Here is a 144,179-nt window from a genome sequence, read left to right on the forward strand (position 1 = left end):
TTAGATTTAATTACTTATGTAGTTCTAAATTACATTTCAGAGATTTCACAGAGTTTTTATGAAACTGAAAAACAGATGGAACGCTCTAGTCTATAACCTATTGCTGCCTCCCTGTGGAGACTCTTTAGGAGATTATTCTCTTTTTCAGAATTAATAAAATTTGTCTGTGGCTGCTGTACAAAAAGAAAAACTTTTATCAGTATAATAGTTCATATTAATATGATATGAACTATTGAAGTGATAGATGAAACCAGGTGTCATTGTAGGAGAAGCAAATGTGGTAACGGAAGAGACAGATGTTGACTTGAGTCAGCCTGTTGCAGAAAGAGAACCTGATGTTAAACTAATAGATAAAGGTGTGGGAAAGCCAGATGGTTATTAAATTTTGGGAAATTCATGTTTATATTAAGTTGCTATGTGTTTTTAGCACAATGACTGAATGTTTGTTAATCCAGCATTAATAAAATAACTAAATACAATACCTTTTGAGCACCAAGCTAGAAAAATACACCATTGCTAAAATTAATGGCTGATTTGATCTGCTTTTTTTTTGCTGAAAGGATATTTGAAGTTATTGTTGCTGACCATGTCCATGTCTTTATGAAGTGTATCCATCTTCTGATGGTTGCTCCCACACACATCATAAAGCTCAAATAATCTCAAACTGATTTCATGAACATGAAAATGAGTTCCCTGTACTCAAATTACCTCCATATTTAATGTCTTCTTCATCCAATACAGCACCTATGGGATGTGGTGAAACAGGAGATGTTTACACTCAGCCTTGGAGACAGGAGAAGAAGGTCGCCGAGAAGGGGCTTGGAGTAGAGCCACTACTCCTCCACATCAAAATGAGCCAGTTGAGGTGGTTCATCTGACCATGATCCCTCCTGGATGCCTCCAAGAGGAGGTATTTGGGACATGTTCTACTGCAGAGGTTATATTTTTCAGCTGGCTTTGTAGTCCCTCCAGAAGAGTTAGAGGTCGTCACCAGGGACAGGGTCTTGATGTCTGCTGAGACAGCTGTACCCAAGACCTGGACTTGGATAAGTGGAAGGAGACTATGGATGGATGGATGTTGGATGTAGGGGTGATCTACCCCAGCATTTAACATAATGCAAATGACTACAAATTAGAACAGGAGTGTCTTAATCATAACTATAGTCATAAGAAATTCGAATGGTATTTGTTAGGCTCACCAAGTTCTAAGGTAAAATATATTTTTTACACTGTCCCAACTCTCCAGTAGATTTGAAATATGTTATTGTCTTAGCTCTTGGAGCTGCATTAGAATGTGAGTGTGTGCAACTATGCTGGTCGTATCGGATTGTAGAGGTGTGTTTGTGTGTGTGCAGCCGTGCATAAACAGCTTGGCTAATACGGGAGCAGAGGCTAGACGTCATGGATCAGGAGTGAACCCACACACGGAAACACACAGAGAGGTGGATGCAGATCAGCTCAGCTGTAGACACGGAGGGAGCAGGTTTAAAAAAACTTATTTGTATCACAGTTATAGTACCTCTAATAAAAGGTATTGCAGAAGAAGTGGAAGTCACAAAACTGGTAGCAGTGTTATTAATAATAACAGTTTATGTTTTTAGCAGAAAGAGATCCCAGTGATTCCTAAGTAACTGAATTCAAGGTAAGACCATATTCATTCATTCAAATGATATTTTTCAGGGAAGATTGTATGCCTTTCTTAAAAGATCATTCGTGAAAGGCTATCAAGCATTATTTGTTTTACCTTAATCTTATTTTTAGTCTAACCTTAAATGAACATTTTCGAAAACCTTAACTGAAACTGAATCTAATCTTTCCTAACCTCAGGATGAACCTAAACTTTACCTAACCTTATCTGAACAATCCATACGCTTAATCAAACCTAAACATAATCTTTCCTAATGTTAAGCTGAACCTAATTTTGACCTGTCTTCATTTTAGGATTAATTGAACCTCATCCCAGCCTTCATGGCCTTGATTAAACCCAAGCTCTCTCTCTCCTGTGATAAGAATAAACCAATTTTAGATTTACCTTACTCTTACTAGATTTAATTTACTCTTAATTTAAATTAAGCCACATTTATGCAAAGCTTTTATTGGAATTATTTAAAGACATAAAATCTTGACTTTCATCCAGGATCCAGGGTCCCAGTCCCCTGTAGGACTGTTACTTTGGGACTTTTGTTTTGCTTTGTTTTGGGCTTTTCATTTTCAGTAGCTGTTGTATTTAGCCTTGCTCCAACATGAGGTGCCAGTTGAGTGGTTTCCAGCCTGAGAGTTGGGCATACCAAAGAGTCATCATTCTTCTGAAGTGTTGTTCGCTCAAACCAATAAAAACTACACAACCTCATAATTTTACAATTTTATACAAGGCTATAAAAGTTCTAACTAAGAAACCACTGTGATTTCATCATTGTTATATATTCTTTTTTAATATATGTATGAAAATCAGTGATCGTATGACAATCAGATTCCTGTTTCTAGCTGACAGGAGTGACACCTGGTGTGGTCTTCTATCGCTTTAGCCCATCTGCCTCATGGTTCAAAGTGTTGTGCATTCAGAGATGCTCTTCTGCATACCTTGGTTGTAGCAAGAGGTTGCTTTAGTTACTGCTGCCTTCCTATCAGCTCAAAACAGTCTAACCTCAACTGACCTTTGACATCAACAAGGTATTTTCACTCAGCGAACAGCCATCCAGTGGATATTTTCTCTTTGTCAGACCATTCTCTGTAAACACTGAAGATGGTTGTGTGGTAAAATCCCAGATCAGCCTACAGTGGGGCAAAAAAGTATTTAGTCAGCCACCGATTGTGCAAGTTCCCCCACTTAAAATGATGACAGAGGTCAGTAATTTGCACCAGAGGTACACTTCAACTGTGAGAGACAGAATGTGAAAAAAAAAATCCATGAATCCACATGGTAGGATTTGTAAAGAATTTATTCGTAAATCAGGGTGGAAAATAAGTATTTGGTCAATAACAAAAATACAACTCAATACTTTGTAACATAACCTTTGTTGGTAATAACAGAGGTCAAACGTTTACTATAGGTCTTTACCAGGTTTGCACACACAGTAGCTGGTATTTTGGCCCATTCCTCCATGCAGATCTTCTCGAGAGCAGTGATGTTTTGGGGCTGTCGCCGAGCAACACGGACTTTCAACTCCCGCCACAGATTTTCTATGGGGTTGAGGTCTGGAGACTGGCTAGGCCACTCCAGGACTTTCAAATGCTTCTTACGGAGCCACTCCTTTGTTGCCCGGGCGGTGTGTTTTGGATCATTGTCATGTTGGAAGACCCAGCCTCGTTTCATCTTCAAAGTTCTCACTGATGGAAGGAGGTTTTGGCTCAAAATCTCACGATACATGGCCCCATTCATTCTGTCCTTAACACGGATCAGTCGTCCTGTCCCCTTGGCAGAAAAACAGCCCCATAGCATGATGTTTCCACCCCCATGCTTCACAGTAGGTATGGTGTTCTTGGGATGCAACTCAGTATTCTTCTTCCTCCAAACACGACGAGTTGAGTTTATACCAAAAAGTTCTACTTTGGTTTCATCTGACCACATGACATTCTCCCAATCCTCTGCTGTATCATCCATGTGCTCTCTGGCAAACTTCAGATGGGCCTGGACATGCACTGGCTTCAGCAGCGGAACACGTCTGGCACTGCGGGATTTGATTCCCTGCCGTTGTAGTGTGTTACTGATGGTGACCTTTGTTACTTTGGTCCCAGCTCTCTGCAGGTCATTCACCAGGTCCCCCCGTGTGGTTCTGGGATCTTTGCTCACCGTTCTCATGATCATTTTGACCCCACGGGATGAGATCTTGCGTGGAGCCCCAGATCGAGGGAGATTATCAGTGGTCTTGTATGTCTTCCATTTTCTGATGATTGCTCCCACAGTTGATTTTTTTCACACCAAGCTGCTTGCCTATTGTAGATTCACTCTTCCCAGTCTGGTGCAGGTCTACAATACTTTTCCTGGTGTCCTTCGAAAGCTCTTTGGTCTTGGCCATGGCGGAGTTTGGAGTCTGACTGTTTGAGGCTGTGGACAGGTGTCTTTTATACAGATGATGAGTTCAAACAGGTGCCATTCATACAGGTAACGAGTGGGGGACAGAAAAGCTTCTTACAGAAGACGTTACAGGTCTGTGACAGCCAGAGATTTTCCTTGTTTGAGGTGACCAAATACTTATTTTCCACCCTGATTTAAGAATAAATTCTTTACAAATCCTACCATGTGAATTCATGGATTTTTTTTTCACATTCTGTCTCTCACAGTTGAAGTGTACCTCTGGTGCAAATTACTGACCTCTGTCATCATTTTAGGTGGGGGAACTTGCACAATCGGTGGCTGACTAAATACTTTTTTGCCCCACTGTATCTGGCACCAACAAGTATGGCACGTAAAAAAAGTAGAGTTCAAATTAGTACAAGTAGATTTAAAGTATTTAAATCACATTCTGCCACTGATAATGTACAATGTTTATTACAGGTACACTTAGTCGAATTGAAATAAAAAAAACAAAACACTTAAACTGTGCTTTGATTTCATTTATTGTAAATTTTATTTTTTTAAAATTCCCCTTTGATTATCATCTTCTTTTTCCTTTACTATTTCTATCCTTCTCCTCACTCGACAGTAAGGTGATCTGTCTCAGCCACAGTAAAGGTCAAAGGTCAGGTTAGGGGAGTTTGTAACAACAGGAAGTGTGTGTGTGTAGCCAATAAATATTTAATAGAGACAAATAAGCTGTCTTGGAGGATGGATATATCACTCTGTGTGTGTGTGTGTGTGTGTGTGTGTGTGTGTGTGTGTGTGTGTGTGTGTGTGTGTGTGTGTGTGTGTGAGTAAATGATTAGGATCATTTATTGAAGAAACTGATTTATTATTGATAAGATTATGAAAGCCATTAATAACAGCAAATTGCATTATTGATTAGAGCCAATAATGCAGCTGCTGAGGTTCTGAAGCTCTTTCCAAAACAAACACATGCAGTCGTTTCTCCATTGCTTCAGAAGACATTACAACTGTCTGAAAATGAACAATAGGCTGCTCAATGTTTTTTACCTGAAAGGCTTCATATTGTGAGGTTATTATCTTACACTCAGTTAGCTTATCTTCTTATTTATTAGTCCTTTATTTATCCAGGTAAAACATCTCATTGAGATTAAAAATATCATTTCCAAGAGAGACCTGGCATCATGGCAACAAAAGTCAAAATACACATACCACATAAGTATATAACATTTAAAACAAATACAATATCCCATACCAACATGTGAAAAATATACAATAACATATCAAATTAACAGTGACATTAAAAACAATCACACTGAGTAAAAGAGTTATTCTCTCGTTCCTTTAAGACAGACTTAAACTCTTCCAAACCAATTCTGATAATTTCAGTTCCTTCTGCAGATTATTCCAGGAAGCAGGGACAGCGTATTTAAAAGCATTTTTCCCCAATTCTGTTCTGAGTTTTGGGACAATCAATTGTATGATATTGTGAGAACGAAGGCTGTATTGGTTGTGGTTTTTACACATATAAACATATAAATAAGATGGAACCAGCCCAAGGAGAGATTTATAGATAAAGATCAACCAATGGGAGAGTCTGCGAATATGCAAAGAACAATGATGTACACGATTTCCACAGCCAGTAACAAAACGTAAAGCACAATGGTACACAGTATCCAACCTCTTTAGGTAGTGGGCAGGTGCATTCATAAAAAGCAGGTCACCATAATCCAATAAAGGTAAAAAAGTTGCATGAATCAAGTGTTTTCTCACTTGGAGGGAGAAACAGGATTGATTTCTAAAAAAGTAACCTAGTTTTAACTTCGACACAAGCCTTTGAATGTGAGTCTTAAATGACAAATTCTGATTTATAATGATCCCTAGATACTTGTAAGATGTGACCATTTCAATTTCAGTTCCTTGAATTGTTTTAATCTTAGGAGACGTAGCTAACAACTTTTTGCCATTTGATAATAACATGAACTTGGATTTCTCTGGATTTAACACCAACTTAAGTTGAGTTAAATGGGACTGAACATGATCAAAGGCAGACTGCAGAAATTGCAGGGTTTGTGCTACTTAAGGGGATGAACAATAAATAATTGTATCATCTGCATAAAGATGGAAGGCTGCATTTGACAAATTATCACAAAGGTTGTTTATGTAAAGAGAAAATAGCAATGGCCCTAATATGGAGCCCTGCGGAACTCCTTTGGATACTGAGAGAAAAGAGGAAGAAGACCCAGCAGCATGGACACACTGTTTTCTTGCTGACAAGTAATTTGAAAACCAGCTTAGAGCATTTACAGATAGACCAATATTGTTTAGTCTATTTAATAAAATAGCATGCTTAACTGTATCAAAAGCCTTTGACAAGTCAAGAAAAAGAGCAGCACAGTAATTTACACTTACTCTGATCTTCACATGGCCTAAAACTAATCTCACTCTAAGTTTTTTGTATCCAAACAATTCCTTCCTTTCAATCTGATTTTAACCTTAATTTATTAGGGTACATCTTTATCCTAATCTTAAATCAAAGCTTTGGTTAAAGCCAAGATTAATACGAACATTAAATTAAACCTAACTTGAACCACAACTTAGTGTCATGGCTACTGGACGGACTCACGCGCAGTCAGTTCTTTCTATGAGAACAAAAGGAGATTATTTATTTACAACAGGGATCACCTCAGTGCACACACGCTTCCTCTTCAATGTTAGTTGAACGTTCTTCAACAGAATTCAACGTTAGTTCCACAACAAAATACACACAGTGGATTCTTTTGAAAATGGCGAGAGCACAAACTCAGGAGGTTCAACATTCCAGTGGTGAGCTGCTCTGTGCCACTGCCTTAAATAGCAGCTGGAGAAATCAGCCAGATCAGCAGCAGGTGGAGACAATCACACAGGTGCGTGGGCCAATAGCGAGAGCCCGTAACGAGCTCCACCCAGGCAGAGAGGAAGAGGAGAGACAAAGAAAACAAAAACAAAAAAGAACAACAACAACAAAACCTGTAGCCAGTGTGAGCCAACCAGAGACACGGGGACCTTCGCTTAGGTTCATCTTAAGTATTCGCTTGACCCAAAATTAGCCTGTATTTATCCTAACCTTAAACATTATCCTAACTTCCCCTAACTTTAATCTAGTCAAGGATTAATCCTTCAATGATTAACATTAATCTAACATACCCCATTAGATTTCCCCCCATTTTCTGATTTCTTGATATAAATCTGCACCAAAACTTAAACTCCTCTAAGCTTGATGCTACTGTACTCTTGTCCACCAGATGTCATGGCGATCATCCTTTCGCTGCTCAAAGTTTCGTCACATTTTTGGAAAGTCTGCCACCAAGGAGCACAGCTACGACGGGGTGCCAATCACGCGTAGTGTCCACGACAACCACTACTGCTCAGCCAATCCCTGCTTCATCGCTGTGGTGACTGAGTGCGCGGGAGGCGGGTCCTTTTTAGTCCTGCCCATCCATCATGTACATAGGCCTTTTTAATTTAATTTCCTCTGAATTAACATAATAAAGGATAAAAAAAATGGGGAAACCTAAATTTTTAAAATTGTTTCATGTTCTCTCTCTCAGACAGGCAGAGTAGATCCTCAGCATCCGAGGGTTTGTGGCCACAGCGGCAGAGTCCTGGACGTCAAGTGGAATCCATTCGATGATTACTGCATCGCCTCATGCTCAGAGGACTGCACTGTATGGCAGTTAGTTAACGACTAACTAGGATTAACTTTGGAATTCGATTTAGGATAAGGATGGGGTTAAATTATTGGGAATTATATAACGTTTAGTGTACAGCACATACACTTTGGTCCTGTGCATGTATTCAGGTGAAGATCTGGGATATCCCAGTCTGTGGAGTCCAACAGAACCTCACCAAGGCCAGGAAAACCCTGATTGGCCACTCCAGAAGAGTGGGGCTAATTGAGTGGCATCCAACTGCTGAGAACCTTCTGCTAAGTGCTGCCTATGACTACAAGGTCAGTGCCAATCATATAACATTCTGGCTTAAATGAGTACCGTATTTTTGTTAAAAGAAACCGTCTTTGCTTTTGTGTTTTATTCAACTTCCTTCAATATATCTTATGAACATAATGCACAGAAATCTTAGAGAAAAAGCCAATGGTTGGCATAAAACTTTTCTATAATAGACACCTTACAAGATTGAACCAGTAAAGAAAGTATCAACACAAGAGAACCAAATGTTAAAGAGCTACACTCTACAATCAGTAATTCCAGTGCATTTAGGCTTCAAAACAGACGTGAATTTGTCTCACTTACTGCTCCAGGTCCTTCTCTGGGATGTATCCCAGGCTGGTGCAGTTATCAGGTATCCAGTTCGGGTGGTGCTGATGCCCATCCACCACCGCTACCCATCTGAGGCACTGCTGCTTTCAGTCAGCTTCAACAGTGATGGCAGCAGGCTGGCAGTCACATCCAAAGACAGACACGTTCGAGTCCTGGACCCTCGGACAGGAAAGATTTTACAGGTATGATTATTGTATCTGAATGCGAGTCCTGACAGAAAATTGCCAGGAAGGTAACTGATACTTCTGCAGGTATCAAGCAGTAACTCACACAAGGCCAACAAAGTTTTATACATCGGGGGGTTGAAGTTGCTTCTGTCCACTGGCAGCTCATCTTGGAACCACCGGCAGATCGTCCTGTGGGACCCTGTAAGATAGTTTTTTTCCTTTCAACTGTAATCTGAAACTTAATCTAAGCTGTGCTTGTTCTTAAACCTGAATCCAATTACCAGCATTTTCTAGGAGTAAGAATACTTGGGTCGTAAGACATGATTAAAAAAGAGATTGCTGAAAATGAGGCACATAGACAAAAACAAATAAATATATAATAAACATATAAAATTAAACAGCTGATAATAAAAACTGCTTTCTTGTGAAATGATTTAAGAGAATCTCACTGGAGAATTAATTATATAACTGTATATCTCAATTGAGCAACTTTTGCATATTTTAACTTGATTTTTTTTTCCCTTTACAATTTGCTCTACATTCATTCCCATATGTGTTTTCATGCAGGATGACTTATCTGAACCCTTATATGAAGAAGATCTGGATGGGTCAGCTGGAGTACTCTTCCCGTTTTATGACCCAGACACACACATGTTGTATCTGGCTGGAAAGGTCAAAAAACCTAAACTGCTTGTGGCAAAATGTGCCGTTAAATTTGAGTAACCATCATCAAGGAGGTTTAGCACCACTGTATATGTTGTATTTATGCTTGTAGGGTGATGGAAACATCCGGTACTATGAGCTAAGTGCTGAAAAACCTTACATCAGCTACCTGACTGAGTACAGGTCCCTGCTGCCACAAAAAGGACTTGGTGAGACCAACACACACACACAAGTGTGTTAGCTAGTAAATGACATAATTTATACAGCTGCCAGTCCAGCTTTGTTCCAGCTCTCACCTACAGTCATGAAATCTGGGTAATGACCAAAAGAGGAAAGTCATAAAATGCCGTCCTACAGAGGAAAGTCATAAAATGTCACAAAATAAAAGAGTAGGTCGACTCTCCCTAAGAGCTAAGGTGAGGAGCTCAAACATAAAAAGTAGAACAGCTGCTCCTCCATGTTGAACTCTGGGCATGCCCAACTGGGTGGAGACCCCGGAGTAAGACCTGCTCATCAGGTAGAACCAGAACAAGATGGGGCCAGCAACCCCACTCAGATAAGTGGAAGAAAATCAGCGAATCGATAGATATTCCTCCTTTTCCAACTTATCATGAAGTCATGCAAATTCTGGCTTCATACTATGACAATTGGGAATCAGGTGAGCCTGGTATCAAAATGTAGGTAAATAAGAGAGTTTTGAGTTTCCATGACTTCTTCTGACCAGACATCTAATCACATGGTGACATGACCCTTTGGATTTTTACCCAAAATGCTGTTTGAGTCAAACTTGGGTAAATCATCAAAGCAGATCAAACATGCTTGTCTCTTTTACTCTCTCACAAACATTAAATTGGTTCCATGTTGTTATTATAACTATCAGATATTCAAGGATATTGGTTCTTTGATTGGATATGAAAAAAATCATAGAGCATTGTGATCCTCTTGAAGTGAATGTAACAGTGATTTGGTTGCAGTTTTTAACAAACCTAAAACTTTGTATCCAACTCATCATCTATACCTATACTCATTTCAAGGTACCGACACAATTTTAAGAAAGCTTGTCTAAGTTCATTCACAGGCACTTTGATGCTGATCTAACAAACTTGACTTAAATGTCGACTTTGATGGATAATTTCCTTCACTGTTTCAATGCTACATCCTGCGGTCATGTTAACAGATGGAAGACACCAAGAACCAAGCTTCTGCCCCAACAACTCAACAAATGTTGGTCAATCGTCGTCTTTTCATGCCTGTTGGTCATCCTACATTTCTGAAACTGTCTTATGTCTGGTTGCAAGACTGTTAAGGCATTCTATACAGGACCAGTCTTCTGCCTGAAAAACCCATGCCTTGCTCCACCACCCTCTCACCAACCTTTAAATATTGATGTTGTCGTTTTTTAAAGTCTAGACTTTCATGTTGTAATAATAGAAAAAGGCAAAGAGTTTAGTGTCACTTTTAGAATATCCACAATACTTTATGACACAGGACTAAAATGTGTTTTGACGTCTGACTCACTCCAGGGGTGATGCCAAAGCGTGGCCTAGATGTGACCGCCTGTGAGATTTTCCGGTTTTATCGCCTGATTGCCATCAAAGACCTGGTGGAACCACTGTCCATGATCATACCACGCAAAGAGGTTGGGATGATGTACTTATCTTGAGTATAATCAGAGTACAAGAAGTATTGGTCCAGTTTTTTTCTTGTTCCTTCCAGTCAGGAATTTTTCAAGAGGATCTGTACCCAATGACAGCTGGAAACCAGGCAGCCATGACCGCTCAGGAGTGGCTGTTGGGGGTCAACAGAGGTCTGTAACCTAGCTGGGCCATCAGGTACACTAAAGATATTTACTCTCTATAGATCATTCAGTTTATCACTGATCTCTTACATTTCCTCACCAGGCCCAGTGCTGATGTCCCTGAAGCCAGACCCTCGAGTACCCAACCCTTACCCAGAAACCCCAGCTGAGAAGGGGCTGGTGAGGCAGCTTAGCTCCCTCAGGTTTCAGAGCAGCCCGGCTGCAGTGACAGAGATAGGCCAAGACTTTATAGAGGAGGTAAAGTGTGATCTGGTTATTTTACCTGACATTGCAGGGTAAAATATACCAATCTGGGGTGCCTTTTCTTGATTTTAAAGTGGTACACAGTTGTGTGAAAAAGTGCTTGGTCCCTATCTTGTTTCCTGTTTTTTAGTATGTTTTTTCACACTTAAATTTGTAACAGTAAAAGGCTGTAAAAATATCTGTAAAGATCACCAGTTATTGTAAATACTTGATTGGTGTTGTTGCTGCTAAGTATGGCCCAACAGGTTATTAGGTTTAGGGGGCAATCACCTTTTCACACAGGGCCATGTAGGTTTGGATTTTTTCCCTTTAATAATAAACACCTTCATATAGAAACGGCATTTTGTGTTTACTTGTGTTATGTTTGCCTAATATTTAAATTTGTTTGATGATCTGAAACATTTAAATGTGACAAACCTACAAAAAACAGGAAACTGGGAAAGAGGGGAAATGCTTTTTCATGCCACCGTACTCTTTTTAGAAACTTCTGTTTCCTTTAGACAAACTAGGAAATATGTTTTGCTACAGTAACCGTCACATCCTTCGAAACTGACCTGAGACCTGAGCCTTTTTTGGAGAGTAGTTCTCTGATACTTTTGTTGCTGTTCTCTGTTGAGGTTTTTCTGGAGGAGCAGCTGTCCTATCAGGATGCCAAATATCCCAAAGATCTGAGCGATCTGTCGGGGTGGCAGCCAGACGAGACCCAGGTCCCACTGTGGACATACTGCTGCACCCCGCACTGCTGCGAGCCTGCTGAGAGACCGCCACCAATGACCGAGTGTGAGGTTGGATAAATAATAAAACACTTCAGAAGAGTGTCTCCTTCTCTTGCACACAAACTCAGTCCTAGTTTTTTCTGTTTCAGCTACTCCAGGCATTTTACAAGCAGCAGGATGAGATCAGAGGCATGAAGGAGGAGCTCCATCAGAAAGACGTGAGTTCACAAACAGTACGTTATCAGAATTTCTTGTCAGATACTTTTTTATATTTTTGTGTTTTTACGTTCTGCAGATGAAAATTGCTCAGCTGAAGCAGGATATCAAAAACACCAGAAAGAACATGAGAGCGACCTTCTGATTCAGACCCTGCTGTGTAGGAGGGGCTTACAGAGACAGCGTGACCCACAGACAGCGGAGTTATCCTCCACAGACTGGACTTTGTAGTTGAAGCCACAACTCTTGTTTTCCTAAAATTCCTGAAAATGGTTTATTTGGGAGCAGAGACTATTTTCCTTCATACTTCACAAACTACCTGAAACACAATGGTCACCATCGAATATAAGAAACCCTGCGTCTGGGATGATGGGATGCAAAAATGCTAATTTCTTAAAACTCTTGAATTAAAGCTGTCCAAATACTTATGGAGCTAAGTGTAATTATGACCACATGCAAGGTGCAGTGATGTCAGGCAGCAGACACACACCACCTGCTCTAGTGACTTTTACTGGTGCAAGCAGGTTGGAAACAATGGAAGGGGCAGAAGGACACAGATCTTCTTGTTAGCAGTTTGCAAACTAATTTCAAGGGTAAGATACATGACCTTGCTGTTTTGGTAGGCCAAAAGAGCTAAAATGCATAAATCGCAAAACTCATGAAAAACACAGTGTGAGTGTGCAAAAAATGTTGAATGAAGTTTGGAACTGGACTGCATGAAAATGTTTGATGTAGTCACCCAGGGTTTCTGGACTCTTTGAAGCCTCAGTCCTGTGGTTTCATTGAATACTCATTAAAATGAATGTAAGACCAATAAAATATGAGTGTTTCCCTCAACAAAACTGAAGCACTATTTGTTTTGGGTGGTCTGCAACACACATAGAGCCATATCATTAGTCAGGTAATTACATTATGTAATATTATGTTCCAGATCAGCACACACACAGCTCCCGTGTGCCGGAAATTTAGCTATGAAGACCAAAAATGTGTTTCGCACCAGGCTGTAAATGTTCTTGTTGCTGCTTTAAAGTTTGTGATGAGTGACTCACTCCAGTGGCCATTAGAGGAACTGCAGTTTTCTGACTTAATCGTGTTTCATATTTAAAGTTGATTGATCTGTGACGTCACATCAGCTTGCGGAAATAAATGTTTTAAAATCCAGCACAGACCTGACACAGAACGTCAAAGACGAGAAAAGGCTGAGGGACAAAAATCAGAACTGGACTGAACAATCAGTGAAAACAGATCTGATGGAGTCATGAATCTGATCTATAGAAGAACATGGGGCGGCTCTGTTATGGTTTTGCTCTGCATTTCAGCCTGTGGGGTTCTTGTCACAGAACCATTTGGTCCACTGTGTATATGTCCGCACAACTGCAATTGTGCTAAAAAATTGGCCAAAAAATTCAGTCAGCTACATCAGTGTCTACTGTTTACTATCATAGCCAAGTGGCTAACAAACATAAACAGAAGTTTTCACTATCCGTACTAATTAATGTTATCTTGTTGTATCAGGTCAGTGCTATCCTCTATACTGTTGCATGCTGGCAGCAGGTTGAGGGTCACAGATGCCAACAGACTAAACTGACCCACAAGGCCAGTAATGTTGTGGGGATGGAGCTGGACTCCGTTAGGGTGGTGTCTGAGAGGCAGATGTTGTCCAAGATAAGGACAATTATGGATAATACCTCCCACCCACTCCATGACACGCTGGCTAGTCACAGGAGCACGTTCAGTGAGACTGAGATTCCCAACAAGCACCTAACCTCTGTTAATCCTTGATATGTATAATTGAGTGATCTGTATATATTAGTGCGGGTTGGTTATTAGATGCTGCTCCAACCAGCCAGTGAATAACCCGCTGCCCCGCCCTCTCCTCCCTGTGCCCCAAGCAGCAGGTGCACCTCGCATACAGAGGGCGCCCTTCCAGTAAGTGGCCGATAGAAAATAGAGCGGTGTCTATGCCATTCCCAATATGCGCTCATGATGTCGGGGCAGCATGAGAACGAGCAACTTTTTTTGCCGATGCCCGTGATGCCGCCCTGGGCAACTGCCCATGTCACCCATGTCAAAAACCGCTACTGACTGTGAGCAGCGCTGGCTTTAAAAGACTAAACGAGACGGGGGGAGACGAGGACACAAGAGAGCCAGGAGCAAAATGTTAAGATTTTATTTACAAAGTCCTTTTTGTATGTATTTTTTGTTTGCTTTCATTTAACTTACAGAAAGTAAAACACAAAAAAACCAAATCAAAAAGAAAACAACCTCGACTAGTCAGTGTAAGCTTGAAGGAACATCTGGAGCTCTCTACTGAGGAGACAGAAACTAAAGGAGGCAGAAAGAGGGAGAGGGGGGAGGAAAGAGGCAGAGCGTTTCCCCAGACAACCATACAAAAATTAAACAAAAACAAATTCCTCTGAAAAAATATTTCTTTTAAAAAGCTCTGTTGGCAAAAAAAGACAACACGGTTTGCCCTGAGCAGGTTTGGCCTTGGCAACAGGAAGAGGGAGGAGGGTGGGTAGCTTTTTTTGTTTTTTTAAGATTGGCTTTAACACAATGATGTCATCAGAGCGACGAGCTACATCACAGACCGATGACATCAGGGGAAGAATAAGGAAATGGAGTTGGGTTCAGATTTCATTAATTCATTTATTAACTCCTCATGTTTTTATTGTCTTGTAAAAAAATAAAAGAAACCACGCCCACATACAATGGAAAAAAAAGTTAAGGAGAGACATTTATTCTCAGGAGGAAGAGGAAAACTGACGTAAAGTCTGCAACGTTTTGTTTTTTTGAGCTTTTCCAGACTGGTGATGCATTTACTGCCCACAAACAAGAGTTGGAATTTAGAGTTCAGATGGTTTCTTTCCTGTTAGCACAAGTTTAGGTTGTTTCCCCCCCCCATTTTAAATGTAAACTGTGATGAAACAAACAAATAAACAAATAAAAAACTGTCTAGCTGTATATTCTGATGGAAGATTTGCAGGTTTCCAAAGAAGGCGAAACATCCTCTGGTTCCAGCTTCTAAAAATGTGAGAATCTCTCTGCAGCTTCTTATTTTAATAGCTAAACAAACTCTTTTATACAGTTGATGGTGGGACGAGAAAACAGATACTTTTCTGTTAAAGTGTTTTCTTCTTTCCTGAGTTCACAAAAAATAAACGTGCTGCCATTAAACCAAAAGAATAACACTGCGGCAAAAACAGAGGACTAAATGGAGGCTGTAAGTTGTTGATGACAATGGGAAAAAAAATTTGGCTCAACTTGTGGAAATGAAAGTATTTAAAAAAAAAAAAAAAAAAGCAAAAAAAATAATTAATGAGGCGTTTTAGACATTAACGGATGTCAATTTGGCAGGCGACAAGCGAGGAGACCAGAGTCAGAAATGGGACGTGGCCCAGAGTGAAAGTGGGAGGAGGCAGAGGGGGAAGAATTGGCAGCAGGGATGAGACATTTAGACTGAGTGGATAAGAGGTCAGCAGGGTTTGCGGGGGTCAGGGAGGGGTCTCTGCAGGCCCTCATTCATCATCGTCATCATCATCCTCGTCCTCGGGGTCCCTCTTCCTCTTTTCTCCTTTGGCTGGAGACGAGTCCTCATCTGCAGGAAGAACAATGGGAGTCTTTTATTTGGCTGATTAATTACTACTTGGCTACACCTGACTGAACCAACTCAACAGACACCATCAGATATAAATGAGTGTTCGAGTGTTCCTCAAAACAAAGAGAAGTAATAGTGAGGAAAAATACAGGTTTACTCACCATCCTCCTCCTCATCTTCATCATCGTCTTCTTCCTCGCTGTCCACATCTCCGTTCACCTCTCCATCCTGCAGGGACAAAGACTGCTGATGCAAACTCACAGTGCCTCTTCCGAATCAGTCGGAAAGTCCGAGTTCCCAGTTGGAAATGTGTTGTGGAACGCTCCCTCAATTCGGGATTACCCCGCTCGGAAAGTCAGAGCAGACTAATGTACCACAAGCTAACAATCAAAGTTTTACTACTGTTTACTGAACGTAAACTGTGAACATTTAAACTGTGCTGCAAAAGCTGTGTATTTTTGACCGACTCAGCCACGCGCAGAACACTGACCAGCCTCTACTCATGAACATGAGAAAAAGCATGATGATGTTTTACTAGTGACGCCTGAATGGTTTTACTTTGCTAAGAACCAAACAAATCCTGCCTTTCGTTGCTTTTACTGGAACCACCTATAGTGTGTGGGGTTGTTATAGCAAACTGTGCTTGGCATACAGCTTTTCGTCAGACTTTGTGTACGTGTTTTCTTGCCGTATTGTTTTTAAGTGTAGCCAGTTTCCTTTCTTGTTATCAAACATGACGATTTTTAATTTTCGTGAACAAGAATTAAGGAGACCCTCTCCTGACTCATCAAGGGCACCACAAGCTTCCCTGTTCCTTTCCAAGCAATCTGTGTTTAACCTACAGACGCCTGTCGGGTTTTGGAGGACTACATGAAAGCACATGTGTGTACCTATAAACAAACAGAGCTGTTGTATTATAAATTATCCATATGGGTGTTTAACTGCACGGGTCTCCTGGTGGGAGCCAACCTGCCTCCAACCAATCCCAGCGTGCCTGCAGTCACTTTGTCGAGGAGTTTAGAATTAATTATTTATATATGCAGACAGATTCCCAACATGCTGCAAACACTGAGCAACTCTTGTGTCCCTGAATGCAACCTGTCTGCAACACGTCTCTGTGCAGTATGGCACTTAACTGGTTGCATTCTGGTTACATTTCTGAGGTTCTGCCTGGACTTTTCAGAGATTCATCACGAACTGTAACATGTAAACGCTAACTTAACCTCATTAAATTGCAGACTGACTCCATCTTATTGTAGTCTTAATGCACCAAATTCACAGGACAGAGGGCATTTGACTGTGATGCTGTGATGAAAGTGGTTTTAGACAGCATGTGGAGGACAGACGAGCAAATACGTCACAGATAAACAGAAGACACTTCGCATCTCATTTTCCCTCCTTTCATCGTTCTTCAGCATTTCTATGTAAATGTTACTGATTTAACTCCAAACTCACCTCATCACCGCTGTCGTCGTCTTCGTCGTCCTCCTCAGCCACTACGTCTTCTTCATCCTCCTCTTCCTCTTCCTCAAAGTCCTCTGACTCGCCCTCTGCAAAATAAAAAAAACTATCTTAATATTACTGTCGCTTTAATTTTCTCTCAGTTTTCTAGAAATCAAACCTTCACCTTCTTCGTCCTCATCGTCGACGCCGTCTCCCTCGCCCTCGGAGTCGGAGGCCTCGCAGTCGTCGATGTCGTAGCCGTCCAGGTAGGTGAGCTGGGGGAGCAGCTTGAAGATGGACTCCCTGTAGTCGGCCAGGTTTGTCACCTCGCAGTTAAACAGGTCGAGACTCTTCAGCTGGGGCAGCTTTTTCTGGAGGGACAAAGACGGACATCCGATCAGTTTTCTGAAAACATTATTAAAGAACTAATGAAGAAGTACAAAGTGCTGCCCTCGTTTGGCTACAGCACACTGTGTGCAAGTTTGCTTTGGACATAATACTGACGACCCACAGCTCGTGCACTATTATGTCACTACAAGCTGAAACTGCATTATGGACACCTGAGACCAGCACATATATTGTATACCTACATGTCAGTATAAGGATAACAGAGCTGCTGACTGTCGTCCATGTTGGCTGTTACTATAGAAACTGTTTGTTTATATATACATATATAAATGTGTTTGTGTTTCATGCTGTTATATGATTTACTGATGGTTACAACCTATTCACATACAAAAGCACACAGCAGTGATCTGTCACTTCTTTTTTAAATAACGATGTAGACTCCACCCACCAGCGGCTCCAGGGTGCTGATGTCTTTGAACTTGTTCCCACTGAGGTTAAGGTGCGTTAGGTTCACCAGCCGCTCTGCCAGGACCTCCAGACCACCTGATATCCTGTTGTCACTGAGCTCCAACTGCAGAGACACAAAGAAAAGCTGTGAATCAAAAAAATCAAACAGAAATATATATATATTTTTTTAAAAACCTGGTGATATTGCAGCTTTATATTATCACATCATTAGTGTCTTTTACTTTTAGAGCGCTGACAGGACAAAAAGCCATCAAACTGTGTGACAGTTGAAGCCAAACACAAAGCTTCTCAACCCTCTGCTGCACCAAAAAGCAAGCAAAGTATACCAGAGGCAGCTGTCCACAGGCTACGTAACTGAGAAATTCACCAATAACAAACCAAACAATCAAATTTGAATCACCTTTCAGAAACTACAAAGAGAAAACGTGCTGGAAAAGGAACTGAAAGCTCTGCAAAGCTGAACATCTGCACCTTCTTCAAACATTTACATGAACATCTGGTTTCCTGACGCTCTGCAGGCCCTCTCACCTTTTTGAGTTTGGCCAGCTTTGGGATGTCTGCGACGCTGGTCAGGCCGACGTTGATGAGGCTGAGCAGTTCCAGATTCGAGAACTCTTCTGTGATTCCCTCGATCTTTCCTTCGCTCGAGCGACAGTTATCCAGGACCAGCTCCTGGACCTGAGGGGAGAGAAGGGACAGCGCGCCGTTAATCCAGCATGGCTCAAAGTCGCCAACCGGGTGAAAGAGTGGATAACTGTAAACACTATTTCTATTTTAAGCAGCATGTGAGAAGAGTGACACATTAAACTGGTTACAGTTTGACTCTGTGACTCTTCGCCACTTTTAACCCTGAATGTTTCATGTTTAGCCTCCAGATTTCAACATATCATTTTCGATTTTTGCGTGATGGTTGATACAGTAACAGCATGTTGTAATAAAAAAATAATAAAACATCAACGTTTTTTTGAATACACTGTGTGCTCTTGTATGTTTAATCTAGTTGAGCTTTTCCTCTCTGCTTACTTTGTTTATGCAAAAATAAAAACTTCCTTATAATAATCTGCAGTTGTGCTTCCACACATACACAGGTATTCATAGGGTTTATGTTAGGGGTGGGCGGTATAAACGGTATACGGTAGAAACTATATAAATTTGGCCAGCGTTAGAGATTTTGACTATTCCGCTCTACCGTGCATGTTGATGGTGTCATCAAGCTGCGCCTGTTTTGGTCGAAAGCATGGCAGTGGCTGCAAACAACATCATCTGCAAATTATGGCGGGCGACAGTAAAATCAAAGAGACGAAGCACTTTTGGAATATGGGCAAAAACTGTGCTTCCTCCACTTCCCTACCATCTATTCATTAATGCTGCATTCCATCACAGCTGCTCTATTCTCATGTTGTTGCAGTATATTAATGACTAACCTCGTATTGTTGATGAATAATCTCAGTTGTTCTCCTGACTGAAGTTTGGTCTGTTTACAGCATCCTGCCATGCGACTGCATTTGTCCCCAACCACTAGAAACCCTCATGTTAACTTTTATCGAGTGGAAAAGAAGTTGGCGTTCATCCTTCAGCTTTACTGTGCTAATCTTAAACTAACGTGGCTGTTTTGCTAGTGATCACGTAGCACATCATTATATACCAGCTAGCCCAACTTCAGTAACCCTACAAAAGTGACTGCTGTTTAGTTTTCTGTCTTCATTTATGTTGGAAGTGATAGCAGAGCTGTACTTTTTAAATTTGTTTAGAAATCTCTCAGTCAGAACATGCTATATCGTGTTTAGGTGGAAAACTAGCGAGCTAACTTCTGGATGCCTGGATGTTAAACTTAATTGTTACACCTGGTAGAGCAGAACGCTGATCATTTTATTACAGATGAAAGAATTTAGACAGTTTTTCAACTCTCAGTGATGCTGCAGTGATCGTTTGATTTTGGGACCTGAACCAGATGGAGTTTAGGACCCAGATTACTCCGCGAGGCTCCTGACTACAGCAGCCGTAATGCTCCAACAATCCATCAAGCGGTGCGGCTTCGTAGCTTACCAAAGTCGTACTAAAACATTTTTGACAGATTTCTGAGTGCCATGTACCACATAAAATCAGTTCGAGGTCAGTGAGCACAACCAGAATTCATACACAATCCACACTGTTGATTTTTGAGAAAATGAAAGGATTTTAAGCGTGCCTTATAGTGTGTAAAATACGTTATACAGAAGAAAAGAACGTATTGCGATATATATCGTTACCGCACATGCTTTAAATCAGCTGTCTCCAACCGGAGCGGTTTATGCCCAACAATATTTTCACGGACCGGCCTTTAAGGTGTCGCGGATAAATACAACAAAATAAAACTAGCACCGTTACCGAAAAAAAAGAAAATTTATTCATAACACACGTGAAAAGACCCGGGAATACAGAGTTAACGATAAAAACAATAACAAAATAACGCTGAAAACCGATAAAAACCCTGAAAATCATACATTTCACACCGAGCCTCAACTCTTGCGGCCCGGTACCAAACGACTCACGGACCGGTCCGAGGCCCGGGGGTTGGAGACCGCTGCTTTAAATTATATCTTGATATGGATTTTAGGCCATATTGCCCAGCCCTAGTTTATGTTTTGTTTTTTTCCCCTGTGTGTTTTGATCCTTCGTTCACATGTAAACAACTTTTTAGATCACCGAAACTCTCCCAAGTTTAAGTTCTTCAGAAACTCCACTTCTGCGTTTACATGTGGATGAAGAATCTGCAAAATCAGTCGAGCTGCCGCTGTAATCTCGTTGTCAGCTGGTGACATGAAACAAATCTGTAACCTCAAATGACTCACTTGATGGTTTGATTAAATAGCGAGGTCAATGTGACTAATTCATTTTCCTTGTACTGAGCACTGCCTAACGGGTAAGGTGACTTCAAATAGAAAGCGTGGTTACCCACAGAAGCAGCGCGAGAACACGGGAGTTTCCACGGCGTTTTCGTTGAAACATGTCAGTGTTTCATTGTATGATCACAGCGCCTCCCTTGTAATAAAACCCAATCATCCCCTACGTATAAACAGGAGGACTTTTGCAGAATGTTAAGCTGACACAAGTTACCCATTTACTGGCTTGCAGTACTTGGGGTCATGTGGAAAACAAGCAAAAAAAAACAACAAAAAAAAAAAAAAAGACGTCCCTTCACCTCAAACTGATGATTCATTCAATCAGTTTTTCAGTCTATATGTACCTAAAACAGAGTTAGAAAAACACTGCATACCCACAGACACCATAAAAGATGGATGAAGTTCCGGTCTATAAGATGCAGTATTTTTAGTCACCACCAGAGGGCAATAAAATACGGCAGCTTTTTAGTATTAAATAGTGGTCTGTATTAAAAATATGCAATGGCTTAATTAATTAATGTGCTAGTATTCCGGTCGTAGTAGTGACATTTATTTTCAGCCAGATTTAAAATGTACAAAAAGCATAATCAGTTAATAATTTTCACTCATTTGAATAATGTGGACAAAACTTCAACATTTTTTTTCCTTTCTCTGAGTGCTGCCTTTAGTGGGCACCACAGCAAAACCTTAAAGTGTCCACCTCATACCTGAATTTTGCTTCAGCTGGAAATCTGGAATAACTTGATAACTGATCACCCTATACTTTGCATCCTCCTCTGTGGTCTTCCTCCTTTCCTCCTGCCTGCCAGCTCCATGTTTATCACCCTTTGTCCAGTATATCCACCATTGCTCCTCCTCACATGACCAAACCATCTCAGCCTCCAACTGGCTTTCCAACTTTGTCTTCCAAACCGAACTGTCCCTCTTGTGTTCTCATTTCTAATTTTGTCCTAACCTGCTCACTCAAAACAGAAACCTTAACATCTTCACCTCTGCCTACTGTCTTTTTGACCGTGCCACCATCTTTAAACCATACATTGCAGCAGTTCTCACGACAATCTAGTAAACATTCCCTTTCACTCTTGAACCTATCACTCCAACCACATTAGCCCAATTAAACATTACACCAACTCCAAGAGTAGCTTTCCATGATTTTTATTGGTTCAAAAACTTCTGAAATGGCCACAGTAGGGAGATTGGGGACAGCCAAAAGGAGAGAAAAAAAATAAGAAAGAGAGAGAGACACTGCCTAATACCTGAGCATTGAGCTCAGAGATTACCTTTACATACATTGCCCTCAGTATTTAAACCTTTTGTAATGTTTGAAATACAACAGCATTACATACAATATGTTATTTTCAAAAACCACCAAAACACTTTAGGTGTATATCAGTTTATTTGTTGTAAATCTCGTCATTTTCAGTTGTTTTCAAAAGAAAAACAAACTAGGATCCTACAGAGGACGCCTGTGCGGTTTCATGTTGGAACGGGGCCCGACCGAGGCTCTGTTTGTAAACTCGTAGCAACACGTGACGCTGCTAGTTAGCTCTGTTGCTAGCTGCGTGTTATTACCAGCCCCTCCGCTCTGCGGAGCCCTCACTTATCGACCCAAAATGATAAGGTACTGCGGCGGAAAATGTCTCTCATTACGGTGGTTCTATGAGAAATGATATGAGTAAACGAGTGTCGTAAATTCGGGCCACAACGACTCAGCCACTTTATAAAAGTAGCGCTAGCACGCCGCTGGCTACGCGCCCTTAGCGCGTTTATGCTCGCTGGATCCGACTAATCTCTGGAAACGCGTTTTCGTAAACAGTTATTTTTAAAAAGTGACTCGGTGAGTTGCAGAAAAATATTTTTAACAAAATATTAACAAGTAAATAAAATGTTAATACGCAATGGGGGGTTTTAGAATTAAAATGCCATCTATCGACTTCGAAATAAATGAAATTCTAGAATTAGCCAGGCCCGAAAGACGTCGATTATATTTTTATTTCCCGATAAGCAGGCGGTTTTAAGTTAATTTTCATGCGTGGGGATTTTCATTTAAATTTTAATAACTTTCAAGAGCATCAGTAATATGAATAAAACGAGAAATGCGTGGGCATAAAATGAAAACAACGTGGTAAACAACTGCGTGACTGCGCTGTTTGCGAGCGGCGATAACAGCTACTTAGTTGAAGGGAAGCAGCTAATTCAAGAATTTCGCAGACTTTGTGTTAGCTTAGATCTAAACTTGCTTTTTTAAGATATGCTGTTTTTTAATCACTTTTCCCCCCTCAAGCTGCAGACACGCTGCCATGTGCTCGCCACCCCTCCTCCTGCCGGTGTACAGCAGATCAATTCCAATAAAGAAGCACACAACCCGAGAGACTCACCTCCGAGGGCGACCGGTGCCTCAACTCTAAGGAGACCCTCTTCTTCATGTCCATTTTCCTCCGGTTTTTCCTGGCTTTGGTTCTTTACGTTATGGAAAGCTTGTTTTCTCTCTCGTCCTCTGTTCAGCATCAACACGCGGAACCGGAGTGAAGCTAGCCACAATAGATACTCGTCATTTCCGGGAACGGCTTTCAAAATAAAGTTGTGGTTACGTGGTATAGCGGAAGTAGAAACATGGCTTATTCCGCCCAGAGGTTCGCACACTTTACCTTCAGGCCATGCACTCTATAATTCATCCACGTATATGCACTTATTTCGTCTTGAGATTATCCAGCGCGTGTGAGAGTTCTACGTTTCATCTCATTTTAGCGGGAACACACGAAACCTCCTTTAGGTTCTAGTGTACTCGCTTTAGCTTGACGCATGCTCGGAACGCTCCAGTGGCGCATGTGGAAAAGTGGGTCAAGCCGTATGGTGCATTGAATGCCTGAGTTATAAATCAGATATTTAGCCTTCGCACAGAAAATGACTAAAAATTAATACAAATAGGCCAAAACATTTAATTGCGGACAGTATTTTTAAACAGTGATAATAAAACTGATTCAAGACTGCTGGATTCCTTAAACCTCACTAGATGCTATATAAATTCACCAATTTTCCTGTGATATAGACAGTTTGAGTTTTTTCAGCTTGAGTATGTAAATTTCGAGTTTCTGAGGTGATCTTGAACATATCAGATATTGATTTGTAAATGGAGGGAAACGGCAGCAGTAGGGAAACAATACTCTACAGCGCCACTATACTGTCATTTGGAATCATTACACAGATATAAAAAGTCGACCACGTGCAGTAACTTAACTCTAAAAGAAAAATCATATCTCATTTATTTCCACATTAATATAAACGATAATGAAGAATTGCTTATCACTAGCAAAAAATGTCTGGCATGTGAGATAATTCACTTTCACTATGACTTCATGACATTTTCACTACACACTATAGCCTTCACTTATTTATATTTATTGTTATTATTATTGTTATTATTATTATTATTATTATTATCGTTGTTGTAGCTTAATGTATCATTGTGGTTATCATTTTTAACTTACAACATAATATATTAACAGTAATTTTGAGAAAATGTGATTAAAATGCAGATTAAAACTGTTTGCTCATGAATTCATTTTTTTCTTTGACCTGCAAATTATGTGCTATAGACTCAAACCGAAACATTTCCAATATGAAATTACAGGAAGGATTTTAAAACTAGCAATCATTGCTGGTTGTTGATGCAGTTCCACTTTTGTGCAGTCAGTGGTGCTGTAGCTCTTTGTCTGATCCCTCCGTTTATCGACTCATTGTGAAGAACAGATTGGAGCCTTGTTTGCGCCGTGTCATCATAGTGTTAATCTTTATTGTCATTACATTGTAGTTCATCTTCACGACAAGCAGTTATACATACAGTGGTCTTAGATTATATCATTGTCCAATACAAGGAGAGCAACAGTTAGAGTTAGTATCACAGCTAGATTTTTTCCATTGACCAACCCCACCCCCAACCCCCCCAAAATACCCCTTCATCCTCCCCCCAATCACTACCCCTCCCATACTCTACACCATACACCAATGTATTGACGACCGTCAAATATGTCACAGGTGCCTAACCATTAAATAGGACACAGGAATAAATAAATTAATAAATAACCAAATCAATACATACAATACATATATAAATAAATAAATACCAACAAGGTGTGTATATATTAACATACACACAAGTAGCTCACCAGAGGACAGCAGGTTCCAAAGTCATAGGGCCATTTCATACAGCCACAAGGCATAAAGTATGATTATGTAACACAGCCACAGTTCAGACCCCGGCCACATTATTACACCCCAAAAATCATGGTGCAGAGATTAGATTTAGTTTTGCAAATGTTTCTTTGAAGCAGGTCAGCTCTCAGAGGCAGACCCGCTCCCTTGGGAGAAATCCTTCTGCTTGAGTTAAACCTCACAGGTGGAGCCTCAAAAAAGCAAAAAACAGCTTGAGTTAAAAATAAAACACCAATTTTTATTTAAATATACTGTCATCCTTGGTGCACAAAGGAAAGTAGCTTACATTATTTTATTTTTTTTGCAAGTGGACACTCTACACCTCAAATCCTAATCTGTTGATCAATCAAGTATAGATCAATCAAGCCCAGTTTATTGGTGTATGCTGCCGTCTTTGAGCCAAGCAAGACAATCAATTCTTTATTTCTCCGAGATAACTGGCTGTAGCTTCAGGGGTTTCACATCACTCCAACACTAATTCTGAAGCACAGAGAGTATATTTGCTCACTGGTCACTTTATTAAGTACACTTTGCTACTACCGTACTGGGTTGGACCCACCTTTGCCTTGAGAGCTGCATTAATTCTTCATGGCATAGATTCAACGAGGTTCTGTGAACATTCCTCATTTATTTGGGTGCATATAAAAAGAAAGCATTGCACAGTTGCTGCAGATTTGTCAGTTACGCCCCCATGATGTGACTCTCGTCTTCCACCCAAGATGCTCTATTAAATTGAGATCTGGTAACTGTGGGGAACCATTTGAATACAATGAACTCTGATCACCCATCAGAAGACAGTTAGCATCAATACTCAGGTAAGCAGTCACATTAAATGATGCTCACCTAGTAGAAAGAGCTCAAACTTTGCCAAAAAAATATCCCACACTATATCACTCTATCACCAGCCTAAACTGTTAATACAAGGCAAGATGCTTTGTTTATGTCAAATTCTGATCCTATTGTCTAAATATCACAGCAGATATTGAGACTGATCAGATCAGGAAATGTTTTTCCCCTCTTCTATTGTCCAATTTTGGTGAGCTTATGTGAACTGCTATCTCGGTCTCCCGCTCTTAGCTGAAAGGAATGGCACAGTGTTACTGTTACTGTTGCGTTCCTATCAGCTCCAACCTTTGACCTTAACGAGACATTTTCACTCAGGGAACTGCCACTGACTGGATATTTTGTCTTTTTTTGGACCATTTTTAAAAACCCTGGAGATCCCTGTGTGGCAACAATGCCACATTCAAAGCCATGTGAATATTGTTTCTTCCCTCAGCATTATCTAAGTATTCATAGTCATAGTGCATAAAGGCACTGATTTGCTGTCATGTGATTGGTTGATTTTATATATGGGTAACAAGAGGTTAAACAGATGTCCATAATGAAGTGGGAGGTGATATTAACTATTGTATCTTACTGTTAAATTATACAACATATTTTTTTAGTTCATTGTTGCTGTACACTGGTGGAAACCATCAGCTATGAGAAGCCCCTAAATCTTCTAAAGCTACTGTTAGCAAGAAAATAATTAAGCCTGTAATTTCTCCAACCAGTTATCACAAGACACCAATAATACTTATACAATTTCGCAAATGCTTTCTTTTAGGTTATTAACCTGCTTATTAATACATAATTAATGTAAAATGACTTTTTTTTAGCAGAAGTCCAAATGTAAAGTATATTAGAATCTGCCAGCTGGTGCTTCTCAAGTTTAGCCCCAGACAATGACGGTGTTTCTCCTTTCAGAACAGCTGTACCTCTGAGGAAAGACTGGAGACCTGCAGCTTTTGTTTGGAGTGTCATGACTGATCTCTCAACTGGAGAGGTGAAACTGACTTTAGGTAGGTAATGTGGCCTAGGTCTGACTCTTACCAAGGTGAACAGGGGAAATGGAGGGTAACACTGTACAAGTCCCTCATTGAGGTTAGAATACATGTCGCCATAGAGGGCAAATCGCAGTGGAAGTGAAACAAAAAAAGCAAAAATAAAAACATCATTCAAAGAAATACAAAAAGTCTTAAAGCACTTTGTAAGTTGAAGAAGAGTGCCATATGAATTTTCAACAGGTCAAAGAGTACAATAACTGAACAACAAAAAACAGAAGAGTAGCAGAGTTAACCTAGGTTCACTGCACTGCAAGACAAAAGCCAGCAGGACGAACATCTCCCCCTTCTCTTTTTCCCTTTTTGAATGTTTTGACTTTTAAAAAATCCATCTCAAAAAGCAGACGTGAAGCGGTCCAGTTGCATGCAGCTCACACACATTCGACAGGCAGACTCAGAAAAATCAGGTTTTCAGACACAGAACTTACCGACAGAATAAAGTAAAAAGAAAACACTGAACATATGTTTGCACCAACCAAACCTCCGTCTTTTACAAAAACCTGTAACATTTATGCAAAAGCAGGTATATGGCAGAAAAAAAATTGAAGACTGGAAAGAGATTATTATAAAGTTTTATTTGATGATTGTATTGTTGTTTTCACGCATGTGCTTTGGCAATGGAAGAGATGTCTTAGCTCTTTCACAGATAGATAGATAGACAGACAGATGGGTAGATACCTCTTCCTTTGATGAAACCTTAAATTTTATTGTTCCATCAGAACTTATTGCCTTTATATTCAGTATTATTGACAGTTTATAGAAGATACTGTTTAGTCTGAACCAGTACTTTTCCTTTTTTATTATTATTATTACTATTCAAAAGGATTGTATAGTAGCTTTAGGTTTTCCCGTCCTTCAATCAAACTTCTATCAAATATTTTATCTTGACAAATATCTCAACTAAAGCATTTTGTTTTTGTTGTTTTCTGTCTTGCCTCTGTCACACTTCTTAAGTATCTGTGCCATTTTAGGTGGCATAGACTTTCTCTGGTATGTGTTATGCACTGATTAATCATTAGACTTTAGCAAGAGAAGGCAATAAGATTGTAAATATAATTATAATGGTCATGATTTTTTATATCTGCTTTTTAAGCCTAACCTCATCAGCCATCTCCAGGTCCAAATGTCCTTTCTGAACACTATTCATTTTTGTTTTTGTTTTTTTAAGGTCCAGATTCCGATAAAATTATCAGTGTGGTGTTTTCCAGGTGTTATAATTTATTATCCAGGCACCCATTAAAACAGTGATCTATGGGGTTTGGCAGAGTTAGCAGTAAGCTGACTTTAGTCACTGAGATAGTTGTCATTTAAAGACTGTATACCATGTTCTTACTGATGTCTTTCTGAAAAACTATAAACATACAGCACTTCTAGATGCAAATGAAGACTGCTATGGAAACTAGCAGTAACATATAGAGGGTCACTGAAGTTGGGTTAGTTGACATAATGATCTACTCCTTTGTAGCTGGCTACAGAGCAATAGGTAGGCTAATATCAACACATCAGCACAGGGATGAGGATGTAGGATGTGGCTTAAATTGTTCTCAATAAAAATGTAAGAGGATGCGCTGCTGGCAGATATAAACTTCATATGGAAGACAGAAAACACTGGACACAGATAAAACATCAGCCTAGAAGTCAGAGATGACACCATCCACTACACATGAATAATAATCAGTGTGTTACTGCATGTTTTGGATTGCTTAGTATGAAAAACTGTGGTCCTAAGTTCAATGTCTTGAGCTTTGATACCTAGAAACAGGGTTTAATACCTGATTACTTAACAAGCAGACAATCAAACCCGTCATTTTGCCTAAAGTTTGGTAGAAACCGTAAAGATTTTATATATTTTAATATGGTCCACGTTATACATGTAAACCATTAACCTGCTAATAGATCTTAGTATGTTGATTTTAGTAGTATAAAATGATCATATATGTTAATGGTCTGTAAGTAATAGGAAAAAAGATTGTAGTATAACCTGTTTAACATGAAAGCCGCTCTTCTGGCGGAGTATTCTAGAAAAATTCGGAATATGTTATATTTCTCTGTTGTTTTCAATAGCCTATATGTTACATTTAAGATGAGGTATTCAGTAATCAGGCACTAAATACTCTAACGTATTCTGCTCAACACTGCATCAACAAAGCAAGAGTACAGGAATGTTAAGCTAAAGGCTAGCTGGTTAGCCACTTCTGGCACATTAGCATCAGCCATGCTAACACAGATTCCTGCTGGTTCATAAATAATGCTCAGATAGAAAACCCTAGAACCCTAAGATTTTTTTTAAAATTATTCTTAAACTCTGTACAATAAGTATCAAACAGTCCGTTTTAAAAAATGTGTGACTGGTAAATTACAACTAGAATTCAAAGCAGAGATGACCAAGGTGTTGTCGTTTTCCTTTATCAGTTGATTTGACATAAACCCAGAACTATACTTAGATGCCTATTTCAACAAGTAACACATGTAATTATAGGTTTGTAGTTCTGTCCTCTATTTCGAAGAGAGCTCTTAATATTACTGGAATGTTTCAGTTATTTAAACTGAGTCATCTCTCTAATTGTGAGTCCAGATCTTTAAAAGTTGCTTTATCAGAGAACCTTTAACAGTAAATAATATCAACCTTTTTCATATGGTCGTTGTCAAAGTAGACTCCTTTACACTGCTTTTAACAATACTGCAGATCTGTCCAGAAACTGAGAATAATGAGAAGCATTTTGGCATTGTAGCCATCCTGCTAGATGCTACACATCGCGTTTGCAGCAGGGAGCTACCACCAACACAGAGTTCTTACTAACATTTAACTATTCCAGCAACTGTTTAAGAGAAAACTAGAATGAGATATCTGAAACATTTGGCTAAAGAATGGTATAATTATGCCTGAGATTATGACAACAGGTTCAGAAGCAAAAAAGATGTCACGATCGTAGGGTTAAAATAAATAAATGAGTAAATCTTGAATTTAGTGAGATGTTTAAGGGCATTAACAACATTCTGATATAACAAAATGTATCATTCTATGAACAAGAAGGCAGACAAAATTCTAAAACTTGAGTGCAACCTAAAAAAAAGTTTGGTCATCAAACAGCAATTTTGGTCATCACGCATTACTTTGAAGCTGACAGCTGGTTGCTGGTGAGTGTTCCGGCCACTGGTTGCCTAGGTTACCTTCTATTGTTATTCACTATCAGGTCATATGACAATACAGATATTCTTCACTATTCATTGTCTGTTGGCTCTCAGTCATCCAGGTCACTGCAGTCTAAGGAGCTTGTAAAGAAAAGCGTCTGGACTTCTTTAAGTTTGTTGATGATGTTTCACCTCTCATCCAAGAAGCTCCTTCAGTTCTTAGAGTTGAAGAAGCTTCTTAGATGAAAGTCCAGAAGCTTTTCTTTCCAAACTCAATAGACTTCACTCTTCATTGTTATATACTTCAGTTTCTCACCTGGAAGATGAGAAAAGTTTATCTTGGATCCCATCCTTTTCCCTTTGCCAGTGGTTACTTTGGCCATAGTCGCTTGAAGTCACTGAATGTCACGGACTTCTTATGGCCTCTGGTTGCCACATTGCTATGAATCAATTCCATTGTGTGCAACTTTACATTATAGATATTATTCAATGCAGATGGTTTAGCGAATGACTTCCATTGTGAATATGGCACATCTGAGCTGCACTGACCTTTGTCGGCCCAGTTAGTTGCCATTAAACACAGCTATAACAGGCAACTGGTATCATGACCAGGCAAAAATATAGTATATTCTCCCTGGTAAGCTATCGGGATTTTGACATAAACAATGTGAATCTGGAATTTAGTATTAGCATTACAACAGGTTTCATGACAGCAAAATGTTTTGATCTTGCTTTACTGTTTCAACATAAAGCTTAGCAACTAGTGTTAGAGAGTTTTAGTGTTTGAGACCAAAATACTAGAAGTTTTTCATTGCCAAATAACAATAAAGTTGGAAAGATTCTGAAATATTCACCACGGAATTTCAGATACTTTGTTTAGTGGGAACTATGATCATGTAAAATAGTCGGGCCCCTAACAGCACTCTAAAGATTAAAGCGTAGATGTGGCGTTGCCTGCGGTGCCGTGCACGGAAGGCGGATACACCCGCCGACTTAAGCATAGCGCTGGATCATGCGATGGTTGGTTGCTGTGGTAATTTTGAGCTGGCAGCGGGAGAGCTGCAGCTCTGTGTGTTTGTGTGTAAATAAAGGGTGCAAAGCATGTTCATGTTACCTGGTCTGCTGTGGTCATTCACAGTGGTGCCGAAACCCAGGACGGGAGGCTCGGCAGACTCAGGACTGGGCAAGCAGAGAGAGGAGATGGTGCAAATGGTGGCTGAGCTGGCAGCCATGCAGAGGGAGCAGGCGGCGGTGTGTCGCCGGCAGCAGAAAGAGCTGCCCGACACCGCCGCCACCCCCACAGGTGCTCCCCGACACCTCTGGGGTGGCCGGTCCGCAGCCTGTCACCGCACCCTTCCCCACTCCTCGGGTGGGAGTAGCTTGTGCCCGGCAGGGGCCAGCTCCCATTCCTGCTCTCCGGAGGAGGGACAAGGAGCAACTGCTGAGCCCACCACTAGCTCACCCACCTGCCCAGCCCGAGCTGGAGGTCAGCGTGGGAGGAACTTGCTACACCATCGCTGGTGGTGGAGGAGGCATGCGAGGGTCCCCGCCAGCCGGAAGCGGGGGTGGTGACGGAGGGGCCGCGCGAGGAGATGGAGGTCCCTGTGCCAGAGGAGCATGCTCAATTGGACGTGCACGCCAGACCGGCCTCACCCCAACCAGTGGCCGGTGTACACCGAACATCTGCCCAGCCGCCTGTTAGCTGGGGCTCACGACCGTGCCAGCCGCGCCGCGTCCACCTGCCACGCGGCTGACCTCCGGACCAGCTTCGCCAGCGCCGCTGGGTTCGTGGGCGGCCACCTGAACTGACACCCCTTGGCCAGGGGCCAGGGGCACCGACGATCCGGGCTGATCCCCTCTCCCACTCGTGGTGGTGGAGTAGGTTCGGCCGGATGTCTGCCCGGCCTCAGTCGGGCGATGGGGGTATGTGGCGGGGTGGGGCCTGCGGTGCCATGCAAGGAAGGCAGATGCACCTGCACAGCATCTGCAATCATGCCCCGCTGACGGGTCCTGTGATGGTTAGTTGTTGTGATATTGTTGAGCTGGCAGCAGGAGAGCTAAATCTCTATGTGTTTGTGTGTAAATAAAGGATGCAAAGCACGTTCATGTCATCGGGTCTGCCATGGTCATTCACAGTAGACTTTACTGATACTTCTCAGACAGATTGTTGGGTAGATATTAATTGTTGTAACTAGTGCTCCCAGCGTTAATCTCGTTAAAATGGCATTAATGTCATTTTAATGAGATTAACGCTGGGAGCACTAGTTGTAACTGTTCATCAGCTACTACATGTCCTACTGACGTGCCTTTTGGCAAGGGAGTATCACCTCCCAAACTTAATTATGTTTCTGAGCATGAGTTATTGAAAATCTGAAGAAATCTAAAATTGCTGTTTTTTAAGCCATCTAGCCACACACAGTCATGCATGCAAAAGCCACATATTTAGACAAATCAGCAAGCTCCTACTCCACAGAGTACAAGGAAACCACAGTATATAGAAAGGAAAAAACAAACAAACTTCTTTCTCACTATGCATACTGGAATGTTCAAATGTGTATCAAATAAAAAACAAAAACAAACAAGGCTCTGTTCAATAACATTCATCTGTGGCTGTGATGGCAAATCAGTGCTGCTTGGTAAAAAGAGTAACCCAAACTTCTCCTTTTCATCACTTGAACTTCTGCTTAGTGATGTGTTGAATGAGTTTCTTGATCCTCAAGCCTCAAAACCCCCCTAAAAGTTCCATTTTACAAGATAAATGGGTTTAAAAACAAGTGGATAAATGTTCTCTTTTCCATTCTAGCAAGACCAAGCTTACTTCAACACAGTCAATCTTTTTTTGGCTGGATCATGCATTCAGCCACTGAATTGAAATGCTATGCAGTGTCAGCAAAGGCAGAGGGTGTTACAAAAAGAGCTAGAGAGAGGTTGAAATATACCTAAATCGTAAACTCTATGGATCTGTGGCTCTGGGTTGTTATTTTGATGGTCTACAATCTGGACTATGGAGCCTTTCTAAAAGGTAGTGCTACCCAATGAAAGAAAATAACAAGACAAGAGAAAGTAACAAAGATAGACAGCTGGTAAAACTGTGACAGTTTCTGAAAAATTTAGGTATGAAAAAGAGCACAAGAAGGCAAGTTAAGGTAGAAAGAACAGTTACTTTTAGAGAAATACAGCAAGAAAAGAAGAAAGAAGACAGTCTCACAAAAAAGCTGTCAGGCAGCTAAACCGACAAGCAGGAATTTGTGCTGGCTTGATCATAAATACAGTAAGAACAGGTCAAAACGCACATACAGACACATACATGCACGTACATATACACCGTGCCTTATTCGCAAGTCTCCATAACCTCACAGTATTCTGTGCTGCCCGGCCAAGCACTGCGCTATAAAAGAACATCATCTCTTTGTCTTTTCATCTCTTTCAGTCCCTTGCTTATGCAGCTCTCACGCTATAATCCTCCTCTCCCTTTCTTCTTCTACTCTAATCGCTGTTCTACTGCCGCATCTTATGTATCCCATCTCGGGCTTCTCTCTCGTTTCAGTCCATTTTGTGAAAGCAGAATCGCACAGAAGCACAGAAGAAGAAGAAGAAGAAGTAGAAGGAGGGCGTGGTTTGTTGTTTATGCAAATACAGGCTGTTTTCTGGGTGTCTGGATTGGTCGAGGGGAAGCGGAAGGTTGGTAACAGGACCTAATGAGGGAGCGGCACCAGAATATCCACATAATTGATGGGGAAGAAGCCCGACTGGCCGTTGATCATACCCTCGTACCAGTTGTCATCGATCTGATTGGTCAGGGTGATGACATCCCCCTCTTTGAAGCCCAGCTCACCTTCATTCTCTGGTTCAAAGTCGTAGAGCGCTCGACAACATGGCTGGTCCATAGGGGCTGTGAATGGACAGAAGCAAAACATAGCGAGTCAGTTTCACTCTCTATGCGGCATTTTTGGTTATCTGGTTTGTTTTGGTTTAGCTTAATGACACTGTTACATACGGGGCCTATTTTGTTTTACTTAAGAATTTCTTGCTGTGCATTGAACGGGGCTAATTTGCTGGATATCAACATAATGGTTTGACAAGGCTCACCTGTTAACTGAAAACCATTTTAACTAACTTTGAAATCCTGCACAACTAAAATCCAGAGAAAGTCAGGAATCTTTTAAATAACTTTGTATATTTCATAATTAAACTTAAAATAAAATCATGCAAGTCCATACAAGTAAATTGTCTCGAATATGAAACAAGTTTAACAGACTCTAATACTACTCTGGAAGGTAGAAAGAAACTTTCAGCTGCTAAATAATTTCCCAAGGGGATGCCACAGTGGATGGATGCGCATGCTAATTTGGAACTCATCTTTACACCAGATGCCGAGCACTGGGAGTACACTAGCTTGCGACCCCCGAGGCTTGGTTTGTGTCTCCTTTCTGACATGCTTTAATTAATTAATTTTTTTTTGGGGGGGGGGGGGGGGGGGTGGCAGGCAGATAGAGCAATGAGCCACTGTGATGGCCTTTTTTTGATGGTGAAGACTCATTGTGAAACCTTGAGATAAGCATTTCTGATGTCGTTCCTGTGTTTTTCCAATTGAGGTGTTGAACATGGAGTCTGACTGAAAATTAGACATACAGATAGACAGATAGATAACGACTTATCAATCACAAGTTTGCAATGCCAATCAGTCCGATTTGCCTCACAGTTATGAATTTACAAGGCTTCACAACAGGACTTCACAAACCAGTGGGTATGTGGCCAATAAGTCTGTTTATAGGCCTTTCAGAAAAAATTTTTGACAATTTTGACCCAGATCAGGAATATATATTAAAAAATAAACACAAAACTCTCTTAAAGATGACTTTGAAATAGCGACTAAGATTAAAAACATCAAGCAATTGAGAACTGGGGCAATTTTCTTATACGCTTAAATACAACCAGACTTATTTTAACCGGTGGAGTTATTCCCTGCTGATTGCTTAAAATAGGGTTAATGCACTGCTGGACTGATTTCACTCCTCAAGGCTTTTATGTAGAGTCTGTAGTATCTACCGCTTTTACAGGATGCATCGTATGTTAAGGTTCAGTGCCTTGCACTTGGCAACATGGGCAGGAAGGGCTAGGAATTGAACTGCCAACCCTGCAGTTAGTAGGCCAAACCGTTCTTCTAAATCTCATCTGAACTCCCACGGCTTCTTCTATCTGGTAGATGTGCTCGTCTTTTTGCTCAGACTACATGAGGCATCCCAGATCCTGACTTACCAAGACACTACTGCAGATACCTCATCTCTACTGGACATTATTTGACAGATACCACTGAGCTGGATACTGGTAGTCATCTAACTGCACATCGAAGATTGACATCCTCTCTCTACCTGGTGATCTTCCTGGGGATTTGGCAGAGTGTATCCCTCCATTGTGGCTTTCGCTGGGTGGCAGCAGCTCCAGTGTCATTCTGGGTTTTGGAGTGTACTCCTTCCTCGGTTTACTGGACACTTCTTTTATCCTGGAAGGAAGCCACACAGTTAAGTTCTATCTAACCACACAGTCTATTTTTATAGCTTTATTTCTATCCTGAGTAGGAGGCTGGATCGATACCTGTCCTCCATCTTCCTGGAGAGCTGTTGGAGGATTTCAGAGGCACGACTGTGGTATTCAAACTGAGCTTGGACCAATGCTGAGAGCTGGCTCACCTGCTCTATCTGCAACACACACATAAACGTGTTTTTTGTTGTTTTTATTCTTCCAAACCCATCCTCCATACCCACGCTGGGCTGGCACTGGTTTGGCACAGCAAGGCACAAGATTGCTTGTCTTTTCCATGTTTGTATATAGCATAAAATTTTTTACTTGGAACATGTCAGTAACAAGAATAGACCTTAATATTTGATTTCATATGTTCCCCCCTTTTTTTAAAAAACAAACAAACATTGAACATGTTTTTGTGGCTGTAATATAAAATCTTCTTTTAATTTGCTGAGGGCACAATATGATTAGATTTTCTTCTTCTGATTGGTCTTCAAAACTCTGTTTTGGTATTAATGATCTGAGATTATTTAACACTTTTCTCTGTAGAGCTAAGGAACATATTTACCTTCAACTCTGATAATAATAAGTTATGGTGGAATTGGAATACGTATATTACATTATCCTTACGTCGCTCTCCAGTAGGTTAAACATGCTCTGCTCTGCGATCTCTTTGCTCTCATCAAACTTCTCCAGTGCCTGTTTGATTTCGTCATCCTGGACTTTCCCCTGACGCTTCTTCTTGTAGTCGAAGTCCAGACGTCGGCCTTCCATCTTCTTCAAATGATGCTGGAATAGATGAGAAAGGAACATGTGATATAAACAATTTAAGATTCATGTTGAAGAAGAATTCAACAACATGTCACCATTATAAATTCAATTTCCCACATATCTAATGTTACTTGTTTACCGACCTGTATCTCTTTGAGGTCTTTATCATGAAGATTCTGCAGTGGATCAATAAAGTTCTGTTTAACCTCCATGTCCAGAGCATCTTTCACCTCCCCGAGTTCCTTCATCGCCTCACCAGCATCCATGAGGGCCAAGCCTGGAAGTAAAGTGAGAAATTAGCAAAAAGCCAATTTTTCTGAGCTGCCAAGGTTGCTACCTGCTTATGACCTATTTTCCTCTATTATCTAATCTTGAATTGGAAAAAATAATTAAAAATGGTTAACTTTCTGATACATCTTACGTCATTTAACAGGTATACATTTACCAAAGCTGGACTCCTCTCCTAACTCCCGTCCAAACTTCAACATGGCGTCTCCTAGGACGGTCTCAGCCTGCGGATAACCAGGTCCTTTTTCCTGCCCACGGATCTTTGACATGGTGTTGATCATACTCAGCTTGGCTCTTGATGCTTTAAAAAGCAGAAATAACATCAGTAACATCAGGAGTCACAATTTGAATTACAATATAATAGTTTTGCAATTTTTTTTAGTATTCTGCAACCTTTGTATATTTAATACCTGGGTTAGGCTGAAGGTATTCTGTAGTTTTGGTCATGATGTCCAACACTGCTCTGCTGGTGACGTCCACCTTCTGCAGGGGAAACACCAGATTATCAGCATGTCAACTGATACTCACTCGTATAAACAGAGTAGAAAGTCCAGGAACAACTTCAACTACTTCCAAACTGCATAGAGCAGCTCCAGCAACGTTTTCAGTATGCAGTATAACTATTTTTCTTCCTGTGTATTTAGGCTTGTGGCCTTCATTAAGGTAATTATGAAACATATAACATGTTTGGAAGGATATTTCATAAAGCAGAAAAAATAAATCAAAACAACAACATGGGACCAACACTCATACAGAGTGATTATCTCTGGCAATAGAAAACTTGGGTGGTACCTTATATAGCCATAACCTGGAAAGGTGCAACTTCACCCTCAGTGACATAGGCCTATAGATAGGTCTGCCATCCCCTCTACCAAATATTACTAGGGGAAAAATGTGTATTCCCCAACCCTACAAACAACCCTACAAACTAGAAACTTAGAATGTTCACCTTCAAATTGGAAGCTGTACCTTAATGTCGAAACCAATGCATTTTAAAAAGTGCACTTTTACTTTGAAGGTGAACGCTCTGTTTCTGTTAATGACCACGATGAAGGCCAACAGCTCATCAGTTATTAATCAAGTAATAAAGTTGCTCTATATACTACATTGAATACAGCTTTGCAATATTTTCTAGATATATTTAGATATACATTAAAAAATCTGCTGGTGTAATACAGGTTTACAAGTTAGTCATATGTGGTCAAAGTGAAGCAACACATAGCAGCCAGTTAGGCTGTAGTTAGAGCACCAAACGTTACCTTTACGTATGTCTTGTTTAATTAAAAAAAACAAAAAACAAAACAAACAAAAGTATGCTAGTCTATCTCTGCTGTGCCCACTTACTTTGTGGATTAGATCCAAGAAGAATTCTGGCACCAAACCTTCTCTCAGAAAATTGTCATTGAAGCTTCCAGGTTATTTTAGCGATTATAACAAGTATAACTTTTAAATTAGCTAACCTCTACCAGCAGAGGTAAGAGAGATCCAGTTTCTCTCTGCTTCTACGCTTAACACTAAGCTAAGATTAAATCTGGTATCAGATCACAGACAAACAGGTAATTACCTTCTCCATTTCTTTAAAGTCATCATCTAGCTTGGTTCCTTCCGCCCCTCCAACCTTCTCGCTGACTTTCTGTAATAAGAAATCAGGGGAAAGAGACAGAAAGGGGAAGAAATATGGTTAATACTTTCATATTTGAGTAGCTTTGATTACTCAAACCCACCCTCAGAGGAAGAAACACCAAATTGCGTTTAAAGTGGTAATGAAGAAAGTTAGAAAGTCTGGCTGTGTGATAAGAGCAAAGGCAGAAAAAAAAGTGTTGTACAAAATAATTTATGCAGGAAAAAAGAGACGAGAAGGAAAGTCGGTGCAGTGACAACAGCTTTCACTCAACCTTTGATTCCTCGATTTTTTTGTCTTCTACTTTAATACCATTAGAATACAGTGTTTCAGAGTGAGTCAATAACAGTTTATTTTCATCTGTGTCCTTGGCCTGTGCAGGCAGAAATTGAGCAGTTTAAATTCTCAGACAGTCTCTTCATCCTAAATAAAACCTCTTTCAGATGGCCAAGCATCTCTCGACTGATGAGCCGGCTTTCTGCTTTCACTGCAATGCTTCAATATTTTTCTCAGAAACACGTTCAAGCCAGTGGCACCACTGAGTTCATAGACAGCAGACAATCTGAATCTGCGTTCACCTGGTATTATGTTCACCCTCATTAGATGTCTCAATGAACCGTAACACTGAACCTCCAGCGCTAAAATGTATTTTATTAAGGCTTATTAACTGATGAATGTATCAAGAAAACATAATAATGTGATTTTTCTTTCCCGCAGTCTTCTTTTTAGACAGACATGGATATTTCCTGTAAGTCAGCTGCAGCGCACCACAAGAAAGCAATTCAGATGTTTTTACAATTGTTTTGAAACCTGCAGCTTTCTCGCTATTATTGCAGCTGAATTCATTTCTTTGTAAGAGCCCTGTCAGAAACCAAAGGAACTCCAGCTGGGAATATTCAGCTGACTATATTACATTATTCAATAAAATAATAAAAGGTTAAAACTTGTAATCACTTGTTCTGAGAATAAATCACTTTTTTGCTTGATTTTTTTCTTTTGTTACTGCAGTCTTGGTGTGGATATTATCAAAATGTGGACATTTAAAATGTTAAAATACGGGTTAGGACAACAGAAGATTGCTCAATTATGCCCTGGGGGACGGGGCTATGGCTCGCTACATCCTCTTGCAGACCATTACATGTGGAAACCATTTGAATACAAGCGCGCTGATCCACACAGGTGTGCACACGGGTGTTCACTGTTTGTAGACTTAAATTACACCTTTCTTGGCTGCTACTTCAAAGCACATTGTGCGCTGTCTGTCCTGCGTGCTGCACAACAACATTGAATATTTAGTATTTACTGCTGTTTACACTTAGCTAGATTAATGCAATGGTGTTGTGTTTAGTATGTTGCTTTGTTTTTTTTTGCTTGTTTTCTATTCTTCTCTCAACAGGTGATCCAGGAGATTTTTTTTCTCCCACCCTTTCTCACTGTCCCTCTCCCCTTCTGTTTTTCTTTTCCTTCCTCTTTCTTTCTCCCTTTCCTATCCCTCACTCATGTCTGTCCCGTCTGCAACATCTGAAAATAAAATATAATAAATAATAAAAACTAAGATCGATCAAATGGACCAATACGGCAATGCCACAATGATCCATTTGGCAAAGTAAATCCACTGGGTATCCTTGTTGGTCTTCAGACAACAATTCTGACGACTAAAGAACCAAATGGGACAGGCAAAAAAAAAAAAAAGAAAAAAAAAGATTGCTCAATTATGAGTGGTACTCTTCACGAATGTGATGGATGATAATGGATTCATTTACAATCCCACCATCACAGTTCTGGGAGTTTGAACACCAAAAAGCCTCCTGGCTTCTCTAAGAAGTCACTTCAGTATGTGATCTTCAAAATGAGAACCAGAGCTCAGTTAAACAGTGTAAAATAATAACAAAGAACCCAAATCACCACAAACTCACCAAAGAGACCCCAAATTACCAAATAGCTCCAATCTAACATAACAATAAACACCCACAGAATGACCTTAAAGATACACAAAAGACCCACAAACAGCCTCATAGAAACACAAAGTTACCACAACGGCCCTAAAGACAAGCAAAATAATCAGAGACAAGAGATACAAACAACCAGAAACCAACCATTCAAAGACAACGCAAACCACTCAAAACGATCAAAAAGGATCAAAAGCCACCAGTAAATGGCCACAAAGACGACTGAAATTACCAAAATAATCCCCACCACAAGCAGAACAACCCTGAAGAGACACAGAAGAAAAAAGAAATGAGTAACAAGGAAAGGGAAATATCCATATATCAGACACCCCTGTGAAGTAAGGAAATTAAACACTTAAGAGACAAAACAAACACAAAGACACACTTAATTACTGAAATGATCCTAAAGACAAGCATAATTAACCACAAAGAGTCCACAGACCACCAACAAACGACACAAAGTAACCTCAAGTAATTCATCTCTTTCAAAACAAGCAGTACCAGTTTTTCTTCACTTAACCAAAATGTGATTATTTCCTCTAAAAATCTCCTCTTGTAGAGTTCAGACTGAACAAAAAAAGCAGGACTTAACGTTACACAACTACAGCCCTGTCTGTAATAACAAAGACACAGTGGAGCGAATGAAGTCTGCACAGCAAAGACAGCAGACTCATCACAAATGCTGTGACCTCCATCTGACTGCAATCACACTGACGCTCAGTGAGTTATAGATATTGCCTTGCTTATATATAGATCTTTGTTCTGCTCTGCTTGTCACTGTAGGAGAGGGACTTGCTGCAGAGTGACACTGCTTGCTTGCTAATCGCCTCAGGTTGCAGGGAAGGAGGAGAGAGGGATTTTCCACAATCGTGACTCATATCAGACACCCACAGCTTAGTGAACCCATGTGCACCTTTCCACTTATCTATGCAGTAGATACCAGTAAACAAATGCATAAAAACAACATATGGCAACAACAGCAGACAGCTGCACTTATGTATGCTCATGCGTGACGGGTGAAAATGAATATCTGAACTGCTGTTGCCACTATTGCAGTACTATAAGAAACCGTAAAATGATCATCCGAAACAGTTGCCAAACATTTCTCTTAAGTTTCATACACGATTCAACCGATTCAAATGTGCTGCATGATTAAAGTATGATGTTAGAATGACAAAAAATAAAGTTCCATCAAATAAAGTAAAAACTAATTAAATATACATATTGTAAACATTAACAGTCTGCAATTTGGATTTTTGTTTTTTTTTTTACAAAACAGAATAATGTAATTTCATTGTTTATGTAATACAAATAAGACTAATTAAGAAAACTAAGCAACATACCCCATTGCTCTAGCTACCAAATTCAGCTAACATGAATCCTGTGTGAATGTTGTTTAGCATTATGGCACGAGCAACCCCGACTACCATCTCTTCTACCTAAAAAGGCAAAAGACATCCAGAAACAAAACACTCGAGCAAGGCCAGAGAAGAAAAAAAACAAAAACCCAACAACAAATACAAACAGGCAGTATAGTGGTTCACTCAGTGAGGAAACTCCTACACCCATCAACCACCCAAATTAGAGCCCAAACACCAACACATAGATGTGACAGAACCCAGATATCCCTACCCACTGCAACCCACAGTGAAGATCGGGAGGCAAGAATGAATAAACATTTGGTTCTTCTGACTCCTTTTCCAACAGGAAATCATCAACATTTGTTTTTTTGTTCGTGTAAATATGCTTTCAGTGATTTATGTTTATTTATTTTTTGTTTTTGGTTTGGTTTTATGGTTACTAAGACCTGTTGCTTATATGTTCGAAATAAACATTTGATTGACTGATTGAATTTCATAACCTCTAAAAATGATCACTTGGATAGGAGCCAATGAACTGGATATGCAGTAGTCAAAAGTAACTCCACTTTAGCAGCAACAGTAACATATGTAGTCATACCAAAGGTAAAAATTAAAGTGGACTTTTCTGGTAAGACTTGTTTCTCCATTTCTGCACACATGGAGGCAAATTATGAAAACATGCAATTCGTGGAATGAGCAGCTAAATATGTGTCTGGTACAGCAGATGTCACACATCTTCATCAAAGCAACAAGCCATGCAAGCATAAAGATAAATATGTGCTTGTTTATGTAACGGCTTGTGCACCTGAGCACCTGTGTGTGCTTGTTATGACACAAGGCTGAGTGGGTCTCTCAGACAGGCAGAGAGAGCGAGGCGACATAATAATGAAAAAATAGAAATGATGAAAATGTAAAAATAATGAAAAACAATAGCGGGGAAAGAAAGTGAGCAGTACAGACAGATGAGGAGGAAGATGCAGTTACCATGGAGACAGGGAGCTGACTGCATCCTTTCATATTTCTGAGAACCAAACACACACATTGGCAGCCCTCCTGTCGTCTGCAAGGCGGCTGCGGAGCGGCGCGCTGACACGCTGTTACGTAACTGCTTCTCTCTCAGCAGTGTTGCTTTCTTGTAATATTTCCCTCTTACTGTCCTTCCATGCTGTATGTGACGACCCACGTTTACACCTCGCTGATGTTTATTTTTCCATCTTTTAGAGTGGAAACACTGCAAGCTGTACATCATCTAGAAAGGTGCAAAGTCAGGTTTTCTTCACAGAGTTTCACACCATGTTAGCAAAAGATGTAAGTTTGGTTTGAGGGAAAATTCACATTTCTGGAGCTCTCGAGGTCTCACTGTACCTCCATAATGTTTTTAACCTTTTTCCTATTTCAATACAGGGCTTTAGGCATCTGCTGATACTGGTTACTGATCTGACACCAGTGTTAATTTAATAAGCTGTATCCCTCAGCCTGAGGAAGAGGCTAATAAGGTAACATGAGGCTAAACTTCAGCGCTTTAAACCTACAGCTCGATGACTGGCTGTCCCATTGGTTGGCTTTGCAAAATGTGAAAACTCAAAGTCTTCAACACTCTGAGAAACTTCCATCAATTCACCACAGCTTATCCACTCCAGTGTCGCAGGAGCTCTAGGTCAATCTCAGTTGCTACTAGGTGGACAGGTCACCATTCTACCTAACCTTTAGCCAATAAAGAATCACTAGATAACCCAACATTCAGGTATATGGACTGTGCGAGGAAACTCCAGGAGGGAACCCACACAGGCACAGGGGAAACATGCAAACACCCCAGCTAGCTTACAGCCTCGAACCATCTTGCTGTGAGGCAACAGTGTTGCCAGCTCAGGGCCTAACTTCAGTGAACATCCTTCAAAAGTCCAAGATCACATGATTCTAGGGATTAGGGTTCTTAGATCTCCAACCTGTTGACACTGTTAGCTTTCGCCATCCATGCACGCAATGCTAGCTTTTCCTGTTACCCAGCAGCCCAACCTTTTTTTGTTCCACGGACCGGTTTATGTCCGACAATATTTTCAGGGACCGGCCTTTAAGGTGTCGTGGATAAATACAACAAAATAAAACCAGTACCAGTACCAAAAAAAAGAAGATTTATTCATAACACACATGTAATGTTTGTGCTATATGTGTAAGGTCGGGGGGATTCCCATTTCACTGCAGGGCAACCTGCATGTGACGAATAAAGCTTTGATTGATTGATTGAAAAGATCCAGGGAAACCAAGTTAACGATAAAAACAATTAAAAAAATAATGCAAAAATTGATAAAAACCCTGAAAACCAAAAGATTTCACACCCAAGCCTCAACTCTCGCAGCCCGGTACCAAACGACTCCGGTCCATGGCACAGGGGTTGGGGACCGCTGCTGTTACCGACCCCTTTGGTATACTGAACACAGATCTGACCGACCCTTTGTTAGACTTGTATGAAGCGAAAACCAAATCACTACATTTTTGTTTAACCCAGAAAGGCCAAGCATATAAAAGGAAAAAAACATAAACAAATATGGCTTTTGTCACAATCTATTATAAAAGAATTATACCTTTGTGTGTGGGTGCCTCTGCAATTCACAAGGCATCTCACTATAATTTCCACAGCAGTAAACACACCAATTAAACTTCATCACCAGACGATTAGGCTGTTTTTAAACACAGAAAACAACCTACACCTACAAGTGCTACTGGCACTAGAAAAATAATTTTTTGGGGGAGTGTTTCGTTGATTTGACAGCACACATTTAAAGCACCTTCCTACACTCCTTCATTACAGCATGGTAAAAACAGTGTGCAGCTGCAGTTGTTGAGGAGTGGCGACTTTCACAAACACACAGTGTTTTACTGTAAAATACCTCAACCAACTGTGGAAAACAGCACTGTGTACATCTCAATAACAGCATGATTTTGTTTAGATACAGTTTATTTTTGTACTTGATAATGCAAAGAGTGAATCACAGCACAGATAGAAGAGAGATTTGCTTAACACCACAATTACATATAACTGATGAGCTGATTTATTCTACCGGGAACACCGGAGCAACAGGCGCTAATCAAATTATCACTCCTTCACCGATTCCAGGCTGTCACATCTAATTTTAAAAACATGACATTAGTCTGTTTTTGAGTCAAAGCTGCCTTCACGGAGATACCAGATACTAAACAAAACCCTGATAAAGTGATGACAACACATTTAACCTCGAGCACAGTGTAAACATGACAGATTACAGCAGAAATACAATCTGATTAACACGAACAATATTTCTGTGCCATTCAGTCTTTGTCAGGTCACAAAAAGCATACGCACTACTGACGATCATGAACACATGAGCAGCTCTATGCTTTAGGCGTCAGATTTTGAAAAACAAAAACACATGCCTTCAAGAGGACCGATACTGCTTTTTCTTATTTCCTGTTGCATAAACATGAGTGTTTATGGTAAACTGACTGCACTGTTACTCATGTATTGCTTTCTGAGTACTTATAATGCTTTTAATTACAGGCTACACCCTCTTTATTTTAACATTTACGCACTTTCTGTATTTCACACATACAGACTTGCACTCTGATGAATGCATACAGGGGAATTCTGGGGGCTTTACCTAAAGAGACTGGGGATTGAACCACTGATCGTCTAATTGGTAGACAAGTCTACTGAGCTAGGTTTCGTTTAACAAGGTTTAATAATGCCGCTCCCTTATTTACAAGGGGTCACCACTAGGGTAGCTTGCTTCCTCCAATGAACTTTACAAGGAGCAGGCATCATAGGAAAGTTGTCTTAAAGAAGCAGGAGCTAAACTGCTGAACTGAAACTGCTTCTCAGTTTTCAGCCCAGGAGGTTACTGCTTAGCCTCCAAGGCTTCAGAGCTGAAAAATGAAGCCATTGCAGAAAGTGTCATAAACTGCCGCTGACACTGACACTTGAGGCCTGGAGTTGGACACTGCTGCCATAGAGGTTCAAGGCCAACTTCAAATAAAAAATAAACATGTTAATGGTGCAAGGTTGGGGAGGTTTTCAGTCATCCAGGTCTTGGTAATCTAAGGAGCTTGGAAAGAAAAGCAACTGGACTGAACCTCTCATCCGAGAATCTTCTCCAGTTCTAAGAACAATGGCGGAGAGTCCTTTTCCTTCCAAGCTCCTTCCAAGTAAATAATGGTTTAGTCCTTATGGATACACTTTCCCCACTAGGTGATTTTTCTTTTTTAAAGGACCTCTTGTTTATGTTGTTGGTGCCTTTATGACTATTTTCCATGATATTATTTGTACTTGTACTAAAATACCATCCAACAAATCCTCCAGCTGTAGTTTTGGTGAGTGATATTCTAATTACTGTACGGATACAGCTTGCTAACCATGTTTGGTAGCAGTAGCTGACAACTTAGGACTCTACCTTCTCATGTGAATATGTCCACTTTTGACTTCAAGAAAGTCAAAGTGGCAGCAACCATTTGCTAATGTTAAGGCTTCAAAATTTAGACTCCAAAAAAGTTAGAAAAGGTGCCATCCTGGTAGTTGTGTCTATCCCTTATTTACCCTTGGAGGATTAGTGGATTTGGATTTTTTTTACTCGACAAATCACAGAAAAAGTTACTTTTTTGGCTTTAAACACATAAAAACTCAAAAATGGACCCAGTGGGTGCTTCTAGAGAAAGTCATTTCACACCCACAACCTCCCACACACAAACAGAAACACAGACAGTAAAAGCTAACCACCTTTTAGACCACTGAGGCATTAACAAACCCCATCTGTTCTACATCTCTCCACCTCCACAGTTGCTCGTTATCATTTTCTCTCCTTTCCATCCTCTCTCTGTCCTTGATTTCCCCCTCACCCCTCTCTTTTTTTTGCTGACTCACTCCAACTGATGCCACAAAAAAATAAACCTAATTACAAGACTGCCATAACAGGAACGACAGCGAAGAGGTCAAAGGTCAAAGGTTGTGGCACCTTGCCAGCAGAGAGAGAAGATAGCTTTTCCTCCAGCTGACATAAATCTTGTTTGGAAGGGAATTGGGCAATCAGGGAGAGTAAAGGTTGGCAGCCGGAGTCAGCTCATCTATCAGTCTGAACGGCTGCCAAAACACTCAAACGCCATCTTGAACTGTAGATGGATAAAAGGCTGGATTGATGGCAGGCTGTTATGCCAAAATGTAATAAGGTTGATTTATAGAAAAACAAACATTTATATCTCCATCAATATTTTGAAATTTCTGGTGATTCTGGCCTTTGAAATTTTTTATTTGGTAATAAAAGATAATTAAGCATTTTTAATGACCCTCAACCCAGCACGCTGTATCACTAGTTTTCATTTTACTGCATTTAGGAAAGAACAGCTGAACTTGTAGTTAGGGGTGGACGATATTAGATTAGATTAGATTAGATAGAACTTTATTAATCCCTCGGGTGGGTTCCTGTGGGAAATTCGATTTCCAAAAAAGCACAGCACCGACAGAAGTTACAGAGTTACAGAATATTATATATATATATATATATATATATAATATATAATATAATAATAATAATAATATATATATATATATATATATAAAAACACCCAGCACGCCCCTGCGGGCGGTTTATCCTTCAAGCTCGGGTCCTCTACCAGAGGCCTGGGAGCTTGAGGGTCCTGCGCAGTATCTTAGCTGTTCCCAGGACTGCGCTCTTCTGGACAGAGATCGCCTAGCTTGGGAGTCACCGCACCTAGTGCTCCGATTACCACGGGGACCACCGTTACCTTCACCCTCCACATCCTCTCGAGCTCTTCTCTGAGCCCTTGGTATTTCTCCAGCTTCTCGTGTTCCTTCTTCCTGATATTGCTGTCATTCGGAACCGCTACATCGATCACTACGGCCGTCTTCTTCTGTTTGTCTACCACCACTATGTCCGGTTGGTTAGCCACCACCATTTTGTCCGTCTGTATCTGGAAGTCCCACAGGATCTTAGCTCGGTCATTCTCCACCACCCTTGGGGGCATCTCCCATTTTGACCTCGGGACTTCCAGGTTATACTCGGCACAGATGTTCCTGTACACTATGCCGGCCACTTGGTTATGGCGTTCCATGTATGCCTTGCCTGCTAGCATCTTGCACCCTGCTGTTATGTGCTGGATTGTCTCTGGGGCATCTTTACACAGCCTGCACCTGGGGTCTTGCCTGGTGTGATAGACCCCAGCCTCTATGGATCTTGTACTCAGAGCTTGTTCTTGTGCTGCCACGATTAGTGCCTCTGTGCTGTCTTTCAGTCCAGCTTTGTCCAGCCACTGGTAGGATTTCTGGATATCAGCCACCTCCTCTATCTGCCGGTGGTACATACCGTGCAGGGGCCTGTGCTTCCATGATGGTTCCTCGTCTCCCTCCTCTTTCTTGGGTTTCTGCTGCCTGAGGTATTCACTGAGCACTCAGTCAGTTGGGGCCATCTTCCCAATGTATTCTTGGATGTTCGTTGTCTCAACCTGGACTGTGGTGCTGACACTCACCAGTCCCCGGCCCCCTTCCTTCCGCTTAGCGTACAGCCTCAGGGTGCTGGACTTGGGGTGAAACCCTCCATGCATGTGGCATATATATATATATATATATATATATATTAGGGGTGCAACGATACACAAAATTCACGGTTCGGTTCGATACTTTGGTGTCACGGTTCGATATTTTTTCGATACAAAAAAAATGTTCATGCCTTTTTAATTTGTCATTTATTAAAATTATAAATATATATTTTAACACAAAAGTACAGTTTTTAAATTTAACCCTAACCCTTGTGCGTGTTGTTTTTTAGCTCGTCATATTGCAGCCACAGAAATTCTTTTGTCCATGAAACCATAAAGCTGCACTTTCTTTTTGCCTTATAGTCTGATTTGTCATAACTTCTCCGTTTTGTGGTAAGCTTTTCTTTGGCTGTCACTTCTTCACCCTGACCTGTCTTATTTGGCTCAGCAGAACTAAAATATATATCTGTCTGTGAAGGTTCTCAGTCATCCAGGTCATCGTAGTGAAATATATATCCTGCCGCACTCACATAAGCTCAGCGATTCTCTGCGCGATCAACCTCTCACATGTTTAAGCTGCGGGAGATTTCACTTGTCATGTTTGCATAGTAAGCTAACAATTAATAAGACGATGTCAGAGGAATTGGTGCACAAATTATCATCACTCACAGATCAGTGCTGTCGCTCTCTATACACAGTTCGCGCGATTGCAAAGTGAAAGCAAAAAAACAAGCGCAAATTCAAACACGATTTCAATATGTCACATATTGACAGTGGCTCACCGATGCCAATGACATAATTACCCAGCTACATTTCTGAAAGAATGCAAAAGCATTGACATATATTTTTCCTTCCTACAATAGCCCGACAGGCAGGGCAGAGATAGCCCCGGGACGTCGGGCTAGCGATATTGCGAGCCCTGTATCTGATTGAGGAATCACTCATCTTTGGAAAAGAGAGTTTATTACAGAGAAATGTCTCTTTCCAAAATAAAAGCTATACTATCCGCTTCTTCTGGGCTATATTCTCAGCAGCATATTAAACATATCAGGTCTCCATAAGGAGAATCCTGTGCTAACAGCTGTCTAAATGACTCGGCTAAAGTTTGTAGCATGCATGCTTGTTGTTTTTGTCTTTGCACTAGGATGATGTCGGCGTAAATGTGCAGTCATATTCGTTGTGTTCCCACTAGTGCTTTCAGGTTAATCTCGTTGAAATAACCTTAACGCCACAACACGGCAAATCTCCGTTAACGAGCTACCCTATACAGAGGGGCTAGACGGCCAACACGTTAACGAGCTAACTGCGCTAACACACTAGCTCCCACCCATGTAATTGAGCATTGCATGGCACATCCAACATACTGTTTTACTTTAGTCCATGACTCGCTTACCTTCAGGGTCATACGTCACATGAAAACCAAAATAATTCCAAACGCCAGATCTGAATGAGGGTGGGGAGGTCCACTTCTGTCTCGCTAGCTTGCCCTGCGCTCTTCCTTCTGACCATGCTGTCTGTGTTGAGTGCTCAGTGAATCTGCGTTCGACTACTCCGCCTAGGCTGCACTCTCGAGCCTAGGCGGAGTAGTCAAATGCAGATTCACTGAGCGCTCAACACAGACAGCATCGTCAGAAGGAAAGTTGATAAAATAAATTACAAATTTTGTATTGTTCTTTTTTTTTTCTCCCCTTTGGTTTTCTTTCTTTCTCTCCCCCTCTTTCTTTCATTCTTTCCCCCTGTCCTATCCCACAGTCATGTCTGTCCCGTTTGCAACTGAAAATAAAATAAATTCATAATTATAATAAAGGTCAATCAAATGGACCAATATGATGATCCACTTAAAATAAATCCTCTTGGCATCTTTCTTGGCCTCAAGACAACAATTCTGATGGCTATAGATCCAAACGGGACACAAAACAAAAAGAAAAAAAAAAAATTGAAAAAAAATTGTATTGTTCGATACATATGCGTACCGAACCGAAAGCACTGTATCGAACGGTTCAATATCGATACGAATATCGTTGCACCCCTAATATATATATATATATATATATATATATATATATATATATATATATATATATATATATATATATATACACACACACACATATATATATACACACACACATATATATAATATATATATATAAATACAGAGACAATATAAATAAAATATACGAAGGGGATAAATAGGAATAAAAATAAAAATACAAGTGAATTGCACATTTCAAGTATTGAGTCTATTGCACCGTTGACTATTTACAAAAGTATTGCACAAAAGGTATTGCACAGTGAGGTGAAGAGGCACTACAGCTTAGTTGTTCCCCCCTCCTTTGTCCTCCTGTTTCCCCTCCCTCTCCCCTCCAGAGAGGAGTTAAACAGTCTGATGGCGTGTGGGACAAAGGAGTTTTTAAGTCTGTTAGTTCTTGTCTTTGGGAGAAGCAACCTGTCACTGAACAGACTCTTCTGGTTGTTAATGGCCGTGTGCAGAGGATGCCTGGCATTGTTCATAATGTCCAGCAGTTTCTTTAATGTCCTTTTCTCTGCCACTGTCACCAGAGTGTCCAGCTTCATGCCGACCACAGAGCTAGCCCTCCTGATCAGTTTCTCCAGCCTGGATGAGTCCTTCTTTGCTGTGCTGCTCCCCCAGCACACCACAGCATAGAAAAGTACTCCAGCAACCACCGACTGGTAAAACATCCTCAGGAGCTTCCTGCAGATGTTAAAAGACCTCAGCCTCCTGAGGAAGTACAGTCGGCTTTGGGCTTTTTTATACAGGTGCTCTGTGTTGCATGACCAGTCCAGTTTATTGTCCACCCACAGCCCGAGGTACTTGTACTTGTTGACCACCTCCACCTCCTCCCCCTCTATCTGAACCGGCAGTGGACCTGCTCTAGACCTCCCGAAGTCCACAACCAGTTCCTTAGTCTTTGAGGTGTTGAGTTGCAGGTGGTTTGTGTGACTCCATGCGACAAAGTTCCTCACCAGACTTCTGTACTCCTCTTCCTGATCATCCCAGATACACCCCATGATGGCTGTGTCGTCTGCAAACTTCTGAATGTGGCATAATTCAGAGTTGTAGCAGAAGTCAGAGGTGTACAGGGTGAAGAGAAGAGAGGACAGCACAGTTCCCTGTGGTGCTCCTGTGCTGCTGACCACTGTGTCAGACGTGATGTCCTTCAGCCTGACGTACTGTGGTCTGTCGGTGAGGTAGTCGGAGATCCAAGCCACCAGGCAGGGGTCCACCTCCATCCTGTTCAGTTTTTCTTGAAGCATACAGGGCCGGATGGTATTAAAGGCACTGGAAAAGTCAAGAAACAGGATCCTGACCGTGCCTTTTCCCCCATCCAGGTGTGAGTGGGCTCTGTGTAGGAGGTACAGGATGGCATCCTCCACTCCGACACCCGCCTTGTATGCAAACTGTAGTGGGTCCTGGGCATGTTGTACCTGTGGTCGGAGGAGGTTGAGGAAGAGCCGCTCTAGAGTCTTCATAAGATGTGACGTCAGTGCCACCGGTCGGAAGTCATTCAGCTCATTGGGCCGGTTCTTTTTGGGGACCGGGACGATGCAGGATGTCTTCCATAGTGCGGGCACTCTCCCCAGTCGCAGACTGAGGTTGAAGACTCGTTGTAGCGGCTCCCCAAGTTCAGCAGCACACGCCTTTAGCATCCTAGGACACACCTTGTCTGGGCCTGCTGCCTTTCTGGGGCGAAGCTTCCTCAGTTGTCTCCTGACCTGATCCACTGTGACACTGGGAGATGTTTGGGAAGAGGGGAGGGGGGGAGATGTCTTGCTGCTGAGAGAGGGATTGGAGGAGGGGGGTGTCATGGTGTCAGGAAGGGGGGGAAGCGAGGGAGGTAGGAGAGTGGGGATTGGACTCTGTAGTGAAGGTGAGGGTGGGGGGGTTGTGGGCTGGTCAAACCTGTTGAAGAAGTTGTTAAGTTCGTTTGCCTTCTCCACAGTCCCCCCCCCACTGTGCTTTTCTTGGTGTTGTGGCCTGTGATGGTTTTCACACCATTCCAGACCTCCCTCATATTGTTCCTCTCCAACTTCTGCTCCACCTTCCTCCTGTAGGTGTCCTTTGCTTCCCTCAGGCAGCGTTTCACCTCCCGCTGTGCTGCCTTCATCTCCTCCTTCACTTTGCTCCTGAAAGCCTTCTTCTTCATGTTGAGGACAGCTTTGACTTCCTGTGTTACCCACGGTTTGTTATTAGGATAACACCGTACCGTCTTAGCAGGGGCGACCGTGTCCACACAAAAGTTGAGGTAGTCTGTAAGACAGTGTGTCGCCCCCTCTATGTCCTCACCATGTGGGCTCAGGAGCACATCCCAGTCTGTGGTGTCATAACAGTCCCTCAGAGCATCCTCCTTTTCTGGGGTCCATCTCCGGATGGAGCGCGTTGTGACCGGCTGCCTTTGGACGAGGGGTGTGTATTGTGGCTGTAGGTAAACCAGGTTGTGGTCTGACTTCCCTAGTGGGGGGAGGGGGGTGGCTCTGTATGCATCTCTCACATTAGCATACAGTAGGTCAATTGTCCTGTTGCTCCTTGTGGGACAATTCACAAACTGGTGAAAAGCAGCCAGAGTAGAGTCCAGTGTGGCATGGTTAAAGTCTTCAGATATAATAATGAAAGCCTCGGGGTTTTGTGTCTGAAGTCTTGCTGTGACTGTGTGTATTTTCTCACAGGCAGCTGTTGCGTCGGCCCTCGGAGGGATGTAAACACACACACAGATCACATGACTGAACTCCCGAGGTAGATAATATGGCCGCAAGCTAACAGCTAGCAGCTCCAGGTCCGGACGGCATACCGAAACTTTAACGGAGACGTGTCCAGGGTTACAGTATCTGTTGTTAACGTAGACAATGAGTCCCCCACCTCTGCTTTTTCCGCTGGCCTGCGTGTCCCTATCGGCTCTCACGGATGTGAAACCGCATAGGTCTACGTTAGCCTGCGGCGTTAGCTCGGTTAGCCACGTCTCCGTGAAGATAAACAAGCTGCACTCACGGTATAGTCTGTGGTTGTTCAGAGCGCACAGTTCATCAATCTTATTCTGTAACGAGTTCACGTTGCCCATGATCACTGTCGGGATTGACAGTGAATCGCCTCCGGTGATCCACTCTCCTCGCTCCAGCTTTGCAGCCTCTGTAGCTCCTCTTTAGCTCGGCCGGGATGTTGTGTCGCATGCCGGTCTGTCCCTTTGTTTTTAGTGCCAGCAGCTCCGCTCTCGAATAGATGAAGGAACTGGTTCCAGAAGTTTTAAAAAGTGCATTATCCATCTTGTATTGCTATATCTAAGAGGTATAAGTAGAGGAAGGTGAAAAAGAAGTTTGAAAAGCCTAGTCTAAAAAGTTAAAGTTAACAAAAAAGGTGCGGTGTTGCAGAGCTACTTGGAAAGGCTGCCGTCACTCCAGCGCCATCTTGATGTTTTTTTTAATTTTATATAAACGATATACGACAGAAACTATATAAATTTGGCCAAAGATAGAGATTTTGACTATACCGCTCTATCGCGATAGCGCATGTTGATGATGTCATCAAGCTGCGCCTGTATTGGTCGAAAGCATCGCAGCGGCTACAACAATTATCATCTGCAAATTATGGCGGGCAACAGTCATAGCAAAGAGATGCACTTTTGAAATATGGGGAAAGCCAAAAACTGTGCTTCCTCCACTTCCGTAACATTGATTCATTAATGTTGAATTCTCTCGCAGCTGTTCTATTCCCATGTTGTTGCAGTATATTAATAACTAACCTCGTATTGTGGATGAATAATCTCAGTTGTTCTCCTGACTGAAGTTTGGCCCGTGTATAGTATCCTGCTATGCGATTGCATTTGTCCCTGACCACCAGAATCCCTCACGTTAACTTTTATCGAGTGGAAAAAAAGTTGGCGTTCATCCTCCAGCTTCACTGTGCTAATGTTATGCTAACATATCTGTGTCGCTAGCATCATCATCATTATATACCAGGTAGTCCAACTTCAGTAACCCTGCAAACGCCACTGCTGTTTAGTTTTCTGTCTTCATTTATGTTGGAAGTGGTAGCAGAGCTGTATGTTTTAATTAGTTTCAAAAATCTCTCAGTCAGAACATGGTATGTCATGTTTAGGTGGAAACTAGCGAGCTAACTTCCTGTTAACTTCTAACTCCGTTAAATTTAATAACTTCTGTTTTCATGGATGCATGGATGTAAAACTTAATTGTTACACCTGCTAAAGCAGCAACGCTGATGATTTTATTAAAGATGAAAGAATTTAGACCGTTTTTAACTCTCAGTGTTCGTTTGACTTTGGGACCTAGAGTGGACGGAGTTTTGGACCCAGATTACTCCACAAAGCTCCTCACTACGGCAGCCGTAATGCTCTGACAATCCATCATGCAGTGCGGCTTACCAAAGTTGTACTAAAACATATTTTTTAACAGATTTCTGCACGCCAAAAATCGGTTCGAGGTCAGTAAGCACAACCAGAATTCATACATAAGGCACAATCTCGATTTTTCAAGTTCAAGTTCAAGTTCAACTTTATTGTCACTTCAACCATATACAGTTTAAAAATACACAGTGAGGCGAAACAACGTTCCTCCAGGAACCAAGGTGCTACAAGACAAGTTAGTGCAAAAAAAAAAAAAAAAAAAAATAATAATAATAATATATAATATATCTAGTAATAATATTGTGCAAAAGAGCATTTACAGGTTGGTGTGTGCGATGGTTTGGTGGTGTAGGTCAGTGTGTTTGCGCTTGTGTTGGTTAGTCAGTCCAGTCTCAATGTTTTGAGAAAATTAAAGGATTTTAAGTGTGCCTTATAGTGTGGAAAATACGTTATACAGAAGAAAAGAATATATTGTGATATATATCGTTACCGCACGTGCTTCAAATTATATCGCGATATGAATTTTAGGCCATATCACCCAGCCCTACTTGTAGTCCATAATTATTATGGAAAAATAATTTACCATAATTATTAGTGTGATACATTCAAGTACACAAGGACAAAGCACCACTTTAAACCATTAAAGCTGCTTCATTTACTGCCACTGTGAAGGAGCTCTGCACTCACAAGTTAATGTTTTTTTCATCGGGGGGGTCAGGAGTATTTCACTGTAGGGCGTTTCATTTAAATGAAGTAATAATGCTTCAGAGTAAGCACGCCATCCTCAGCCATCTGCATACGAGGTTCATCTTTGTTTGATTCATCAGCTGCAGTTGGCCCATTCAGTACGTTTACAATTTAAGTGTGAATCTGGCAGGAAGCTGATGCTGCGACACAAATGTACAGATTCAAATGAGTGTGGAGCCACTGCAGTTTCAGGAGGCTTATGAAAGGACATCTGATGAGAAAGACCCCTTCAGCACGCAGAAATATCAATTCAAACCTATCCAGTTTCAGATGAATCATTGGTTTCTAGGACAGACAGGAATCTGAAACAAAGCCAAAAATAGCTAATAAATCTACATTAACCATTACCGTATTTTTCGGGCTATAAGGCGCACTTAAACTCCTTTAATTTTCTCAAAAATCGACAGTGTGCCTTATAATCCGGTGCACCTTATGTATGAATTCTGGTTGTGCTTACTGACCTCGAACCGATTTTATGTGGTACACGGCGCTCATGCCGCACCACTTGATGGATTGTCAGAGCATTACGGCTACTGTAGTCAGGAGCCTCGCAGAGTAATCTGGGTCCAAACTCCGCTTCAGGTCCCAAAGTCAAATGAACACTGCGGAAGTTGAGGAAGCAAGAAGAATTCTTTTCATTATATTCCTCTTTTAGATGTGCTATATAAATAAAGATGACTTGACTGGACTCAAAGATGACTTAACTTGAATTAGTTGAGTAAAGTTTGGCTTATCTGACTGTTTTGTTAAGCTTAATGCGCCTTATGCGCCTCCGAAAAATACAGTACTCAGTCACTGGTTATTAAAATGCTTTCTGGTTTTATTTGTTCAGTTACAAACCATGCCAAAAGCCAAGAAACTAAACTATGAAGTAGTCTGTTTACATGAAAAGATTTTAGTTTTGTGAGATGTAAACAGTTTAATCTCAATGTTAAGATTTACCCTTTTAATTGATTATAACAAATACTAATATAGTATTAAAATAAAACATTACAGAAATTTGACTTGTTTTGTAACTGTAAAAAGCAGGATTAGGGTTAGGACTCAAGGACAGCATTTGCAACACTAATCAAGGCTAACAGCTGACCTGATTAATTACCCCCTTGGATTTTTGGGGGGGCAATAATGCGCACTGAATATTGATTCTTTAATTTATTATTCATACCTTTTTTGCACTTTTTATCCACGTTAAAGTTTATTGTGTTGCGTTTAGTGTCAACGTGGGACAGTTTTCCAATTTGGTTGTACTATTGTGCTAAGTATGACTGTGCAATGACAATAAAGAGTTATGTTAACTTATTTGTAGGTCTGAGATTGGAAAGTTTGTATATTTTGGGGAATTTTTAAGGAAACTTAAAAAAACTTTGGAAATCCCTCATATTGGGGCAGGGATAGCTCAGTAGGTAAAGTGGTCGCCCCATGATCGGAAGGTCGGCGGTTCGAATCCACTTAACGGCTACCCTGAGGTACCCCTGAGCAAGGTACCGTCCCTACACACTGCTCCCCGGGCGCCTGCTTAGTGGGCTGCCCACTGCTTCACTGAGTGAATGGGTCAAATGCAGAGAAAAACAAGTAATTTCCCCATGGGGATCAATAAAGTATCCATTATTATTATTATTATTCAATATTCACGATGGTGAAACAGCTCAGGTGTCACTTTAATTACCTCCTGGTGTCATGTTGAATCCAGTTTGGACAAACATGATCATTAGTCAGCTACAGTTTCACTTAAAACAATGTCCAGTGCTGCTTTTATATGATTCATTAGGTGTTACGGTATAATCTCCTGTTCTGTGCACTGCTGCCAGGCAGAGGTGATTTTATTACACAAAGTGCCGAGAGCCTTTTGTCTCGGAGCCAGGTTCCTACACACGGTCCATTTATTTTACCAGCAGCAGCCATGGTTATATCATCTGATGTAGAAAGCTGGTGAATGTTCAGGAAAATTACGCAAGCTTTCGCCATCAGCTTCACAATGAGAAACCTAAACACCAACCGCTCCTTGCAGCTTTATTTAGCTGAGGAATTATGAGTCGTCTCCTCGCAATTTACTCCTCAGAGAGAAAATGTGAGGCGCAGCAGGCTTTCAATTACCACACTGAGGGAGAGGGAGGTGTAGTTACTAGACCTGCAGTAAATCAGGATGAAAGACTGAGAGAGGGGAGTGATAGCTTTTTGATATTTTATGACACGCAGGGCTGAAAATCAGTGTGAGGGGATAAAAGTACATCTACAGAGACAGAGGGGCAATGAGTGAGAAGGGAAGAGGTCAGAGAAGTAAGAAGGCTAGAGAAATAAAGAGAAATTACACAATCTCGGAAAACAAACCAAGAAAAGATGTGATTTACCCTTCTGTGTAAGAAATCTATATAACAGTTTCATCAGCATGGGATTTCTCAGTTATCCAATGAAAAATATTAATTCTAGGACAGTAAAAGCCATTGTCAGTTATGGGTTATGTGCTGTATTTAATAGTTTTTTTTAAATCCAAAAAAGTCTGTAAGTTTCTGCTGAGCAGGTGGAAATCGCAGGCAGTTCCTTTTGTGCAGTTTGGAGAGCTGCAGATGTAACACGTTACAATGTAAACATTATGTTTCTTTATTTCTTTAGCTTAATTACATATATTGCCAGCCTAAACTAAAACTTTGATGCTAAAGTAAACCCACCAGAGCCAGTTGTCTCTTTAAACCAAACGTTAAGCCTTTGAAAAATTACATTTTTGGCTTCTTGGGAGCAGAACAACATTGTCCTTCTTGATGAATATGTTACATTTGGGACAAACCAAGAAGAAATAGTCCAGCAAACCACCAATCACTGCACACAAATTTAACACGTCCCTGAGCATCAGGAATACAATAAAAAGACATCCACTGCCAGCCGTTCATTAATAAATGGAGTATTTTGGCTTTATGCTTTGAACGAGGATTTGAAAACTGACAAGTGAGTCTGAGTGGAAGTAAATGACCATAATTTATCATCTTAATCAATAAATAATAACATTTACAGTAAATTTCAACAAATATTTTGGCTGTAAAACTAAAGAAAAGTGCTGAAAGAAGCTAAAACACAGTGTCATAATTATCTATGGGTTTGCTCTTCAAAAACTTTTATTTTTGGCCTCTGAGCTCCTGTTCATTAAAAATATTGACTTTAGCACTTTTTTTGGATCAATTTAGCTTCTTACACGTGTCCAGGAGGAGACGAAAATCCCACTATAGTTGTGTCATGAAAGGCAACCCCTGGTGGCTACCCCTAGTGAATGAGCCACTTTATGTGTGAAAAACAGTATTCATGGGGTGAAATTAATATTTATATTTTGCAGGAAAGATCATATTTTTCATCCAGGTGTTTTAAACTGATTTTAAATAAGTTCTTTAACCTGATAATATTAACTAAGACACTGCAGTTCTCAGGATATGAAGCTTATTAATTTATTTGGTTCCTCTCAGAGGAATAACACTTTTTAAGAATCATATTTCCTTTATAGCTGTATTTTATCTCTTCTGATAGGCCTTCGACTTCAAGAAAATGAACATTATGGCTGATTTTTATTTTTTATTATTCTGTACTACTGACCCCACCCTCTCTACAGACCCCAAACAGGAAGGCAGAATGAGACACACATAGAATGCATGAAAAGGATGTTGGAAAAAACACCAGAAGCATGAATCACTCCGCTTTGAAAACCACAAAGCTTTGAAGAAGTGTGTGTTTTGGATGAATACCCCCTAAAAAAAATTCAACCCAAGGGCAGGAAAACCCTCGGAAAGACGGAGATCACACACCCTGCAAGGTCTTTGGAGGACTGTTTATTCCCGTTATCTGAATCTAAACTCTTCCTCAGAACCTCTCTAAATGATTCTAAAGAGATTGTAATCTAGACAGGACAGGAAAAGATCGGATCAGGGGCCTCATGGTGAATTAGAAGAGATAGAAAGAATAGGGAGATGAAAAAATTGAAGACTGGAGGACATGAAGGGGCAAAGAAAAACAAAGCAGGAGCAGAGGATCATTGCCTCACGTGTTGCATTATAATTCTTGCAGGTTGCACTGCTCTGCAGACACATATTTAATTCTCAAGAGGCGACATTCAGATTCCAGCAGAAAGCCCTTGACCAGCTGCACTGCAGCAGCTCACAGACAACACAAGCACCTCACCAACCAACACTCATACATTATTAACAGCAGTGGTAGAGGGAAAAGGAGAAGAGCAAGGAAATGCAGCAGGGCCACAAATCACCTCATAAACTCAATCCTTTCATTAATAAAGATTTGATGATGTCAAACACAACCTAATTTATTAACACAGAAGAAAACATGCTGTTTGCCCTGTTAAGTTACTGCAAGCTCTTCATATAAGGGACAAACAGAGACTGCAGCGTGTTGTGCGCTCTGCTGAGAAGGTGATTGGCTGCAGACTCCCATCTCTGCAGGACCTGTACACCTCCAGGACACTGCGGCGTGCAGCTCGGATCTCAGCTGACCCTTCTCACCCTGGACACAGTCTGTTTGACCTGCTCCCCTCAGGCAGGAGGCTCCGGTCCATTCGCACCAGAACCTCTCGCCATAAGAACAGTTTCTTCCCCTCTGCTGTCGGACACATGAACAATAACCGTATGACTGTTCCCACCACTAACACATGACCCTACGCTGTGTTCACTGCATCATTCCATGTTTGGCACTGATCACCACCTGCACTCATGTATATATCATGTATATATCTATCCACTTAGCACTTTTAATTCTTATTCTTATTTTTATATTTTTATGACAGTATGTTTGCACTGAAGCACCGCAGCAATTTCCTAATGTTGTAAACCTGCTCAACATTTGGCAATAAAACCCTTTCTGATTCTGATTCTGATTCTAAATGCAACACTTCATTTAAGAGTTTGGAAGCCCTTTTTTTTTTTTAATCAGTAGGGCCGCTATTGTGAGATATTTGCAGCCATAAAGAGAGCAGCAGCAGTCAGGGCTGAAAGGTGAAGCCAACTCTCAAGTATTAAAAGCTGCAGTTCCAGGAGGATTGTGTTTTGCTTTTAGGTTTTGAGTTTTTAAAACCAAATATAGCTGTAATTTGTGAAGTGAGTCTAAGTGATGTGAGCTCCTGCTTAAAATTAACATTAGGGACTCTGCTGCTCTAGTTGACGTGTCCGAGTGCTGTTGGGTGGCTTCATTTACTCTAATGTACGTGGACCTCTGTGTTTGTGCTGTTGGTGCTTTGTGAACCATTTTGAATGGCGTTATCAGAGTAATAATATGCCTTGGTTTGAGTTACAGCCTGTTTTATTAATCTGCTGCAGAGCATCAAGTAAGATAAGATAAGATAACCAATATTAGTCTCACACATGAGAAATTTGTTTTGTCACAGCAGAAAGCGGACAGTGCAAAGTTACATAGCAAAAATGAGAAAAAACACTGGAATAGGATAAGAATAAGATACTGTACAAAATTGTACACAATAGAATAGAATAAAATACAAATGCTATATACAACTGAGTATAATACAACAATGTCAGAAAAGAGTATTGCACTTAGTGTTATTGCTTAGTGTTATTGCTGCTACACATGTGTGGATTTGTGTGTGTTTGGTCAGTTGAAGTCTTTGTTGTGGAGTCTGACAGCAGTGGGGAGGAAATCTCTCCGTCCCACATCATGGGTGCCACAGCCACTGAAATAGCTGCTCAGTGCTGTCAGAGTCTCCTGCATGGGGTGGGAGATGTTGTCCAACAGGGACGACAGCTTAGCCACCATTCTCCTCTCACTCACCACCTCCACTGGGTCCAAATGGCATCCTAGAACAACGCTGGCCCTCCGGATCAGCCTGTTTAGTTTCTTCCTGTCCCCAGCAGAGATGCTGCCACCCCAGTAGACCACACTGTAAACAATGGCTGAGGCCACCACAGAGTCATAGAAGGTTTCAGGAGTGGGCCTTTCACTCCAAAAGACCTGAGTCTCCGCAGCAGGTACAGCCTGCTCTGTCCTTTTCTGTAGAGGGCGTCTGAATTATGAGCCCAGGTAGCAGGTGTGGCATCGGCATTATGGATGAGCTCCGGGGGTCGGTGACCCCTAAGCTGAGTTCTACTTACATATCACTATAAACCAAATATGATTTATACATTTGTTTTTTTGTTATTGTTTTTTTTAAAAAGCTATCGTAGTAACAATCAAGCCCATGTAAATTTTTTAGCTAATAAGTAGAGGTGTTACAAATAAGGACACTGATTTTAGAGACCATGGGTCTGTGCTCTTGGGTCATCAGCTACTCCTTATAGGCTACAATAGGTCTCTTTGGGACTACAAAAAGGTCATCATCAGCTCATGAGGCATTTTATTTTAAAAGAATGATCTCACCTTTAATTTCCAAAATAAATTATTCTGAGTGTACCGAGTGTTTATGGTTATTATGCATACTGTGGTTCCAGATAGGTTGTTTATGTTTGAATTTGTCGAGTAGGCTATAAAAGTGGCACCATTAATCTGTCCTCGTTTTGTTTATTTGCTTTTTTCCTGTGTGTGTTGCTCGTGTGCACTTTATAAATGCAGCTGATAATGCAGCACTGCATACATGTATGGTCACTACTGGCTCCAAAAACAAACACAATCGACCAGCCAAAATACAAATGCCGAAGCTCTGACGTGTTAGCCAACGTTTGATGTGATGGTGGCTGTATTCATTTTTTTATATAAAGCCTGCAGTCGGGACTTGATTATATTTACAGTAGAAGCAACCTTTTATTAACTGTTAAATAATGAAATGCAGATATCAACTTCTAGGAGGAGGTTGGGGTGGATGGTGGGTATATAAAGCACAAAAAATGGATTCCAGAAAACTGTTTCATAAAGTGCATAAAATAAAATGTTTGGATAAAGTCCACACCATGGAGATGAAGATGTTGAGGTGGCGCCTGGGTCTCGGGGCCACCTCAGCTTGACATCTTCGATCATCACTCTGTTACCTCTCGACCGATTTCTCAGGAAATGATGAAGAGTGGCGCAGATCACTGACAAGATACAAGAGTCGCGTGTCTGATGGTACAGCCATGTTGGCCGTTGTGATGAGAACTCTGTCTCGGACACAGCCCGACGATTAGACCCAGGTGGCAAAAGGCCATGAGGAAGACCACAAAAAGTGCTGGATGGACCAAATCAAAGATGATATGACTGTGACACTGTAAGATGCTCTGGATAGGAAGAAGTGGAGGAAGGCATGCAAAACAGTGGACCCTCTATTAAGCGGACATGAACCACTAGGAAAGAAGAATTGTTCTGCAATCTGGTTGTAAACATATGAAACAACTGCAAACAAGCATTTTATTCAGTGTTTTTATTTTAGACTTTTCCAGTGATTACAAAGGCTGCTTGACAGCTGAAGAGCACATAAAATGAATGCGGTTAAAAATATATTTCCCCTACATTCACTCTAACGTTATGACTTTAGTCATATAGAAATATTAAAACAAGGGATCATTCATAGCTACTATAGAGCTCATAAAAATGATGTCACATTACACCCACAGCCTCAGTTGTGGTGGAAAGTGCGAAAGAAAAAAGGTGAGAAACCAGATGAAACAGCGAGAACTGAGACATTCAGGCGGACAAAGAGACATCAAAGATCCGCCAGACTTATTAAAAGAAATCGAATTTGAAAGAACAACCAGAGATAAACTTCAAGGAAAGACAAGTATCTTAGACCTACTGAACCCAATACCACATTCATTTATACTAACACCAGACAGCGGCTTCTTCATCCTGTCAGCATGCACGAGTCACGATTCACAGGCTGTACAATGAATACTAAATCCTTTCACACCAATCACACTAACAGATGTCTTCCAATAAGCAACACAGCCCTGGGCTAAATAAATACAGCAGGTTTTGGTCATCTGTGGTGTTTCAAAGCAAAGTATTTTATGATCCTAAAGTACTTCTTTTACACAATTTTATATTTTCTTCCAAATCTACAGCTACTTTAATGCCACTGTTGTACAAATATTTAGGTCAGACAGGTAGACGCACACAGTAAAACCTTCCATGAAACTTTCAATAAGCCACCAACCAAATTCTGTGCAAATTTCTGGGGACCTCCGATTGAGAAAGCCTTCATCAGTGGCAACAGATCAGTCGGGAGTAAGGGAAAGGGATGGCTTGCGAAGCAGCTTGCACCACACGGCAAATCCTAAACGTTATGTAATTGTTCAAAAGCTGTCATATTTTCCAAAATAATTACTCCTAAATTATGAGGACAGAGTGGAAACGGAGATTGACAGATGGATTGATGTAACAGTGGCAGTGCTGCGGATTCTGTATTGATCCTGTGGCAAAGAGATGGTTGAGTGTGAAAGGGAAGCTGTCCATTTACAGGTCGATCTACTTTCTGACCCTCACCTGTGTCAACAAACTGTGGGCAGTGACAGAAAGAATGAGAGTGTGGAAACCAGCAGCAGAAACGAGCTTCCTCTGAGGCGTGCCTGGACTCAGCCTTACAGATATGGCGAGGAGCTCGGCAGTAGTTCCAAGCCCCATCCCTTTTAAATTAAAAGGATGACTAAGACAAAATGCCCTCCATAATGTTGGAACAGATAAAACCATGGAAACAATTTCGTCATCATGCACTTGAGTTGTTTTTTGTTGAATTTAATAAGATGTTTTTTCAGCCCGATGACGTCCTGCTTCTCTTCCACTGATGCCTCTTTGGGCCTCATATTTAAAAATGACATTAAAATTACAGTGAAAAGCTGTTAAACACAAAAATTCAACAGTGAACCAACTTTGGATGTTATGTCTGCTTCATTTGTCATTAAACAACAAAGGAGCGAGCCTCACCTGACCGTGAAACTGCTTTCAGTTTATCGTCTGATTAAAAAAATGAAACGTGTATAAAATGGCTGGTTTATTCAAAATTTTAAATCCTTGGAATTAAAGAAATTATTTAATTTTTTGGGAAATACACTGAAGTCAGGAACGCTATAGCGAAAAGAAGGCTGTTATTTCTATATGCACTAATTTATATTTAAGTTGAAAATGGCATGAAAAGAGACGCTGGAGTGGAGTGGTGATATATACATACATATACATATATTCCAAAGGCCAGATCTGAATGAGGGTGGGGGAGGTTCAATTTGCCATGTTGCAACGAGCTTAGCTTCTGTCTTGCTAGCTTGTGCTGTGCTCAGTGGATCTGCGCTCGACAGTGCGGAGTAGTCGAACGCAGATCCACTGAGCTCTCAAGACAGACAGCATTGTCAGAAGAAAAGTTGATATAATAAATTAAAAATTTTGCATTGTTTGATACATATGCGTACCGAACCGAAAGCACTGTATCGAACAGTTCAATATCGATACGAATATTGTTGCACCCCTAATATATTTATATGTATGTATATATCACTGTTGTTGATTCTCTGCCATTCTATCCATTTCCATGTATTTCCCCTCTGACGTTTTGTGTTTACCAGAAATTATATTTCAGGAAATATCTGCACGGCTCAGCCTGCATTTGACCAGCCAGCCGTCCAGTACACGGCTCTGACTCGACTTTATTCAGAATATGAGAGGGCTTTTTGTGCTCGAGCCCTGCAGGGCTGCCCTGTTGTTGCTCTTCAGAGAGCTGCTCAGGATTGATGGGGCAATAACAAAGCCAAGCAAAAGGACCCATACTGCAACAGAGCATTACTCTGAACTGGGTTTTTGGGAGTTGGAAATATGAGAGAGAGAGAAAGCTTTCAAAAGAAAGAGAGGGAAGTAAAGCAGAGATTGATGGTGACACATTAGTATGCATGAGCGCTCAGGAGGACGCGGAGTATGACTTTGTAATGTGACAGCAAACAATAGGGATGAACAAGAAGCATCCAAAGGAAAAAGAATGTGCGATCGGATATAATCGGTTCATCCACTGCACTTAACTGCAAAACGGTGTCTTCAAACCTTTGATGTATATAAAATGGTCTTTGTCCAATTTTGAGTTTGACCAATCAAACTTTTTATAAGATGATGGATGATAATGACAGTTGGCAGTAACTTTAACCTTTTTCTGATGATGGCAGTGTTATCTATGTCACAGTGCTAAAACTCAAACACAGTGATAAAGAAACGTGTCGAACTGTCACAGCAATATGGCGGCGAAGCACCTGGGCATAAGGTTTAGTGAAGTGCAGCATTTTCTTTGATAAGTGGACCTGTCCCCCTCAGCAAACCAGCTTTATACAGCAGGAGAGAGACGGGTGGGGTATGCTACAAAAATGAGCATTTGTAGGCCAAAAGCAAAAACCACAGAAGTAAAACACACAAGCCGGCAAAGACAAGAATGAAGACAGAGAGCTAACTTCACCTGTACATCTGTACCTCTTCAAAGCCAACTAACCTGTCAGCTGGACACAGCTAGAAGCAACTGCGAGACCCACAGAGATCGAGTGCACTCAGTTCAAAATGATTAATCTACAGAAACACGTCAGAATTTTTACCTTTTTTAAGGTGTCAAACATGTGGCCTGAAGGGTTAGGCCCAGCAGAGGGTTTGCAATGCGTGAAAAACCGCAGTGAAGTCAGTGAATTATTCCAGTTTTATATAAAATATAATGATGCCAGGAATGATGTCGTGCCTGTACAACAGGGGGGTGCAAATGGTTTGTTACAAGGACTCTGAAGGCTTCCCTTCCCATCATTTTTATAGCAGAAAGACTTTGCAGAAACGTGAACCTGGAACTTTTGCTGTAAGCACAAGTGCAGTTTTCAAGCACTAAAGCAGAAAGATCTGATAAATCCGTTCTGGAAAATCAGCAACTGTGTCACAGCTTCCAAAAGGACAACTGGCCTCATGTATTTATTATTTATCACACTGGACTGTAACGAGCAGAGCAGTGGAGTATTGTGCAATAACCACAATCACAGGACTGTGGTTATTGATTACCGGGGACTGAACTTTTTAGCAGCAGTTTCCTGAAATGTGTTACTCAGGAAAATTTCCAACCCCTCTAAATGATTGTTAATGTTAGTGCTGCTCTCTGAAGAGGTTAAAAGCTGAAGCAGCCTTATATAAGTGGGAAAAAAATAAACTGGCAAGGTTGTAACTCTTCTGCTGAGCATCGATTTTCCTGCTTGAGAGGATGAATAGTCTGCAATCACTGCGACCAGTTGTTTTTGCAGCTGCACACAAACGCACACACAGAAGCACAGATGCACGCTTCGATCACTCTGATATATTTAGAGCCGAGCGCGCCGTCCCTGTCAGAATTGCTAGTGTGTCATCATGTCAGCGGGGCTGGCAAGCAGGGCGTTTATTTTGAAAGAGGGAACCTTGGGTCAGAGCACCGGGAGAAAAATAAAAAAATAAAAAAAATCAACATGCACACCTAACTTCTTGTTTTTTGTTTTTTTTTTAATTAGTTTGGTGGCAGAAGGCTGACCTTGAACAAAAGTTGGTAAACATTTCAAAATGCAGCACAAAAAATAAATATCTATGATATGAATTTAAAGGCTTTTAATTTGAGTAAACACGGCAGCTTGAACAAAATCCACCCATCCACTTAGTCAGTCATGTAACTGATGCTACTCAGTGGAAATTTAACACTGGATTATGGGACTGAACCATCTTCAGTCATGCTTGGTGAGACTGGTAGTGTTTGCACATTAGATTAAACGGACAGTTTAAGGCTATAATTTATAACAAATCAATGATTTTTACATTATATTTTACATTAAATGACAGTTTTTAAGAAAATACATTCACACTCCATTTGTATTATGTTTAAATGAGCAATTGAGCAGGCTCTAATGGTCCTCCTACTCTCAGTTATTAGGCTAATCCTGGCCCTAATTACCAGACTTCACCTCAGTGCTTAAAATAGAAACACAAGTTTTTTGCTTCATCATAGCTAAGTAATTGCTACTTGTACAATGTGGTGGCCATACCACAATGCCAGTATTCCCCTGTAACCCACTGGGCACAAAAAAAGACTGTATAAAAAAGGTGGACACGACTTTAGCATCAAACCTGCATTCTTCCTAACAGTCAGCAGGAAGCAACTTCTCTGGTTGCAAAGGGGCGTTTGATTGTTTATAAAAACATAATATCGGTGGCCATTACTTTAAAAAGTTAATTCACAAATCCACCCCTTTTCATGGTCCTGATGAAGAGGAGTCTGCATATCATACAGCACATAGCTAACCTCCAACAATGATGAGGTGACTAGGGCACGTGAGGAGGTGATGCTAGCAGCTGGTAATGTGTCACCCAAACAAAAACAAATGGCTCAAATGAGCATCGCTGGAGCACAAAGGGTGGATGGAAACTATGATCTGCCGCCCCTCCCTGAGTCTGGTTCTGCCGAAGGTTTTTTCCTGTTAAAAGGGAGTTTTTCCTTCCCACTGTCGCCAAAGTGCTTGCTTGGGTTTTTCTCTGTGTGTTGTACAGTCTACATTACAATATAAAGTGCCTTGAGATGATCGTTGTTGCGATTTGGCGTGTATAAATAAAATTGAATTGAATTGATACATAATGGAACTATAAGCAGCTGGAAATACATAAAACAACACTGTAACACTTTTGTGCAGCACCTCATCAGTTCAAAGGTTAAGTTACTTCAGCTATTGTTAAAATATTACTCAGTAATTTTATACTTTAACATTTCCAGAGAAAAGCACCAGTGAGGTGACTTTTATGCTTAGGTTAGACTTATGCTGTGTCACTACTATTGCACTGTAATGGCGCTGCAGCCGGCGCCTTGTTTCAATTGATTCACAATTTTGTGAAAAAAAAACACTAACTTTGTCCAAAAACTTCTCATGTTTAACTGTTTTCCACTTTTTCTTTGGTCTTTTTAGCCTTTTTGGCCAGGGTGATGGGAGTATCTGCCATCAAACAAGAAGACAGCCGCATGTAACTACGACTGTGTTTGCTAGTTCACCTTACATGCATTAATGTAATAACGTGGTTAGCCTACTCAACGTAAATTACACACGAACAACATTAAGCTACTCACGCAGAGAAGAACGGCTGCTGCTGCCATCATCATCCGTCATCATTTCTGCTACACTGGCAGGACTAGGGGCCAGGACTCTACTCTTCGGGTTCTTGGGGGATGTTGCAAACTCCTGGTCCGATAACAGGCACCACACCCGGAGTAGATGTGCTCAGTGTGAGGTCTCACAGCAAGCTATCAAATACGGCGCATTTCTCGGCTTTTAAAAAAAACGCTATGCGTCGCCAGGTGTTTCATCAGATTCGAGGAGTTACCTCCTTTGCACAGTATCACCTTAAAGCACTTGTTGCAGGCTGCTGAGTTTGCATCTTTTGCTGTGAAGTACAACCAGACTTTGACCGCTTCACCTTGGGCATTTTTAATCTGTAGCTCTGCTCTAAAAGAACGTACGTACCTGGGCCCGCCTACTACGCTTGCAAAGGTAAAATGATTGGCTGGAATCCAAAGTGTATGACATCTCAGGAAAAAAAAAAAGCACAGAAATAAAGCACCGAAATGTGCGCTGCTTTCCGGTCTGGTTGCCATCATCGCACCGGATACCCATCCCTTGTCGTTAATAGCAGTGGCTCACTGAAAGAGGAGAATGGAAACTGTCCATTTTATTTGCACTAATAAATTCAGCTCAGTCGCAGCTGCGAGCATTGTTCATTGTTTTCTTCCACATCAATATCAGTGTTTCCTAGAAATATTGTGATATAATTTCAAGGCCAGATTGCCCACTCCTATTGTAGATAATGGACTTTATAGTGATACTTTTTCAAAATAAAACCCTCCAGTTCATCTTTGGATGTTTTAAGATTCTGTAAAGTGATTAGATTTTCAAAATAAGATGCCCCAAACCAAGTTGGTCCATTTTAAGTTACTCTGCAACTGTTATCGGCTATCTACCTTAGCCAACTGGCTACATATGTTTAAATTAATAAATATACTACATATACAGCATTTATATTGATACATATATAGAGATTGACAGACCACGTGACTTTCGCGCATTGCATGCGGTGAACTCGTGGCAAAACAATCCAAGTACCGCATCAAATGCAAGCATTTGCAGCACCGCAAAACGTTCATTCTTCGGTTCCAATAAATTCTTGCTTTTTCTTTTCCCCAAAAAAAGGTATGTACAAAACGAAGGAGAACAATGCCGGTCCGTACAAAGACAGACTTGATGAAAAGTCAAAGAAAAGATACGAGGAAAAAAATCAAACCAGTGAAAGGGTCAGACCCTTACGAGCACACAGAGGGACAAAATACGTTAGCGTGCTGCCCAACTTTCACCACGCTCATATTTATAATCATACGTTTCTTGGAGTGAGTGCATACACTCGTGAAGTTTAGTAACTTCCGGTCACTGCAACAAGCCCAGGTACAGTTTACCGACAGATGGGTGCAGGACCTTGAAATGCACCGTGTAGAACGAAAGACTATTGTACGTATCATAAGTTTACCTCACAAATTGTCGTCATAAATACACATTCTTTAACCGTTTATTAATAGGACCTTTGAGCTCAACGGTAATTAATTAGTAGTGGAAATAATTTCTGGTAGCATCACAGAAATGTAGCAGTGACAATAATATTGTATGCTGTAATCGCACTGGACAATTAGTGATACAAAAAAACTGTTTTATCCTGTGAATAAAAGTATATGTTTTTGTCAATGTACCATGGTAATAACAGAAGCGAAACGCAATATTGTGTCAGGACAATTTACTATTTATGCACAATAAATAAAGGAGCATAGCGCGACAATTTCTGTTCAGCGCCAGACTTGCTTGTAACCTATATCACCAATTATGTTATGAAAAATGACGCATTAACTACAACAGCAGACTGACCTCTGTGGAAATGCTTGGAGCAGACTAACCTGTGAGCTGGAGTGTTCTGGGACGTTATATTTTGTCTTTGAATGGCTGCAATCCAGGCCACCCGTTGCCTCTTTGTTGCTTCGGAAACATGGCTCGAACAATTTCTCTTCAACGACGTAATCCGATAACAACCGATCTCTTTACCCGTCGGCTTTCCGTGGCTGTCATGCGACCGGCTATTGCAGTTAATAATACAACAGCTTCTTGCCATTTTTTGTGTTTCTTTTTATCGCTGTGTGACTGATTTCAATTGAAAACCTGCGTGCGCTAGTACCTCTTGCCACGAGTTCCCAGAATTCTTTGCGGTTTTACCCCTGAGTGACGTCACATTTTCAATCTCTATCCGGTTGTTCAGTGATGACGTGACGAATCCTACTTCCGGGTCTAAAGTAGTCTGCGTTTAATATGGCTTTTGTGTTGTTAACATGTTTAATGTTATGTATTTTCTTCTATTTGATCTCAAAAAGCTCCTAAAACAGTCAGTGATCACTATTGACCTCCCTCGGCTTTTATTACCACTAATCATTTATTTAAGCTCAGTTTTTAAAACCTTAGGATGTAACGGCAGCCCAGCCCATGCAGCAGTATATGAATGACTAACCTTGTATTATGGATGGATTATCTCAGTTGTTCTCCTGGCTGAAGTTTGGTCCTTTTACAGCATCCTGCCATGCGATTACATTTGTTCCTGACCACCGAGAACACTCACGTTAACTTTTATCGAGTGGAAAAAAAGTTAGCTTGTTTATATTATGCTAACATAGCTGTGTCGCTAGCAATCACGTAGCACATCATTATATACCAGCTAGCCAAACTAAAGTAACCCTACAAACGTCACTGCTGTTTAGTTTTCTGTCTTCATTTATGCTGGAAGTGATAGCAGAGCTGTACGTTTTAATTTGTTTCCAAAACCCCGCAGTCAGGACATGCTATATTGTATTTAGATAGAAGCTAGCGAGCTAACTCCCTGCTAACTTCTAACTCCGTTAAATGTCATAAATTCTGTTTTCATGGATGCCTGGAAACTCAATTGTTACACCTGGTAGAGCAGAACGCTGATCATTTTATTAAAGATGAAAGACTTTAGATAGTTTTTCAACTCTCAGTAATGCCATAGTGATCGTTTGATATATGGACCTGCAGCGGAGTTTAGACCCAGACACGGCTAGTGACGTCAGACTGAACAACCGGATAGCAGGCCAGCAATGATCTCACCAGTTTCTGAAGAAAGAGTTAAAAGTGCGTTCCTTAAGCTGTTGTAGATAACTGTGAGGTGCATATTTAAAATGTGGACTGTGACCTGTTCAGCCTGCTCTTTTATTTCCTTATTTTAGTGTAGCTAAAGCAACATGTTAGTTCTACTTCTAGTAATTAGATTATTCAGATGTGTTAGTTTTTGTCCTATTTGTGCTTTTTAAAAATATGTCTTACTTTCCCAATCTGTAATTAAATGGTCAATGCTATTCTTAAAATGTATGCTAGGTGGAAAAAAACAACAACTATGAAATAGATAAATCAGAGTGATGGTATTTCAAATGAACTGTTATTTTTAATTCATTTAACCTATACTTGACCTGATGGTTAAATTGCAGGCATCAGATCAAGTAAATGTGTTGGTGAGAAAAAGTGGTGTGATTGCTGTCAGCTGGTAACAATAAAAATAATAAACAAAGAAAACCTCACGATTAGATACAAAAACGGATACAAAAACAAGGACGTGCTGATTTTTTGTGGATTCTGGAAGATTTTCACGTTTCAGTTTAGAAGTTTTTGTCATCATCTGTTAAACAGATGTTTAATCTGTAAGACTCTTAATCTGGATCTTAAATTGTTTTTTTTTGTCAAATCTGATGAGTAATTTTAAAAAATTAAATACAAATGAGCAATTTAAAATCATGGAGGTCAAAATGACAGCACTCGTCTGTTTTCCACACTGTAATATACAGCATATTGATTACACCCACACAGCCTAAGGTTCATCTCAGCCAATGGGATTCATTCTGCCCCCAGCTGGAGCTTTGCCTCGGGCAGCAGAGCTTCTGTCTTCGTCCAGCTTTCATTGATTTTAGGCTGAATTCCCTTACAGTGGCTGATGGCTGCAGCCACATCATCAGCACGCAGTGAGGAGGTCAAAGGTCAAATTGATGAAGTGACTTGAAAACAAAAGGAAAGGACACGGAGACACGCGGGTCCTCTGCTCACGTGTGAAGCCCTCAGGGACAATCAATTATTGAGCGAGCCAACCAGAGCTCAGCCTGGCCTGTGTGTGTATGTGTGTTTGCATCAAGCCTGCCTTCACTTCACACGTGTGTGGTTGCCAGGACAACACGTCCCTCGAAGGGAGAGAGAAGCATGTTTGATCAGGAAGCAACAGAGAAGCAGAGACAGACTGATTAACATCCTTTTTATCCTCAATCTTTGTTCAAATTCACATCTTTATGTCTTATTAAATCTGATTATTGACACATTATTTTCTATTTCCTCATTTTTTTGAGTGTCCTGTCACCATAATTTGAATTTAAGAGAGACAAACTGTGCTCCCATCTGCTCCCACTTAATAGCAGCTTCTTCAATCTGCTCCATCAATCCTCTTCACCTCTTTCTCTCTAATTATCTTCAGGGTGCTTCCTGTGTCTTTCTCTTCTTCTATCATTCATCGTCAAATACAAGTCTAGGGTCAACACAAACAGACTGCAAGCTGAAAGAAAAATGTGGAAAGAGAACTACCACGCAGTGAAATACAAGATGAATTCACTATGTTTCCACAGAAAATAAATACCTCATTGTGAACTTTTATCAACATAACCGGGACGATCAGAGATCATTCTGAACCTCAGCCTTTAAGGAAACCGAAAATCCTCAAAGAAACTTGAAGCACCCATTCATTTCCTTTACTCTTGATGCAGAGCAGGGCTGTGGGTTCAGAATATAGTGAATATAAGTGTAATAGCCTGCAAACATAATCTCAGGACCATTATTTCTGAATTAGCTCATTGAGTGTTTCATTCATAACAATCTCACAAAAGACTTACTTTGCCACATTAACAGTTCAAATCTCTCAAATATTGCATTTAGATTTATGTAGAACAAGGAAAACGCAGAACTTACTCAATCTTTAGTATTACTACTACTAACAATAATAATATAGTAACATAACTGCAAGGTACACGCAGGCACACACACAAGAAATATTTCAATACTTCCTTAGGTAGAGCAAACTATGAAAGATGACTATTTTTAGGCTCTTTGAGGAAATGCTTTGCTTCTGGTGCTGATCAAATACGGTTGCTAAGGAAGGCAGCCACTGTTTCCAACTGCTGAGATACTTTCTCTGGTACAACCAGACAGACAAACTTGACACTTTGTAGGCACATTAAACTGTGTTATCTTGTTCATTTAACACTGTCTATTACTGTTACAGATGGGCAGGACTGATAACATTTACTACACCTGATATCTTTTGATATGAAAATTTGGAAAACAACACTGAGGGCAGCATATAGACATAATGACTCTAAACCGTAACACTTAGTTGGATACTCAGCAGTATTGATACTAGGAGTGCCGTATTCACCTCATTCAGCTGATGCACAACTGGCAGGTGCACAGCCCCTCACCTCACTAGCAGCTGAACACATTCAACATTTTCATTTTACACAGCTATCATCGACATTAACCTGACCCATGATCACATGTTAATGTTAGCCACTTAAAATGATCAGAAAACAGAATTTTATTTATGTAGCCCATTTAATTTCATGTAAACTCAGTGTGCTGAACATGAAAGATAAAAACAACTGATGTGGGTCTACAACATGTAAATTGACTGATTCTTGTATAGTGCTTTTCTACTCTCTTGGAGTACTCAAAGAGGTCTATACAACATGCCACATTCACCTTATCACACAAGCACTTTCTTTCTAGTTAGTGCTTCCTAACTACATACACACATTCATACTCATACACACATTCATACTCATACACACATTCATACTCATACACACATTCATACTCGGAGAGCAACTTGGCGTTAGTATTTCCAAGGATACTTGACATGCAGACTGGAGGAGCCAGGAATCAAACCACTAACCTTCCGATAAGTAGGGGACCTGCTCTACCCCCACATAGCTTATAACAGTAAAAAAAAAAAAAAAAAAAAATCCACAAATCAATGAAAAGCACATGTGCACACACACTGTTATTAAGTGTGCAACTGTGAGAATAAAAAATGTTCTGAGTCTGTCAGTGGGCAGCTTGTTCCCAAGAACAGGACCACAGTAATTGAAAGCACTTTGAACACACTTAGATCCAACTCTAATAAAACAGTTCACAGACCTGCACCTGATGACCTGCAAAATCTAATCAGGTTATAGAAACTGAAGAAGTCAGAAATGTACTGAGGGACCAAACCACAGAGCTTTAGAATACAATAGCATATAAAAGAATAACTTCACATAAATAGTTAGACAACAGGAATGAATAACAAAAAAGAGGAATATATACAAAATAAGAGGAAGACACACATTAAAAGGACAAGTTACAAAGTGCCTAAATGTAGTGCAAAGGACTTGGTCCAAGTATAGAGTCTGTGTGGTAGTGGTCTGAGTGACTGTGGGTGGGCAGGAGTGGGGTGTGGGGGGATAGTGTTTGTTTACAGTCCAAATGGCCCAGAGGAAGAAGCTGTTTGTGAGTCTGGAGGTGTGGGACCTGACTGACCTGAGGCACTGTCCGGAGGGCAGTGAGTCAAATATGCAGTGGGCAGGGGTCACCTGTGATGGTGCTGGTTTTCCTGAGACAGGAGGATCTGGTGATGGCCTCCAGGGTTGGTATAGGGCAGCCAGTGATTCTTTGGTGTTTATTACCCTCTGCACAGCCTTCCTTTTCTCAGCTGTGGCCCCTGCGTACCAAACACAAGGCAGTAGGAGAGCATGCTCTCCACTATGGAGTGGTAGAAGGCCAGCAGCAGCTTCCAGTCCAGGTTATTCTTCCTCAGGACATGAAGGAAGCGCTGCTGCTGGACCTTCTTTACCAGGACATTGGTGTTGTGGGTCCAGGTGAGATCAGTGAAGATGAGGCAGAGAATCTATTATGAAATACTAAATGGATTTAAAGGTAGTACTGAACTGAAGGTCAAACTGAAGGTCAAATTTCCATGTATGCGTAAGGACGACTGCATTCTGAATTACCTGTATGTAGCAATACTGCTGCTAATAAGGATGTAATATGATAGTAGTTTATTATCAAGCCTATGCGGAACATGTTTCAACTGAAGAGCTCAAGGAAAGAAACAGTGGCTAAACCAAAGAAACATGGCAGAAAACAAAAAGGGGAGATGAAAAGATTACCTTTGAAGAAGCAGGTGGATTCATTGCAAATGAGTCTACTGCCACAAAAGAGTGAGGGAGCCTTTCATTACCTTTGATTACCTTCGTATTTTCATTTATATAAATTCCTGCCAAATTAAAGTCAACAAAGCCTATAACATTCTGTGGTCATGTTTCATATCGAAGGTTTACCTGTTGTAATTTTCATTAATCATCAACTATCAATCCCCGTGTCCCTTCCCATTAAAAAGTCTTCCAGAAATGACATCTCGGCAAGATTAAAGGGAAATAAAGCTGTCGATTCACAGGTTGATCTATGTTCCATCACTTATGGTCACGAGCTCTGGCTAATCACTGAAAGGGTGAGAGTGCAGATGCAAGAGGCAGAAATGAGTTTCCTCTGAAGAGTGGCTGGGCTCTCCCTTTGATAAGATTGTAGTTTGGCTATCAGGAGGCCACTTGTTTTGCGAATCATTGTAACTAGCAAAGATAAACAAATGAAGATAAGTGCAAAATTTTTCTACAATTGGAGCTAATGCAATGAAATCTCAATCTTATGTGTACTGTAATGGGTAAATTTGAATAACAATTAAGTATGCTTGTATCTAAAACATGCAAAATTACAACTAAAATGGGAATTTGTGCATCACTGAGTGGCTTATAATGGCTATAACCATCAAAATCTGAAAAGTAGAAATAACTGGAGACACCTGTTAAATAAAACAACAAAATATTACTTTAAAATGCCACATTTCAAACAATTGGGAATACTAAATGAATGAAGGCAAATTCAGTGAAGGATAAGTTAAAAATCAGGGATGAAGATTTAAAACGTATGAAATTATTAAATGAAAGGCCTGTTTATGATCTACTTCCTCTTTGATCTTTTGTTTATTGTTCTTCCTCTTTCTTTGACGTTTGTACTGTTGGATATCGATCTCTGTCTTCTCTCCCTCTCTCATGTTTTATTCAACCGTTTAGACCGAGGTGTCCCATTTCCTGCTTGGCGGCCATCTTGGTTGGTGGCACTGCGACTTGGCAGTTGGCTTCACACTGCCACTGCTTGCTTAGCTCAGCTCTGATTGTTCTTTTCCCATCTGTTAAAGCACACACACACACACACACATGCTGGGATGTGTCCCAGATTCACGTCTCAGCAGGCAAAAAGTTCAAATCAAGTTTTAATGTTCCCAATTCTCGCGTGTGATTGGCTCACACACCCCATGAGCAAGAAGTGGAAAACACGAAGGTTTTTTTTTATGCTCTCCATTTGAAAAATTTTCTACTTGCAAGGTTTCTGTCACAGATAAGACGAGCCTGGTCAAATGAGGTGAACAGATTGTTGTTAAAGCTGTCGCAACATATGACTCATCTGTTGAGCTCTGCCTAATTCATTTTGCTCTACAATCTCACCTCAATTATAGCTAAAATTTATATGTTAACCTTTTAATCTAATTTTTGCCTGGAGCCTATCCCATCCATTGTAATCTGCTATACACAGATTTAAAATCACAAGCTAGCCTCACGTGCATGGACTGTGGTTGGAAGCTGGAGTATCAGACAAGAATCCATGCAGGCACAGGGAGAACCTAAAAACTCCATCCTGGATTTGAACCCTTGACCTACTTGTTGTGAGGCAACAAGATCCACAACACCAACACTGGAGTACCAAAACCTGCAGTTTCTTCTAACAGCTTCTTGACAATGGCTCCAAAAGTGAGTCAATACCAGTTGACTCCTGTTAGAGCAGAAATAAATGTGTTTACAACTTCATACAGTTTTACTCTCTTAAGCTAGTTTTGCTCTCTGTCTGACATAAACCATGGCTGTGAACTAGATCATGGTTAATAACAAATGAATGGAGGACGTGGTTTTTTTTCGAAGGATTTTCACCACTATATCAACCCCTGCAGTTAATTATGCTAATCAGTTTCAGTGAGTTAAATTCTGGCATTTTATTAGTATTTTTTTTTTTTTTAGATATCTGTGTCTATGGCGAATAACTAATATTTCTGGGTGTGCCTCTAGTGGCCAGTGGATGAATTTTGTCCTTTATTTTTCTTACACAACATTAACTTGACATTCCTGAAATGAGACAGAAGCTGAAAATAAACAAACACATAAGTCCTAATTTCATAATAATGTGCTATGTCTTTTAATTTTCTGAGTTCAGACTTTCCTCAATGTGTTATTTCTCCTATTGAATTAGATTTTTCCAACCTGCTATTACTTAGTAAAGCAGCACACTGTATTGCCGCGCTGCTGCATGTAATCACGGGTTATTATCTCTCACCTCTGCAGCTCAGCATCTACCCTGTCGCTCAGACTCGGTTCTCTCTGCTTTGTGCTTGTGTGTTTGCACTCTGCCTGGTACAGCCATGAATAAACCATGGCCGTGAACGACATCACAGCAGTCAGAGTGTCGATGGTTAATCAGCACCAGAGAGATGACAAATCGGGTTTATATTTCAGTTTACACACAGAGAGAAACTCATAGATACAGGCAGACAGACAGTCCCTCTTTTCTGGTTTCCAGAGTTACGGGTCTCTGACGTCTCGTGCTGCCTGCTGCCCCCTCACTTTCCAATAACGCCTACTGGTGATTCACAGATCTATTTCAGGCCTCGCTACCTGCCTGCTAGCCATCTCACCTCAAAGATCCGTCACCACCTCCAATCAAATGGGAAATTCATATGTGACAAGTCAAAGGTGTTTTTAAAGAAACACCTGTAGAACCTGGATTTATAACTGAGACAATACCTCATTCATACACTTAGCTTGTGATCCACCATACACAGCAACACAACATGACAAGTTCATTCATGATTTTAGTTTATTTTGACTCAGCCTGCTTCTGAAAATAGTCACTACGGCACCAAATGTCAATAATCTGCCACTGAAATAGTCCCGAACAAGGATAATACTCAGCTTTATTCCAGAAATAAAACTGTATATTTACAAGTCATTTTAAAAGATTTCCATGTTGAATAGAACAGAGAGTCCAATCTGAAATTACTGGGGGCTAAACTCAACACATACTGATGCTTCTGCTCTTTTTCTATGTAGCAACACCAGATTTATCTTTTAAGTTTCCCTTTAATCCTCTGCTTCCATTTTTAATTGTTTGCCTCCTTTAAAATGTTTTAGGTTCATAGAATTGTTCTCCATCCAGAGTTTCATCAGCATTGTTCTTATTTAGCAGTTACTATCTCTGAGTTGTAACATCTGTACACTACACTAATATTAAAGTACTAGCTTACACAGTCTCTTAATCTTGAATTTAGGTATTTTCCAGTCCCACTGCCACAAATGCCAGATGCCTTTCAACATTTATGAAAGAACAGGTTGTTCTTAAGCGCTCACCGAATTCAACTCTGGTACTGTAACAGGATGCCACAGTTGCAACCAGTCAGTCTGTGAAATTTCTTCCCTTAGATATACCACGCTCAACTCTAAATGGTGTTACAGTGGTCCTTCGCTATAATACAATTCACATTTCGCAGCCTTGCTGTTTCGCATTTTTGGAAGTTTGTGTGTGTGTGTGTGTGTGTGTGTGTGTGTGTGTGTGTGTGTGTGTGTGTGTGTGTGTGTGTGTGTGTGTGTGTGTTTATAGCCCACTGTGTTCTGCATCCTAATTGGTTGTAGACCACTGTTAATCCATCTCGTGCCTTGTCTCCTGTACAGGACAGAATGCATTTAGCTTGTCAAATTTACAAATTTGACAAGCTAAATTACAAAATCTTTGATCACTATCAGTGTGACTTTGAAGTGCTGTACTGTATGTTTGTAAGTTTTCTCAAAAAGACACAACAATGTTGATGAAACATTTTGCACCATCAAAGACAACCGCCGGTGCCTTTGGGTTCATTCTATCTCTGGACTTATTTTTCTACGAAGGTTTGAACTTTGAGAGTGTTTAAACAAGAGTGAAAAGTGTGAAAATGTTCGTGCCTGTCGGAGAAAAGTGTATAAAGTGTGTAGTGAGGGGTTTTACAGCCTTGAAACATCTATAATAATTGTAAAAAATAAAGTTGGCTACTTCGCGGATTTTACCCATCGCGGGTTATAGAACGTAACTCCAGTGATAAACGAGGGACAACTGAACTGCAAAACAGAAGTGTTTAGGAGCCACAGCAGCTCATTCACAAAGTGGCAGGTCATGTAAAGTTATAGAGCACAGTTGCTGAGTGCTGAGGAGCATTATGTATAAAAGTCAACAACACTCTGCTGAGTCAGTGACTCTGGACTTCCAAACTTTCTTTGGCATTAAAATCAGCACAGAAGCTGTGCTCTGGGAGCTTCACTGTGCTGGTTTCTATGGCTGGAAGCCTGACATCGCCACATACAATGCCAAGCCCTGGATGGAGTTGTGGAAAGCATGCCACTGCTGTTCTCTGCAGCAGTGGAAATGAGGAGTCATGTTTCTTTATAGAGCAATCATCTGACGAGTCTGATGAATGTGTTTGGCGAATGCCAGGAGAACGTGCCTTAAGGTTTAGTTCCAGTCAAAGGAAATCTTAATTCTTTAGCGTACCAAGATAAGATGGCCAATTCTAAGCTTCCAACTTTGTGGGAACAGTTTGGGGAAAACCCCTTTTCTGTTTCAGAGTGACTGTGACCAAGTGACACAGCAAGGTCCATAAAAGCATGGTTGGATGAGTTTGACGTGGAAGAACTTAAATGGCCCTCACAGAGTCCTGACCTTAACCCCATTGAACACCTCGGGGGGGCTGTGGCTCAGGAGGTAGAGCAGCTCATTTAGTAATTGGAAGGTTGATGGTTTGCTGGCTGCACCATTCTGCTGGCCAGAGCATCCTTGGGCAAGATACTGAACCCAGACTCACTTCTGCTGTGTTCATTGGACTGTGAATGTTAGATAGTAAGCACTTTGACATAGAAAAAAGTGCTTGTATGAATGTGTATGTGAATTGAAGAATAAAGTATGTTGAATGCTCAAGTAGAGTAGAAAAGAACTATGCCAGAACCAGCCCTTTCAGTTTTGGATGAACTAGAACGAACAATGAATGCTTTGGGAGATTGAGATCCAGGCGCTCGTATCCAACATCAGTGTCTGACCTTACAAATGCTCTTCTGGATAAGTGGGCACACTCCAAAATATTGTGGAAAGCTTGATGGGATGCCATAAGAGCTACTGTAAGTGTAATGGGTAGAAAGGTTTTGTCCATACAGTGTATTTATACCCTCATATATGATGAGGGATATATGGTAGATGATCAGAGAATCATGTATAAGAAGATCACTTTTTACTTTGCACACATCTTTACAGCCTGCTTAGATATCTGAAAGGTGAAAAACAGCCTTCGATAAATGAGTATGACACGAGTACCAATCCAGAACCAGCCAAGCCAGCTGGTCGTCTCTTTTGGATAGACTGTGCTACAAAGAAACAGAGACTGCGTTTGGTGCACCAGTTTCAGAGTTAACGCTGTCCTCTGGAGCTGTCTGAACATGCAGGACGCCCTCCGTCTCTGTTGCTGTACTTTTTATTTTTGCTTTTTGCTCTGCTCTGCTGCAGTGACCCAGTTTCCCCCTCAGGGATCAATAAACATCATCTTCTCTCTTTATCAGCACCCGCAAACGCAGCGAATGTGTAGGAATTTGTCCCGATGACAGACGAGACGGAAAGCAAACATGGACAACATCGATCGGCTGTTTTTGTTCCTCTCTCTCTTCCTCCTATTTTATTTTTTACACTTTTTAATGACATTAGTGAAGCCCTCGGGGTCAGATTACTGCATGAAAATGTCATATTAATAACATTTTCATTGATTTCGACTCTCTTTAAGAACAGTGGGAGGCCCAGACAAGCACAGACACACATTAATTTACCAAAGAAGAGCAAAGATAAGAGTAATTTGTGTGTCACAATTTTATTTCCTCTTCTTTCCTCTCTGGTAATCGTCTGTGATGTCTCCAATTTATGAACCTTAACAGCGCGTGACTATCCAAGTGTTTATATCACCACTACCAGCTACAGCAGTAAAAGTGTCTTACAGTGACTCTCTGCAGACACTTAGCTGTTAATATTTCTTGCAAAATAATCGGAATAAGAGCTGTTTTAATAAGTATAGGAGCAGCAGGGGCATCAGCTGCATTAGTAAGAGCGGTAAAAGCAGCAGTAAGAGAGGAAGTCCTTTTAATTTATAGACAAGTTAGAAGTTGTTTGACCACTTTGAGTAAGACTAGAAATGCACTGTGCAACTGTGGTCTTTCCCCAATCACATATAAAAAAAAATACTAATTGGTACTATGCATAGAAATTCTGCAACATTTTTCACAAAGTCCATTTTTGTAGTGTGCAACACTGTCAGTGGAGGTTAAAGACTGGCCTCTGAAAGATACAAACCACAAGCATTCAATGAAAAGGGGAAGCGCTCCAGTGACAAGCACACGCTAAGCAATTTGTTGTTCAGCTTGTTTCCCGATGACACTTTGACTAGAGGAGCTGGGTTATTATAACTCCGACCTTCCAGCTTCACCTCCTGAGCCTCAATCGACCCGTACAACTGAAGGTACAACTGGATACTCGGGTTTGTTGACCTGCTCCTGCCGTCATCCTGCTGCGAGATCGCCAATAATCAATAACCAACCACTGTCCCTGAGGAGGGCTGTGGAGAAGGGTTAAGTGTACTTGTTAATTAAACTGTAATTTAAAGTCAAACCAGATTAAAAAACAAACCACACTTCCTTCTGTTTTCTCTAACTCTGGATCAATGAAGACACTCTACACAGATTCATTAATGTCAAAGAGGAAACAGTACGAGCCCAGGTCTGCAGGGATTGTTTAAATGGACAGGTGTTGACATGAATGGTATCAAGGCACATTGAATCTGGAATCTTGAACTAAAATAATTAATCTAACAATTCTGAGAACAGGAAATGAATGCATTCATAATAACAAGCTGAAACAAACCCCCACAGTTACTTGAGAGCTAATGGCAAATCAATCTGACCATCTTTGCTCCCCAAGATCTTTATCCCGCAACACAACCTTATAATTTGCTTTACTTTCACAGGGTCAAACACTTTATTGCAAGGATTCTACAATAATACCGAGAAAACAGAGAAAAACCCAAACAATCACATCGGCCCCTTTGACCAAATGATGTGGTGACAGTAGGGAAGAAAAACTCCCTTTTAACAGGAAGAACCCTCCAGCTGAACCAGGTGCAGGGAGGAACAGCGGTGACTAGTTGGAGGTGAAGGGAAGAAGATTGGGCCCCAACCTTAAAGCGTGGTGTAGTTATCAGCAAGCTTGGTGAGCTTATGAGCAAGCCCCACCAATAAATGAACACTAATAATAACTACAGATTAATAAAATACTAGAACTGATGGTGTGAACCACACAGTGGAGGAAATTTGTTATGTAATTCCATTAAAATGGCACCACAGATGTAGTGGAGAGGTCCACTTCCACGATTTAATTAGTTCAGGTGAGCTAGCTGTCAATTAAGAGCCCCGCCCTGTTCTTCAGTTTCCAAATGTAGGAGCTATGGAAGCACAGTTATTATGAAAGTGAAACCATCCACAGGGGCTAACACGGTTTTTGTAACCAGGCTCTAAACATAGACACAGCCTCAAGTGGAGGCTTGTTGCTTGGGCTCTAGGGCTGCAGCTATCGTTTATTTTAGCAATCGAGTAATCTATTGATTATTCCACCAATTAATCAAGTAATCAGATGAAAACTATTTTTTGTCTTATTAATGAGCAATAGTAAATATTCAAGAGAGAAAAAACTAGTCTTTCAAAATGAACTGCTTATTGGTTTCCATTTTAGAAATTGCAATTTTTAAACGTTTAACTGCAACCAACATCTCAAAAAACAAAATAACTAAACCCTTTGACTGTATAAACGCACCATATTAAATTTTTTTTTTTTTAAAGAAAACATTTTCTTAAATGGAAAAATATATAAAAAAAATCTCAAGTACAGTCAAAGGTCAAATCAAATATAATAAGATAAATAAACAATCTGAACTAAGGCATAAATATTTACCTTTACTGTCTATTTTTAAGGTTTTCTGACATTAATTGAATTTTATTTCAGTTTTATTTAGCGGCAAATCACAACAACAGTCACCTTAAGGCGACTTATATTGTAAGGTAGACCCTACAATAATACATACAGAAAAAACAACAACAATCATATTAGCAAGCACTTTGGCGAAAGTGGGAAGGTAAAACTCCCTTTTAATGGGAGGCAACTTTTTTGTGCTGCTGAAAAAATGGTGTAGATGTTAATAATTAATAATAATTCAGTGTCCAACAGACAGTGTCCAATTTGATATTGTTTCACTTTCAATCTGAAAATGTTACGAAAGCTTTGCAATACACCCTATGCCCTTCTTAGACTCAGCTCTGTTCGCTTCCATGTAAAACAGGACAGCTGCTGTCAGCCTTCAGGAAGCTGTCTAATTAAACCAGTGTGACTAAGTTAACAGTTTTGTATATTTTAATACAACTTCTGGAGGCTTACTGCTGATTTTTCTCAGCATAAAACAAACGGTGGTGGATGGAGGAGTAAAAAGTTTGCTTTTCTTCATGTTGGAGTTTGTTCATCAGGTGATTTAATGAAGGACTGAAAATGTAAAAGGTGAGTGCAGGAACACCGCTGATGTTTTGGATGTTTTCCTTCACTCGGCCTGAAATTTGGGGCACTGTGGCCTTGATGTTGTTCAACTTTTTAATCATACGCTACTCCTAAATACATATCTATTGCAGGTCTGTTTTTAGTCTCAAATGTAGGTGAAACACTCTAGTTTACATAGTTTATTACATCAGGGTGCAACAGAGCCATGCGTTAAACTAAGCACTGAAGCAAAGAATTTGGGTCAAGAATTTATTTAATCAAATTACTTGATGAATAATTGCAGCCCTAACAAACTTCAATATAAGGAACCCGAGTCCCCCCCTCCTCCTGTCCCTTACTATTTTTCACACACATGACCATTCAGCTCAAAGTCCTGCCACTTTTCCATCTGCAGCCTCACAGAGCTGCCAGCACGACCGACATCACTCCACAGCCGACATGATGAGCGAGGAACCCTGTGGGGAGGAGGCCGGACGGACAGACGCCGGGTCATACAGGTTCTGTCTGTCTGTCTGTTTGTGCTTCACTCTTTGTATTCATCTCACATTCAGATTCAACCACCAGAAAACAGGCTGAAAGGTTAAAGCGGTTCCCCCAAAAGCCTCCAAACAAAAACATGTCAGCAAGTGTTAAAAATAAATCCTAATCATTAATGAAACTGAAATCTGAGCCCGAGTTATGATTACGCTGTAATGATGGACAGATGATGGAGGGCGGTAGGAGGTGGATGTGAAGTGGAAAATGAAAAATGGAGGCATGATGATCAGAAAAAAAGAAAAAAAGATTAAACAGAAGGATCGATGGTGAAGAAATCTAGGAGCAGAGGATGAGTGTAGGAGGAAGAAAGAATAAAGGAAACATGGATTAAAATGATGATCAGAGGGTGGATGAGGGGATGTTAAAAGACAGAAAAATAGCACAAGGAGGGGGAGAAGTGAGAAGAGGTGGAGGAACGTCTCAAAGAACAGGAGGATGAGGAAGAGTGGAGGAAAAGATGAAGGTAGGACTGAAAAACTGATTTAAAAGTAAAAAGAGAAAGAAGAAAAAGAAGCAGAGGGGATGTTCAGGTGTCTAAAGCTAAAAGATGTTGGGTTGGTAATGGATGGATAAAAAGAAAAAGAAGCGTGTGGAGAAGGAGACAGGATGGGAAAGATGGAGTGATAGAGGGATTGGAGCAAGAAGAAAAAGATGGAGGGATAGGAAGGAAAACAGAATGTGGATGGAGGGATGGATAAGAAAGAAGCAGAGGATGGAAGGAAACAGAGGAGAGATCAGGAGAAGGAGGTGATGCAAGAGGCACAGAGAGAAAAGGAGGGATGGGTGAAAGATGGAAAAGATGATAGAAGGAGGACAAGAAGGAGAAAGATGAAGCAGCGTTATAGAGGAGGGATGAATAACAATAACACGAAGAGGCGAAGAAAGTGTGGAGGAAGAATGGAAGGATGAAGGAGAAGGAAGAGGATGATGAAGGAAGTTTGTATTTTAGAGGTATGTAGATTTTTTAAAAAGGATGAAGGAAGATGAAGAGGATGGAGAGATGGCGGAAGAAGAAGAAGATGGAGGGATGTGAAGGAGGAAGGAGGGAATTCCCTGTTGCGTGGATCAACAGCCAATCAGCTGCACACACACACTTTCAGCTCACACAGTGTTACATAACATTACATGCAAACCTCTCAGTGTGTGTGTGTGTGTTTGAGGGGGGCATACCCCGCTTTTAATTCACACAAAACATCGCGAGAAATCTGAATAGTTTACACACAAATCTCGTTTTTGTCTGAGGAAAATAATCAGACAGTTCTTTACACAAAAACAAATTTAAAAACATCTGAATGAGGTAAAATGTAGATTTTTATAACTCGCTGCTTTTAACGGAATAAACGTGATTTCATTAAAGACTAAAAGTGTTTTTGTTGATATGAGTGGATTTATGTGCGTCCACAGGTTTGTTTGTTTTTTTCCGCAGAGAAATGAAGGGAAACAGGAAGGGAAAGGGAAACAGGAAGCGGGTCTCTCGCTTCTTCTTACCTGGGTGGCTTTATGGAACTGCTTCTTCAACCCCGCGACAGACATCACTTCAGCGGCGGAGGCAGCAACCACAGAGAAACGGTGTGTGAAATATTTATGTGAAAGCTGCACGGACAGCACGGAGCCTGGGACGGGAGCGAGGTGGAGCCCGAAGAGACGGCGGTAAATCCTCCGGTTCGCTTTAAAGTCGGTACTGTCCGCTTATTGTGGAGGAAAATGTGGTGGAAACGCGAGCCGCTGATCGCCAAACCAAACCCAGCTGGATCTATTTTCAGTCAGAGAGAGAGAGAGAGGAGGAGAGGAGGAAGAGGGAGGGCAAAGATCCTCTAATGAGAAAATGGATCACACCAGCCTCTTCATGCTGGCACTAAAAACTCATTTCATATTTATGATCTTATTCTTTTGCCCTTTTGTCCACCAGTGATGTGATGTGCTTATAAACCAGGATGTCCAGCTCTCAGTTTATGGCTCATGGAAAACTTTCTCTATTCAATCACATGCTTGATGAGACCAAAACTAAAAGCTGGACTTCAATGGGAAAACAAGCTTGTTTAGTCTCAACATAAAGTTCAGCTGAACTTTCAGCCAGAGCCCAGCATACAGCTCATGTGTTTGATTTGGCAGATGTGCACAGATGTGTCAGTGTGACATCATGAAGAGGTTTAGCAGTGAAGCAGACTAACGGAAGCTGGAGTTTTATGTTCATTAAATCCCCGCAGCTTCACAGGACCCAGAGGTGCCTCTCCAAAGTGAGACATTTACATAAGTTCACACTGTGGCGCAGCAGCTGCAGCTACAGTTACTACTGCATTATTCAGAGAGGATCACTGTAAGTCAGTATATCTGTTTCTCTACACCTAAGACAGGTGAGCTGTCACTCACAGTCACAGTTTGAATAAGAAATTATTTCTTACACATCGACTGACTTGATGTTTTTTTATTTTAACAGTTTTTTGTTTTGTTTTGGGTTTTTTTTTTTTAGCATTCACAGTAGTGGTTATTATTAATATTGTGTGGATCTTAAATATTGTGACCTCTCTAGTCACTTAAATTTTGTGGTATTTATGTGAAACCTTCAACTTTTAGAGCTTTTTCTGGGCACACCAAACCTCCAAGAAGATATGGGGATGCTTCTCAAGATCTCCCACAAGAACATCAGGAATAATTAAAATCATCAAAATCGGAATATTTTATTAATCCTTAAAGAAATTATTTCCCTATCCCTTCTATCTATCTATCTATCTATCTATCTATCTATCTATCTATCTATCTATCTATCTATCTATCTATCTATCTATCTATCTATCTATCTATCTATCTATCTATCTATCTATCTATCTTATTCAGCAACTAATAAACATTTTTTCTGAGCCCCACAGGCAGCAGATTTTAAGATGATCTGAGGTGTTTTACTCTGTTTTGTTTTGTTTTTTCTCCTCTGGATTATTTAAAGGGCCAGTTCACCCAAATGTTTACACTGTCTGACAGCCCTATCAATTTCTTTTAAATTAACCTGACTTGGCTGTGGGCATGGTGGGTAATTAATGCAGCCTCTCTACTATATTTGAGCATTAGCACTGACGATTTAAGGTCCAGTGTGTCCTCTACCAAAGGAGGTAACAAAGGGAGTTTGTCTCCTGAGTATTTAGAGAATATACTGCCACAGAGGTGCTTTGGGGACAGTTTAATGGGTTAGGAACCTTTCTAAGAAGAAATGAGTGTTTGACTGCAGCCAGAAACAAAGAAACACAGAACACATGGGGAAGACATAAAGACCTAGCAATACAAGAAAGAAGAAATACCATCAAACAGTGACCAGAACTCAAATATCAGACAGGAAACAAAACCACAGAAGTAATATTTGCTCTGAAGTTTTAATTATCTCTCCTGACAAACAACACTAATATCTGAGCAACAAAACAAAACAAAACAAAACAAAACAAAACCAAACAAAACAAAACACCATGGAGACTTACTGAACTCAGGGGAAAACCAAAAAGAAGCAGTTGTAAATCAAATCAAATCAAATCACATCAAATCAAATCACTTTTTATTGTCACATCACATGTGCAGGCACACTGGCACAGCACATGCGAGTGAAATTCTTGTGTGCGAGCCCCACAAGCAACAGAGATGTGCAAACACAACAACACAAACGAGCAAAATACAAGAATGGCCAACCTGAAACTAATAAATATATGTACAATATATAATAGTGTATGCATTTCTGGATGTGTATACTAAATATTTTCCTACGTGTGTGTGTGTGTGTGTGTGTGTGTGTGTGTGTGTGTGTGTATACACATTTTTACAAATTAAATAGTAAAAAAATAAAATAAAATAATAATAATAATAATAATAATAAAATATATAAAATATACAGAACTCAGAACTCAGAAAATGTTGCTGTGATCAAAAAGAGCTTTTGCAGATATTTGATGAAGTTTCTGGAATCCCTGCACAAGTTAATTTCGCGTTCATTGTTTTGATTTCTGTCCTCGGAGCCTCCATCTTTCATACGAAAACGATCTTCGGCGGGGAGGGGAGCCTCACGTTATTTGAGTGACGTCAGCACGTCGGCCCTCGCCACCTACGAGCGATCCCCGCGACGCCCCCCTGAGCACGAGACACCCGCGCGGGCTCGTGCTGCTTGTTGGAGACGAATAATAATGATGTCACGATGCTCGCGCGACCTCAGTGCGCTGGCAGGATACGAAACTACATCTGGATGAGAATAGAGAAGAGGAGGAGGAGAGTTTGGGGTGTTTGCGTTTCAGCACCAAGGACAGCGCTTTAGGGGGTCCAATGGCGCGTTCAAACACTACTGGGAAATATCAGATTTCATCAAAACAGGAGGGAAAAATGATTTGAAAGCTGAAAGCTTGTGTTAAATGAGCTTTTAGCAGATAAACGCAGATTAAGGACAGCAATATGAAAACTTTTCGTGTGAAAAAAACGGTGATGTCTCACACATCTTTTCTTTTTAATTTCTGAAGCGACAGTGCACATTAGAATAGAAGGCATTTATTGTCACTATGCAGATGTACGATGAGATACAGAGCATGTTGGAGAAGAAGGGGCTCGCACCTCTATGTGTGTGTGTTTGTGTACAGATATACAAATCTAGAAAAAAAAGAGGAAATAAATATGTGATGGATAAATAATGTTGTGTATTTACAGTTTGGGTTATTTCACAGTGGTGGTGGTATATAGAGGGAAGTCTTTGGAATGGGGGTGGAACCGTGTTATTGGTGCTTGTGTGAGTTCAGGGTGGTTATGGCTTTTGGGAAGAAACTGTTCCTGAGTTTGTCAGTCTTTGTGCTGATGCACCTGTAGCACTTCCCTGAGGGAAGCAGGTTGAACAACGCAGCATTAACACATCCATGTAAACATGTAAGATGTAACTTCCAAGATTTAGCACACATACAGCTAATATAAAGCCACAGTCCGTCAGAGAGTTACATTAAACCATAAAATATATAAAATACTTTCAGATATAAAAGAGAAAAATAAAAAATATAATACACCAGACTAAAATGATCACAGTGTTGGTTTGTTTGAGGTGTGCTTTCAAAATTCCGGTATGTACCTGCCTGTGGTGACCGCACAGTTTGTCTAAATGAGACACTCATGGTGCCCTCTAGTGGTGGCCGTGGCATATACATCACAGCCAGCCCATCAGTTAATAAATTCATTTAAAGCTCAAAAGATTCAGTTTTTCCAAAATGTTACACTGATGTCTAAGTTCTTCTTGAAAAGTGATTCACTTGAAGAAAGTGTTGTTCCACCAGCAATGGTAAATAAAAAAAACAAAACAAAACCAAAAAAAACCCCCAACAGGTTCACTTAAAATTATACAAAACAAATGTTACATTAATGGATACTATTTTAACACCTTTTAATGTGCAGTGTGAAACTAACCGAACAGGATCACATTAAAGTGAATCCCCTCGACTGACCATTCTTTAATTATCTCAAATTTAGTCCCCAGTTTTTAATAAAAACAGCAGCAAACCTATATAAACAGCAGTGAGAGAATCTGAGCATTTGTTTATATGTTAGAATAAAATGTGTGTAATTAAAATGTTCTATACTAAATATATGTCTACATACACTCACCAGCCACTTTATTCCTTAAAGATTTTGGTTTGCATGGCACCAACAACCATGACATGTTCAAAGTCACTTACATCACCTTTTGTCTCCATTCTGATACTCAGTTTGAACTTCAGCAGGTCATCTTGATCAATCTTTACATCCCCAAATGCACCGAGTTGCTGTCATGTGATTATCTGAATAGATATTTGCTCTATTGCGGGTTTAACACGTGTACCTAATGAAGTGGCTACTTCCTGCATATGTGTTTTCTTGTAATCATAGTTTTTCCCCTCTGCTTTTCACTGTGCACACTGAATTTACAGCTATAAAACAATTTCATCTTCAAATCTTGACTTCTGTGGGACATAAGATGCATAGAACAAATACGGTTCTAAAAACAGCGCTTTGCTGCTTTAAAGCCGTTCCCCTCCTTTATTTGTTCTGACAGCGAGCGCTCTGAATCCACACACAATTTTAGTTCTTCTTCTGTTGTAAATGAAGGAAAAATGAGCTGATGAAACAAGCTCCGTCATTATAAACTTCCTGCTGACGTTTCCATGTGAAGCCGTCTTAGCCGTTCCTCCGATTTGAAACAAAATAAAGCTCGGATATTTTTCTCTACATGCCTCTACACTAGTTTATCTCATAACTTTGAATCCCCCCGAAGATACTGACAATGAAGCACATACATAATAATTCAACCTTTCAACTCTGATCTTATTTAGTTTTATTAATGTACTGAAATCTAATTTCTGTCATGAAGAAAGTCTTTAATCAAATATCAGAAACATTTCATATATGGAGTTAAACATGAATCATTGCTTCAGCTTCACAGCTTCAATTCACTGACAGGAAACAACATTAGAAATATAATCATCCTCAAGTCATCTGCTCCACTAACACTGTACTTTCAACAACAGCACATTGGCTTTATTGTTAAGTGTTAATATATGGAAACATATTGTGAGTGAAAGTGTGTGTGAAGGTGTGTATGTGTGTGTTAGTATCAGGATCAGAGAACGACAGCTGTCCTCTGTTCACTCTGATCCTCTGGAGCAGTGAGAGGAGCTGATGGTGAGCGTGCATAGTATTTACTTTCATAGAACCTTATTCTCGATAATCCAGACAGTATGATTCCCTTCCTCTGCACAGACTCTGCAAACACACCCAGTCCCCACCGTATACTGTCTCCAACCTCGACACCCCAGCTGTGATTCCCTGAGTTAAAGCCCTCAGAGCCCACGACAGAGCAGGAATCATTAAACCTCTCTGGATTATCAGGAAGCTGTTGTCTTTCTCCTCCTATCACACTGGTCAGATTTTCAGACATGATGAGGTTTGGATGAGCAGTGTTTGGGATCCAGAATGAGAGGAGTGTAGGAGACCACACTGAAAAAATGGGAATTGGGAGGCTTTTGAATTTGCACAAATGAATTTAGTTAATGCTACACAAGCCTTTCATGTTTCTCTTATTTACATGATTAAATAAAGTACTATTTACTTGATTATAAACAATACTGAGACTACTCATTTTTCTTGCATTGATTTAAAGTTACTAAATTAGAATACTAAAACCATTGTAATCATGTTTGACCACAACCGGAAATGATGCAATATATTCAAAGACAACAACTAAATATGATTGGATAATAAGACCTAGAGTCTTATCCAATAAGACAACAACATAATTTAAGGAGAGCGCAATTGACCGCCAGATTCTGGAAGACTGTTCAGCCACATGCAACCTTTGGCACTGAGTCAGGCATACTGAGAAGGTAAGTAATTTAAATACATTTGTTTTAGTTGGGTACGTTTTCACAGAATTGTTGTAGTGCATGCTATATAAATAGTAGTCTGTAATGCATCTACATGTTGTTTTTACAGTGCTAGCTAAAGTTGGTATTAGCTTTGTGGCTAAAGCTGAAAAATATTAACAAATTGCACATAGTCGGGAGAAAGCAGCTGTTGTCGGTCAGATATGGAATTTATGCATGTGACAGAGAGCACTGACGTTTTTGATGGCTTAGCAAGTTAAAACGTCACTGAGAGAGCGCAATAGTGTTTGTGTTACTCGTGCTAGTTATGGCTACAGTGGCTAATTAGTCTGGCTGTAACCGTCAGAGTTTAAGAAGCTGGGAGCACAGTGCCATACCTTAATTCTTGCTGAGGACACACACTCAAGTTATAATAAGGATCCTGCCACCTTAGACGTGGGTTTAAGAACCTGTGCCCATAAATGCCAAATCATTTTTCCATTTAGTCATTGTTTTAGGTGAAGTGTCACTTACTTGACTATTCTATTGGTTAAGCCCAAATAATACAGCAGATATCTACAAGGAGATAAGTTTGTTCAACAGAGTATGTCTTATTAAGTGATGTATTGTGAATTTTCCAACATTGTCCTAACAAAAATTAGGACCCTTTCCCCCACTTTTTTTCTACTTTGTGTAGAACATATGTGAGCTGCTTCTCAAAACATTATGTATAAATGAGAGAAAGATTGGTACTTTAAAGAAACCATTGATGCTCTTCTGGACTGGAATATCTTTTTTCAATTAAAATTAATGTTTTTTGTGATGGTGGAATTTTTACCTTTATGATTACAGTAGTCAAAACATCAGATGATGATAGCTTACCATCTAAACTCCCCATCTCTTGGCAAGTCTGAAGTAGAGGTCTCAGCTGTATCGGCCTTTCTAGTGGATTTGCTTAAAGAGGAGATAGCTTATTATTATTAGGTACATATTCCCTGACATTCTAGAGGTCAACCTTGCACAGTGTGTGACATTAAAGGGCATAACGTATAGAAATGGAATGGTACTGGCCCAAAGGGCAGCAGGTGGATTGCCAGAATACTGAAAAACCATATCTGCATTGTACCACAGCATATTCTACATTGTCAGAGAGCTTGGTGGCTGGTACAGAGAGCACCACAGAGCTTTTGAGCTCAGCCCAGTATCCACAAGAATATACACTCTGTGAACTCCTTGATACTTATCCATTGGTTGACTATGAGATTGGATCAGTCCACATTGTGACTTTAAAAAGGCATATAGAAATAAAAGGTGTTCATATAAGTGTAATAGCTTCAGTAGCATGTATTTCATTAAATAAATTCTTCTTTTTTTATGTCTGATCTTTATAACTTTGAGTATTGGGTATGGATAGCTTTATGAAAACTAAACTGAAAGGATTCTTTCTGAATGTCTGATATGTAATTCTTTTTTTCCTACAGAGTCCTATGGGGAGTCCTATGGTCCTAAAGACTGTTTTGGCTGACGGAACCTGTCGAAGGCTCACTCTCTAATGGAGCGCCTGAATCAACTGAGGATCTCATCGTTGAAGTCAAGAGACAGTGTTGTCTTCAGGGCAGTTTCAGACTTCAGTTTATGGATTCCTTGCTTGGGAATGAGTTTCTTAACCTCACCTCAGTTTCAGAAGTAGCAGACAAAGGGACTCTTAAAGCTATTGACATGTCAAAGCCCACCACATGGACATAAAAAAAGAGTAACAGAGTTGGTGAAACTCAAGATGGAAAAGACTTTTTCATACAGAAGACATGAAGTTGTTCGTGATGCACCAATGGTGGAGGCTTTCATGGCAAGATGGCCTGCTCTAATTGATTTCCATGAGGTAAGGTTTGCCTCATACACGGTGTTCTTGTGGTATTAGCCTAAAATGGTTAAGGCACAGTTGTTATTTGACAGCCCATTTCTTCAGCATGAGTGATTGCGGCCTTCTTCCAGGTATTAAACCTTTGAAGCTCATTCCTCTGTGCTCATTTTTTTCAGATCAACGCTGAGTTTAAGAGAATTGCCACCATCCCCCCTCAGACAAAGTTCCTGGCTCAGCTGGCTCTCCACTTGGACAACCTGGTGAAGTTGGTCAACAGAAGAGGAGAGCTTGGACTAATACTGAAAAGAATTGTGGCATAAATGGATAATGTAAGTGATAAAGCCTCAACATTCACTTAACATGATCCTCTTTGGATGAAACTTTACAATTGTGGAAGATTTCAAATGTTTTCCTATGATAAATTCTCTCATTTTGTATTTTTACATCTGCTTGTTTTTTTTAACCTTCACTTTGTCAACTTATTATTAATTGCCAGTAAACCTATTATTAATTTGTGTGCCTTTACTTTAAAAACATTCATGTAAAGTACACTAGTAAAACTTAAATGAAGGACAAGGGCTGAATGAAGATGCTAATTACATACATTTCATTTCAGTGTGAAGATGTTGATGCTGAGTGTGTATCTACATGGGTGAAGACCCTGGCATGCTTATCCAGGAGTATGTGGTATGTACTTGTCTTTTTTTTTTCTTTTTTTTCGGACTTTCCACAGTGTGTCATATTACTTACTTGGCATGAAATGACTAACATGGCTTCTTTTTTACAGGGCATGGAAGAACGTGCCATCAGTGAGACTGTTGAAGACACCACTGTTTGAATTTATCTTCTTAAAGAGCAAGCTTCAGCAGATGAACAAGAGTTGTCCTTGCAGGCATCAGGGTGGCGAAGAATTTGGATAATGTAGCATTTGCTGTGATAATGCTATTTGGACTCATGTATGCATTAAACCTTGCCTACCCTGCGGACCTTCGCTACAACTTTGATGTTTTCCAGAAGGTTTTCATGGAACTGGATGGAGCTAAACTCTCTAAAGTTCTTGCTTTAAAAAAACCATCTGTTTCATTGAGAAGTCAAAGACTGCACTTCTGCAATTCTTTGCAGTTTTTCATTTTGTGTTCAGTAACGTTATACTGCTTATGTTTTTATTGCTTTCCCCTCATGTGACTGCAATGCAGGATGATTTTTCCTTTTGGTATCGTGTTGTAAGAAATTTTTACTGACGATTTTTAGCAATATGTTCTAAATCAACCTTAATGTCCTGCTTACATGTTTAAAATGAAGATTAAAATTCATGTAGGTGTTTGGTATTAGTTATGTAACAATGTCATTTAAGGCTCAACTTAGTTGAAATCTTGTACAGGTAAATACTTGTACAGAAGCTGAAACTGTTGTCAAATAACACACAAGTTATATTTGTGTAAATCTGTTTATTCATAAAAGCGTTTTGCTTTTTTTCAGGTAGTCTTAATTTAGTTTACATTTTCAATTGTGTAATTAATACAAATGTTATATGTAAGAGATGACAGGATCATCTATAAGCACTTTCTTTTATTTGCTGCTAAGGTCAGTTTTTTGTGAAACATTTGCAAATATATTCTCAAACTAACTTTTTCTTTTAGTTAGTTCTGCGGGCTATCTTTAAAAATGTGTTAACAAGTTTATATGGATGCGATTTTGGACTTGTTCATGGCAGAATTGCTGCTTTCACTGCTGTTACAGTTTAATAAAGGTGTATTGTTCAGTAGCACTCAGTCTTTGCCTTTTTTGTCAATAATGATCAGTTAATATTTCAATTGAAAAAATTAAGTAGGATTTAAAGCCATAATTTGTCTTGCAAGAACATAATTGCAATGTGTTTACATTACATAATATCATTGCGTACCACTGGCAAATAAAAATAAGTTGGAGTTTAAATATTAAAATATATTGACATTATGCAATACATTGATATTATGATAATAGATTAATATTAGTACATCAAACATGATTTTTTTAAAGTAATCTGATGTAAATAAAATACTTTGATGTGACAAGCATTAATTACTTGAGGAAAAGTGGAAAATTAAGTCAGTCATACTTATTCATATTATGTGGGACCGATGTACACAATAAAATCAAGTAAATTGAAAGAACTTTTTTTTCAGTGCATGTCCTTCATATTGTTCCAGATGTTGAAGGTCAGATTGCCCAGGTGTTTTGCCTGGTCTATCAGAGCTCCTGAGGGCAGCTGTGGATCATCCAGCAGGGGGCAGTATTGTACTCTTTCCAATGCATTCTTGTAGTTGTGCAGAAATGAGACGTCTTCAGCTCTCAGCTCCTCCTCTGTGGCTCTGACTGTGTCTGAAAGAGTTGCTATCTCTCTGCTCAGAGCCTCCATCTTCTCCATCATCATCCCACTCTTCTGCTCCTCTTCCTCCCTCAGTTCAGCCAGCCTGGGCTCCTCTTCCTCTGCTAGAAACTGGTGAAGCACCGTAAACTGCTCCTTAATCTGCCTCTCTGTGTGTCGGGCCTGGACCTTAATGTGTTCTGCTGTTTGATCAAACTTCACTTGGACTTCTTCACAAACCTTCAACTTCTTCTTTAATATCTCCGAAATTTCCTGAAGTTCCTTCTTGTGTTGTTGTGCAGCTTCATCAATGGGTCTGAAACTGTGGTTGGTGTGTTTTTCTGAGTCTCTGCAAATGACACACACTGGCTGCTGATGATCCAGACAGAATAGTTTGAGTTTTCTCCGAGTGCAGACTGCAGAGAACCTCTGAAGCTCTCTGATCTCGCTCCTGTAAGAATGACTCACACGGGTTCTTTAAAGCTCGGTTTAAAGGTGGCTGATACTTCCTTTGAGGCGTGTTTTTGCTCAAACTCACATTCAGTGTGTGGAGCGTCAGCAGCTTGAAGCAGCAGTGTTGGGGTTTTTCACTTTTCTCTCCTGTAGCTTGACTCATTCAGGCCATCTTGCATTCCAATACTCAGACGTCAAACTATCATTGTGATGGATTGATTAGTAGTCAAAATATAGGACAAAGTGGTCACAAGTGAATCTATTCATTTGAAATATGGGATTAGATAAAGGTTAAAAAAGGTTGCTTTAAAACTGATGTAATGCAGAAGAGAGTGATAAAACTAAAAGAGTTAACCGTGGTCAGAAGGAGAACAGTACCAAAGAAACACCCCGGCTGTTCTGTCATTACCATCGAGCAGAGAACTCAAAATATCTGGCCAGATTGGTGAGATGGGCCAAAACCAGTGGTTAGCATCACAATGCCAGTGTCATGTCCCTGGATGGAGCATCAGCAAGAAAATGCATTGGCTAACAGCAAATTGGAACTGAATATTCCACCCATTACTATTAATGTGATATAAGTAAAAAGTTTAAGATTGCAGGGTGAAACTAACCAGACAAGACAAAGATTGACCTTTAAACAGAAGAGGGTTAATCCCACAGGAGAGGCAGTAACTGTCCCAGCAGCATTACTCCCAGTGTGGTGATCCTTGGAAACTGGAAAGACTCAGTGGGTGTGTGTCTGTCAAAGTGAACACTGGCCAAAACACAGAAAGCAATACAAAAACCATTCTCAGCCTCAGGTAAACCAGCACACTCACCACAGTCACTCCTGTCTTGTTGCTCTTGTAAGGAAATGTTGTATTGAACAGAGCTGGGATTAGTGAAGACTATTAGGCTGTTGTGTGCCTCCCACCCACACCAGCTGTGAACCTTCCTCACAGTTTCCCCAGTTTGTACTCAGGGGCTGGTGCGAAGCTCCTCGGCTGGTTGCAGTGTTGGCAATGTAGTGACTGAGCGACAGTTTCCTGCAGGTAGGGCGAAGTCTGAACAGCTCTGCTCCCTCTCACCAATACGCACACACACTTTCTGTCTAGTAACACCAGATGTGTGTGTGTGTTTGTGTGTGTGTGTAAGGAAAACACACAAAAGGCCACATTAATTATTGACATGGTTTTATGACAGTGTTATCACCAGGTAGGAAAAAGAGTCAGCTGGACTTTTATCCCCCCACCCCCTAAAACGTGCACGCACGTGCACATGCGCACACACGCATACCCACACGCACTGTGTAAAAAGTCATGCATGGATAATTTATAGGTATGTAGTAACATTGTATAAAATGTTAAAGAGCTTAAAAATCATCTTTTACAAGCATGATTAAAGATAAGATTAGTCTGAAAGACTAAAAACATGAAATGTACCCAAAATGTAAATATTAGTCAAGAAAAAGCTGAGAGATGATGCAGCTACACCTGGAGATGAATAAAAGTAACAAATTCAGTGTGTTACAGGTTAGCAGATTTGACAAATACCTATCATAATTTACCTTCTTAAAACAATCATAAAATAATTTAGTAGCTATTTTGATGCACTTTGTCAAATTAGCAACACTTATAAAAAGTGAAAATGTATTATATTGTGCATTTGAAATCATGGTACATATAATACTGTAATTTTTTTTGACCATTCCATTTTTCCTTCTGTTTTTTTCCTTTAATTATACAAATAACCAGTGTTGGGACTAACGCGTTATTAAGTAACGCGTTACAGTAACTACGTTATTATTGTGGTAACGAGCACGGTAACTAGTTATTATGCCAAAATCAGGAACGCGTTAGTCGTTACTGGGATTTAGATAGGGTCGTTACTCATTACCTCGTGTGGTGGCTATCGCGGAGGTTCCACAGATTCAGTAACATTAGCAAGTGGTGGAGGCCAGCAGGTGGATGAAGGAAAGGGAGGAAAAGAGACCCGAGGCGGCCACCGGTCCAAGTGTGAACTGAACTTCAGGTAAGAAGTTATGACCTGCAGTCTATCTGGGTCAGATATGAACCAAGTTTAGGTGGAGTTTATTTTCGTTATTCTGACTTTTTCCATACTGCGTGCTAGCTAGCTTGACGGAGTTTCTATACAGCTGGGTGGGTGCTATGATGTTACTGATGTTGAACTTTATTTTGTTTATAAGTTATTAGAGTTGCCAACCGTCCCGCCTGGTATTCAGAGAAAATATTACGCATTTCTTATTGAGGTGAAAAGGAACAGTTTGTCCCGTAATTCAGCTACAATGAAAAAGGCACAAAGCTGGAGTTATTCTGTGTCTTTGCTGCACAGCTGCCTCTTCTTCTCTCATCCTCTCACCCTCCCTCTCCCATTTCTACTTCAATCATGAAAACTGATCAATGATCAGCTGATCGGCTCTCTTGTTTGTTTATCGCCCACTTTGCGCCGAAAGAGGAAACCAGCGGATGTCGCGCTAAACAACAGCAGCACGTTAAAGCTTGATCAGCTGTTGTTAGAATTTATTTAATATTAATTTCTAGTATCAGCTGATGTTTGCTGGAGCCACAGCTGTAAACCTGCTGGTCATGATATGGTTTGGTTATCTGGTGAGAGGGAAACATGAGGATGAAATCAGGAGATGTCCTTACTGAATCAGAGCTGAACAGGTGATGGAGAAACAGGTTTACCTTTTAGGTGACATGAATGAGTTGAAGTTATGAACTGTTTCTGAGAGACAAATAACACCAGGATCCTTTTTTACATAGCTGACAGCTGGTAACTGTGCAGGGGCGGGTCTAGCAAAGTTTTGCCAGGGGGGCAGGTAGGGCATTAACAGGGAGAGGGGGGCACAAAGAAATACTTTTCTTTCTTATTCTCATTTAAAATGTCTCGCTTTTAAAAAATAATTATCTGAATCTTACAACGAACGATTGATAGATTGATGCATATATACCATCAAAACAGTGTACATCACTGTGTTTATTTTCATTCAAAGGCTTTATGATTTTTCCTATAATGGTGGGCCAGTCTCTAGTCAAAATGCCCGGGACGATTTTTTTGTCCCAGTCCAGCTCTGTATGCAGCTCATCTGCAGTCTGGTGTTGCCTACATCTTCCTATTCAGAAGGCAGAATTTCCGAGTTCTGAGTACAATCGAAAGCACCACGACTGCAGTTTTTGTGTTGGATGTAAAAGGCGCACATGATGCTGTGACGTAGGCTAGAATCATGGCAGCAGTCAATGACGGTCCAGGTGTGGGATTTCTCTTGTGGAAATATGCACATTATCTTTTCCTTTCTATTGGTAGGTGGCACAGTGCACTTGTGGCAAGTAAGCAAGCTAGAAGACTGGCAAAGTTATGGAAGCAACACATTAACAAGAGAATTCTGAGTAAAACCAAAGTTACTTTCCCTAGTAACTAGGTACTTTGAAAGTAACGAGTAACTTGAAGTAATGGAGTTACTTTTGAGAGAAGTAACTAGTAATGTAACTAAGTTACTATTTTAAAGTAACTTACCCAACACTGCAAATAACAAAGTAATTAACACGTAATACAAATAATTTAAGAGGCAGACCACAGAGTAGAGAACTGTCGTGATCTAAACGAGATGTGCCAAGAACAATGACAACTATGGAGGTTAAATTACACTGAGTTAAATGTGTTTTTCCAAATATTTACTTAAAGTTTCTGTGTGTTTTGGATCTCTGTATCAAACATTTACAACTCATGTAAATGAATTATTTTTCATATTTTAATACACAAAAGAACGATTCGTTTTATTCTCAAAACTGTCCTTTGATTGTCTTAAAATATACAACAAGTGAGAACAGATAATTAACTCAACAGTAATATCAGCTTCATTTGACTTGACATGTTTTTTTTACTCCTGTCTTAATGAAATGGCGAACCCTACTGTTGGTACAGTTTATAGCCAAGTAAAAAAGAATGGGATTAATCATTAGTTAATTATTAAAAAATGTTAAATTCACTAACTTGCTTTTGTTTAACAATAAAAAAGTCTAACAAATGAAAATACACATCTTTGTCCTTTCTTATCAGTGTTTCTTATCGGCGTTCGCACACTGACAGCTGGAGCTGTTGGAATATTGAGAGAAATATGAAAGTACCGACTTACAATTGTAAATACTTTGATTAAATATTTACTATTTGCTGTTCCATCCTACATCCACTTGAGATGTGTGTGGCACATCTTTTAAAAGATCTTTATTGGCCGAATATGAATTTGACCCCTTTGTAACATCTCTGATTGACTGACTTATTTTAAACGTTGCTGTTATTAAAACAGTTTCCCAGTGAACATACCTGGTGAGGCTGCGTAAGTAAGAAAGAAAATGAGTAAAACCACTGAAGTCTTCATTGTGCTGAGTGAAATCAGGGAGCTGACAAATGGTTAATGACTAGATTTAGTGCTGTGTGTGCCTATGTTCTCCTTTGGTTGTGAAAACTAGTGTCTCTCTTTCACAATGCTCCATACTTTCTTCCTCCTTTATAGTGTGTCTGTGGAAACAGAATTCAATGGTGTGGATTTTTTTTTTTAGCAACCTCTTTTTCCTAATTTTTTTAATAGCAGAATGGAAAATAAATCCATTTATCAAATTATATGTGCAAACATAAATGAAAGTGCAGTACAGGAAGTCCTTCATTAGTCTGTGAGTGTGTGTATGAATGGATGAATGCAGGTTATTGTGTAAAAGCACTTTCAGGGCTCACTAATGAACTTCTTGGATGAGAGTTGAAGCATCTTCGAAAAACGCATGTGGGAAGCTCTTTTGTAAGTCACACTTTTTGTCAGTTTTGATTGCAACACAAAGCTTTGCCCTCTTCAAAGAACTGACTTGAAAATTGAGAATTTCATAACAATTTTGCTCCTCCAACTAATAATTAACTAACTAACTAATGCAAATAAGAGTTAGAAGGTGAACAGGACTCCACGGGATCCACAAAAACCATAAATTCTTTTTGCTTTTCTAAACTCATGATTATTAATGCGTATGAAAATAATGAGTGAGATATATGTAACTCACCTAACGCTTCTTTGGTGTTTTATTGTAGGTTTATTTGTATTTATCTAGTTTTACAAGTGTGTATTTTTAGCTGAGGAAGGAAAAAGTGGATGAATGAAGACAGGACCTGGTGTGCGGAGATGTGAGGAGCACAAGAGGTCCCCCCCCCCCCAAAAAAAAAATGTCTGCTGTTAATGCAGATACAAAAAGAGTATACTCTTACCAAAATATCTTTTGAAGGATACAGGAGTTTGATTAGATGAGAGTGGTTAGGAAGGAAAACAGAAACTAAACCAGGGGCGGATCTAGAAGGGTGGCATGGGGTGGCAAGTGCCACCCTAAAATGATCCATTGCCATCCCAAGTGCCACCCCAGTTTTGCATATTACAGTGTTGTTTATTAAAATAAGATAGCATTAACAGTTTGAGCATAGTTACAGTCAACAGTGAATATAAATGAATAATAATAATAATAATAAATATAAAATGTACAACTGCACCACCTGCTGTTTAGTTGTTCAGCTCTAGCCAACAAAGGAAGCCAAAAGTAAAGTTGTTTTGCAATCAAAATGCAGCATTAATGTAAAATGCAACATCAAAAATATAATAACTGATTACAGTGGAGGAATATTTCAATACAAGACATGGAAAAAAATAAGGACAGAAATAGAAACACATGAGGGTGACAAGGATATATTTAGACTCAACAGACCCGAAAGCTTGCTGAGGTTTTGCTTGGCCAAGTATCTGCTGCTGCTCTCATATTTGAATGTGTGACATGATTGCGGTTCATGGAGTATTTCACGGAAAATGTCATGAAAATTCAAGGAAACTCTCTTCAAGAGTGATTGTTCAAAAGTGCTGTATGCATGTGTGGATCTGTGTGAATGTTGCTTGTAGTAACCACACAGCAGTGTCCACTAATTGTAGAAAACCACAACATAAATGCCACTTAGTTTCATTAACTTCTTAAACATCTGTAGGTGAAACATAAGAAGAAATGGCAGTTCTTCAACTTTTGAGGTCTTTTCTTTGACAGAAATAGAAATGATGTTGGATTAGAACATGCAAGAATAAACATGTGTAGCACAACAGATGTAAAAGAAAGATTCAATAAAAACAGTATGATGGAAAAATCTTCAATATCTAAAAGAGCAAAGAGCAAACTCTTTTACTCAGTATCTTCCATTATGACAACCACAAACTCAAAGCACGCCAGACAACAGCGCAAACAAGAGCAAAGTATGTCGCAAAATGTTGTGATTTCGCTGTCTGTTGCACCTATAAAAACACACACAAACACAGTCAGTGTTAGTGACCTCAAACAGAATTTACGAGTGACTGTGCGAGCATATGCACTTGTTATTTTGGATAAATAGAAAGCTTAAACACAATCATTTATAGCACAGTAAACATGAAAGATATAGCAGAAAGAGTAAAAACATCAAATTAAGCCAAAAGATGAATATTAGTTTAAAACAAACTCAGAGATAATGATACATTTTCTTTTGAACGCACTGCAATAAAAGTAGCACAAGTTGACAATTTTTAAAAAATAATTTACCTGCTTATAATAATCATAAAAAAATTAAGTGTCTCTTTGATGTATATTCCCTCTTTTCCCTTTTCTTTTTTTTCTTTTTGGTTTGTTTAATAAGTATGGAAGCCCGTTCCTGCCACTAAAAAAAAGAAAAAAAAAGGATCCATAACTTGAAATTTCCAGTTATTTTCTCGAAGTTTCGACTTATTAACCTGAAATTTTGAGAAAAGTAAGTCGAAATTTTGAGAAAATAACTTGAAATTTCGAGTTATGGATCCTGTCTTTTTTTAGTGGCCGAAATGGGCTTCCATAAATAACAACGTAGTTGATATGTACACAAGATGAGCTATAATAAAAAACAAACAAACTCCCAAATGCAAAAAATAAACTTACCACACTTCCGGGCTATTACATAAAAGGCTATTACGACTGTTGCAATAACAGCGGAAATGCCAATTGCAATGGCAGCGATGATGCCACCATTAAGCTGTATGCCAGGTTGAGGACCTAAAATATACACAAGAACGGGTTCAAAAAACAAACAAAAAACCCCCCCCAACTTTTTACTTAGGTCTTACTTAGGTTACTTAATGAAATTAATGCACTCAGATAAAAAAAAAAACATGCCCAAAATGCTGACTTTAGTAATCTTATTACAAATAAATTTGTATATTATTTCTGTTTTTGTATTTTGGAACAGAAGTACAATGTCAAACATTATATTTCATTGTGTCAGATCAAATTAAACACAAACTTTCCGGTCAGTTTCTGTTTAAATGTTCAATTCAATGTATACTGAGCATATTTTAAACCGAGTTTCACAGCAAACTTTGTATAATGCAGGTCTATGTGCCCTTTTGTGAAATGGATATTTCATTTCAAGACAACATTATACAATATATACAACATTATATAATAGTCATTTTTTAAAAGTAAAGAAATCTCAAACTTTAAAAACTGTTAATTGATTTTTGTCTAAAGATAAAGAACAAAATCATTTTCAAGTAAATTAATTTGACACATTTGACATTTTTTCTCACGTGCACTTGTTTGTGTCCGAGTAGTTTCCATCAGAGCTGTTGGAATATTGTGACAAAGGTTAGGATGGTCTTAATCACATTTGGGTCAAATATTCTTCATTTGCTGTTGTTGAACAACATTTAGTGTAACATTCACCTAATTATCTGATTTGGCTGGACTAGATGCAATTATTATTTTTCATTTTCATTTCATTTATCATTTTCTCCCCTCTAAACATTAAAGCAGGAGTACGTTAAATAAAATTACTCATGAAATAAGTTTTAATGTGGTTTCATGACATATTTACTTAAACTTTCTGTGGGTTTTGGATTGCTATCTTTAGAAATGAATTCTTTTTAATCTCAGCTGGCACTACACTTAAAGCATAATTATTTATCACACAAAACGAAATATTTTTTTTATCTTCTCAAAGCTCTTCTTTGATTTTCTAAAAATAAAATTACAACAACTGTAAGTTCATAAATTAAAATTGAACATTTACAAGTAAGAGTAAATTCATTTTCATTTGACTCTGACTCGTTTCTTACTTGTTGGTGTCCAATCAGTGTCCACTGGGGCTGTTGGGAAATTGTGACAAATGTTAATACTCAAACACTTTTTACAATCTTCTCTGTTGTTGAACTTCTACTAATCCGAAATAACAATTTGGTTAGATGTATTTGCTGCTTTTTAAAATTGTATTATTTATTGCAGAAAATGAAAACATTAAATATTAAAGTAAGGGTAAATTCAGTTTGATGTTATTTTCTTATATTTTATGTGGGTTTTGAAGCACTGCGTTAGCATTTCCTGATTGCATTTTTACAAATTTTTGCCATTTTGTTTCAGGTAGTGGCATAAACCCCAAGCATATCAAATCACATTATGTTTACTGAATTCTGATCATAACCTCTGAATGGAAAGAATGGATGGGCAGGATTTTTAGCCATGAAAAGATTAAGGATTTCTGGATTGGATCTATCTATAATTAAGCTTTAAAGGCTGTGGAGCTCAGTAATTTGTGATGTGCTCAGAATAGAAGCAAAAGCATCAAATACCAGCCATTTAAGGTAATTCAGGCATCTGACAAGTATGTCTTCTGGGTGCCTAGGTGTGGGATAACTGGAGAAATTACTTCTCTTGGCCAGCTTGGGAAAGCCTTGATGCTCCCCTGAAAGACCTGAAGGCTGTGGCGAGGGAGCGTGAGATATGTCTCTGCCTGCATGTTCTTGTTAGAACAGCAAGCAGAGAGAGCTTTTCATCCACCGCAGATGGGTTCCTGTGCACTCCAAAATCCCAAATATATGTCTGCTGATAGGATGGGAATAGGGAACCAGAATCCACAGCAACAGGAGAACAATGAAAAAAAATCAAAGATCAAAAAGTTCAGCATGAGAATGAAAGGCATTGGCTGAACACTTCGTTGTTTTTAAAAACTTAGTTTCACTTCAGTTCTTTGCATGTTAGAACTTCGTTCTTCTCCATGGCTGGCTGACAGACCAACAACAGCATAAGTTTATCACAGACCAGCTGGACCACATATTGTTTTACATCAGAGCTCTCTGCAGGTGGACTACAGGCTATCCCTGATGAACCCTGATTGGACTGCTGCCCCTGTGACTTTGGTACAGATAAGTGGCAAAACATGGATGGATGTTATCAGAATGTTATTTTAAGTCTATTCATTTAAAAAAAAGTGGATGTTACATTTAATTGCTTTCTTTTGTCTAACAACACAAAATACAATAAAAATGAAAAGATAGATTTTCATCATTGACATTTCCTTACTTGTATTTCTTGTTGTTGCTGGAGTGCTGACAGCTGGAGCTGTTGGAATATTTTGAGAAATATGAAAGTGTTGATCCACAGCCCTAAATGTTTTGATTAAATATCCACTATATTTGCGGTTACAGACCTACATCCATTTAAACACTAACTTTAACTTTGAAAAAGGGATTTGTGTCAAAGGCTTTCTATTCAATAAATATTGCATGTGCACATTTGGCACATATTTTAAAGATCTATAATCGATGAATATGAATTAAATATATTGGAAATGCAATACACTAGAATTAACCTACATCATTCAGATATTTGAAGTGTTGCAGCTGTCATAATTGTTGGCTAGTAAACATACATACCTGCTGAGGCTGCATAAGTGAGAAGCAAAAGCAATAATCCCACTGAAGACGTCATTGTGCTGAGTAAAATCAGGATACTCACAAATGTTTAAATGCTAGATTCAGTGAAGTTTTAAATGAGCTGCTGTTTGGGTTATGAACTGTAAATGAAAGTAGACATGTTTATTTTCTCTTTTACTTGTCCAACTGTTGCATAGCTTTCATAATGCTTTGTATCTTCTTCCTCATTTTATATCTGTATCTGTGGAAAATAGGTGCATTTATTACATCAAATATGCAAACATATATGAAAATGCAACAAGCCCTTTATGAATTTGTAAGTGCCTGTGAATGGATGATGGCAGCTTATTGAGTCAAAGTGCTTCCAGTTCTCACTAGATTGACTTCCTGACACACACCCAAAGGGATTTGTGTCTCCTCATTGTAATCAACCATTCACTTGTTAGGCAAATGTGTCCTAAACTACAGAGTTGTGATTTATTTAAAAATCTGTAACTGTAACATAACAAAAATGATAAAGGTTAAGCTTTATTCAGCAGTGATGTTGTGGATTATTAATATAACATTATTAAAAATAAATCTTCTCCCAATCAAAAAAGGCTTGTTTAACCTTGTCTACTGTATAAAATATGCAATGTACAGTACTGTGTGAGAAGAACTACAGTGAGTGAGGTAAAGATCAGAGATCAGAGGTGAAACTGAAAGATAAAAAAAAAAAAAGGTCAGGAAATTACAAAATGAGAAGTGGTGATACACAGATGCTTTCATTTGTTAAATGTCTTGATGTCTGTACTTTGATTCTTCCAGATAAAAAAATCTAACCATGGCAGCATTTCTTCAGTCCTTCCCATTGTTGTGTTTCGTTTTATATTCAGTTACTTTTGATCAAATTACACTTATTAAGTTCTTGAAGAAGTAAACAGTATTTTATTATGAGGAAGGAGCTTTTGCAATCCATGCTGCTTACAGGAATCTGTTTGCCACAGAACACACAGATTGCCACACGGTTTTTTGAAGATAGATTGCACAAAGAAAACCTCAGCAATCATATGACCATATGAAAACTTTCTGTTTGATGGGAAGAAACTTCCAGCAGAACCAGGTTCAGGGAGGGGCGGCCATCTGCTAGAACCAGCTGGGGTGTGGGGACAAAGACATGATGTGGAAGAGAGCCAGAAATTAATAATAACTAATGGTGAAATGCAGAGAGGTGTATAAACACATAGTGAGTGAGAAAGGGGACTGGAAAGGAAAAACTCAATGCATCATGGGAATCCCCCAGCAGCCTACATCTATTGCAGCACAACTAAGGGAGGATTCAGGGTCACCTGGTCCAGCCCTATTTGCTTTAGCAAATAGGAAAGTTTTAAGACTAATCTTAAAAGTAGAGAGTCTGTCTCCCGAATCCAAACTAGAAGCTGGTTTCACAGAAGATTGGCCTGAAAACTGAAGGCTCTCCCTCCCATTCTACTCCCATCGGGGCGATCGTGGCTCAAGAGCTGGGAGTTTGCCTTGTAATTGGAAGGTTGCTGGTTCGAGCCCTGGCTTGCACAGTCTCGGTCGTTGCGTCCCTGGGCGAGACACTTCACTCGTTGCCTACTGGTGGTGGTCAGAGGGCCTAGTGGCGCCAGTGTCTGGCAGCCTCGCCTCTGTCAGTGCGCCCCAGGGTGGCTGTGGCTGGCCGTTGTTGGTCCATTTGATTGACCTTTGTTATTATTATTTATTTATTTTAAGTTATTACATACAGGACAGACATGACTGGGGGATAGGAAAGGGAGAAAGAAAAAAGAGAGGGAAGAGGGACAGGGAGTGAAGACACTAAAGGATCACCTGGATCACCTGTTGAAAGAAAAAAAAAGAGAAAACAAGCAAAAAAAAAAAGTTCAATGACCACTTCAGTGTATTGCAATTATTTCACAGTTCATGTATCACAGAGTTAGAGAGCTGACTTATTCAATCTATCAAAGTGACATGTTTCTGACACATCACAGGATATGTTTTTATTTAATGATACAGTTACAATAATTAGAATTTATGTAATGTAAAAAGATCAATAGTGTAAAAAATATATCTTGCATTTTATGTGTGGATATGAAATGGGATCAGAAGAAATCCACAGAGCTAAGTAGCACCAGCTTTTTCATTGTTCTTTTCCACCGATTTCAGTACCTGCTGTTTCCAAATCTTTTTGTCTATACCTGCTTTTATTCATTTTCCATAGTGTCCTTACTTTAACTGAAATCAGTTGGTAACAATTTTTGTAAATAATGTAAAACAGAATTCAGAGTTTGAATCAATTCAAACCCTGGTACATGACACAGCATTTAAGAAGAACAGCGCAAACTGCTAAAGCAGGGGTGTCAAACTCCAGGCCTAACAAACCTGGGCCTCAAACCAGAGCTGACCACTTGAGGGAGCCACACATCACACTGTTCTGCTGCCTGCTGCTCAGCATAAAAGAGACACTGTCTGACTGCTGCCAGTAGACAGTTGAAGATAGTTGTTTTCAAGATAAGTCAATTGCATTGATTGTATGAGCACATCTGCAGAAGGCTCAGTAGAAAAACGTGGCACATTATAAATGATAGAGGAGAGTGATGCAGAATGAGTCTTAAAATCTAGAAATCATTTGGCATCAGTTATCATTTAAGTGTTCCCTCAGTTCAAAGTCAGAGGAATTGTTAAATAGATTTTTTGTAGATGATAAATAAGACTGTCCCCCCTGGTAATACACAGATAAACTCCATATTCAGGGACAGCTGGTATGGGCTCCTGATAATAAAAGAAAAAAAGTTTTTTCACACCAAAGTCATAAAAAGTCAACACAATACAAGATAGATTTTAAAATCAAATCAAAAAGAGAAATTAAGTTCAGAGGTAAAATCCAAATACAGAAAACAACATTCGCAAAATGAAGGTTTTGTGTCTATATTCTCTGATATACTCAGATTGTTCTATTCAGTCTTTGTGAAATGTTTCTTTGGTTTCTATTTTTAGTTAAAAAAAAATATAGTTTGTATCTCTGTCAACATTAAAGACAGTGAAGATATGTCTGGCCTCAACTGGGAAAATATTCAACAAGTGGAAGAAATACTTCTCAGTCTTTTGGACATCCTTTCCCCAGAAGCAGTCAGTCTGACTTCTCACCCATTAATGGGTCTGTGAGTAATATTTTGACCCCCCTTGGTCATGACATCTTGATACTTTTTAAAGACATTCCCGCCAGCCCGGTCACTACCCACAGCTTATGTATAATACATAGAGTTCTCCAGCCTGCAGTGCTCGGTTCCCATCTGGTGTATGGCCCATGCTCATGCAGGTTTACAGGGCCAGCAAGACCTGGTGGTGGCTAATAAGTAGCTCTGTGAGCTAACGCTTGCTGGCCTCTAAAGTGAGGCTGGCCTGTTTTCACGTCTTGAGTTTCACTCTTGGACTCCCGCAGTATACATAAGCATCCATTCACACTGAGCCTCCACTGGGTTCAGACCAAGGAGTTGATGCTGATCCTGGTGGGCACTCTCTGGGCCCACATGTCTTGGTTTTCAGCAATCCTTCAACTTCTGGACAGGATATCCTAGGAGCTTCTGGTTTGAACCTCCTGTCCCAGGCAAGAGGATTACTGTTCCACCCCTGCCCTGCAAGGCTCCGGCTGACGGCAGAGGTTCCCCTCCACTCTGGAGTGCAGGCCCACTTGATCCGCAGGGTGGCCACTTTATGTGTCTTGTTGAGGGGCGCCTCTCTTTGCCATTTGTGCAGAGGCAACGTGGTCATCCAATTCGGCCTTTACTAGGTTCTACCACCTGAATGTGGCAGCCTGCCCCATTATTGGGGAGTGGGTGATGGCCACCCCTCAGCGGCAGCCTTCATCTCCCCAGTGGCCTGCTCTGTTGTGGTCTTCGCATCTGCAAGACTTGCTCTGGCCAGCTTTGTGTCTTGCAGACTGATGCCACTTGTTTGTGTCCGAGCAGTTTCCATCAGAGCTACTGGAATATGTGACAAATGTTAGAATTGTCTTAATCACATTTGGGTCAAATATTCTTAATTTGCTGTGGATGAACATCTTTTAGTATAACAGTCACTTAATTATCTGTTGATGAACTGTGTTTTCCCCTCTAAACATTACATTACAAGCATTACATTTTTATTAATACACATTGATTAAAAATACTTACAAAATAAGTTTAATGTGGTTTCCCAACATGTAAACTTTCTGTGGGTTATGGATTGCTGTCAACTTGTTTAAATGAATTCTGTTTAATCTCAGTTTAATCTCGGACATCGCACCTAAAGTATAATTAGATTTATTACAAAAAAGGACTTATGATATTCTCAAAACTGCTCTTTGATTTCTAAAAAAGGAAAATACAGTGAAGAAAAACAGGCATTTACAAGTAAGAGTGAATTCAGCTTCATTTGACTAAGTGTGAAGGCGACTTGTTTCTTACTTGTATTAGTTGGTGTAGAGAAAATACCCAGCAGAGGAACAAAGTGCTGTACAGAAAAATAAGTTAAAAACAATAGAATAACAGAAAACAGCAAAAATAAATAAATAAAACACATAATGCATAAAATTAAAACAGCCCTAAACAAAAACAAAAACATTATAAAACATCATCGAATCAAATAAGAACAACTAAAATAAAAATAAAAACCAACATCTCACATGGTGTCAAAGGCCAGGGTAAAGAGGTGGGTTTTCAAGAGTGACTTAAAAGCAGGTAAAGAAGTGGCCTCCTCTAAGTTTACGCCCAGTCCTGGGTACATTCAGGAGCAGCTGATCAGCTGACCTGAGAGAGCGGGTGGGTGTATAAGGCTGTAGCAGCTCAGAGAGATAAGATGGGGCTAGGCCATGGAGAGCTTTGAAAGCAAATAAAAGAATGGTGTCAAACATGTCGCCTGGGTTAACATGGTCCACATCAGGTTTTGAGGAACCAGGGAACCATGATGAGAAGTGGGCTACTGGAACAAGAGATGAGAGCAGGCCACTGTTGTATGCTACTACACAAATAACCACAGCAGAAGAGGTTACACAAATAGGATGTGGAATGGAATCTTGGAACTAGTAGCTTAGTGTTCCAGCATTTTTAAGAAGGAAATGCTCGTATGCCTAGAGATTGACGAGGTACAACAAAGCAGGTCAGGTTGGAGATATCATCATCACCCTTACCCAAGATTGTATTATGGAAGGAGTGCTGAGTGCGAGAGGAACTGACCTGAAAGAAACAGGAACGGACTGAAAGATAGGATCATACTGAAGGCTTGAAATCTGGTCTCTCCACAGCCACTTACTGAGATTATGTGAAGTATCCTGTGAAGGTCTACTAGATGTTGAGAATCTTAGCTACAAAAACAGAGACTCGAGGCCATGATCAAGGTAGCACGGAGGAAAGTTAACCAACTATTGGAGTTGCAAGAAGGTTTGATGAAAAAGGTGCCCAAGAGGTATCCTGTCCATACCTGAGGCCTTGGAAACTGCCAAGCTAAGATTCAAAGCCTTGGCCAGGGAACAATATGAGAACAGCGCCGTGACTAGTGGGTCTAAGAGCAGACATCCCTGAACAAGATCCAGTAACCATCACAGTGGCATCCAGGAAAAGGTCTCTAGTATGAAGAGTTTTCAGCACCAGGCCCTAATATGATTCATGCCGACTGGCTGTAGGAGCTGACTGCACTCTAATGTTGTGGTGAACAAAACTAGAGGCCAACTTCAAGCCTGTAGCAAAAGTCACCATCAAGTTACCTACCAAGGAGATGCTCTGTCCCCACTGCTGCTCTGCATAGGCCTGATCACCCTCAGTGACATCATTGTCAAGACTGACTAAGGGAATAGATCACACTGCCAGAAGGCAACATTGCAGACAGAGACGACAGTTACAAGGACCTGGGAATCCCACAGGCAAATAAGAACCACAAAAAGGGCACTAGCAAAGCTGCACCCACTTGCAGAGAGTAAGGCAAGTCCTGAGGAGTCAGCTGAATGGGAAGAACAAGATCCGGGCAATCAACACCTACGCTCTGCTGGTAATCAGATAATAAACTGGCCAAAGTAGGAGATAGGAGCGTCCTTGTCTGTCAGTACGCCCCAGGGTGGCTGTGGCTACAATGTAGCTTGCCATCACCAGTGTGTGAATGTGTGTGTTAATGGGTGGATGACTGACTGTGTAAAGCGCTTTGGGATCCTTAGGGACTAGTAAAGTGCTATATAAATACAGGCTATTTACCATTTACCAATTTGTCTTGATGTCAGTCTCTTCTGAACTATGCATGGAGGACCCCAAGTCCAGCACCTTGAGGCTGTACACTAAGCGGAAGAAAGCAGGCCAGAGAATAGTAAGTGTCAGAACTATGGTCTAGAGTGAGACAACGAATATCCATTGGTACATCAGGAAGACACCCACAACTGACTGTGTGCTTAGAGAATACCACAGGCAGCAGAAATCCAAGAAAGAAGAGGAGCACGAGGAGGAGCCATCATGGGAGCACCACTGGCAGTTAGAGGAAGTGCCCAGAAATCCTACAAGTGGCTGGACAAAGCTGGACTGAAAGAGCACAGATGCGCACTAATCATGGCAGCACAGGAAAAAGCTCTAAGTACAAGATCCATACATCTTTTTATAGACATCACTAATAGTGTTACAGTGTTTTCTGACTTACATGTTATTTGAAATATTTGAAATTGAAAAATGAGACGAGTCAATCCAGAAGGGGTCAAGATACAACGGTTATCTATTAAGACTGCAAGGAGTCTTCAGTAGAGTGTACCAGCAGCAAATCACCTTTGGCATATAGATGGAAATCAGCATTGAGCGCATGTGGAGGGATGTGTATAAAAACGTCCTTGAACCTTTCTACACAATCTTCACCCAGCTGGAGATTCAAGGACTGCTCAACCCTGGTGAAGAAATTCACTTGTTTGCATTGCACAGATGCTTTTTGCATCACATTCAACATCATCTTCAGTCATTCCAGGAAGCATGGAATCAGCATGGACTCAGAACAGCAAACAACCATTAACCCCTGCACCTCTGGTTGCTGCACAGAAAGAAGGGACAAGATTTGTCACAGGTACATGACTATTTGATTCATATTTGTTTTTGTATGTAAAACTCTGCTATCTGTAGTGGAGATGAGTTTATTTCTACTGTACAAGTTGGTGTACCAAATGTTTCTCCTGTAAGTGGAAATGTCTCCCAAGCCATTCTCTCCTTTTATCCCATCTACCAGGTATAGATGACAATACTTTAAACAAAGTTAAATTTGTTATACCTGAAGAACCAATCCTGACCTAGAATGGGTAAATGAATAATTAGTTGGTAGCCAATGCCTAAGCAACTCACATAGGCCCTGACAGACTCAATAAGTCCATCTAGGAACAGCTGCAGGAAACTCCTCCTCAGTTTAGATTTAAGACATGTGCATGCTCTTCCAGCTAACTTGAAGCACCAAGTGCACCAAGTCAATTTTAGAAAAAATTGAGGTCCTGGCAAGATAGGTTGATGTGAGGAATAGGGTAACGATCATTTGCTGTGACATTTAAACAGTGAAAATCTCCGCCATCCAATTTGAGCATTGTGTGTAGTGGAGAAGGCCAGGCTGTCACGGCGACGGATGGCCGGTACTGAATAGGACTCAGGTGCAGAAACCCAGAGCGGAGACAGTAGATGATTTAACAGTTTATTACGGTTAAGTGCAAAGGGGAAAAAAAGAAACGTGGCAAAGACAGAAAATGACGAGACGTGGAGCCTTGGTGTGGCGTGCCCAGGGGAACGTGGCTAGGGCGAGGGAACGAGGCCTGAGAAGCGGAATGGAGCTGAGTGGGGAACAGTCACACTGAGGGAAGAGGATATAGGAGTTAGGCAGGTAGTGAAGGCAGCTCAGGAGTGGCCAGTATAAGAGCAGCGATTCTTACTTGCAGTTAGGGACCTGGAGTGTTTGAGAGGGGGGTGATGAAGATCCAGGGGAGGCTGAGTGGCGTGGAAAGGCTGACCTGAGATCCGGGGCTCCAGATGGAGTGTGATGGCAGGAGGGCAGGCAGGTGCGGCACAGAGGGATTTCCAGAATGATCACTAGGTATCCCGAGTCCGGAGGTGGAGTGTGAGCCAGGGTGGGTACAGCAACTGTAGTACAAAAGAGTCTTTGTTAGTAAGATAAATCACAGCGAGAATTTGAAGCACAAGACCTGTTACCAACATGGGTTGATGACGAACTGGCAGTGAGTGAACATCGATGTGTGGTTTAAATCCCTCTGGCTTGATTGCCTGCAATAGGCTCCAGGTGTGCAGGAGCTGGAGTTGGCCCTGCCCAGGGGCGGATCCCAGGTCAGTTCAGGAGCCTAATGGAAACTCCAGCCACCCACCGTAGACCATGACACAGGCACTATTCGAGTGCCTTACAACGCCAAGGCGCTCCATGGCTGCACACTCCTCCCAAGCGATGGAGAGTTTTGTGGGGTCGAGGAGGCGCACCCGCATGAACACTTTGGGCCTGACCGCAGGCACATAATGTTCAAACTCGTGCTTTGCTGACCTATTAGAGAAGGGACAGACAGTGATGGGAACTCCAAAAGCAAATGCTGAAAAGCATCACCGGAAGTCACTACATTAGCCCATACCAGGACCTCGGCGGCCTGAGTAAAACAGGGTATTGAAGAAAGTTTTGAAGAAGTTAGCAACATCGACTAGAAGTCCATGGGCACAAAGAAAATCAGCACCTAATATAGCAACAGAGCTAGCAGCAACAACAAAATTTCCCTGGTTGTGATTGTGTTACGACCCCATCTGCTAGGCGACAGGAGGGGAGTAACATGCACAAGCCCCCACAAGAAAACTGAGTAAAATAAAAGTTTTTATTGCATGCTTTAAACAGAAAAATGACAGGGCTGTTCAACAGACCAATGGGCAACCAATTAATACATGAAGAAAAAAAAGTCAGGAGCAAAAGCTAAGGGTTAACTAAGCCAAGCCAGCGTCACGTACTTGAAGGACTGCACCCTCTCCACTGGAGTTCCATTTATGATAATGGGCTTGTAGTGCCTGTGCTTACTCCTTCTGAAGTCCACCACCAGCTCCTTTGTCTTGCCGATGTTCAGCTGGAGGTGGTTATCCTGGCAGCACAATGCCAGATTCTTCACTTCATCCAAGTAGGCCACCTCATCATTGTTGGAGATGGCGTCCAACACCACTGTGTTGTCAGCAAACTTCACAATGGTATTGGAGCCATGGGTGGCCACACAGTCTGTCCAGTCCAATACCCGTGCACACATACAGCTGTTGAGTCCTAGATCCCTCAGCTTTGTGAACAGTCTACCAGGCACTAATGTGTTAAACGCCGAACTGTAATAAGCAAACAGCTGTCTCACATAGTTACCCTGTTTCTTGTCCATGTGGCTAAGGGTGCTGGGCAGGACATGGGCGATAGCTTCCTCAGTGGATCTGTTGGGTAAGTAGGTGAACTGGAGTGGATCTTTGGTGTTTGGGATGGAGGAGGAGATGATGTTTTTCAACAGCCTCTCGGACACCTTCTCAGGTATTCCAGATGTGGCGAGCAGTTGCTGGAGAGAGTAGAAATGCTTCTGGCCTGCAGTGCGCTTGCTGCCTCAGTCTGTTCCAAACACGAGCATGTTTACCCCGGCGCTTCTTTGTTCTTTGCCTCAGGTGTGCATCCTGTCCATTGTTGCTGTCCGCACTGCGTAGTATCTCAGTCAGCAAGGACAGGTCGGGTTTAACAGTGTCCAAGGTTACATGTGCAAACTTATTACCGATGTTGAGAAGTGATCTGCTGTCGTAAACTTTAAAAATAGAAGATGTGAATGTATTGTACTGACAAGGAGAGTACGGTGTTACTCCAACAACAAGCTATTGCTGACTCCAGATCTGAGGACCCTGCTGGAGAAGAAAAGGAGGGCTTTCAGATCTGGAAACAGAGAGGAAATGACTAGAGTCAAGAATGAGCTAAGGAGAGAGATAAGGAGGGGAAAGGCATGAAGTCAGGACAACTACAGGAGGACGCTGGAGGAGCAGCTCCAGCAGAGCAACACCAGAGATGTGTGGAGAGGACTGAACACAATCACCTGACGAAGCACAACGAGCAGAGGGGGTCCAGAGTCTGGCGACCAGGTTTGGCCTAATAGACTGAGCCAGTTTCTTAACAGGTTCGATTCAGAAGCCCCATCCACCAGAGCTCTTCACACCTCTCTCCAACCCCCCATAGCAACGGGGACATTAGATTCACCACACCTGCCCCCTTTTTCCTTCAACGACTCTACTGCCTCCTACCCCCATGGCAGTCATCAGGAGCCACCCACCCACACCCTACACAGCAGCCTCTCCATCACAACTGACCAGGTGCGAAGTCAGCTGAGGAAGATGAAAATCAGGGAGGCCACGGGTCCGGATGGAATCAGCTCCAGAATTTTGAGGGACTGAGCAGATCAACTCTGTGAGGTTATCACATACATCTTTAACCTCAGTCTCAGCCTGGAGAGAGTCCCCATTCTGCGGAAGACCTCCTGCGTGGTCCCAGTCCCAAAGACAATGCACCCCAAGGAGCAGAACCACTTCAGACCTATTGCCCCAACTTCACACCTGATGAAGACTATGGAGAGAATCATACTTCACCACCTTCACCCACTAGTCAGGAGAGACCTAGACCCGCTGCAGTTTTCCTACCAGCCGAACATTGGGGTGGATCACGCTGTCATCTACCTGCTGCATCGGGCCTTCTCTCATCTGGAGAGCGCCAGGTGCACTGTGAGAGTCATGTTTTTTTATTTCTCCAGTGCCTTCAACACAATACAACCCTCGCTGCTACGGGAGAAGATGCAGGGAGCACGAGTGGACTATCAGATGTCCTTGTGGATTATTGACTACCTCACTACCTGATACTAGCTAAAATGTGATTACTTCTTTTGGCAGCTGTCCTGGCAGGCTGCTTTTGATTGTGTGTTTTGTGTTTCAGGTGCCCAGCAGGTTTGGTCACTGACTGTAAAAACCTCAAAGTACCTGGACCCAGTCTTCCCAGCAAAGGGAACACTAATTATAAACTCTGGTCATGATTTTTTTCTGTGAAGTCCTTGCATAGTTGCATAGTTCAGCAAGACAGACATGATGAAGAACGAAACTACGCAAAATAAACTAGTTGTTGGAGATGTTATCACTTTTGCACTGTCCATCTGTGGAACCAGGACCCAAATAGAGGAAGTCTGGATTAGCTCTCTGTTTGATAAGTGATGCTATGTATTGAGGGGTGGCTGTAGCTCAGGTGGCAGAGCAGGTCAGCCACTAATCAGAAGGTCGGTGGTTCGATCCCAGGATGCATCCTGGCTGCATGCCAAATATCCTTGGGCAAGATACTAACCCCATGTTTGCCTACTGGTGGTCAGAGGGCCCGGTGGCGTCTGTGTCCGGCAAGTAGACTGCTTGGTCAAGTTAACCTCCTAAACTATCTACAACACACGGTGAAAACCTGAAATTAAGACAGAGAAGACTAGAGGTGAGACATGATCATTACTGATTACTGATGACAGATTTAGATATATTTTCATAAACCATTCATTTGCCACATCAATAAGCAGCATGGCAGGGCAAAATATTTTTTCTAACATGGCAACCTTTAATAAGTGAAAGGAGACAGAAAGACAGGTGAGAAAGAATAAAACTTAATTGACTTTTTGATGGCATTTTACACACAGTACTGGTACAGAATCTAGAAAATGTGGGAAAATACTGGCATCATATACAGTACTTAGCTACTTCTGAAGAAATTATGATGGGACCCTAAAAAAATGACTATGTACAATAATGGATTTCTATACATTTTACATCAGATGAAAACGTTTGTTGTAAGATTCAGATAATTATTTGTTAAAAGCAAGACATTTTAAATGAGAATAAGAAAGTATTTCTTTGTGCCCCCCTTTCCCTGTTAATGTCCTACCTGCCCCCCTGGCAAAACTTTGCTAGACCCGTCCCTGCACAGTTACCAGCTGTCAACTACTTAGAAAAGGATCCTGGTGTTATTTGTCTCTCAGAAACAGTTCATAAATTCCCTTCAACTCATTCATGTCACCTAAAAGGTAAACCTGTTTCTCCATCACCTGTTCAGCTCTGATGATTCAGTAAGGACATCTCCTGGTTTCATCTTCATGTTTCCCTCTCACCAGATAACCAAACCATATCATGACCAGCAGCTTTACAGCTGTGGCTCCAGCAAACATCAGCTGATACTAGAAATTAATATTAAATACATTCTAACAACAGCTGATCAAGCTTAAATGTGCTGCTGTTGTTTAGCAAAGTGGGCGATAAACAAACAAGAGAGAAAAGCCGATCAGCTGATCATTGATCAGTTTCATAATTGAAGTAGAAACAGGAGAGCGCGGGGGGGGGGGGGGGGGGGGGGGGGGGAGAAGAGGCAGCTGTGCAGCAAAGACACAGAATAACTCCAGCTTTGTGTCTTTTTCATTGTAGCTGAAGTCCGGGACAAACTGTATTCGTTTTCACCTCAATACCAAACGCGCAATATTTTCTTTTCGATTACGCTTTTAATTTTAACTAACCTCATAAATAAAGTAAAACAAGTTCAACATCAATAATATCATAGCACCCGCCCAGCAGTATATAAACTCCGTCATGCTAGCTAGTACGCAGTACGAGTTATTGTAACTGACTGTAAAAAGTCAGCATAACGAAAATAAACTCCACCTAAACTTGGTTTATATCTGACCCAGATAGACTGCAGGTCATAACTTCTTACCTGAAGTTCAGTTCACAACCTCAGGTCTCTGCTCCTCCTGCCTTTCCGTCATCCACCTGCCAGCGTGTTGCATCTGCTGGCCTCCACCACTTGCTAATGTTACTGAATCTGTGGAAGCTCTGCAATAGCCACCACCAAACAATTGAGTTATTTTTACACATCTCCCAGCATCTGGCCAACCCACCACCTTCCAGTGTTTATACAGTTACGGGAAAAAACCAAAGAAAAAACCAAAACCCATCGGTCCATAAAAACGAAAAATGACTATCCAGTCCTGGCCAGTCCAGCTATGAGGCCAGCTCTGTTCTGGGATGCACCCTAGACCCAGTGCAGGTGGTGGGAGACAGAAGGACACTGGCTAAAATAACATCTCTGATGGACAGAGTCTCCCACCCCATGCATGTAAATGTTGCTGAACTGCAGAGCTCCTTCAGTGACCGACTGCTGCATCCTAAATGCATGAAGGAGCGTTTCCGCAGGTCCTTCCTCCCTGCAGCTGTCAGACTGTACAATCAGAACTGCTCCCAACAATCATAGATGTTTATATCAGCGCTGTATCTTGCACTATTTTATCAACCGATTCCCACTATAACCAGGGTTTGCCTCTTATCTGTATTTAATTTTATTTCATTTAAAAACAGTTGAGAAAAGTTTGACTTTTCTGACTGTTTTGCTTTGCTTAATGCGCCTTATAATCCAGTGCGTTTTATGTATGAAAACAGACCTGTTCAATGACAGTGTGCATTATAATCTGGTGCGCCTTATGGTCAGAATATGGTCAATAAACCAAACAGAAGTTGGGGTAGTGTCTTAAAGGAAGGGATTGTACACTATTTAAAATTATTGTCTATTAATTGTATTTATGATGTAATTTGGTTTCATGAAAATGTATGTTTTATTGTAAAATGTACCTATTTAGCTTGTAAGCCCAACAAGGGATAATTGTTGAAAATTAGCAGTAGCTATAAACTTATGTGCGTTGTATCAGTTTCATGTCTTGCACTGTTAAACTGCACTGTCCCTTTTAAATAAATAAATTCAAATTTTAAATAAGTAAATTCAAGAACTTTTTCTTTGTTTTTTTTCGTCCAGTGAATGGAGCAAACTTTTTGAGACATCCCAGATCATCAGTGATTTTTTATTATTTTTACCTAAAAGCCTGTGTATCAAATCAGACACATGCTGATACATCCCCCAAAAAAGATACAATTTAAAACTCATACAGCCCAATCCGGGGGGGAGGTGTGTGAAGCCAGATTGGGCACCCCCCTTCTGGCTCCCCTCTCTGCTCTCTCCTATCTTGTCCCTTTTGTCTTACTCTCATCACCTTTTCTATGTCTTTGAAGAAGTGAGGCTCCATAAATGTTAACAAGGTACGTATTATTTCTCAGTTGCAGTGAATAGATAGAAAAAAAAAACTGTAGAAAACTAAACAGCAGAAAGAAGAGGAGAAATAACAAATAAACATAAACCAGTGACACACTTTGGGGCCTGATCAACCCTGGCAGGGCCTCCTTGGAAGAGGGTGTCTAGCGATAAATGGCCGAAACAACCAATGAATCCAAGATCCACTACTGATGACGCTTTCCAAATTTTAATATGATAAACTAGATCAGATCTCTAATCCCTAAACATAAACAAAGAAGAAAAAATGGCAGATTAGCATGCGTAAAAGACTGAAAGTTGAGGCACATAACGATGTGTGCTGCTGGTAAAGTTTCTGGGACAAACCGACATTTTTATGTTGAAAAAATGTTTACTACAATATTTATGCAATGTAAAAAGATCAGTAGTTTAAAAACATATTTATGATCTCATGTGTGGACATATGATGGGATACTTTAAATGAAAGTAAATCAACAGAGCTGAGTTGCACCAGATTTGTCACTAGTACTTTTTCATGTATCTTTTCCACCGACTTCAGTACCTGCTGTTTCCAAATCATTTTGTCTATACCTGCTTTTATTTAATTTGATTTTCCATACTTTTGTCCCTACTTTATTTAAGTCCCTACGGAAATATTTTGGAATACAGACTTGTTGCTCAATATAACACACGTACATACATTATTAATCTTTTTATTATTATTTTCTTTTTTGTTTAATTGCTTTATTTTTACTTTTTGGTAAAACTGCTGCAGGACACTTTTGCTGCTCTGTGGAGAAACAATACAGGTAAGATCAGACTGATGGGCAGAGTAAACCAGGTTCCAGATAAGAACAGGACACATCTGTCTGTGTTACGTAACAGATTTGAGTTATTCAGACCAACTGTAACAAGCATTCCTAGAAAACACACCAACAGCACTATAAGTATTGCTGTGATGGTGTAGAAAGCTTTCTGTTTTGAATGATCAATCTTCTCCCTGTTTGCTCCCATTTCTCCTGGACCTGGACGAATCAGAACACAGAGAACAGAGAGGCTACAAAAAGAGATGATGATTAATGAGGACACCATCATACAGCAATATGGAACATAGGGAAGATCAGGGTAATATAGAGCTGTTACTCCAAGCCAACCAAAGCACATCAACCACACACACCCAATGCAGATGTTTCTGATCCTGACCCCACCCGACTGTCTCAGCCCCATATAGGTGATGGGGTGAACAACAGCCAGGTAGTGCTCCATACATGTCGCAGTGTTAAAGAATATCTCTGCAGGGTAGACAAAAGAAGCTGAATACATCCCCATTAGAAGCAAAACTGAGCTATTAATGTATCTCCCAAGTAAGTAAGTACTGATCGCCAATACATATATCAGTTCAAAGACAGTCACATGATAGGTAAAAATGTCAGAGTGACTTGTTGCTGCCAAGAAGGACTGCCGCTGCCATCGTTGGTAAGCCACGTAGAGGATGAAGGTGGAGAGACAAAGAACAACAAATATCTTGGTGATGAAAAAAGAAATGATGATCGAAATCCCAATGCTTGAGGTAAAGCAGTCAAAGGCAGAGGAAGACGAGTTATCTGACATGCTTCTTAATGTGGCGTTTGGGGCTTGTGTGGAGAAATGAGATGGGAAAAAAGCTAGTTAGTTAACAGTTAATTAAAATCTCCCCCATGTTTACATTTGCAGCACCAATTTCTATGAAATTTGATATATGAATAGCAAATAGATATGATGCATGAAGAATAGTCATTTTACAGTTTGATTGCTGTTATCAGATAACAACTAATTTAATGTGTTAATTGATTATGTTTTGACATGTCAAGTCTTAAAATAAATAAAACAATAAATAAGTACAATTATTTCATTATATTTACTAAAATTTTCTTTTTCTTTGGTGGGCTAAAGTGTTGTAGTGAAATTACTGAAAAAATAACTACTAAATGAACTAGCAAATACATTTTAAATATATTTAAAATATCATTACATTTTAACAATTCAACAATGCCAAAAATGTTATAAACTGCAAAGATGACTCATTAAGCTATTTACCAGAGTAAGCAATATCTCAGATACATACATAAAAAATACTGTCTTTACTTTGTATGGTGACCTGTGTGAGATGTGAACTGAAGTAAAGTTTACATGAAATGTAGAGGTGTGACCAACCTCTGTTAGTGACCAGTGAAAATTAACATACCAACACTAATAACAATAATAATGATAATAATGATAGTCTCCACTGTACCATTTATGTCTCTCGTTTTAATTTGCTTTTCCTTTTGATCCAAATTCACACACTGCTCTTCACTGGTATTCAGCCTGCAGTGTGTAAGTCTATATGTAAGTGTATTACTGAATGTGGTGATATGATGGGCGTCAATCAAACAAATGATGGACTTTGCATGATCCCACATTGAACAATGTGATGAACTCTACTTGCTGCCAGACTGGCAGGTTATTTATGATTGTTTATTTTGTGTTCCAAGTACCCAGCAGGTGTGCTAGGATTATTAATGACTGGAAACACCTGGGCCCAATTTTTCCACCATAGGGACAATTGATCATAAACTCAGCACAAACTATTCAATACAATACAATCTTTATTGTATTGTATTCAGTGATTCAACATCTTCACTTATTCACACCAGACTCTGGAAAGCCTAGAGATGTTACTGTAGGAAAATCCCATCAAATCAGCAGTTTCTGAGAAAGTCATGGCCATGTCTAGATGCATAAATGCACAACCACATTATTGGCTGATTAGCAGTCAGCCAATATATATATACATTATATATATAATGTATATATATACATTTAAAATGTTTGCAGAACAGGAACCTGGACCTGATTGAGATCCTGTACCATCCCTTGTAAATCTAAATCTAATGGAGTTACTATATAAATGTTTTCTGTAGTTGAGGTTTACAGTTTACTGATGATGACATTTGATATATGAATATCAAATACACGTATACATGAAGACAAGTAATTTTACAATTTGATTGATGTTATCAGATATCAAATAAACTGGTGGGTAAAAGAACCCATCAACCACTTTAATTACACTCAAGAACTTGATCTGATTGATGGCATACAAATGAAAAATTTAACAGTATTTCCTGAAAACCTTCCTTTGTGAGATCAGTGTTAAATAGATCTCATCACAGTAGATGTCTTTCTGAAAGTTAAGTTAAGAAAGTTAAGGATATATTACATCCACTCTTATCTTCCTTAATGCCTCGTGCCAACACATTGCAGCGCAACTACCTGAAACCAACTCACACAAAAGTTGATCATCTTGTTAATATTTTTACTTCTTCACTGTGTACAACTTTTGATAATGTAGAAAGCCTCAAATCAGAACAACTTGACTCCCTGGCATAACTTTCTTGATATAGTATGATGCAATCCCATATTAGAATCTTGGTAAATGTATTGTTGTTATTCAGCCTGGTCCAATGTGCCCCTTTTTAACTTTGAGCACCTGCCCCTTTAAACGTCTCTGCATGGCCCTGTGGAGGTGAGAAGGATATATTTAGACTCAACAGACCCAACAGCTTGCTGAAGTTTTGCCTGGCCAAGTATCTGCTGCTGCTCTCATATTTGAACGTGTGACATGATCGCGGTTCATGGAGTATTTCACGGAAAATGTCATGAAAATTCAAGGAAAATCTGTTCAAGAGTGATTGTCTGAAAGTGCTGTATGTATGTGTGGATCTGTGTGAATGTTGCTTGTAGTAACCACACAGCAGTGTCCACTAATTGTAGAAAACCACAACATAAATGCCACTCAGTTTCATTAACTTCTTAAACATCTGTAGGTGAAACATAAGAAGAAATGGCAGTTCTTCAACTTTTAAGGTCTTTTCTTTTACAAAAATAGAAATTTTGTTGAACACAGGCATTTTATCTTCTAAATGGGATTCAGTTTATGTGAAGCTTAAACATGAACACAATGATTTATGCGTAAGTTTTACCATAGCTAAGTTATCAAGCACACAAAAAGTCATACACTGATCATGGACCCTTCTTTCAAATTAAACCTAAAATCCCCCCTTTGACACATTTTTATGTGTCACACAGAATGAAAAGGCTACACCACGTCCAGGAAATTAAAAGAAAGAGGTTAGTCATATTATTCCTCAGAAAACCTCAGCGATTCTCCTCTCGAGTATATTTGCTCCAGGCCTGCAAGCCTGTGTTAAGAAATTAAATCAGTTTAATTATCATGTTAAATCTGTTGAACTCCTCGAGCTTTCTTCCACATCACCCATGCCTGAAAACAAAACCTGTTAATTAATATGACCTTCACATTTGAAACTGATTTTTTTCTTTTTGTTTTTCTTGTTTTTCCTTAGTTTTTTCCACTTTAACATTTAGAATTTCCCAACAATGACCCAATTTTATTACTCCAGAGATCAGTAACCCAAAATTAGCAGCCAAAAGGTCTACAGCTCACAGTGTCATGTGAAACTACAATCCCCCCCTCTCTTGACCTCCTACTCCTGCAAAAAACAAAAATAAATAAAACCTCCGCCCTTTCTTACCGGCGTGGTGAATTGTTTGTCAACAGTTACTAATCCTAAACTTGGTCCAGTCTTTGTCTCAGTGTCAAGTCAGTCAAAACTTTAATCCACCTCGTCAGTCCATCACAGTCCAGTCATACATTCATTCACACGCATTTGCACTAGATCTTGTAGATAATTGAGTGTCACTCAGATTCTCCACTCTCAGCAACATGAGCTCATTCATTTGTTTTTTCTTTTTTTAAAAAAAAAAAAAAAACAACAAAAAAAGTTCTTTATGATTTTGGACTGGATTGACTCGGTGCAATCCTTATAGAGTCCCCACAGGTGGCCTTCTTGTCAGCCCATTACAATCTGGAAAAACTCACCTTATATTTGCTCACAAGGAAGTATTTTACAGCGCTGTTAATTCAGTCTTGCAGGCCTGCTTAGAACAGAAATGAGAGAGCGAGAGCTGATTATTAAATCATCAAAACACGACACCTGACAGGTTTTCTCTAAGTGCACTGTGACAAAAATATTGGGTTCAGTTCTGGACATGTCCATGTATAGAAAAACTCTCTCTGCTGAAAAGAGGAAAACAACCCAAACCTAACTGGCTAAATCAACCTCTCACTAAAATAAAACCCGACAAAATCTGCCAGATTAATCACAGGAAAGTTGTTGCTTACTAGTATCACAATATGTTATGGGAATTAGAACTTCTTTAATTTTTTTTTTTGTCTCCACTCATTCAACTAATTTGCATATTGAGTCATATCTCAAGAAGTTACCAGGACAACAGAAATGCATATTCAAAACATTACCACAAAATTTAATTATTATTATTTTTTCTTCCTACAGTAATCACTTCTTTTGCTCAATCAGCACAGGATCACTTCCAATTTACTATTTTAAAATCAAATTTATTATCTGATCACCGTTTGGTAATACCCTATATTTTCCTTTTCACAAAAGCCCCCTGTTGTCCTGGACTTCTAGAGCTATTCCTCAGTAATGGATAACCACAGCATTTAATAGCAAGTATCTGTTAAATCTACACTATTTAGCATTTATCTAATGAATGAACATTCGTGAGTGTAAGCTGGTCTTCATTGCATGTATGGGTTTGTATTCAGATTAATGCATGCATATTGGCGTGAAGCTGTGATTGTAAACTGTCTCCCCGAGCTCCTGATTCTCTTCAAAAACAATTTCACATGTTTCTATTTGTGTATGTATGTTTTCTATTCATTTATATACTTATTAGTTTATTTATTTCTTCATTTCTTTATTTATTTTATTTACCTTTCTGTTGCAGTGCTTTGGACATTTTCTAAACCTCCAGAAGTCCGCCAGCCTCAATTTTCAACCCAATTTTCATATGCTCTCACTTTAACTCATCCAGCCTTTAACAAGACCAGGCTTCACCTCTCACCCGTCCTCATCCCCTCTTCTCACAGCTGCTTCCTGCTGCCTGACCTCTGCAGCCATGAGAGGTCCCATCAGCTGTTTTTTCTTTTCTGTTCATTCTCTCTTCCTCTTCTCAGTCTTTTATTTTGCTGGTTAACTCTGTCATGTAATTAATATGTTCTTAGTGCTTATTTTTTTATTATATTGTTTTATGTACTTTAATAATGAAGGTTTGTAAAGCAAGGCCACTTTTGACTCACAAACTAAGTGCTCAGCCAGACTGAAAAACAGGAAGTTAGTGGACAGAGATCTCCGATGTTGTTCGCGGGATCAGCTGGAGCCACTCTCCTAGCTTGGGAGTCACCGCACCTAGTGCTCCGATTACCACGGGGACCACCGTTACCTTCACCCTCCACATCCTCTCGAGCTCTTCTCTGAGCCCTTGGTATTTCTCCAGCTTCTCGTGTTCCTTCTTCCTGATATTGCTGTCATTCGGAACCGCTACATCAATCACCACGGCCGTCTTCTTCTGTTTGTCTACCACCACAATATCCGGTTGGTTAGCCACCACCATTTTGTCCGTCTGTATCTGGAAGTCCCACAGGATCTTAGCTCGATTAGCTCGGATACCCTTGGGGGCATCTCCCATTTTGACCTTGGGACTTCCAGGTTATACTCGGCACAGATGTTTCTGTACACTATGCCGGCCACTTGGTTATGGCTTTCCATGCATGCCTTGCCTGCTAGCATCTTGCACCCTGCTGTTATGTGCTGGATTGTCTCTGGGGCATCTTTACACAGCCTGCACCTGGGGTCTTGCCTGGTGTGATAGACCCCAGCCTCTATGGATCTTGTACTCAGAGCTTGTTCCTGTGCTGCCATGATTAGTGCCTCTGTGCTGTCTTTCAGTCCAGCTTTGTCCAGCCACTGGTAGGATTTCTGGGTATCAGCCACCTCCGCTATCTGCCGGTGGTACATACCGTGCAGGGGCCTCTCCTTCATTGATGGTTCCTTGCCTTCCTCCTCTTTCTTGGGTTTCTGCTGCCTGAGGTATTCACTGAGCACGCTGTGGGGCCATCTTCGTGATGTATTCGTGGATGTTCCTTGTCTCATCCTGGACTGTGGTGCTGACACTCACTAGGCCTCCCTCCTTTTTTTTTTTTCTTTTTTGTGTCCCGTTTGGATCTTTAGCCATCAGAATTGTTGTCTTAAGGCCAAGAAAGATGCCAAGTGGATTTATTTTACCAAGTGGATCATCATGGCCTTGCCATATTGGTCCATTTGATTGACCTTTATTATAATTATGAATTTATTTTATTTTCAGTTCCTACAAACGGGACAGACATGACTGGGGGATAGGACAGGGAGAAAGAATGAAAGAAAGAGAGGGAGAGAAAGAAAACCAAAGGGGAGAAGAGACGGTGAGAAGGGGGGGAAGAAAAAAAACAAACAAACAACAAAAAAAAAAAAACACCTGGGTCACCTGTATGGAGAAAAAAAACAGAAGAGAAAGCAAACAACAAAGAGCAACATAATAAAAAAAAGGCACCATCACAATAAACTAGCTAGCAGTAAATATCAGTAGATACTAAGGTTTCTCCATGTAACGATCTGCTAGGGAGTGTGGGGAGCCACAGCCCCGTCCTCCAGGGTATGAAGCAGGTATGGAGGAGATCAAAACTCCAGACATCCAGAGGCCCCCAGAACACAAGAGACCAAGGAAGACCAACAGAGGGGCAGCCACGCCACTGTCCCAGTAAGAGCTGAGGAGAGTCCCAGATGAGGGCTCACTCAGCAGCCGCGGAGCAGAAGCCAGGGGGAGTTGCAGTGACGCACCCGTGAGCTCCGCCGGCAGCCAGCTGTGCCTGAGTGACCGAGCCCCAGGCCGAGAGGCCGGGGGCACCCCACCTCCGAAGTGGCCCGAGTGAGCCCCAGGCTCCAGGCCCTGATAAGTGGCCGCCAAGGAGTGAGCCGGTGTGTACCTGGACGCCCATCCCCAGACACAAAGAACCACCAACGCACCGACACCTGAGGGAGTCCGCCACTGGCAGGGGATGTCATGGTGGGTGGAAATAGGCCTCCAAACCTTGGCCTCCTTCCTTCCACTTAGCGTACAGCCTCAGGATGCTGGAGTTCGGATGAAACCCTCCATGCATGGTAAGGAGCTTTCTTGTCTTTATGTCAGTGGCTTCTATCTCCTCCTTTGGCCAGCCTATTACCTGCTTTTTAAAATGTCATTATTTATTGCAGAAAATGAAAACATTAAATATTAAAGTAAGGGTAAATTCAGTTTGATGTTATTTTCTTATATTTTATGTGGGTTTTGAAGCATTGCTTTAGCATTTCCCGATTGCATTTTTTAAAAAAATTGCCATTTTGTTTCAGCTAGTAGCATAAACTCCAAGCATATCAAATCGCATTATGTTTAATGAATTCTGTTCATAACCTGTGAATGGAAAGAATAGATGGGCATAATTTTTAGCCATGAAAAGATTAAGGGTTTCTGGATTGGATCTATCTATAATTACGCTTTAAAGGCTGTGGAGCTCAGTGATTTGTGATGTGCTCAGAATAGATGCAAAAGCATCAAATACCAGCTATTTAAGGGAATTCAGGCATTTGACAAGGATGTCTCCTGGATGCTTAGGTGTGGGATAACTGGAGGCATTACTTCTCTTGGCTAACTTGGGAAAGCTGTGATGTTCCCCTGAAAGAGCTGAAGTTTGTGGCAATGGAGAAAGAGTTCTAGGTGTTTCCACTTAAGCATAATTTATGGTCCCAAATGTGTCTCTGCCTACATGCTTCTATTAGAACAGCAAGTAGAGAGAGGTTTTTATCCACCACAGATGGGTTCCTGTGCACTCCAAAATCCCAAATATGTCTGTTGATAGGATGGGAATAGGGAACCAAAGTTCACCAGCAACAGAAGAACAGTAAAAAACAAAACAATTTATAGATCAGAAAGATCAGCATGAAAAGCAAAAACAGTGGCTGAACGCTTCTTGTTTTTTTAAAAACTTAGTTTCACTTCAGTTCTTTGCATGTTAGAACTTTGCTCTTCTACATGGCTGGCTGACAGACCAACAACAGCTTAAGCAACAGTTTATCACAGATCGGTTATACCACATATTTGTACATCAGAGCTCTCTGTGGGGCTGCCAGTGGACTATGAACAGCGTTCCCCTGCTGAAACCTGCTTTAGACTGCTGCCCCTGTTACTTTGATACAGATAAGTGGCAAAACATAGATAAATGTTATCACAATGTAATTATATTGATTTTATTAATTAAAAAAGATTATGATACATTTGGCTACTTCCTTTTGTTTAACAATAAAACTAGAATAAAAACGCACATATATAATATTGCTCATTAACATTTCCCTACTTGTATTTCTTGTTGGTGCTGGAGCACTGACAGCTGGAGCTGTTCAAACATTAAGAGAAATCTGAAAGTATTGATCCACAATCCTAAATCCATCCATTCATTTCCTCTTATCCTTTTCAGGGTTGCGGGGGGCGCTGGAGCCTATCCCAGCTTTCATAGGGCGAGAGGCGTACACCGTGGACAGGTCACCAGTCTTTTGCAGAGCTAACACACAAGGAAAGACAACCATTCGCACTCACATTCACACTTATGGGCAATCTAGATTAATTAACCTATCCCCTCTAAGTCAGGGGTGTCGAACTCCAGGCCTCGAGGGCCGGTGTCCTGCAGGTTTTAGATCTCACCCTGGGTCAACACACCTGAATCAAATGGTTTGTTCATTAGCAGGCATCTGGAGAACTTCAAGACATGTTGAGGAGGTCATTTAGCCATTTGAATCAGCTGTGTTGGATCAAGGACACATCTAAAACCTGGAGGACACCGGCCCTCGAGGCCTGGAGCTCGACACCTGTGCTCTAAGTGCATGTCTGTGGACGGTGGGAGGAAGGCAAGGCAAGTTTATTTACATAGCACAATTCAACAACAAGGTGATTCAAAGTGCTTTACAGAGACCAGAGTACCCGGAGAGAACCCACGCAAACACAGGGAGAACATGCAAACTCCACACAGAAAGACCCCAGCCTGATGTTGAAATTGAACTCAGAGCGTGAGAGAAAAAAAAAAAAAACCTTTGGGAGCCGGCTCGTATCGTTCACACTTTAAAAAAGATACAGGCCACAATTAATAAAATGCACAATATTATAATTTTAGACACATTATCCTTTTCTCACATTTATGATCCTTATAGACACATTCAGTATGTATAGAGTAGATGGATTTTGCAATAAGAAAAGTCTATATATGTGCGCTTGACTAAAGGGGTTAATGCAAAGACATGCAGTGGTTTGCAAAAGAATTCAGGCCCCTTGAACTTTTCCACATGTTGTCACATTACAGCAACATGAAAAACCAACACAAAGTGGTGTACACGTGAGAAGTGCAACGAAAATCATACATGATTCCAAACTGTTTTTACAAATAAATAACTGCAAAGAGGGGTGTGCGTAATTATTCAGCCCCCTTTGGTCTGAGTGCAGTCAGTTGCCCATAGACATTGCCTGATGAGTGCTAATGACTAAATAGAGAGCACCTATGTGTAATCTAATGTCGGTACAAATACAGCTGCTCTGTGATGGCCTCGGAAGTTGTCTAAGAGAATATCCGACTGTTAAGTGATGACGTGACGAATCCTACTTCCGGGCCTGAAGTAGTCTGCATTTAATATGGCTTTTGTGTTGTTAACATGGTTAATATTATGTATTTTTTTCTATTTAATCTCAAAAAGCTCCTAAAACAGTCAGTGATCACCGTTGACCTCCCTCGGCTTTTATTACCGCTAATCATTTATTTAAGCTCAGTTTTTAAAACCTTAGGATCAAATCAAATCAAATCAAATCACTTTTATTGTCACATCACATGTGCAGGCACACTGGCACAGCACATGCGAGTGAAATTCTTGTGTGCGAGCCCCACAAGCAGCAGAGATGTGCAAACACAACAACACAAACGAGCAAAATACAAGAATGGTCAACCTGAAACTAATAAATATATGTACAATATATAATAGTGTATGCATTTCTGGATGTGTATACTAAATATTTTCCTACGTGTGTGTGTGTGTGTGTGTGTGTATACACATTTTTACAAATTAAATAGTAAAAAAAAAAATAATAATAATAATAATAATAATAAAATATATAAAATATACAGAGTTGAATATGTGCAAAACAAGTGGCATTTATATACAGTGTGGAGTGCATAATGTTGAAGTTCCAGTAGTGAAGCTGAGGTGTCTATGACGTGTTCAGCAGTCTGATGGCCTGATGGAAAAAGCTGTCTCTCAGTCTGCTGGTACGGGACCGGATGCTGCAGAACCTCCTTCCTGATGGAAGTAGTCTGAACAGTTTATGGCTGGGGTGACTGGAGTCCTTGATGATCCTCCCCGCTTTCCTCAGGCAGCGCTTCCTGTAGATGTCTTGGAGGGAGGGAAGCTCACCTCCAATTATCCGTTCAGAGCACCGCACTACTCGCTGGAGAGCTTTGCAGTTGTAGGCGGTGCTGTTGCCATACCAGGTGGTGATGCATCCAGTGAGGATGCTCTCAATGGCACAGTGATAGAAGGTCCTGAGGATGCGGGGGCTCATGCCGAATCTTTTCAGTCTCCTGAGAAAGAAGAGGCGCTGCTGCGCCTTCTTCACTGTTTTGTTTGTGTGTACTGACCACGTAAGATCCTCAGCCAGATGTACTCCAAGGAACCGGAAGCTGCTCACTCTCTCCACAGCAGCGCCGTTGATGGTGATGGGGGTGTGTACTTCTCTGCACCTCCGGAAGTCCACTATCAACTCCTTTGTCTTTGCGACGTTGAGGGTGAGATGGTTGTCTTGACACCAGTGGGTCAGGGCGCTGACCTCCTCCCTGTAAGCCGTCTCATCACCGTTGGTGATAAGACCCACCACTGTAGTGTCGTCCGCAAACTTCACAATGATGTTGGAGCTGTTAGTGGCTGTGCAGTCGTAGGTGTAGAGTGAGTACAGGAGAGGGCTCAGTACACACCCCTGTGGAGCACCAGTGTTCAGTGTGATGGGGGATGAGGTGATGCTGCCCAGTCTGACCACCTGGCGTCTGTCAGACAGGAAGCTAAGGATCCAGCTGCAGAGGGAGCTGCTCAGTCCTAGATCCTGCAGTTTCCTGTCCAGCTTCGAGGGAACGATGGTATTGAATGCTGAGCTGTAATCTACAAACAGCATCCTCACATACGTGTCTCTCTTCTCCAGGTGTGACAGGGCAGTGTGTAGTGTCAGGGCTATGGCATCATCAGTGGACCTGTTGTGGCGGTATGCAAACTGTAGAGGGTCCAGTGAGTCGGGTAGTGCAGAGCAGATGAAGTCCCTGACCAGCTTCTCGAAGCATTTGCTTACAATGGGGGTCAGGGCTACAGGTCGCCCTACAGGATGTAACTACAGCCCAGCCCATGCAGCAGTATACTGTATGAATGACTAACCTCGTATTGTGGATGGATTATCTCAGTTGTTCTCCTGGCTGAAGTTTGGTCCTTTTACAGCATCCTGCCATGCGATTACATTTGTTCCTGACCACCGAGAACACTCACGTTAACTTTTGAGTGGAAAAAAAGTTAGCTTGTTTATATTCTGCTAACATAGCTGTGTCGCTAGCGGTCACGTAGCACATCATTATATACCAGCTAGCCCAACTTCAGTAGCCCTATAAACGTCACTGCTGTTTAGTTTTCTGTCTTCATTTATGTTGGAAGTGATAACAGAGCTGTACGTTTTAATTTGTTTCCAAAACCCCGCAGTCAGGACATGCTATATTGTATTTAGCTAACTCCCTGCTAACTTCTAACTCCGTTAAATGTCATAAATTCTGTTTTCATGGATGCCTGGAAACTCAATTGTTACACCTGGTAGAGCAGAACGCTGATCATTTTATTAAAGATGAAAGACTTTAGACAGTTTTTCAACTCTCAGTAATGCCATAGTGATCGTTTGACATATAGACCTGCAGCGGAGTGACGTCAGACTGAACAACCGGATTGGGAGCAACAACACCATGAAGTCCAAAGAACACACAAGACAGGCCAGGGATAAAGTTCTTGAGAAATTTAAAGTAGGCTTAGGCTACACAAAGTTGGCCTTTATGGAAGAGTGGCAACAAGAAAGCCATTGTTAAAAGAAAACCATAAGACGTCCCGTTTGCAGTTTGCCACAAGCCATGTGGGGGACACAGCAAACATGTGGAAGAAGGTGCTCTGGTCAGATGAGACCAAAATGGAACTTTATGGCCGAAATGCAAAACACTATGTGTGGCGGAAAACTAACACTGCACATCACTCTGAACACACCATCCCCACTGTCAAATATGGTGGTGGCAGCATCATGCTCTGGGGGTGCTTCTCTTCAGCAGGGACAGGGAAGCTGGTTGGAGTTGATGGGAAGATGGATGGAGCCAAATACAGGGCAATCTTGGAAGAAAACCTCTTGGAGTCTGCAAAAGACTTGAGACTGGGGCGGAGGTTCACCTTCCAGCAGGATAACGACCCTAAACATAAACAATGGAATGGTTTAAAACAAAACATATCATTGTGTTAGAATGGCCGAGTCAAAGTCCAGATCTAAATCCAATCGAGAATCTGTGGCAAGATCTGAAAACTGCTGTTCACAAACGCTGTCCATCTAATCTGACTGAGGAATTTGAGTCTCTAGATGTGTAAAGCTGGTAGAGACATACCCTAAAAGGCTGGCAGCTGTAATTGCAGCAAAAGGTGGTTCTACAAAGTATTGACTCAGGGGGCTGAATAATTACGCACACCCCACTTTTCAGTTATTTATTTGTAAAAAATGTTTTTGTTGATGATTTTCATTCCACTTCTCACGTGTGCACCACTTTGTATTGGTCTTTCACGTGGAATTCCAATAAAATTGATTCATGTTTGTGGCTGTAATGTGACAAAATGTGGAAAAGTTCAAGGGGCCTGAATACGTTTGCAAGCCACTGTACATTAAAAGTGAACTTTTACAGTAAGGACCAGTTTTAACACAACACCTTTGTAATGATACAGAACAATCTTTAAAAACAAGACATCAAATAAAATAATTAAACTAAATTGTAACCAAAAAGTTTCATAGAAATTTAAAAACAATATTTTATGGAACTAAACATCAAAAAACATAACATAAAGAATGAAATGAAAAACACAAAATGAGATGAATGAAATAAAAATGTACTGATGTGTTGCATCAAATTGTGAAAAAATAAATAACTGAACATTTGATTGTTGCAGCTTGAGTAAATATATCCAGGAAATCTAATTTTAATTTGCAATAATGAAAATATTTTTATCACATTTCTTTCTTTTTAACTGTCAAAAAGTTCAATGAACCCTTCAGTTTATTGCAGTTATTTTATGGCTCAAACGTTACACAGTTAAAGAGCTGACTCATTCAGTCTATCAAAGTGACATGTTTCTGACACCTCACAGAATGTGGTTTTATTTAATGATAAAGGTACATTAACTTTATGATCAGTCATGTAAACAATATATCTTTGATCTTATGTGTGGACATATGATAGGATAATTTCAATGAAAAGAAATCCACAGAGATAAGAATCAGCAGCTTTGTCAATAGTGCTTTTTTATGTTTCTTTTCTACCGACTTCAGTATCTGCTGTTTCCAAACAACAGATACAAAGAATGATTTCAAAGTCTGATTTAAACTGAATCTCAGTACATAAGACAGCATTTAAGAAGAGAACCACAAACTGCTAAAAGGATCGAACTTAATGCAATCAGCACAGGAAAAGCACATTTTTCACAAATCTAATAGTTAACAGTACTTAGATGATACTTATTCTAATTGTCATTAATCTTTTTCATTATTATCATTTATAATATTTTTTCTTGTTATATTGTCATATTTATTTGTACTTTTTGTTGAAAAGGCTGCAGGACACTTTTCCTGCTCTGTGTAGAAACAATAAAGGTAAAATCAGACTCATGGGCAGAGTGAACCAGTAAACACACAAGAACAGGACACACCTGTCTGTTTTACGTAACAGATTTGAATTATTTGGCCACTTCACAGAATGTGGTTTTATTTAATGGAGTTACATTAACGTTATGTGCGATGTAAGAAGATCAGTCTTGTAAAAAACATATCTTTGATCTTATGTGTAGACATATGATAGGATAATTTCAATGAAAAGAAATCCACAGAGATAAGTAGCGGCAGATTTATCATTAGTGCTTTTTTATGTTTCTTTTCTACCCACTTCAGTATCTGCTTTTTTCTAACAAAAGATACAAAGTTTGATTTTAAAGTCTGATTCAAATTGAATCCCAGTACATAACACAGCATTTAGGAAGAGAACCACAGACTGCTAAAAGGATATTAATTCAATCAACACAGAAAAAGCACATTTTTCACCAATCTAACAGTTAACAGTAATTAAATTGTTATTAACCTTTTTCATTATTATTATATATATTGTTCTTGTTATATTGTCATATTTATTTTTACTTTTTGTTGAAGAGGCTGCACGGAAAGGCTTTCCCTGCTCTGTGTAGAAACAATAGAGGTAAAATCAGACTGATGGGAAGAGTGAACCAGTAAACACACAAGAACAGGACACACCTGTCTGTGTTATTTAACAGATTTGAATTATTCTGACCAACTGTAACAAGCATTCCTAGAAAACACACCAACAGCACTATCATTATTGCTGTGATGGTGTAGAAAGCTTTTTGTTTTGAATGATCAATCTTCTCCCTGTTTGCTCCCATTTCTCCTGGACCTGGACGAATCAGAACACAGAGAACAGAGAGGCTACAAAAAGAGGTGATCATTAATGAGGCCACAATCATACAGAAATATGGAACATAGGGAACATCAGGCTGATACAGAGCTGTTACTCCAAGCCAACCAAAGCACAGCAGCCACACACACCCAATGCAGATGTTTCTGATCCTGACCCCACCCGACTGTTTCAACCCCATATAGGTGATGGGGTGAACAACAGCCAGGTAGTGCTCAATACATGTCACAGTGTTAAAGAATATCTCACCAGGATAAACAAAAGTACCTGAATACATCCCCATAATAATCAACACTGAGTTATTAGTGTATGTGCCACATAAGAAAGCAGCAGCCCCCAACACAAATATCAGTTCAATGGCAGTCACATGATAGGTGAAAATGTCAGAGTGACTTGTTGCTGCCAAGAAGGACTGCTGCTGCCATCGTTGGTAAGCCACATAGAGAATGAAGATGGAAAGAACAAGGATAACAGAAGTCTTGGTGATGAAAAAAAAAAGGGTGATCAAAATCCCATTGCTTGAGGTAAAGCACTCAAAGGCAGAAGAAGACGAGTTATCTGACATGCTGCTTAATGTGATGTTTGAGGCTTGTGTGGAGAAAAAAGAGAGGAAAAAAAAGTTATTCAGAATAAAATTAATTAAAATCCACCTTCATTTTTAATTTGTAACACCAATTAGAGTTTACAGTAAACTGATGATGCTATGATATTTGATACACAAATATCAAATATATAAGATTGTGGAAGAGAAGGTATTTTATAGGTTGATTGCTATTCTCAGATAAAAATAATAAAAAAAGTTACATTTTTAAGCACATTAAATCTTTAAATAAATAAATAAATGCATACATAAATTCTTCCATTCAGCTATTGGACAAAAATTATTTTTTTTCTTTGGCGGGATTTTGCATTGTGGTGAATGTACTGAAAACACAATGAATTTGCTTGGATTTTTTTTTCCATAAATTTAAAATATCATTAAATTTGAAACAATTCAGTAACACCAAAAACTTTTTAAACTGCAAAGATGATTCATTAAGATATTAATCTTTACCATATTTGTATGGTGACCTGTGTGAGGTATGACTGATGCTAACTGAACATCTTTTAATGATCTCTCTCCACCAATAATAATAATAATAATAATAATCCCATCTTACTGTTTGTTTTTCTCCTTTTAACCTTGTTTTAATCCAAAGACACACGCTACTCTTCGCTGATATCCAGCTAACAGTATGATGTGCAAGTCCATTATTCAATGTGGTATAAAGATGGGCATCAGTCAAACAAATGACGCACTTTGCATGATACCACACTAAACAAGGTGATGATCACTTTTGGCTGCTGGACTGGCAGGTTGTTTTTGATTGTGTATTTTGTTGATTATACAGTATGTTGTCCAAACTGTAGTTTTCTCTGGTCCCATTCCCAATCAGACCAGGAGTGGCATGTTTGGGACCAGGAAGCAGAGTCATAGTCTTCACGCCTCTCTGCAGCTCCTCTCCTCCTCTTATCCCCCCAAAACCCCATCCTCTTGGAGACTGTGTCAACTCCAAAACAGACTAAAAACAAACTAAAAATCAGAAAAAAAGGCTTAAATATTTAAAAAAAAAATTCACAAAGAATTATCCTCAATAGCACTTAAGAGTAAAACAGTGAAATGTTGATTATTAAACATTAGGTCTCTCTCTTCCAACTCTCTGTTTGTACATGAACTGATCAAAAAATCGATTTACTCTACCTTACAGAAACCTGGTTGAAGCCAGATGATTATGTTAGATTAAATGAATCAACACCCCCGAGTCACTCTAACTATCTGACACCTCAAAGCACAGGCAGAGGGGGCGGTGTGGCAGCAATTTTCCACACCACCCTATTAATCAACCACAGACCAAGACACACTTTTAATTCATTTGAAAGCCTTGTCCACCCCAGCTGTAAAACTCAGAAACCAGTCTTATTTGTTATCATCTATTGTCCACCTGGGCCTTACACAGCGTTTCTGTCTGATTTCTCAGACTTTTTATCTGATTTAGTGATCAGCTCAGATAAAACAATTATTGTGGGTGATTTAAACATCCATGTAGATACTAAAAACAGCCTCAACATGGCATCTACAGGGAGTGCAGAATTATTAGGCAAATGAGTATTTTGTCCACATCATCCTCTTCATGCATGTTGTCTTACTCCAAGCTGTATAGGCTTGAAAGCCTACTACCAAATAAGCATATTAGGTGATGTGCATCTCTGTAATGAGAAGGGGTGTGGTCTAATGACATCAACACTCTATATCAGGTGTGCATAATTATTAGGCAACGTCCTTTCCTTTGGCAAAATGGGTCAAAAGAAGGACTTGACATGCTCAGAAAAGTCAAAAATAGTGAGATATCTTGCAGAGGGATGCAGCAGTCTCAAAATTGCAAAGCTTCTGAAGCATGATCATCGAACAATCAAGTGTTTCATTCAAAATAGTCAACAGGGTCGCAAGAAGCGTGTGGAAAAACCAAGGCACCAAATAACTGCCCATGAACTGAGAAAAGTCAAGCGTGCAGCTGCCAAGATGCCACTTGCCACCAGTTTGGCCATATTGCAGAGCTGCAACATCACTGGAGTGCCCAAAAGCACAAGGTGTGCAATACTCAGAGACATGGCCAAGGTAAGAAAGGCTGAAAGACAACCACCATTGAACAAGACACACAAGCTGAAAAGTCAAGACTGGGCCAAGAAATATCTCAAGACTGATTTTTCTAAGGTTTTATGGACTGATGAAATGAGAGTGAGTCTTGATGGGCCAGATGGATGGGCCCGTGGCTGGATTGGTAAAGGGCAGAGAGCTCCAATCCGACTCAGACGCCAGCAAGGTGGAGGTGGAGTACTGGTTTGGGCTGGTATCATCAAAGATGAGCTTGTGGGGCCTTTTCGGGTTGAGGATGGAGTCAAGCTCAACTCCCAGTCCTACTGCCAGTTTCTGGAAGACACCTTCTTCAAGCAGTGGTACAGGAAGAAGTCTGCATCCTTCAAGAAAAACATGATTTTCATACAGGACAATGGTCCGTCACACGCGTCCAAGTACTCCACAGCGTGGCTGGCAAGAAAGGGTAAAAAAGAAAAACTAATGACATGGCCACCTTGTTCACCTGATCTGAACCCCATTGCGAACCTGTGGTCCATCATCAAATGTGAGATTTACAAGGAGGGAAAACAGTACACCTCTCTGAACAGTGTCTGGGAGGCTGTGGTTGCTGCTGCACGCAATGTTGATGGTGAACAGATCAAAACACTGACAGAATCCATGGATGTCAGGCTTTTGAGTGTCCTTGCAAAGAAAGGTGGCTATATTGGTCGCTGATTTGTTTTTGTTTTGTTTTTGAATGTCAGAAATGTATATTTGTGAATGTGGAGATGTTATATTGGGTTCACTGGTAAAAATAAATAATTGAAATGGGTATATATTTGTTTTTAGTTAAGTTGCCTAATAATTATGCACAGTAATAGTCACCTGCACACACAGATATCCCCCTAAAATAGCTAAAACTAAAAATTACTTCCAAAAACATTCAGCTTTGATATTAATGAGTTTTTTGGGTTCATTGAGAACATGGTTGTTGTTCAATAATAAAATTATTCCTCAAAAATACAACTTGCCTAATAAATCTGCACTCCCTGTATTATGGGACTAAGTTATCTTCTTTCAAAACCCACAGACCACTTTAATCACACTCTAGAGCTTGTTCTGACTAATGGCCTACAAAGGGAACATTTAACAGTATTTGACCCCAAGGCCATCAGCCATGGCAGACCAAAGCTCAGAAACAAACCCGGGGCCCTGTCCGAGTTAACTTCAGCCGGGGGACCGAAACACGAAACTCATGTCGACGAAAATGCCCTGGCCACCACTGCCACTGTCGGGGCACCACCTCCAGCCACCGTAATCCACTCTAATCCACCACAGTGAAAAGGTACATGAAACCTTGCGACTGCAGCAGGGGGCCAACCAGATCCACGTGCACATTATCAAAACCCCTCCTGGGGATACGGAAGGGTTCGAGGGGCGCCTGTGTGTGTCTATGGATCTATGGTTGGACTTACCAGCCACGTGCTGAATGTCTGTTGTAACTTGGAGCACCAAGTGCATCAAGTCAATTCTAGAAAAATTTGAGGTCCTGGCAAGATGGGTGGATGTGGGGAATAGGGTAACGGTCATTCTCCGATACATTATATGAACAGTGAAAATCTCCACCGTCCAATTTGAGCACCATGTGCAGCGGATAAACCCAGGCACTCCTCCCGAGCTACAGAGAGTTTTGTGGGGTCGAGGAGGCGCACCTGCACAAACACCGGGGGCCCAACCGTAGGGATATAATGTTCAAATTCGTGCTTTGTTGCCCTGTTAGAGAACTGACAGTCAGTGATGGGAACTCCAAAAGCAAACGCTTAAAAAGCATCCCTGGAAGACACTAAATTAGGCCATACCAGGGGATCGGTGACCAACATAGCAAACAACATGCCTGTTAGCAACATTGACTAGGAGTCCATAGGCACATAGAAAATCAGCGCCTAATATAGGCAAAGAGCAGCTGCAACAACAAAGTTTCACTGGAAATCCCGGCCATGGAAATAAACGGTCACCCTGCTAGCCTGTCGGAAGTGGCCAGGGGTTTCAGGGTCTTCTGGGAAAACGTCTTCTGGATCGCGAGACCTCTATGAAATGGTAACTGGCCTGTATTTGTATAGCGCTTTACTAGTCCCTAAGGACCCCAAAGCGCTTTACACATCCAGTCATCCACCCATTCACGCACACATTCACACACTGGTGATGGCAAGCTACATTGTAGCCACAGCCACCCTGGGGCGCACTGACAGAGGCGAGGCTGCCGGACACTGGCGCCACCGGGCCGTCTGACCACCACCAGTAGGCAACGGGTGAAGTGTCTTGCCCAAGGACACAACAACCGAGACTGTCCAAGCCAGGGCTTGAAGCGGTAACCTTCCGATTACAAGGCGAACTCCCAGCTCTTGAGCCACGATCGCCATGAAGAGCAGCCTTTCTCTATTGCCAGGGGTTGCAGCGACTACGGCCTGTGAAAGCGATGACGTGAAAGGTGAACTGAGCCTCCACGCACGAACCAGGATGGTCTGGACCTGAATGTGACCAACCAATCAAGTGCCATGTGTTGCCATATTTTTTTTTTGCAAATAATGTTTTAAATATGTCATAAATATCTAGTCTTGAAACTATTCAGCATTAGAAAATGCTGTACAAACTGCAAAGATGACTCGTTAAGATATATAACAAAGCAATCAATATCTCTAAATATTTCAATACTAAATAGTCTATAATTTGCATGACCTATATGAGTCAAAATATAATTGTGTTAATTAAAGGAGTGAGTCACATTTGAAACATTTTATTGCCATCAACACAGGTACCCCAAATATTATTATGTGATACATAGCTAAATAATCTCCACCTTACTATTCATGTCTCGTTTTACTTTACTTTTTCTTTAGATCCACATTCACACATTGCTCTTCATTGGTATACAGCCAGCAAAGTGCAAGTCTATTTGCAAGTGTATTACTGTGGTTAAATGATGGGCGTCAGTCAAACTAATGATGGACTTTGCATGATCCCACAAGCTAAATTGGGCAGCTGGACTGGCAGGTTGTTTTTGATTGTGTGTTTTGTGTTTCAGGTGCCCAGCAGGTGTGGTCACTGACTGGACCCAGTCTTCCCAGCAAAGGGAACTAGTGGTGTGCAATACTGCAAAATATTGATCTGGTACTCACCTGCACCGCATCTACAATCACACCTCGCTGGCTTAAAACCTTTGCTCTGCTTGTGTTGTTGTTGGTGGTGTTGATGTGTACGGCTGGAAGCAGGAGAGCTGCAGCCATTGAATGTATTTTTACAGAAACCATGTGATTATTGTAAGGGTTGACAGTGTGCTCTTATCATCTTGTCGCACGACACGCTGTGCTTACACTGGGGTGTTTCTCGACCCCCTCCGCCCATGTCTCTCTTCCCTCTCCTGTCCCCTCGGGGAGGGGGGATTTCGTGACTCCCGCCTATTCCCTCCTCCCTCTCCGATTCTTTTGGGGGGGATTTTGCGACCCCCGCCTATTCCCTCCTCCCTCTCCCATCCCCTCAAGGGGGATTTCGCAACCCCAACCACCTTCCTCCGTCCGCGGGGGACATCAGGGTTAAATAACTTCATAACACTAAGGCCAGAGCTAGTATTACATTGCTGAAGCGAGAATTGTTGAATGGTTGAAGCCGGGTGCAATGCTACACAGGATCAGCAAATTCTGCTTTCTTTCTTTTTTTTTTTTTTTTTGTGTCCCGTTTGGATCTTTAGCCATCAGAATTGTTGTCTTAAGGCCAAGAAAGATGCCAAGCGGATTTATTTTACCAAGTGGATCATCATGGCCTTGCCATATTGGTCCATTTGATTGACCTTTATTATAATTATGAATTTATTTTATTTTCAGTTGCTACAAAAGGGACAGACATGACTGGGGGATAGGACAGGGAGAAAGAATGAGAGAAAGAGAGGGAGAGAAAGAAAACCAAAGGGGAGAAGAGACGGTGAGAAGGGGGGGAAGAAAGAAAAAAAACAAACAAAAAACAAAAACACCTGGGTCACCTGTATGGAGAAAAAAAACAGAAGAGAAAGCAAACAACAAAGAGCAACATAATAAAAAAAAAAACGGCACCATCACAATAAACTAGCTAGCAGTAGATATCAATAGATACTAAATAATAAACGATATTGTGCAGCACGCAAGATAGACAGCGCACAATGTGCTTTGAGGCAGCAGCCAAGAAAGCTGTAGTCCGTGTCTGTGAATACCCGTGTGTACACCTGTGTGCATACCTGTGTAGATCAGCATGCTTGCATTCCAAAGGTTTCTCCATGTAACGATCTGCTAGGGAGTGTGGGGAGCCACAGCCCTGTCCTCCAGGGTATGAAGCAGGTATGGAAGAGATCAAAACTCCAGACATCCAGAGGCCCCCAGAACACAAGAGACCAAGGAAGACCAACAGAGGGGCAGCTGCGCCACTGTCCCAGTAAGAGCTGAGGAGAGTCCCAGATGAGGGCTCACTCAGCAGCCGCGGAGCAGAAGCCAGGGGGAGTTGCAGTGACGCGCCCGTGAGCTCCGCCGGCAGCCAACTGTGCCTGAGTGACCAAGCCCCAGGCCGAGAGGCCGGGGGCACCCCACCTCCGAAGTGGCCCGAGCGAGCCCCAGGCTCCAGGCCCTGATAAGCGGCCGCCAAGGAGTGAGCCGGTGTGTACCTGGACGCCCATCCCCAGACACAAAGAACCACCAACGCACCGACACCTGAGGGAGTCCGCCACTGGCAGGGGATGTCGTGGTGGGTGGAAATAGGCCTCCAAACCTTGGAGGGCCAGCAAATTCTGCTTTCACGAGCATTTCCAGGATAGTGATGATGCCCAGATCGTAGATTATGTAACATAACATAGCAACATAACATAGCACAAATGTGGCAAAGACATGAACACGATGCACAAAGGCATATGCAAAGGAGAATGACAGCTGTGCAACCGGGTGACCGTGGCTCATCTGTAACCAGAAGGTTGCCGGTTCGATCCCCCTGCTCTCTCTGTCCTGGTCGTTGTGCCCTTGGGCAAGACACTTTACCCTACACTTTACCGCCTACTTGTGTTGGCCAGAGGGGCCGATGGCGCGATATGGCAGCCTCGCTTCTGTCAGTCTGCCCCAGGGCAGCTGTGGCTACAACTGTAGCTTGCCTCCACCAGTGTGTGAATGTGAGAGTGAATGAATAGTGGAATTGTAAAGCAATCCATTACTATTATAAGATTTAAAGTGGATGGCATGAATGTTGATTGGCCTGGAGAAGACCAGGAGAAGGTGATTGGATTAAACCAATGATGACACACAGCTTGATAGCATTGGAAAATGGGAGTGATGAAGCCCT

General features: G+C 40.6%; 3 protein-coding genes and 2 long non-coding RNA genes across 5 annotated transcripts; 1 reads left to right on the forward strand and 4 right to left on the reverse strand.

Annotated features, from left to right (window-relative positions):
- Positions 1–1,331: 1,331 nt before the first annotated feature.
- coro2ab (coronin 2Ab) lies at positions 1,332–13,001 on the forward strand. The gene is made up of 14 exons (XM_026160343.2): positions 1,332–1,642; positions 7,306–7,506; positions 7,612–7,728; positions 7,863–8,012; positions 8,322–8,522; positions 8,592–8,708; positions 9,075–9,179; positions 9,283–9,379; positions 10,694–10,809; positions 10,887–10,977; positions 11,072–11,226; positions 11,850–12,017; positions 12,098–12,166; positions 12,244–13,001. The coding sequence occupies exons 2-14, from the start codon at positions 7,306–7,308 to the stop codon at positions 12,307–12,309; spliced, it is 1,653 nt and encodes a 550-aa protein (XP_026016128.2). The 5' UTR covers positions 1,332–1,642; the 3' UTR covers positions 12,310–13,001.
- Positions 4,869–10,736, reverse strand: LOC145421858 (uncharacterized). Its single transcript, XR_013903231.1, has 2 exons — positions 8,611–10,736; positions 4,869–8,492 (listed from the first exon to the last, which is right to left on the reverse strand). It is a non-coding gene; the product is annotated as an uncharacterized LOC145421858 (long non-coding RNA).
- A 1,317-nt stretch (positions 13,002–14,318) lies between the features above and the next one.
- LOC113017187 (acidic leucine-rich nuclear phosphoprotein 32 family member D-like) lies at positions 14,319–24,456 on the reverse strand. The gene is made up of 7 exons (XM_026160341.2): positions 23,282–24,456; positions 18,550–18,699; positions 18,002–18,124; positions 17,390–17,576; positions 17,218–17,312; positions 15,924–15,990; positions 14,319–15,762 (listed from the first exon to the last, which is right to left on the reverse strand). The coding sequence occupies exons 1-7, from the start codon at positions 23,333–23,335 to the stop codon at positions 15,683–15,685; spliced, it is 756 nt and encodes a 251-aa protein (XP_026016126.2). The 5' UTR covers positions 23,336–24,456; the 3' UTR covers positions 14,319–15,682.
- A 209-nt stretch (positions 24,457–24,665) lies between these two features.
- On the reverse strand, positions 24,666–86,414 carry LOC113017186 (endophilin-A1-like). The gene is made up of 9 exons (XM_026160340.2): positions 86,096–86,414; positions 38,280–38,348; positions 37,126–37,198; positions 36,873–37,016; positions 36,571–36,704; positions 36,287–36,445; positions 35,729–35,832; positions 35,506–35,636; positions 24,666–34,025 (listed from the first exon to the last, which is right to left on the reverse strand). Exons 1-9 carry the CDS (start codon positions 86,138–86,140, stop codon positions 33,829–33,831), a joined length of 1,056 nt encoding a protein of 351 aa, XP_026016125.1. The 5' UTR covers positions 86,141–86,414; the 3' UTR covers positions 24,666–33,828.
- Positions 86,415–113,995: 27,581 nt separating this feature from the next.
- On the reverse strand, positions 113,996–114,701 carry LOC145426089 (uncharacterized). The gene is made up of 3 exons (XR_013906848.1): positions 114,526–114,701; positions 114,245–114,452; positions 113,996–114,165 (listed from the first exon to the last, which is right to left on the reverse strand). It is a non-coding gene; the product is annotated as an uncharacterized LOC145426089 (long non-coding RNA).
- Positions 114,702–144,179: the final 29,478 nt, after the last annotated feature.

Source organism: Astatotilapia calliptera, chromosome 3, assembly GCF_964374335.1.
Source record: "Astatotilapia calliptera chromosome 3, fAstCal68.1, whole genome shotgun sequence".
NCBI classification, from domain to species: Eukaryota; Metazoa; Chordata; class Actinopteri; order Cichliformes; family Cichlidae; genus Astatotilapia; species Astatotilapia calliptera.

Coding starts and splice junctions, on each gene's coding strand:
- LOC113017186 (XM_026160340.2), bottom strand. CDS start 86,140: ATGTCTGTCGCGGGGTTGAAGAAGCAGTTCCATAAAGCCACCCAG. Junction 36,446..36,570: donor AAGACCTCAAAGAGATACAG/GTCGGTAAACAA, acceptor CATCTATTCCAG/CATCATTTGAAGAAGATGGA. Junction 35,833..36,286: donor TTAACCTACTGGAGAGCGAC/GTAAGGATAATG, acceptor TGTGTGTTGCAG/ATAGAGCAGGTGAGCCAGCT.
- LOC113017187 (XM_026160341.2), bottom strand. CDS start 23,335: ATGGACATGAAGAAGAGGGTCTCCTTAGAGTTGAGGCACCGGTCGCCC. Junction 17,577..18,001: donor TCAGCACCCTGGAGCCGCTG/GTGGGTGGAGTC, acceptor TTGTCCCTCCAG/AAAAAGCTGCCCCAGCTGAA. Junction 15,991..17,217: donor ACGACGACAGCGGTGATGAG/GTGAGTTTGGAG, acceptor TTGTCCCTGCAG/GATGGAGAGGTGAACGGAGA.
- coro2ab (XM_026160343.2), top strand. CDS start 7,306: ATGTCATGGCGATCATCCTTTCGCTGCTCAAAGTTTCGTCACATTTTT. Junction 8,013..8,321: donor GTGCTGCCTATGACTACAAG/GTCAGTGCCAAT, acceptor TTACTGCTCCAG/GTCCTTCTCTGGGATGTATC. Junction 9,380..10,693: donor GCTGCCACAAAAAGGACTTG/GTGAGACCAACA, acceptor GACTCACTCCAG/GGGTGATGCCAAAGCGTGGC.